The sequence below is a fragment of the Hemicordylus capensis genome, chromosome 1 (genome assembly GCF_027244095.1).
Source record: "Hemicordylus capensis ecotype Gifberg chromosome 1, rHemCap1.1.pri, whole genome shotgun sequence".
Taxonomy (NCBI): Eukaryota; Metazoa; Chordata; class Lepidosauria; order Squamata; family Cordylidae; genus Hemicordylus; species Hemicordylus capensis.
In genome coordinates this window covers 142,738,884-142,874,975 of record NC_069657.1, presented here as the reverse complement: position 1 = coordinate 142,874,975, position 136,092 = coordinate 142,738,884, and the positions used below count along the sequence as shown (strand labels likewise).

Sequence of the window (136,092 nt, the reverse complement as noted above, 5' to 3'; positions counted from 1 at the left end):
TTGGCTCTTCTCACTTGATCGTGAGAAGATCCTTATTGTGTGTAACCTGATAACATACATATAGGAAACAAAATCACCAGATAGCAGATTATGCATTTCCTTCCACATCACAAGACATAAGAAGGTTGTCACCTAATTAAAGAAAGCTGAAGTAACAAATGCATTTTAATTATCACTTGGGAATCTTCTCCCACTTCAGCTAATGCACATTTTCAGTTCTTTCTTCTCATTTCCCTAGGAAGCCAGAATTATTTATCAGCGACATCAGTGTGGTTGTCCACACTAACTAGGTCAGAAAAACAGATTCTACACAGAATTATTAATTATACTCATCTAATGGTCCAAGTTGCATGCAGCTCAGCTCCCATCACAAATACTTATCATTTGCCAGATTCAGGGGCGGATTAAGCCTTTTGCTGCCTGTAAGTGGTAAAGAATTTGCTGCCCCCACTGCTGCAGTGAGGGTAGGGGTGGTGAAATGTGATTTGTGTGTGTTTCTGTGAGTGTGTGAGAGAAAGAATTAATCAGACCACCCAGAAAAATCACTACATCTACCCCCACACACTGACACACATATGAACACTCCATGCTAGATTTACAAATCCCACACCTCCTTAAATGATCTAAGAAGGTGAGAGACCCTTCCTCATAATGCCATTGTCCTTCTGAAAACAGACCAGAACTTGCTTTATGTTTTTTGAATTTCTAGCCATTCTCTCTTTTATCACTATCCCCCTTAGCCTCATGACCATTAATACCTAACCTTTAAGTGGACCACAACCCAGAATTAAAGACACTAGATGGTTCCCTGTATCCTGTTTGAGTCCCCCGTAAAGCTCAACTTATTTGCTCAACACAAAAAATACATTTCAGTTTTCACATTTCACATTCAAAAGGAACATGGAATGTAGCATACACTAAGGTTGTCCACACGACCACAATCCATGGGGCTAGGGAGGGCTGGGTTGAAGGCAAGATTATACCTACCTTCCCCCACATGAGCAAGGGCTCACCTGTGCTCCATTGCACCACACGCCCACACAATCAGTGCAGCAGAGATGTCTTCAACAGGGATCTGGAGGAGGAAATCCTCCAGTATCCCACAACACATTGCACAGGCAGCAAAGAGGCTGCCCACATCAAAGCAGCAGCTCCCAGCTTCCTTTCCACTCAATGGTTGGAAGAGAACCAGGCTGCCAGGAGCTGCTCCTGCTAATAACCCTGATCATGCACATGATCGGGGCTGTGACATACTGTAAGATGGAGCTTCCCCCCTTACCTTGGTTAACACCTGGGTAAAAATATAAGGTAGTCCTGATCTGGAGCAGCAGGGTAGGAGCAGGTCCCATGGCTCCACATGATCCTCTCTACCCTGGTTTCTCCACTCCTACCCTGCTTTGGCTAATAGTGAGAATGTTTCTGTACTTCTTCAGCATATCTTGCAGTCCTAAATGTATCTCAGATAAGATTCCAAAGTCTGTTATCTCTTGCAGGTGGATGAATGCTCTGGGAGCAAGCATACACAGGGTCAGGCTGCATACAGTTCTCTGCTTTTCCTAAACAGTAAGCTTCTTGATTAGCTTCACTGTCTTGTCCAGATATTAAAACATATTAAACTCAATGGAAATAGAAGAGGCAGTACAGGACCACAAAACACCAAGTGTGAAGAAAGCATAATCCTTTATTGCTTGCACAAGGAGGTGGTTCCTCTTCACTCCACTATCCAGTCTTCTCCCCAACTGCTTTTAGTATAAGAGGGCCTTGAGAGATGGGTCGGCTTGTTTCATTCATGGTTGATGGGCATGATTCCTGGAGCATCTATAGTTTCCTTCTTTAGCAGCCCAGGTGAGATCTTGGGTCCTTGCAGGCATCGGTGAACTTCCCTTTGTAGCGCCAGACCAGATTCTTAGCCTTAGCTTCTCAGTTGTACCATTCCAGGGCCCGCTGTAACATCATAGGAGCATAGGAAGCTACCTTATACCAAGGTAGACCCTTGGTGCATCTAGCTGTGACTGGCAGTGGCTCTCCAAGGTTCCAAGCAGCAGCCCTGCCTAGAGATGCCAACCTGGGACCTTCTGCAAGCAAAGCAGATGTTCCGCCACTGAGCTATGGCCCCATCGCCCACTAGTCTGCCTTATCAGCTGTTACCAAGACTCTCTCTCCTGCTTTGATTTCCACCTCCAGACTGGCACTTTTTCCTAACCTGGTCTGTGCAGCACTCTTGGCAGTGAGATTCTGGTCATTTGGGGATTCTTCCTGGCTCCTGGACTTTTGCCTGGTCCCCAGGCTCCCGCTCCCACCTTTCTGCCTACCTCGGAGGAGAGAAGCCCCTCGATAACAACTGAGCTACAAGGGTTTTACCATACCTCATCAGAAGGACCGAGGTAGTAGCTAGCCCCTGCTCTCAAACTTCCCATTCCCTTTCCTCTTACTTCTTCTAAAATCCAAAGCCTGTTTCTCTCATCAGCCTTGAATGAACTTAATTTGGAAACTCAAGCCAAATTGCCTCCTTGTGAGCTGTAACATAGTCTTTTAATCTCTTAGTCTTGTTAGCCAACTGTTGTTGCTCATTAACCATTATTTTCTCTTCCTGTACCCCCCAAAGCCCACAAATAAACCTTACTTTAAAAACAAACAAACCCCTCTCTGTTATTTCTACAACCAACGCTTTGAACAAATCTATTCTGAAGGTGGGCTGCTCCATTCAAGCTCTCTAATCCGCCCCCCCAAGCCTAGAACATAGCACAAGGTATTTTGCCAATTCCTTGGGAGAAGTACCATTAACACAGCTGGAAAGCGAAGGGTGGGTCTGGTTGGTCCCCCACCCTCTGCTGCTGTGGCTACTTCATCAAGGCTTGCTCCTCCTCATAAAAGTATGCCTGTACTTCCCACTGGTCCAGCCAAGGCCTGCGGATGGCACATCAGTAGATCCCTGTAGGATTCTCCCCTTCCAGATGGGGTGACTGCAACCTGACCACACAGGGATTCCAGATCTGTTGCACACAGAAAGGGGGCAACAAGCAACTCACAGGATGTATACCTGATCTGAGCAAAAGCTGTATAGAAAAAGGAAGATCAGGAACACAATATGCAAACATATATTTTATTTATTAACTAGAAATTAATGTTCAAAGTATTGAAATATATATGCCTTATTAAATAAAAATTCACTAAATAGTCATCCAAAACAAACACGTTGAATACAGAGTTCAATAATCTCTAATTCACAAATACACAATGTATAATTTCTGGTTTAGATAAAGAGGTTGTTCACACAACCCAATCGGCTGGAGAGGGCTGTGGGGAAGGCCCCCACACAATCTGAGCCCCATACGATCCTCCCCCGCCCCCCGATGCAATCCAAATCTGCAGAGGGCTCCACTGCTTGCTTGTCCAGATAAATGAACGGTGGCAACCAGCCCAGTGAGCAGGAGGGATGGGAAAGGCAGCCGTACTGCCAGATATCCCACAATGCACTGTGCAAGCAGTAGGATAGCTTCCGGCTTCCAGGACACTCCTTTCCTTGGCCTCTATGGTAGGTATAGCTACCAGAAGCCTGAAAGGCACTGCTGGCAGCCTGCACATCCACATGACCGGGCAGTGAGGTAGGAGGTGCACTAACATCCTTCTACCTCACTTTTAGCCCCAGTTTCAAACAGGCTGCACAGGGGCAGAGTGCCGGGATCAGGAGCAATCCCGGCACTTCTCATGATGAGCCCTAACCGGGCTAGCACTGTCTTATCCAGGTAGGGCTGGTCATGAGAATGACCTCAAAGTCTTAGAAGTTCCAAAATGTAGCCACCCTCTCAGGTTATCCTGTTACTCTTGTAGACCCTTTGTTCTTTTAAAGTTTGCAGGATGATCCAAACATGTTTTGACCCATGGTCTTCATCAATCGCTTCCTTGTACTAGATAGTCATTGATACAAGGATTATGAAAAGGATCCATTCTTCCCTCTTCTAGAGAGAATGAAATTCTTTCTGTTTATTAACTGTGAGCTTCTTACTACCACCACCTCAAGTAGGAACTGCAGCTACTGATAGATGAATAGCCCATCAGTCTATGAGGGAAGAGAGGAAGGCAGGGAGCTGAAACCCACAGGTTTGAATATGAAAGCCTCCTGTGTGCATGGAACAGAGTGGTGGGGGCAGGGGGGAATGGGCGGGGGGGAGGCAGTCCTTGTGCAAGGCAAAGTGACTCTGATGATCATTTATCACACTTCCTCACGCAATAAACCTCTCTCTGTCTGGAAAGCTTCCATGTTTGCCCATGCAGAAAAACTGCTCTTTGCACGCAAGCTTTCTACAGTTCAGGGTGATCTACATTAAAAATTAATATTGGTTTTTATTCCAGTTTAACTGTCATGGCTTCCCCAAAAGGGACCCTAAAAACTGCCATCTGCTGAGGATCCTGAGAACTCTCTCAGATCCCTAGCCCCTCACGGAATTACTGCTCCTTGGGCAGAAAGAAGGACTGTTAAAATCTCTAGTGCAGCTATATCCTATGGCTCTGATAGCTACATGAAAATACACAGTTGCTTCCCATTCTAGAGCCAACACTACTTTACAGGCATAAATGCTTCATTCCTAAACTGAGAAATGCTGTGAGAAGAATGGACTATGAATATGACAAATATTTATATACCGCTTTCCAGCAAAAGTTCCCAAAGTGGTTTACGCAGATACAAATACATAAAGTGGCCTCCTGTCCCCAAAGGGCCCACAATCTAAAAATGAAACATAAGATAGACACCAGCAGCAACAGCCACTGGAGGAGGGATGCTGTGCTGGGGATGGAAAGGAATTGAATCCTAGGTGTGTGAGGACCAGTGCTGAATTCAGGCACGAGCTAAGTAAGCTACAGCTTAAAGTAAAGTTGTGCTGTTGAGTTGGTGTTGACTCCTGGCGACCACAGAGCCCTGTGGTTGTCTTTGGTAGAATACAGGAGGAGTTTACCACTGCCATCTCCCCCGCAGTATGAGATGATGCTTTTCAGCACCTTCCTATAGTGCTGCTGCCTGATATAGGAGTTTGGGAAACACACCAGCGGGGATTCAAACTAACGCTCTCTAGGTAGGTTTCTTCCCCACTGCACGATTAGGTGGCCTAAGCTACAGCTTAGGGCCTTACATTATGAGGGGCCTCTGAAAACAAAAAACAAAAACACCAAACCACATTTCAAGTTTTATATAATGTATTTTCATTTAAAGATATTTGTAAAAGTTAATATACAATAAGACTCCATAAAGATCACATTAAAATATTAAAATCAATTAAGAAGAATAAAAACATCAAAAAGCAACAGCCATTAAAAAAGACGAAGAGGCTATTCTCACGATTAGCCAAAAGCGGGCTAAGAGAGCTGCAATGGGAGCCGTGTGGCTCTCGGCAGCAAGCCTCCCAAAGTACCCCTCCCCTTAGATGAGGGTAACAGAGCGAGTGCTCCGTTAACCTCATCTTTTTGATCATGTGTCGCCACGGCACACAGCAACACACGAGTAGACCCCCAACCAGGAGGGGGGTCTCTCCAGGCTGCCCCGCACACTCACGCAGGGCATCCTGGAACTTCTAGGGGCCGCATAGGCCCCGATCCTGTGACAGAGCCGGCAGTTGTGTGGGTGGCCGATCCGGCTGCCCAGGGCTCGACATTTGATCATCTGTGGAGAGAGAGGGCTAAGCCTGCTCTCCCTGCAAACCCCCCTTACGGCTCTTCACACTGATCGTGTGAAGAGCCTCAAAGACAGAGCAGCAGGAGAGCAGAGAAACTGGCAAACCCTAAGGAGTAAAAAGCCTGAACACATTTTTAAAAAGATTTTAATTGCTTTTTAAAGGCAGCCATAGAGCCGACATCCACTGGGACAGCATTCTAGAACCTGAGGGCAACAACAGAACAGGCTCTGTGTCCAACCAGTATGACAACTGAGTCTCCCACAGTGTTGATATGTGGAGCAAAACCCGCTCTGACAACTTTGTTGGATGGGCAGAAATCCTTGGGAGCAGCAATCCTTCATATATCCAGGGCCCACACTGTTTAGGGCTTTAAAAGTCAAAACCAGCACCTTGAATTAGATCTGGAAACAAATTGGCAGCCATCTTTCAAAATAAGTGTAATATGCGCCAAGTGAGCAACTCCAGAAAGAATGCAGAAACAGTTTTGGCATCAACTGAAGTTTTTGAATACTCTTCAAGGGCAGCCTCACACAGAGCACATTGCAGTAATCTAACTATGACATGACTAAGACATGGATAACCATTAAATTGCTAGACTATTAGTTTTTCCTTGCATCTTTGCCACACAAAAATAAATCTTTTTTATTTCTGTTTTCATTGTCCTTTTTGTTAGAATACATATTTTTGTTTCAGTTTTGACATTTGTCACTCACTTGCCTGTGGCCACAGTTTCAAACTGCCTTCCTTCTTCTTCTCCTGTTCAAAGTCTATTGAAGTGTCCTCAGAAGTGCTGGGGAGACAGTTAATTGTCACTCTGTTCCTCTACCAGCCATCAGGGTCACACCACTCTTCAGAGGTCTCCAGGGGCCAAGACTCTCATCTCTCCTGACCTCCTCATCCCTGGCCATCCAAACCTTAAATAAAGCCCTGCAATCAGGGCAATCCCAATCACCTCTCCTGACCCCATCCTCTCCAGTTGCCTCCCTCCTCCAGCTGTTGCCCATCTCACCAGCTGTTGATGCCCTGCCTTCTCCTCTTCTCCTCTTCGCCACCAGGGGGCAACTTGCTGGGCCATGCTGGCTGGCCATTCACGGTCTGTTGGTCCCCAGGTCTCCTGACTCTCCCTGGCAACTGGAGAAGCTCCTGGCCAGCTTTGACTGTACCTGGGAGCGGTGCAGCCCCTTCCTTTTCAGACCCGTGACTGGGTGATTAACTGGCCAGCGGAAAGCCCCAACAGCAAAGCTTAGGGCCTCAGCGTGTCAGAATCTGTACCTGATGAGGACTGGCTGTGGCAACTTTGTGGAGGAGAGCAGAATTCCACACATGTTCAAAGGTGCTCCCTTTGGACTGTTTCCCTGTTGCTCCGCTGTGCAGCTTTTGCTCTGGGTTTCCTTTAGATACACCTGTCCTCGAATGGTTGCCGCTGTCTCTGAAGATACTCCCACTTAACAGGAAGTAGAGCACACACTTTGCTGTGCTGACTCCAGGTTTAAGGAGGCCCTCAACAAACTGCCGTCCAAGGGACTTCCTACCACTGGATAGGCCCCAGGAGACGAGTCACTCCACCACCATCACGCAAAGGCCTTGGACACAGAGGTGGCCCCAGGGGGATCAGCAGTGGCCCCTCAGTAGTTGCCCAATTATACCAAGCCCTGATGCTGCTGGCCCTGATGCTCTAGAAAGACACCTCTCTGAAACCCCAGAAAGTCACTGCCAGTCAAATGATACTGACCTAGATGGACCAAGGTTCTGACTCAGAAAAAGGCAGCTTCATACAGTCCCTTCAGCTTGGATGCATACGATGCCCATGTGTGGTTTGGCTTCCTGGTGTGTTTCCAGAGCAAATGCGTGATGTTGATGCCTGTAAATGCCCCTGATTCATTCCACATGGGTAGAAGCAAAGCCTTTACACATGTTCATAGCAGACTAGGGGCAACTGTGGAGGCTGCTGCAACCATGCTGGGAAAGGGAGAAAAGAATGGGGGTGGGGGTGGCTCTGCTTAGCCACATGATTACGCATACTAGAAAGAGATTCAAGTGTTTCTGTGGCCAGGCCAGGCCTCTGAACAAGATGAGCTGATTGGGGTTGGGGGTGGGGTGTAGCAATCACACGGCTGTAAAACATGAATGGGCCCTCTGTTACAGGTTCTTGGGTTCCAGGGCTGTTTGGAAACAATGTCTGGAGCTGTTGCATCCAATCTCACATCAAGCCTTCCTTGATGACCATGACTGGGTAAAACAAAAGCAAAACAGGGAGGGGGGGGACCGATGAGATCCACTGTGTGTCATGCTCCAAACAGGTGACATCCTTCCTCAGTGGGGCTGCTTTAGCATACCTCCCCCACCGACATTTGGACACAGCCTCAGCTGTGACATGACACATGTTATTTCCCTCCGCTACAGGAAACAGGTGTTCCCATTGCGAAGAGAAACAGTTAATGGCTTTAAATGCTGTTGAAAGAAGTGGGGGCTGGTGTGCCTGACCATAAAAGAGGAGTCCGAATGAGGATATGGCTAGGGATCGATTGTGCTGCCTTGCCATGGACTTCCAGGTATTGTGTATTGTCCCGGCATCATTCAGGTGGTTGTGCTCTCTGGACGGCTGCCCCATGCCTTTCTCCTCCACATGGTGACAAGCAGCCAGCCCCCGCTCCTCCACCCACACCTCTTGCTAGGCGGATGCTTGCCCAAAGTTGCTCTGTGCTTTTGTTAAAAATAGGCATTTCTGCGGTATAGATGAGGCTGTTGTGTGTGGTACGCTCCACAGTGCTGGTTTAGCTTCAGGGATGAGTGACTCTGGCTGAAATCCCTGTGCACCTGTGGAGCTTATTGGTGTGCAGGGCTGGCCTTAGGAGTCACCAAGGGCACCTAACTGAAGGGGTCACCAAGCGGAGCATAGTGGCTTGCTGCTTCTTGCGTGTACTGTCTGCCATGAGCTAGAGGTGGTGGTGGGGGACATGGATAAACCCACCGGGTGTGTGCGTTGAAGGAATTCCTTGCCCGGGGCACTGCTTATCCTAGGGTTGACTCTGCTAGGCTGGCTTTGGTCAGTTCAGGGTTCCTTAGCTGCAGCCTGCCTTTCACATTGTTTGGTTTCAGTTCAGTTGTGACCAGAGTTGTTCTGGTTTGACTGCAGTTCCAGCCAATAAAGTTCCACTAAACAGCTTGCCATGCTTGGTTCCATTGATTTAAAAATAATTTTAAAACATCCATATTTACATTACTGATTGGTAAAGTGGGGTGCAACAAAGCCAATTAAAGGCTTCTGCTCTTGGACTCCTTCCCGCAGGAGCCAAATCACAGACTCTGCCCTGCCTGCTCTTGAAGATGGCAGAGTACATAAGCTGGACAAACCCAAGATGCGTGCTGGTTGGTTGATGTCCTCCTGGATCATCATCCAGGTAGAATGATGAACAGTAAGTGAACATTTAATCACATTTTTATTCTGAACATATAACTCCACACACAGAGAACTTAAAACGTTCTGTTGGGTTTTTGGGTCTTGCTCCCATTTGACTGCACTTGACACTTTCAACCCTGAATAGCTCAGGGTTTGTTTTGTTTCAGGGAAATGAGTGCTTTGGCCTGGCTTTTGGTTCAGGTTCAAACCTGGGTTGACTCCTTCAGGGCTGTCTGAAGGGTGGCTGGGGGGAAGCAGTTGCCCAAGGGTCTGCCCGGCAGTGCAGCAAAGAGACCCTTTTAGTTCCAGCAGAGTCAAACAATATTGATTCATCATGGGAGCTCCCCGGTCACAAACGATCCCCCTCTCCCTGTACTGAGCCCTGCAGCACAAGCTAGAGACAGGCAGCCCCAGACTCCCTCACCAGAAAGCCCCCTGTGAGACTGGAAAGCACGTCCACACAAACACGAATTGGCCCATTCCTACACACACTGCGTATCTGTGTGCTGTATTGCAAACTGCTCTGTATGGTCCCCAGATGCTTTGGGATGACTTTTCATTGGTCCCAAAGGGCTGCAGTGGGCACAAAAGCCCCAACATACGTATGGAAGACCACCCATGGCCCTTTGCCAGGTGGTGGTGGTGGTGGGGTGGGGTTAAGCTAGGAAGGAGCACAACTCTATGCATAGGTACTCAGAAGTAGGGCCCACTGTGTTCAGTGGGCCTTATTCGCAGGTACGTATGTGAAAGATTGTAGCCTGGTGCTTTTTGTAAAGAACGTTTAAAAAGAAAAATGTAAAGAGAGAAGGGTTTTTGTGGCTGGAGAACGTAATATGGCAAGAAAGGTTCAAGCCAACCCTACCCGCCCAAGAAACACAGGAACTGCCAAACTGGGTTAATGTTGTCCATTCCTGTGGTTCATCCCCAGTCTTTGGTCACTAGAGGTACATTGCCTCTGAACATGCAGGTTCATTTACTTAACAGTAGCCAATAGTAATTGAGAATCTTTATGCATTTATCTATAAGAAATTTGACTCTTGCCTTATATTCAGGGAGGCATGGACAGTCAGTACTGAATTAACGGAGAGCCAGAGTGGGAGGGGCAGAAAATTTTGCCCCTCCTCAAATTCTGCCGCCGCTCTCTGTGGGCAGTGACAGCTGTAGCAAGGGTAGAGTGGGCGAGGAGAAAGTCCCCCCACACACACTTTTTACCTTTTTTGTTTAAGGTAAAAGGGCACCTATGGGTGGCAAAAAGCTTAATCCACCCCTGTGGACAGTTAGTGTCTTGATTGGGGATACAGGGGCGTAGCTAGGGGAGAGGGGGCCCATGTTCTCCCCTCTCCCCAGCGGCCCCTTGGAGTGAAGGAGATAATTACGAAAATAGGGAGGGGTGGAGCTGGGGGCCCCTCACGAGGTGGGCCCCCTGGGTTCTTTGTACCTATCTGCTGAATTATAGCAACACCTCTGTTGAGATGTAAACCTCAGCCTACCTACTCAACCTACCTACTTAACCTACTCATCCTCAACCTACCTATTCAACCTTTAGTAAACCTACTAAAACAAATATGAGAACACCACTAATCCAAATTGTTCTTTGTTACAGCAGCACTTCCAGAGACTGCAGGGCAGGCATGCAAGTATACTTTCAAAGAGCTTGCATGATGCTGCACAACAGCGCCATCTGGCATCACTTTTATGACAAGTTTCCGGTGCAGCCTGAAGGGAGGAGGCTGTAATTTAACAGCATGAACTGCAAACTATCCAGCTGTAGCTATTTAACAGATATGATATCTGCTTTTTTGGTCTGTGTGCAAGTTACTGCTATACCACATCCTGGAATTTATCAGTCTAACCAGTACTGGCCAGCACACAGACATTATGCTTGACCAAGACTACTGGATTTTGAAATTCTGGATATTTTCGTGATTGGGGGTAGTAAGTGATGTGTGTTGTGAACATAAAAATGTAAACATTTATAATATCTCTGCGTGAAATATGCATTCTAATGTGTGTGGAAATGGTGACCGACATACCACACAACAGTACATCAGCCCAGTAACATTACATGCATACCAGTTGCGCAACTGAGCAAACACAAAAATTGTGCAAATGATATTACACAAGAGTAAACCCACTGGAAATGGAAAGTGCTTGGTATACAAGGGGCCCACCCATTCAGATTACACATGTCTGTCTGCACTTATGACTTCTTGTGTTCCCACTTTGAATGATGTTGCTGAAATGGGAGGAAATCGTTCTTTTTGATACAGGAAAGAATGCATTGCTGGACAACTTTGCAGCATGGTTGCAGCTGTGATGGTGTACAGTTGACTTTGTTTGCCATCCTACTTCTGATTATGGCCTAGATCTTGCTGAGGTGATCATCCTATGTGTGGAATGCATCAATTCAGAATGCAGGCCGAGACCCACTTTGAATGGTTCTCTATTCATACAAGTTTCTTGTAATTAAGCAAACAGATATCACTCAGGGAGGAACATAGGAAGCTTCCATAAACTGAGTCAGACCATTGGTCTATCTCGCTCAGTATTGTCTGCACAGCCTGGCAGCAGCTTCTCCAAGATTGCAGACAGGAGTCTCTCTCAGCCCTCTCTTGGCAATGCCAGGGAGGGAACTTGGAACCTTCTGCATGCAAGCATGCGGCTGCTCTTCCCACAACGGCCCCAATCCCCTAGAGGGAATATCTTACAGTGTTCCCATTCATATACAACCAGGGAAGACCCTGCTTAGCAAAGAGGACAAGTCATGCTTGCTACCAGCAGACCAGCTCTCCTGGTCTAGAGTGCTAGCCCTTTCCATGTGGTGGGTTTTTTTGTATGGAGGATCATGAAGTCATGTGAGGTCTCACCTACAATCTGAGGTGATACAGCCCAGACACAGGTTTTGGGGCAGAGCTGTACTAGTGCACATGGGTTCAAAGAACCCGTGCTGAGCTGTCTCTGGGGCCACCTCTGACTCCTTCTGGGTCCGCCTTGCTCGCCCCTTCTCTCCCCGCTGAGTGGCCAGCATGGCACTTGGCTACTGTGCCAATCACTCAAGTGGCCATCATGCAGGCGTGGTAGCCAGCTGAGCAGCTGGGACAGGGGAAGCCTCCCTACAGCCTGCTGGGTCAGGGAGGAGGCCACCAGGCTGGGGGATTCTGGGTGCCTGCAGTGGCAAGCCACGGGGAGAAGGGGCAAGTGAGGTGGCCCCAGAGGGAGATGAGGTGAGGAGTGCGCCATCATCTCCAGCAGGTGGGCTGCTGTAACTTGAACACAGGCCGTCTATGCCCTCCCTAGGCCACTGACAGGTTTACCAGCTCAGTGAAACCAGGCCCATATCTGTGCAGATGGTAATTGACCCGATAGAAGTATAGTGCGGAATGGCAAGGTGGTTAAATATAGCACAGTCTGATGTGGATCAGACTATAGATCTGTGTCAGGGAAGATCTACCTATAATTCCATGGGGATCCCAATAAGCAATTATCATGATGGGGTTGAGGGGGACGAGGTTTTCTGAATCTAGCCTTGTGGTTTCATAAGCAAACACTGTGGCAGGCGTGTTCACTGGTAAAACTGCACGGTGATGGATTATGTTTTCCTAGAATGTTCTAAGATTAGTCAAGCGTCCAGACCACTTTTCATCTCTCTCTGTCTCTGAACTCATTTTGGAGTTCTGTTACACACTGTACCCCCATAACTCATCTTTATGAGTTTTAGGAGGATGGGAGCTGTGAAAGACCTTGATTCCTGCTCTACTCTGCACTTGTGAAACTGATTTGCTTTTGAAGACAAAGAGGGAAACTAAGGCTTGTCGACACTGCAGACATGAGCAATTAAGCTCAGCCAAGCTTGTGTCCTTCAAGGAAGCCTTTGAATTGCTTTGACTTTCATAAGAGGACTCTAGAATAAATAAAAATATGTGCTGTAGCTTTAAGGCATTGTTGCCTGTATGGGCATGATGATTTGTCCTTGATAACGTGGAACTGATATTATTTAGTTTGCACTCCCCTGTTCCAGCCTACACACAATTTCCTGAAGAGGTAGTTACTCACAAGGCAGCACTTAGGCAGCTCTAGCCAAATGCCAGTACTCTCCTGAAATCTGATGCATGTTTACTAGGGAGTAATTCCCATCCAACATCCAGGGGGCTTACTCCATGGACAGAGGTGCACCTAGGTAATTTTGGAGCCTGGATCTAAAGGCCTTTGGAGGGCCCCCCTCCCCTGCAAATTAAGCATCATCATACTCTGCTGGGTGACCACACCACCTGGGACAGACTAAAGAGGATTTGGGGGCCCCTGGGGGCTGTGGAGGTCCTGGACCTCAGCCCAGAAGTCCAGCAATAAGACTGCCTCTGTCCATGGAACATGTGTGCATAAAGATTAGGGCCTAAAACCAGAAGGGAACTGCTTTATCTGTCCATAATGAATTCAGCATCAGAGGCACTGCTCTGGATGCCTTAGTTTAAAAAAATGATGGCCATCCATTAAGAGCAGGGTCTTTTCAGTCATGGCATCAGTCTTGTGGAATGCTCCCCTACCCACCCCAGTAAGCCCACCAAACCCAGACTTTATATGTGTCTATAAAGTATAGAGGTGTAGCAAGACATTTTTTATTGCGGGAGCAGAGATAAGCACTGGAGGGGCAGGCGGTTTGGGTCACCATAAAAGGGGGTTTCTTGTAAAAAATGTTGACGGGAGGTGCTGACAAAAATGAGCCCCAATTCATATTATAATGCATTTTAAGTAGAAAGTATGATTTTGTGAAATGTAAAAGAAATCAAGTCAATTAAGAAGAATCAGAATTGTAACATACCTTGATTCCTGCTCTACTCTGCACTTGTGAAACTGATTTGCTTTTGAAGACGAAGATGAAAACTACTGCTACTACTACTACGAATATCTATATACCACTCTTCAACCAAAGTTCTCAAAGTTGTTTACAAAGAAAAATAAATAATACTGTACATAAATGAGATGGCTCCCTGTCCCCAAAGAGCTCACATTCTAGAAAGAAACACAAGGCAGATACCAGCAGCAATAGCCACAGGAGGCATGCTGTGCTGGGGCTGGATAGGGCCAGTTGCTCTCCACCTTTAAAAGGTGTCTCTTTGCTCAGTTACCAGAGGTAACTAAGGGGAAACGAAGGTTTGTCGATGCGGCAATATTTTCCATATATGGAACAGTTGAGCTGTGTACACTCAATAAGAGTGATCAGCAGTCTGCCTCTGCACTTGGAAAGACTGTAAGGCGGAACTTGTGAGCAGTGCAACATTCTGGTACTTTCCCTTCCGCTAGGCCCCAACCACTTCACAGCTGTGAACTCTCCTCAGCTTCTCAGAACTAAAGGACTGTCCTGGGGCCGCCCTTTGCTGTGCCAGGGAAGCTCATTTAAGAAGTTTCACTTTCAGATGAAATTAACAGCTATAAACAACACTTGCGCAAGTAAATGTTTGACAGCATGACACACAGGAACCATAAATCTCTCTGAGCTGCAAGTCCTAGAATTAACTGTATAAGCACATACTCTCCATTCTACCAAATGGCCCTGGGCCAGTCAGTTAACTCTGCTTCTGATTGACTCCAGCAAAAAATCTCACAAGCTTAGACACCCTGTTTTGGTAGAACATACGTATTGCAATAGGTGCAATAGGTGTTTTTCAAATGCTGACAGTGATACATATCCAAGGATGGAGAGCCGAATGGGAAGGCAAGGGTTAAATCTGTTAATACGCTGGAGTGTGTGTGTGTGAAGTTAAACAAGGAAGAGGTAAAAGAATAGCCAAAGGCTTAATTCCATGGATTTGAATGTGACAGCTGAAAAATCTATAAAGAAGTTCCCACACTCACTTCATCTCATTGTTAGTGTTCTTCTTCAGATATAGCTGAGCAGCCTAGAAAGAAGCTCCAATCTTCTCCTTGGTCCATAGCCTGACCCAGAAAGCAGGATCACTTGCAGTTGTTGCTTACAGACTTCTAGGAGAGATGGGTCCCTGGTCTTTTCTCTGTGCTTTGCCTTTGAGTTTCTTCATTCAAATTGATTCATGTGTGAATAGGAAAAGTATGAACTTGAGGACTTTGGGTGCTGAGTGTAGAAATGTGAGCAGGAAGGTTGTGGGGGGACAATTAAAAACATAGGGTACAGGGCAGTTTATTACTTGATCATATCTGCTGATTTGTGTGGGTAGCCAAAAGGGATGGCTTCCCACCAGAAGATTTGAGGTCCCCCGCAAAAGGTGTTGCCCAAGGGAAAGAGAGGCAGTGAGCTGCTGGCGTGGCACCGAGGTCTGTGGTGCTGCTGGGCCTTCACACTGATATCATAGGGAAAGCATGGGGTTCCCTGGCGGTCAAGTGCAGGGGCTGTCCCATGGGAAGCCCACATAGGGAATGGCCCAGCCTCAAGCTCTGTCTAGAATTCTGGTTGGGAGTCTAAGGGTTCTCAGGTAACCAGGCACAGGGATAATCCTGTGGCTGGCAAGTCCCTGCAAAGAGTGATCCACTGAATCTGGGTTCTAAGAGTGGCCAAGGCAGTCCAGGGCAGGGCAGGAGTGCTTAAGGCTCGTGATTTCAGCTCAGCTCTGTGATTCTGGAACCTGCATCCAGAGTTCCAACCTGGGGCTCAGCAGCCCAGCAATTCAGCTTAGAGGGGAAAGGTTTAGTGCACAGTGAGTACTCAGCCAGGTAGACTCTGGGGCAGTAGCAGCAGCCAGCTTGTACCACCAGATTCCTGCAGCAGCAGCAGCAGCAGCAGCAGCAAAGAAGCCTCCAAGGGACCTTCTATACACATGTCTGGGGACAGGAATTTTTATAAAGTTCTGAACTCTGCCAAACCCCAAGGATATAAAAAATCCTTAGGTTCCAGAGTAGTCAAAGGGACTAGACATTACAGCAAACTAAGGTTTGCCAGCCTCAAGAGAGAGAAGGAATGGAGTACATGAAGGTCTTGACAGGCAAACCCATAGTTCCCTTGGGAAGCTGCCTCCTACAAAGTACATCTACCTTGGTACATCTACCTCTGCATAATCTATTCTAACTGGCAGCAGCTCTCCAGGTTTTCATATCACGGCCTTTCCTAGCCCTACCTGAAGATGCCAGTGATTGAACCTGGGGCTTTCTGCATGCAAGGCATGTGTTTTACCCCTGCACCACACAACACCCTTCCTGCTTGTTATATGAACCAACTCACTGTAGTGTGAAGTGCACTGGACGTTCTAAATAAACGCTAAAGGTGATTCCAGAGGGAGAAATACTCCATTTTGAAACAGAAGTTCTTGCTACTTTTCTACTCAGCATTCAGATTATGTCCTTGGCCAAAATGTTCTCAAAAATGATGACAACTATGACAAATATTTATATACAGCTTTTTAACAAATGTTCTCAAAGTGCTTTTACAGAGGAAAATAAATAAAAAAGAAAGAAGTTGGTTCCCTGTCCCCAAAGGGCTCACAATCTAAAAGGAAACATAAGGTAAACATGAGCAACAAGCACTGAAGGGATGTTGTGTTTGGGCTGGATAGGGAAAGCTGCTCTTCCCCTGCTAAATAGGAGAGACCACTTTTAAAAGTGCCTCTTCATTCAATTCCCAACCTCAGTTCTCATCACACATTGGCAGCAAACAGCCAGCAGATGGAACTGCAAAATTGTTTGATGTCCAAGAATATCTGACGACCAAATAGAAAAGCAGTAAGAACTTACATTCTGAAATGGAGGGTAATTGTCACCCTGGAAGAACCTAAGTTTGATTGATTGATTGATTGATTGATTGATTGATTGACTGGGTTTCATTTCAGTTCTGTAGTTCCTAGAATTTGTTCGCATCCATGGCAAGCTTTGGATGACTTATCTAATTTACTGTTAGTACACTGCAATACTTGGGAGTAGCTTTATCAAAAGTAGTAAATAATGACTGAGGGCATAGTCCAGATCTACATGTTTGTCTGGACAAGCTTCACTAATGATAGTACACTGTGATCCTCATCTCACAATCTGGGATGCTGTCTCTAATGCTTTTCTTCATTTTTTTTCTTTTTCCAAAAGAAGCAAAAGAATTACAAACATTTCCATGATTAATCTAGACAAGTATCCTGCAGTGTCCCTCTCCGTGAACATTGTCCTTTTTTATGATATGATGTTACTCCTTTCCGTTTTATTCTCTTAAAAGAGGGTTTTCACAAAGAAGACCAATCACTGAATATACCCCACTATTTTCCACAGGAGAGAACGCCAACCGATGTTAAAACCCTTTTCATAAAATCCCCACCCCCTTCTTCTGGAGCATGCTGCATTAGAGTTGTGTGCAGTGGAGTTGTGTGCAGGATACATGGGTGCAGTGCACTTGCAAGTCACATTATTTTAAGATTTTAAAAAACAAAATCTCTAAGCATAATACTGATAAAGGAAATATGGCAACTTCAGAAATGCATGAGATTAGTAACAGGACGAGAGTTAAAATGGGTGAAGACAGTTATGACATTATTGGAGCAGTGGAGCCAGCTTTCAAAATGTTCTTATTACATTCAGTACAAGTCTTTTTTTCCCCCTTCCCCTGAGGAAAGTTTTGAAAAACCAGCTCTGCAGGTTTTCAGTGTGGTTTAGTTTTTAGAGCAGGGAAAAGCCAACCATAGAGGGCACCAATAGGCTAACACCCATCACATCACCAACATATCTCTGCCTCTAAACATCTTGAGAAGCTTTTAAAAAATGGTGAATATCTTTAGCTTAAATGTATATAGGCTACTTGAAAACATCATTTAGAAATGAGGAAGCTCACCTGGAGGGCACATGGAGGGAGAGACAAGATTAATGACTGATCAAGCATTTAACTTTCTTGGTAGGTATGTATGTGTGCACAATGGAAGAAAAGTTAGTACTGGAGCAACGAGAGACAAACTGGAAAGCAATGTTGTCCCTGCTTACTTCAGAACATTCATAACACAGGTTTAACTCTAGGTCTGTGCAAAGTGGGCCTGCTTAACTTCAGGAACCACTATGGAGCTTCTGAAGGGTACCCAATCTGCCTCAGCCCTCTTTGGCCCTACTACAAGGGGAAGAAAGCTTCAGTCCCCTTGCCCCCTGCCTTTCAAGCTATTTATCAGGACTGGCAAGGAGACAATACCGTAGTATTTCTCTTTGTTCCCCACTGCAAGGGAGCAAGCAGCCATGTTCCACTGCCTGACTTTAAAAGGGACACTTTTTTTACCTTGTCCCATGGAGTCCTGGGAAATGGCACAGGTTCTCCTGGGATTGGTAGTCTTTTCTGAGGCTGCAGCAATGGCTTGCCAATCAAAAAGTTCATTTTCATACTCTTTCTGTTGCTAATTCAGTAATACGTTCCTGGAAAGCAGATAGCATGGACTGATGTGACGAGCAGAGTAATGATTGCAGACAGTTCTGAGGTGCCTGTGCTTCTGCAACATCCAAAGCAACAACCACAGTGTTTCACAAAAGTGCTCTTGAGAGCTAATACTTAAAATTGCATAATTGGACTTGAGTTATGATCCTTGAGTGATGAAACCATGGAAGTGTCATCGCACGAGTGTTGGACTAGGATCGTGAAGACCTGAGTTCGAATCCCCATTCAACCATGAAACTCACTGGGTGACTCTGGGCCAGTCATGTATCTCTCAGCCTAACCTACCTCACAGGGTTGTTGTGAGGGTAAAAATAAGCATGTACACCACTCTGAGCTCCTCAGAGGAAGAGCGGGATAGAAATGTAAAATAAATAAATAAATATTAGTACAAGAGTGTCTTGCACAACACTATGGGTGTTGCTTTAGATGCCTGCAACAGTATGGATGATTCAGAACTGTCTGAGCTCATCATGTCAGTCAGCCTGGTGTCTTGTTCAATAGAGAGGACAGCCAGCACCTTAAATCTCTCTTGTGTCACAGCAGAATGTAGGTATGTCTTCACTAGTTTCTATCAGGAAAAGCAACATTCTGCGGCTGCAACAGTTACTGGTATGCTTACATGCTGCTTTGGGGCATGTCAGCAGCTTCTGGTTGACCACTGTGGGAAGAGGTTACTGGACTAGATGGACCTCTGGTCTGATCCAGCTGGGCTTTCCCCACATTTTATGATGGTTCTGCAGTTTATCACAATACTAATTGCCACTGCCACATGCCACAAAAGTTACAAATTCCTTAATAATGTGTGCTGGTTTTTTTGCTCTGAAATGCATATCCCAATGATAGTTTATATTAATTCAGCGTAAGTCCAGGTTAAAGCAGCTGAAAAATAATCATGACTAGAATTAACAAAGCTAAGGGACTCTTTTCTGTCTCTGCAGGACACCAGTCCAAATAAAAACCTTTCTGAACAGTTATTTTATTTGTTTTGTATCACCTCTTCCACTTCTCCCACTTACAAAAGTATTCTGAAAGAATGTAAGTGATCAGCCTATTTTTTAAAAAATTCTCCTCTAAGTCTGAAGGCTGCAGTTGAGATATGGCTGACTTTTATTACTTTTCAAATATTAGCCTGTGTGCATTACATTAAAAACACTGTTAAAATAAAAGCCTTCGTGAGATTTATCCCAATTACAGAGAAAGGGCAATGCTTATTAAAGAACAGAATATATAGAAACTCTTTCCTGTTTGTGTGAGTGTGTGTGTTTGTTTCTATACTGCTTTTCATTAAAATAATCTCAAAGCGGTTTACAGTATAATTAAAACAATGCACAATTAAAATACAAAAGTACAGATATTAAATAGAAATATAAAAATATCATCTCTATTTACAAATCTAGATAAAACAGTAATACACAAAATACGAAGCAGAGCCACATCTTTACTTGTTTCCTAAAAACCTTTGTGGAAGCTAAGGAGCAGGACTAGGAGAGCCTTCCCCAGAGCCTGGGGGCAATGACTGAGAAGGCCGTGTCCTGTGTGCTAGACAACTGTTGACTCTCTGTGTGTGGTGTGTGGGTGTCAATGGGAAATCAGATAAGGAAAAAAGAACTTGAGCCAAAGTAAAGAATGCCATGGAGTAGCATGAGCCAGAAGCAAATTCCTGCATCTGGTTCACTGCAGTGTTATTGCTCAATCTTCAGCTAAAGCTGGGCACCTATAAAGAAGCTCAGTTTCTCTCTCCATAGTCAGCTGCAGCAGCAACGTCAGCTAGCAAGCAAGGTCATTGTGCAACTGCTTCCTGACTTCCAATCCCGCTTGCATTTGCTAGCAAATATGAATCCCTGGTCCTCTCTTTGCTTCTTGCTTCTGATTTTCTTCATCAATGGTGAGTTCAGGCTGATTTAACTGTGAAAGGGTAAAATGAGAATTAGGGGACTTCTCTGTTGTAAATCACCCAGAGATGAAAGTTTGGGGTGGTATGAAAATTTGATAAATAAATATGCACTATCACTGATGAGAGTACAAAGAGCAAGTATAATAATAATATCCTGGCAAACATCTTGCATTGCCCTTCTCCCTGAATATTGTCCTCTCCTCCTCCTTTTAAAAATAAACAACCTGCCTAGAGAGCAGGAGGCTGTTGGTTCGAATCCCCACTGATGTGTTTCCCAGAATATGGGAAATTCCTATATCGGGCAGCAGAGATATATAGGAAGATGCTCATCTCATACTGCATGGGAGAAGGCAATGGTAAACCACTCCTGTATTCTACCAAGAAAACCACATGGCTCTGGGGTCACCAGGAGTCAACACTAACTCGACAGCACAACCTTTCCTTTCCTTTCCTATGCAGATAAAAAACTTTATATACATAATGGATTAAAAAGGCACCCATAACCAGGGAGGGGAGGGGATGTTTAAGTAATTCTAAAGTGTGTTTTAGATTGTTCCTTATGCATAGCGCAAATGGACTTTACAAAGTTTCCAACTTGGTTTCCTTTCCATAGCTGTTATTTCAACAGACAATAACCTCCAATAATTCACAAATTTCTGGATTGCTTTAAAATGTTTTTCTCGCCTATTGTGAGTAATTCATGTTATTTTATTTAACACAATATCCCAGACCTTTGAACCCAGTTGTTAAGTTAGGGTCTCTTTCTATATATATATATATATAATATACAAAACCAGAAATATTACAAATGTCCAATACCAATGCCTAATAACAATCTTTACAATTCTATACATTTTAAGCAAAACATAATTAAAAACCTAATCAAGCAGAGAAAGAGAGAAAACAAAACAAAGAAAATATAAAACAGAAAAAAATCAATTTTAATTACTTCTTTAGCTTTATCTTAAATAGAGAAGCAGGGGGAAATCCCATAACATATATGAATATTTTAAATTGAGGGAGGTAGTACTTTCACATTGAAATTAACCTTGTCTTTTTAAAAATAATATTTTTATTATTTTATCCATAATATAAGCAGAAAAGAAAAATAGAAATGACAAAAGGGGAAAAAAAAGAAGTGATCAAATGATACAATTACAATGCTTCTCATTATAGTCTGTATACTTCCACCTGAGTTCTTTACACCATCATCTCCCTCTCCCCTTCTCCAATCTGAAAGATAAATGGCTGCAAAATTAAAAACATTAACAGTGAGGTCAATAATTAGTTTACCTGCTATCTACACAGAGCATTCAGCATTAAATTTCTCTATAAAAAGAAACCAAATCTCGGGTGAGGAACCAAACCCTGTGATATATTATATTGAATAAATGGTTCCCATGTCTGAGAAAAAGAATCTTCAGATTTGTTCTTAATATATGCAGTAATTTTGGCCATTGATCTATAATCCCAAAGTTTAAGATACCGATCGTCTAGAGACTGAATCAGATTTGTTTTCCAGCAAGAAGCATAGAGTATTCTTGCCACCGTTATGAAATTAACCCTGTCTTAATTACCTCCAATAACATGAATGGCTGTGCATTATTCTGAGTTTTATCTCTGCAATAATGAATAAATGGACCGTTTTTAAAAAACAAATCTGTCTTCTCACTTTATTTCCTCCCTCTCTCATCCTAATAAAACTAGTTAGTTTAACCAAGCTGGCGGAGCCCCATGCTTTTAAAATAATATCCAGCATATTCTAGGAACATTCTAAAACCAGAGCCACGTATCATCGGGAACAACCACCCCTAAATCAGTTTCCCATTTTGTGAGGTTCTGATTCTGGATCTTGTATAGGTCTACTTCTGAATTCCTCCCCCACCATCCACTTTGCTGTAAAGCACTTTTGGAGAGGGATGTGTATATTACATCAGAAGCTCAGAAAGATTAGCACTGGGGCAATGAGATAAAGGTAAAGTTGTGCCATCGAGTTGGTGTCAACTCCTGGTGACCACAGAGCCCCATGGTTGTCTTTGGTAGAATACAGGAGGGGTTTACCATTGCCTCCTCCCGTGCAGTATGAGATGATGTCTTTCAGCATCTTCCTATATCGCTGCTGCCCAGTATAGGTGTTTCCCATAGTCTGGGAAACATACCAGCGGGGATTCGAACCAGCAACCTCTTGCTCCCTAGGAGAGTTACTTCCCCTTTCTGGAGCAATGAGAAGCAACCTTAAAATGAAATGAAGGGAAAAACAACCAGGGAGCCACAAGCAGCTACTCTGAGGCTGGAGGCGATGTGAGGCACCACACACCACCTTCCTCTCCCTGGAAACTGAATAGGATATGGATGATGGTGGTGAGTAGGAAATACATGGAAGTACATGGTGACTAACACACTCTGTTTAATCTCTTAACTGCATTTTGGTCCCTTCTCTTTGCAACAGCTGCCTGTTCCCAAAATTGCCTCTGTGCCCAAGGTGCTTGCCAGTCGGGCTGGGTGCAATATCAGAGTGCCTGCTATAAAGCTGTGAGTGAACCAAATAACTGGACTGATGCGGAGGTAAGTGACTGATGTGATTGATGTGGCAATGGCATCCAAATGGCCATCTGGGCACTTTCCAGATTGCACGCTACCACAGTGTCACGATGTGTATCCCTTAAGTGTCCTTCCATACTGCCTGTGTCTTGAAATCGCAGTCCCTGTGCTGTAAGCAAGGTGCCATTCACATTTCCGATGCCTTCTTTTGAATTTTATTGCTGCATTACAGCCCTATAACGTCACATCTGTGTTGCAAAAAAGTAGCTGAATTTGCCCATTGTAGGAGGCAACGGATTTCAACTGCGGTTTCAAATCAGCACTACAAAACATAGCCATTTAAAACACTTTTTGCAGTGTAAAGCTTGCTATCTGGAAACCACCCAGGGGCAGAAAGAGAACAGTCATGTGTGTCCTTTGCTAGTTTTGATTTCTAAGAGCAAAAGTCTGCTATGTGACAATATGTTGAGCAGATCCTTGGTGTTCTTTTGGTGGGGCATTTCTTGTTAGAAAATGTAGGTATCATTTCCCTTGGATTCCTTTCCTCCCAAGCTGTTTTACAGAGAGCAGGTGACATTAAGATCAAACCTAAATGGGACATGAAGCAGACATGCACCACCGAAAACTAGCAGGCTCCTGTCTAGCTCCATCTCCATGACATACAATGGTTCTTTCTTGAGTCATGATAACACAATACTCTATGAGGTCATTCATTCACACTATGAAAAACTGTGTTCTAACTGGGATTGGGAGCTGTGTGTGCTGAGTGCTCCCAATTTTTGGTTTGGTGGAAGCAACAGAGGAAGAAAAGCTACCCAAGTTTTTCTCTTACCTTGCTTCTACACAACCAAAAATTGTGTAGACACATAGCTCTACCCAGGTAGAACAAGTGTCAGAGAGGGCCACTCACTGAGACATGCGTTTACCACCTTCAGCAGTGGATGCACCTTTAGTGACACATTTAGTTTGGGCCTTAGGGCCTAGAAGTGACCATCATGGCTAATCTTGAAACATGATGCTGACCAAATGTCATCTTTGTCAAGTACAGATTGATACAGCTGCTCCATTGTCCTGCCTAAAAACAAAAGTGGTAGGACTGTCACCCAGTTAAAGACACTTTAGTTGATGAATGATATGGGGTTTTCATCTAAGGAATGCTTAATGTTTTATTTATTTATTTATTTATTTGATTTGATTTGATTTATATACCGCCCTTCCGAAATGGCTCAGGGCGGTTTACAATTAAAACAGAAAACATTAAAAACAATTAAAACAGAGATACAAATATAAATACCAATTTAAAACAACTTAAAAAGAATTAAACTATCAAAACAATTAAAACCCTGAAAACCAGGTATTCAAACAATTAAAACTGATTAAAAACCCTGAAAGGCCAGGCCAAACAGATAGGTTTTAAGGGCTCTCTTGAAGGACAGCAAAGAATCAAGATTACGAATTTCCACTGGGAGTGCATTCCACAGTCCAGGAGCAGCTACAGAGAAGGCCCGCCTCTGAGTCGTCACCAAACGAACCGGTGACAACTGGAGACGGACCTCCCCAGATGACCTTAACGTGCGGTGGGGATCATGTAAAAGAAGGCGCTCTCTAAGATATCTTGGACCCAAGCCATTCAGGGCTTTAAAGGTAATAACCAGCACTTTGTATTTTGCCCGGAAACATATTGGCACCCAGTGTAACTGTTTTAAAACAGGCATCATATGGTCTCTCCGGGTTGTCCCAGAGACCAATCTGGCTGCCGCATTCTGAACTAACTGAAGTTTCCGGACTACATACAAAGGCAGCCCCACGTAGAGCGCATTGCAATAGTCAAGCCGAGAGGTTACCAACTGATGCACCACTGTTTTGAGGTCATCCTCTTCGAGGAATGGGCACAGCTGTCGAATCAGCCGGAGCTGATAGAAAGCACTCCTGGCCATGGCCTCCACCTGAGATACCAGGGTGAGGCCTGGGTCCAGGAGTACTCCCAAGCTACGCACCTGCTCCTTCTGGGGGAGTGTAACCCCATCCAGCACAGAAAGATCTAACTCACCCCTCAGATTCTGAACCCCCACAATGAGCACCTCCGTCTTGCTTGGATTCAGCTTCAATTTGTTCTCCCTCATCCAGCCCATTACTGCCTGTAGGCAGGCATTTAGAGAATGAGTGCCATTTCCTGGAGATGAAAAGGAGAAGTAGATTTGGGTGTCATCAGCATACTGATAACACCCAGCACCAAACCTCCTGATGACCTCACCCAGCGGTTTCATGTAGATGTTAAAAAGCATTGGTGACAGAATGGAGCCCTGAGGGACTCCATATAACAGCTCCCATTTTGAGGAGCAACTGTTACCAAGCTCCACCATCTGGAATCTGCCCAAGAGATAGGAACGGAACCACTGCAAAGCAGTGCCCCCTATCCCCAACTCCCCCAGGCGATCCAGAAGGATACCATGGTCGATGGTATCGAACACCGCCGAGAGATCCAGAAGAACCAGCAGAGTCACACTCCCTCTGTCGATTCCCCGGTAAAGGTCATCCATCAGGCCGACCAAGGCTGTCTCAACTCCATAGCCCGTTCTAAAGCCAGTTTGAAATGGGTCTAGATAATCAGTTTCCTCCAAGACTGCCTGGAGCTGGTCAGCCACCATCCTCTCAATCACCTTGCCCAACCAAGGGAGATTGGCCTGTAGCTGTCCATCGCTAAGGGGTCCAGGGAAGGCTTCTTTAAGAGTGGTCTAATCATTGCCTCCTTCAGGCAGGGGGGCACCCTACCCTCCCTCAGTGATGCATTTATGATATTAATTAGGCCACCTCCAACAATCTCTCTGCTAGATAGAAGCAGCCAAGTCGGGCAAGGATCCAGAGAACAGGTGGTAGGCCACACCGCCCCAAGCAGCTTGTCCACATCCTCAGGAGTCACATTTGATTTGCATATAACTTCAACAGTAGTTCTGAAGGAAAACACACATTTTTTTTTTAAAGCATGTGTTTATTAATTATTTATTTATACTTACATCCCTCTCTTACAGTACATGAGGCTCTGAGGAGTCTCCTGTCTTGGTCCACACTCACTCAGCTTCAGCAATGTCAGAGCATCAGACCCACTTACCACGCCCGACATGTTTTGCTTTCAGGTCATGCCTCCATGTCTCGCAGTGGGCAACGGCTTATTAGAGGTGACCCTCCTCCTCTCTCTCACACTGGACAGAATGCCTAGTCTGAGGAGACACCTTCCCTCCACAGTCCTTTGCAAATACTCTTTTCAAAAATATTGAGCAGAATCCAGACTAATGCTGCCCTCATGTTAGAATGTGATGCATGTGCAACAGGGCTTGCCAACCCCAATGCTAATCTTAATGCTCTCCCTGCCCCCATACGTCCCTGAAGGCTGGACGACTCTGATGGACATATGTCAGGAGCACCAGAGGGCGAGCAGGACTGGTAAAAATCACTGTGCGTGCAAAACATTCTCACACAGGGGAAGCATTAATCCAGATACTGCCTGATAGGTATTTTTATTTTAATCTGCTGCCTAATTAATTGGGGTCACCTTTTTGGTCCATTGCGTTTTAATTGATCAGTCAAGTAACTGACTAAATATTGCAGCCTTGCTTATTTGTGTGGGCCACTCGTATGCACATGGCACATCAGCGCATCAGCACCACATTTGCTGTGGTTATTGATCACTGGTGTGCTACATGTATATGAACCAATATGTGATGTAAGATGCTTTTTAACTATGTCAATTGTGTAGGAGCATATACTCAAGGAAGTGCTTTTTGATGGCCTCCACAACACTGCTTACATCTGCTCTTAGTCTGTATTTACAGGAGACCTAAGAGCTTGTTAGATATCTTCTTATGGGAGGGGAAGCCAGACGCCAGGCATAACTTCCCAAGACAGTCTTCTTCAGTAAAGTACTCTTTGACTCATTTAACCAGCCACAGAATCCATGCTTGACTTATCTACCCAGAATCCCTGATGGCTCCAGTCTGTCATTTTTGACAAGTGAGGATTAGCACAGCACCGGCTTCAGCAGCTGTTTGCAGGAATCTGAGGCACTGAATCCAAGCCCTGCCAAAAGCCCTGTGTAGATGCTGCCATCAAAATCAAACAAAACTCACCCAGGGATTGCACCATCGATAGTTAGCTACTCTGCAACATATTTTGGGTCTTTATGCTAACTGTCGGATATAATCTGGCAGTATAAAATAATATAATCCATCCATCAGGATGTATGTCAGCATCCATTAGGATGTATGCTGCCTAATCAAGGTTGTATCTGCTTCCACTCCAGGCAGACTTTGCTATCTTGTGCAGATAGGAATTCTCAGTGTTGTTTTGAAAAATGCACACTTCTGATTCTCATGATGGTGGAGAAATGCTGAAATTACGTTAAGGGTTTAAACAAGCTTTGGTTTACTGTGGCCAGAGAGTATGAGAGTTGTAGTTCAACAACGGCTAGAGTGCCAAAGGTTGTCTGTCCCTGATGCTGGCTGTTGCTGTACTGGTTTGCTGAACCTCAGTGAAGCATTTGAGTGGCAGGTGTTGCACTGTATTGGCTTTTCATAATACAGGCCGCTTTGGGATAGTGAATTTCACTGTGACTTTCCCTCAGATATCTTGCAGTAGTCTTGGCAAGAATGCCCACTTAGCCTCCATTCACAGCGCAGAAGAAAATGACTTTATTTTTCACCTGATGGGCAAGCCATTGGAGTATACCAAGGGACAGGCTTACTGGATCGGTGCTCATGACTCTTTCAAGGTAAGTGCTACTTTAGTCATTCAGGACAACCAAAAGCAGAACTTGAAATCTGAATTACTGGGCTAGAAATATCCCAAGAGATATTTAAGGCTCACAACTTCCACCTCAGCCACTCATTCTCATGCTTTGTGCCTCAGAAGACTAACAAGGTCTTCTGAGGCACACAGGGTTTTATGCCCCTGCTCAGTCTCAATCAAACCATCTACATGCTACATCTACATTCAAACCAGTGGCAGCCGATAGGGGTGGAGTGGTGTGTAGCAGGGAAAGAGCCTTAGGTGGGGCTCACTCACACTCTTCTCACCTTCTTCTCTCCCCACTCACTATCTTTTTTGCCATCCTCTGAACCCATCCCAGTTTATCAATGTCCTTCTTACAATGCAGTGCCCAGAACTGGAACAGTGAGGCTGACCACTGCAGAATAGGTTGTACAGCACCTTCCTCCCACTCATGATCCCCCCCCCCCAAATGATTGCCCTTGCATTGATATTTTTCAGCAACCATTAATGCAGTAGTTAATAGTCAGGAAATTCATGTTTCCTGATCTAGTTCCACCTAAGAGGAAAGAAGTGATCTTGGAGAAACTTGAAGTCCTATGAGTATCAGCTGTGTAGTTCCTATATCAATTAAAAACCCCAAAGAGTAAAGAATCCATGTCCATGTTTATAGCTTTTATTGTTGTGAGCCACCCTGAGCAGTAGTGCACAGCAGGAGCGGGATATAAATATTTTAAATAAATAAATAATAAATTAATTTTCAATTTTTTTAGTATTCTATTTTTATTTTCTGTGTTCAGCTTTTGCAAGTTTTTAAACATTATCATATTGATTTCATTTCTATTCATTTCTAAAATAGCCTAATCTAATGTGTGATCCCTGCTGGATGCCCAGAGGAAGGCGAAAAACCTCCAGGATCTTGGCCAATCTACCCTGGAGGAAAATTCCTTCCTGACCCCAAAAGTGGCAGTCAGTGCTACCCTGGGCATGTGAGCAAGGACCCAAAAAAAAAAAAAAAAAAAAAAGCCATTTGCTTAGGCTAGACTGATCATTTCCCATGTCCGCCAGAAAATCCCATCATTCCCAGATATCAGTCAAGCCCCATCTCCTGTTTTGATGGAGGCAGCTGATGTTTCCATCAGCCAGTTGCTTCTTGTGCATCAGGCAGGTTTATAACAGTTCCGCAGCAGCCATGCCCCATCTCCACCCACCATAAGACCCCGAAGAGCTACTTCTGGTTGCTTGTGATTTTGCCTGGGAGTTCCATCGCTCCAAGACACTGGTCTCTCTACCTCTTCAGTTTTCACTCCTCCACCCCTGAAAGTGACAACCTGTTGAAAGAATAATCACAACAGAAAAATATGTTTTGCAGCCCAAAGACTTTTTCATGTTTTTCAAATCCTTTTAAACCCATGAAGAGAAGGGGGCAACCACTGTTTCTCTCTCCTTCACAAAAGCTAACCCTAAAGTGATATCACTCTCACCTGGCAAGAAGATTGGAGGCCTTACCTCCTGGTCCAGAAGCATTATCGATCTTGACAGGAACTGAGGAACCATTCCTTTCCGTTCACATTTAATCACCACTGAAGGCGACAATCTGTTCAAAGAGTCTTCAAACCAGAGAAATATGTTTTGCAATCCAAAGAGAACAATACAGAAGCCAAAAGTCTCACCTGAATATTATTGAATTTGGAAGTGTCCATTGTGTGATGGGATCAACTCATTCCAGTTTGAGATTGTGATTACAGCTGCATTCTCAATCTCCTCCTGTCTCTTCACTACTTGCCTGGCATGTTCCAGCTGCATAGCTGCATCCTGGTTTCCCTTCTACACTGAAACAGAACAGCCAGTGTTTGTCAAGCAAATGATCACTGATCAAATTAATGTCAATCAGTACATGATAATTGATGGTCAAAAGTGATCACCTTTACAAATCTTTGCTGTAGGGATATGCAAACAGGTTCAAATTTGAACTGGTTTGGTTCGAAGGTTTGAACTTGAACCAAACAGGGCACTGAATTGGCAATACCGGTCTGAGTTCAAACTAAACAGGGCCTGTTTCTATTTGAACTAGTTCGAACTGGTTCAAGCCTCCAAAACTGGTTTGGGTGGTAGGCACCCATGGGTGCCAATTACCACCTACGCCCCAAAGCAATCAGACACTCCTATGATTTTTAATGATTTTTTTGAAAAAAAAATCTGCATTTCCCCCATAGGGTATAATGGGACCTCAAACTGGCCCATTATTCCCTATGCAAAGCAAAGAACCTAGGGGCACAAAACTGGGGTGTGTGATAGGCACCCAGGGGTGCCTACCACCCACTGAACCCAAAGCAATCAGACAATCCTGCAATTTTTAATGATGTTTTGAAGATTTTTAAAATTTTTGCATTTCTCCCATAGGAAATAATGGGCATTTGAGGCAGCCCAAAGTGGGTCTGGGGGCAGGGCACAGCAGGTTGTGCCACAACTCTCCCCAGGCTAGTAGGGTTTATGGTTTTTTAAAAATAATTTTTAAAAATATTGTAGCCTGTTTCAATGCAATGAATACTGTGTGACCTTAATTGCTGTGAACTTTTGAGTTCACAGCAATTAAGGTCAGTAGGCCACACACTGTTCTACTTATATGAATGGGGGAGGGACTCCTATTCATTGTATTGAAACATGCTAAAATCTTTTTAAAAATTATTTTAAAACCCTGTAAACCCTACCAACTTGGGGCTGCCAGCGGGGAGTTGTGGCCATACCTGCTGTGCCCTCAAACCCACTTTTGAGTGCCCAGGCACCCCCCCCCGGGGGGCAACTGGGGCATTCTCAAATCCCCATTATTCTCTATGGGAGAAATGCAAAAATTGGAAAAATCTTCAAAAACTAATCTAAAATCGCAGGAGTGTCTGGTTGCTTTGGGGTTTAGTGGATGGTAGGCAGGCACCCCTGGGTGCCTACCACCCACTCTGATTTTGTGCCTCTAGCTGCTCTGTATAGGGAATAATGGGCCAGTTTAAGTCCCCATTATACCCTATGCAGAACCTTTTAGAACTGGTTCAAATTCAAACTGAACCGGGCGGGTGGGGGGGGGGGAGCGTTGAGCAAAATCAAAACCGAGCCTACTACCCACCCTGGTTCAAAGCTGGTTAGAATTCGAATCAAGCAGGCCAATCCAGTTATGTGCACATCCCTACAATTCTGCGCAAGCATTATCTCTTCTCTCCTTCCTCTTCACCCCATAGTAAACTAATGAAACAAAGCACGTGTTTAATCTGTCCTACAACCCACAGCCAAAGAGGTGTGTCAAATGTTCCTTCCTCATGTACTGTATGGAAAACAGAATCTACCTTTTTGGCTTTACCATCACAATTTTGTAGATCTTACACCAGAAGTAATACGTCCTTCCTTCTTTCTTAACTGCTTTGGTTGCATTAGGAGTCAGAGGAGTAGTGATAGGATCTCCCTCAATCTAGGACTCTGCAATGCTTTTTTCTGAAAAACAAAACCAAAGCAAAACTTTTTAAAACTGTGAAGAGAAGTCAACCACTGTTTCTCTGCCTTTCACAAGCCCTGTAATATGACATCTCTCTTACATGAGAAGAAGACACCTGAAGGCCTTGCCTCTTGGTCCAGAAGCATTGTCTTGATCTTGACAGGAGCTGGGAACCTTTCCCTTCTTCCTTCATTGCCAAAATATTGGACCCTAGTGTGATCCCTGTGCTTGTTAGGGACTTTGGGTTCAAATTCTTTCTCTCCTAGGCATGCACTGGATGATTTTCTTGAACTAGCTGTTTCTCTGAGCCTTTTTTATTATTCACATAGAGAATTAGACACTGCAAATAAAATGGTTAAAAGGCAGAGAACTGCCCTCAGGCTTAACCTAGATACATAGGAAGAAAAAATAAATGGCTCCAATACATGTCTTACTTTCTTTTGAAATGCAAAAACAAATATTCAAAATCTTCCTTCATCCATTCCCTTCAACTTACCTGTTTTGCTTGGGACTTAACCAAACACTTGTCTCTGTTAACCATGGAGTTTCCAAGAGCGTGAGTGTTCATCCTAAGCACTCCAAAGTAGAAATATATTGGGGGTGGTGGTGTTTGTTTTTTAGCCAAATAAACTCCATGAGAGTGCAGAATTCCTTGCCATACAATAAGTATCCCCCATTTCCCTCTCTATATTTGACTCATTGCCAGTGTGCTAGAACCTTGTCTTAACTACACAGCCTCATTTCTCCATCCTCCTCTTCTTTCTCAAATACGTCTGTTATGATTTTCGTTTCATTTCTTATATTTCTGCATTTGCTTTTTTATTCTTCTTTCACACACTTAATGTTTGGGTTTTCTTCTCTGTCCCTTCCTTCCGCCTTTATTTTCCATTTCCTCATAAGTTTTCTGCATTTTTCTTGTCCCTTCACTACTTCCTTTCCTCCTTCATCATCTTTACTCCTGTTCTCTCCTTTGCCAGGTGCAAAGGGGCCCTTCATAATTTGTGCAACATTTTTAGGCAGAAATAAATATGAACTCAACTCAGTGAGTGCTGAAAAGATGCAGGGAGCCATTACAAAGAGCACATTGCAACCAACTAACATCACCTTCCCACTCCAAAATAGTGGGGGCAACAAATATGAAAGTGTGAATGAGAATTTCTGAAAAATCCAAATGTTGATGTCCATCCTCATATTTGAGGGAGATACTTCAATTTCACCGGGCTGCTTCCAGTCTTGGGGGTAGAATCTAGCTGTCAGAAACTTAAATTTCAGTGAAGGGAATCAGAATTCCAGCAGCAGAAGTTGAGTTCATCAGCACAGTGAAATTCAAAAGTTGGATTCAAATGTCAATCTTTGAAAGTTTAGATATGAATAGGACAGGGCTTTAAAAAAATGTGCCACCAGACACAAAACATACAGTTCCAAAAACAAAAGAAATTGTGCACTTCACAAATGCAAGTCATACTTAAGTTGTATTATGTAAAAAGTGGATGCAAAGAATGAGAAAAGTGAAGGAAGTTCACTTCTAGAACCCAGCCCTTGATCAAGCATCTCCATTTCTCCTCCTCCTGCCAAAGATGCTTCCAGCAGTCTCCACTGCTACTCGCTACAGAGTCTTCACCAGTGATATAATAACACTCTTCTGCCACAATGCTGTCAGATTCCCAGTTCTGAGGATTTTCTCCCACACTATGGAGACTTCTCAATGACATGGAATGTGAATCTAGGCAACAAGGTATGTGTGTGCAGACAAAGAAAAGGCACAAGTGTGTGTTGTAGTGGTGCACACTACATGCACAAATGACACCCTCATACATTGTGCAATTCTGAATGTTCCTTCTAAAAGGCCCTAGAATGGGACAGCTTCAGTTTGGGAATGTGAGAGCTATAAATGACCCATGCCTCTCTCCAGCTGCATTGCCTCTTCTGGAGACATCTTGCCTTTGGAATCCAGTTAGGAGCCCACCCAGTGCTGAATTTCATGTTCTCCTCCTATGATCTGAAACAAGGGAAATCCAGGATGGTGGGCATGGGGGACTCCTCCTTCTTCCTCCAGTAAGCAGCTGTTAGTTTTTGCTTCTCCATTATACAATCTTCCTCTTTTTCAGACTTCTTATGTCTGTTTTTTGTGGCTCAACAACTCTTTACCCCAAAGTGGGACTGACCTTGTATTCAGTTTTCAGCAGAGACTGGGGATGAGCAGGAATGACAATGTTTCTGAGTTAGTGCAGTTGAGCTCTTGAACTTTAAGGCTGCTGGTCCTGCTTCTGTCTGAGATGCACATATCCTGATTCTGCCAGTTGACCAGCAACAGCAGCAACATTTTCAGAAGGCCAGGGCACAAGATACTCCCTGGAAGTTTTTCACACAGGGCTTTTAGTTTTCATCTCCTTTGGAATGGAGCTGTGCATTCACATATCGGCCAGATTTACCCCAAACTCTCAGTGAGCTATCTGGGATCACTTAAAACCCAATTCGGGTTTTTCATTGCACGTTAAGAATGCAGCCCAATTTATATCCAGGGTAAAAAAAAATATCCACTTTTTGCATTGGATTTTTAGGGGAAATTCGAACTTGCAGTAAAGCTTCGCAGTAAACCCATGGTAAAGCCTGCTGTCTGGGAAAGCTCGTGGTACTTTGCTTCCCTTCCCTTGGGCTTCCTGGTCAAACCTTTGCCCACTTTTCTTCTGGCCTTTAAAAAAAAACAACAGATCTGTCCCTGACACATGTCACACAGCCTCTTTGCCTTATGCCACCCCTTCCCGGGCTTCTTACCTCCTCACCACATTTATTAAACCATGCCCAACAGCTCAGTGACACAAGGAGTTGTTTGGAGCAGCAACCTTCCTATGAGCATCCATCAGGTCCTTCTACCACCAATTCCAAGGTTTAGGGGCCCCTGGGCAAACCGCCCTCCATGGCCCCCCTCGTACCCAGGTGTAGGGTTGCCAGCCTTCCAGGATTGGCACAGAGCCTCTAGGAACTGGCACCAATCTCCAGGAGACTACTGAAAGCAATCCTGGAGTTTTCAGTGGTTTGGTATTGTGAAAAATGTTGCGGGCGGGTGGGAGAGGAAAGAGTAAGTCCAGGAATAACTTTAGACAGAGCAAGCAATCTGTCATGATTCTAGACCTCCGAACACCCCAGGTGGGGGATGGGGTGGGGTGGTTTAAAGGAGGAAAATGCCCGGGAGACATCTGTGACCCAGTCACAGGGTGGCCCTGAACCACTAGGAGCCCCACACCAGGTGAACCAGGAACAGCAACCCTGCCAAAACCTGATGACACTGCCTTGCCCACATCCTCCAAGTCAGAAGAGTCCTCTGAGGACCTCCTGGACATGTCAGAGGCCCCTAGCATCATCAGAACAAATGCCTGCAAAATCAGGCAAGGCCCCTTTGATTGCCAGGGCTTGCCTATTGTCACCCTGCCTCAGCAGCTGGTGAAAGCACCCAGCATTCTGCTGAGACTGAGAGACACTGCTGGAGCAACATCCTCCTGTTACAGTGCTTAGCTCCTGCTGTTCCTGGTGAGCTCTGGCCATGGTTCTGACAGGTTGCTGCCCCGGGTCTGAGGCATCCCTGTATGCTGTCGATATCCTGGTGCAGCCCAGAGCAGAGCTTTGGGCCTACCCATTCCTGCTTGGACTGGACCCAAGAGAGTTGTTCCTCCGCTACCACTCGGAGGTTGTGGGCACAGAGGTGGTCTCTGTGACCTGCCGCGGGTCCTCAGCAACTGCTTAACCACTGGCCCTGCCGCCATCAATGTCACTTCCTCTGCAACATTCTGGGGCAAACCTGTCAGACAGCTTGGAAGCCGCAAACGTCTTCAGCCAATCCTGACCCAAGCAACACCTCTTGGGTTGCTCCCTTTTGCCTTCCTGCCATCCAGAGGGACTCAAACTTCTCCAACAAGACTTGTTTTCCCTTCCTCATCCTGGTCCTGCAGCTGTGTGTGTGTGTGTGTGTGTGTGTGTGTGTGTGTGTGTGTGTGAAAGAGAGATGCTGCAGAGCCATAGGTGCATCACAAGGGGAGATCCCCCATCACCTTGAGGTCAGAGTGAGGTAGACAATGTGTCACTTTCAAGTGCTGCTGGTGGTAGGATAACACCTCTGCTTTTCACCTGCAGCTGAGTTGCCTCTCCAGCTACTTTCCCCATAGCAGAGGTCCCAGCTCTATTTCCATTAGTAAGACAGACACTGCTGTACACCCTAACAGAGACAGCAGCAGGTCATCTCCAATACAGAGTTGATGCACAACACCAGCCTCTGGCATGCAAAGTGAGAAAGGAACAGGTGTGCCTACTTTTCTGAGCCACCCTGAGTAGTATATGGCACTGGAGGGGCAGGACATAAATGTTTTAAATTAATAAATAAATGGCAACATTAGAGGGTCTTGTAGAAGCATTGTGACCATGCATCAGACCCTCTTCAGACATTATGTTCTCTGTATACAACCAATGAGTGGGCAGGGGTGGGGGGGGGGAGAGAAGGGAATGGATCAGCTAGCTATGCCTCTGTGTTGGTGGCATAGCTAGCTGTGTCCGGGTGGCCACATCCTCAAGCATCTGCACATTCAATGCTTTTCAACAATGTGGAGCACTGACTGAACATGGCTGGTGGGAACAATCTCCCACCTCATTTGGAAAACACAACATGCACCCACCACTTGAGAGGGTCCAATCTAAATGTCTTAGGGCTATTTTCTCAACCCCTTGTTGTGTGTCTAATGCAAAGTTGCGTCTGGAAGCAGGCCTGCTAAGTTTGGAGACCTGTGCCTGGACCTATACTTTCAACTTTCGGTTGAAGCTAGCTGATCTATTTTCCTTCTGGCCTAGCTCCTTTAACTTTTAAGGATGAATATCCCTCTGATTGGATGCATCTGATCACTGAAAAGTTAAAATCATTTGGGTTATCAATGGAATATCTGCTCCCTCTGGGTTATGATTACGCCAAGGTATCATAAGCAGCACACCAGCTTGATCTAAGCCAAGCATCAAGCTATGCAAGGTTTGGAGATGTTAAACCTTTACAAAAACTGGTCAAATATCTGTACAACTTGACATACCCAATACACAGGAGAGCCCTGAATTGGCTAGGCTGGATGTGCTGCCCTCTGCAGTAATGGATGGTGGGTTTAGGAGAGCCCCCTACCTGGAGAGATTGTGCCCCTGTGGGAATGGGGATGTTGAGACTGTTGGCCATGTACTCCTCTACTGGTTTTTGTTGGGGTTTTTGTGTGATCTACGTTTTAGATATTTAACCCTTTTGTTTTAAGATATCCAAATAACTCCGACGAGTTTTACATACACTTATACTTCTTTCTGATAGTCACACCAATGTTTCGCAGCAGGTAGCCAGGTTTTGCAATTAAGATCCCCACATGATGTATTAGAAATGGTTAATTTAGGTTTTTAGGCTTTTAGGTTGCTTCATCTTATCTTATTTTACTCTCATGTGTTATCTATCTATCTATCTATCTATCTATCTATCTATCTATCTATCTATCTATCTATCTATAAATTAGTGTGTGTGTTCTTATATATCTGCACTAATATTTACTCTTAAGGTTCTTTTAATTTGGATCTGAGCTGTAATTTGTTTATCTGATCAAAGATAATAATAAACTAAACTGAAACTGCATGCACCCGGGTGCCCCCTCACGCAGAGGAGTTAACATCTGAAGAGGGCTTCAGTACATCTGAAGCTGTCTTATCCTGAGGTAACCCATTGGTCCATCTAGTCCAGTCTGTACTCTGGCAGGGGCTTCCCAGGGTCTCAGGCAGAAGTGTTTTCCCTTAGGGAATCAGGGATTGGCTTAGCTGGGTGGTTCGGCAGCATGCCTTGCCTGAGCCTCCTGGCCTCCCCTCCCTTTTTCTGGCTTTCCCATACTGTCAGTGGGGCAGCTTGAAGAGCTAGGCAGTAGAACACAGGCACAACAAAGACCTGTGGTGGTGTGGGGCAGGGAGAAGAGAGGCTGATGCGCCCCAGTGAGGGAAGATGGTGGGCAAGTGAGGTCGATGATGCCTCATTAGAGGAGGAGGTGGGGACCCAAAATGGATATGTGGCCTCAGGGCATGTGCCATGTGCAGAGGAGAGCTGGTCTTGTGGTAGCAAGCATGACTTGTTCCCTTAGCTAAGCGGGATCTGCCCTGGTTGCATATGAATGCGAGACTAGAAGTGTGAGCACTGTGAGATATTCCCCTCAGGGGATGGAGCCGCTCTGGGAAGAGCAGAAGGTTCCAAGTTCCCTCCCTGGCTTCTCCAAGATCGGACTGAGAGAGATTCCTGCCTGCAACCTTGGGGAAGCTGCTGCCAGTCTGTGAAGACAATACTGAGCTAGATAGACCAATGGTCTGACTCAGTATATGGCAGCTTCCTATGTTCCTATGTTCACTTAATCCAGCCATGCCCATTAATCATTTTGCATCTGGATTGGTAGCTAACTGTGATTGGTAGCTAACTGTGTACCTCTTTTCTCAGGAGGGAGTCTTTGTGTGGACAGATGGTTCTGAATTCAGTTACCAGACATTTGGTAATGGACAGCCTGATAATCTGAATGGGGAGCATTATCTGGGGTCCTGGTTTCTTCAAGATGGTGAGAAATTATCCAATATCTATTAACAAACGCCTTTCCCCCACTGTGTGAGGAGAGCCCTCTATGGCTTTGAGGGTGGGGGTTGTTCACTTGAGTGGGAATGAGGCTGTGTGCAGAACAATGTAAAAACGATGTGCAGGTGTGTACACAGACACTCTGAGAATGTAGTGATAGGAAGCAGAAGAGAAAAAGCGTGGAAATCAGTATAGAGGAGGTGAAATTCTCTTTAATTCTTGTTTCATCCAAATTCCATTCCTTCACATTGGGTGTTGGTAACAAAGTAAGATCCAAGCATCCAATTGTTTTTCAGTACTTTGGTGTATGGAAATGGTGCTTATTCTGTGAACTTGCACTGCAATCTAGAAATGGGTGGGATAGGTAAAAATGGACCACAGACAAAGTCCATGCACAGTTGGCCTGCACCCCTAAGGAGACAGCCAAGCGCTTGCTAGGAAATACTTCATTGGTATTGCACTATAACTCTGGAAGAGCATAATCTGTAGAAGAATCCAGAAAGGTCATTCACACAACCATTTCTGGCAGGTCTGGGAAGGGTTGGGAAGGGCTGGAGAAAAGGCAGGACACAACCTACCTCTCCCCACATGATCCTCTCTGCTCCGGGATCGCTCACACTGTGCACCCACATGACTGGCATACGAGTGATCCCAGAGCAGCATGGGGGCCATGGAAAAGCAGGCTGCGGCCTCCCTCATCCCACAGAAAACCATTGTGTGGTGCACTGGGGAATTTCCTCGCTGCCGGGTACACCTTTTGTCTGGCTCTATGCTGGCAGCCTGAGCTTTTGTACCCTCACTTTTAGCCTGGGTACAAAACCCGGGCTACCTGGTGAAGGAGCTGGGATCGGAACTGATCCCTCCAGTTCTTATGTTCATCCCTACCCGGACTAGCGCTGCCAGACCCAAGTAGGGCTGGTTGTGAGAACAACCTCATATTCTGCCTGCATAAGCTGTGCCCAGTGATCTCAATGAGTCTAGAGAACACCCAGACGCAGCTGACACAAATCTCCCTTCCCTTCTCACAATCTCTCAACGCTATTCTATGGGTCATGTGCTAGCAAACATGCCATCGTTACGTAGCACCTTGAGCTTGCAGTGGAGGGGTTATTTTAGCTTTGCTTACATTATTGCAATATGTTGCATGCCAGATTAGCAGGGTGCTCTGGTGCTGGGTAAACAGACAGAGAAGATTTTGTGCTATTCATCATGTGCCCCAAGCGAAGCTTCAAGGTTTTTGTTCGTAGCAGAGCTGTCCATCTTTGCGGCTTGACTGTTCCTCCTGAGTTGATGCCTTCACTCTCATTTTCAGGATTTATCACATGGAATGACTATAAACCCTCATGGCAATTCCCGTCTGTTTGCAAATATGCTCTGGGAAGCAGGTGAGAACTGGATTCATCCTCCTCAGAACTGGAGCAAATATTTCTGCTATTCCAGTGACCTCCTTGTGCTCTGTAGGTTCCATAATTGCACTAGATACTATATAAACATATAGGATACTCTATAAACATATAGGAGCACTAGGTACTATATAAACATATAGGAGCAAGCATTCTTCTGTTCAAACCTTTCCAGCCATGGCTGCCATTGGACGGTCTTTCCAATCAGGATAACGTGCACCCTCTGATAAAAGCCCTCCAATTCCTGGAGATTTTTTCCAACTAAGTGCCCATGCTTAGTTGCCATGCTCACAGATCTTCTCCATTCCCTCATCCCCACCATGTCAAACTTGACGGCAGACACAACCAGTCCATCCCCTCCCAATAGTTCTCCTATGGCTAGTTGTCTCGCAGTTTGACTACCACTTGTTTTTCTTTCTTGTTTTCCTAAGCAGTATGTGCTGCTCTTCACAATGAACCATCTAGGACTGGGGTCAAATCACTGACATGAAGCAACAACAACAGCAACAGCCTGAAACCTTCTCTCTGGCCTTAGAGGTACCTTGTCATGCTGCTGCTTGTTCCTCTCTCAGCCCCCTTCCTTTGATTTTCTGTAGAGAATTTCTAGACTAGAGCCTTATGCAGGATCCTTTGAGACACTGACGTTCCACAAAAAGCGAAACATGCTGAATCTGTTTCTGACTGACTCCCATATGACAAAGACGAATGAAACCGGACACCTGAAAAACTTCTGTGACAACAATAAAATGGATGAAAATATCACCTGCTCCCTTAATGCAGCTTTGTGTCATGAATATAACTTGCCCCCCTTTTGTGCTTGACCTCACAACATATTGAAGCACCAAGGGGTGGGGCTGAGAAAAGCATATGGGCCTTTGAGTAATGATTGACAATCATCTATGGTAACAGGGGTTCTCAACCTTGAGTCCCCAAATTTTGTTGGACTACAACTTCCACGTCCCATCGTCCCAACCTACAATAGCTGACCATTGTGTCCAGAGATGATAGTAGTTGTAGTCTAACAACATCTGGGGACCCAAAGTTGGGAAACTCTGTATAATAAGAGAGTGCTTGCTTTATTTCACATTTCCTGGAAACAACACAATGACCATGTTTATAGTGAGCTATTTTTCAGATACATGCAGCTTTTCTCAGTAATTTACGAAGTGTGTATGCTGGAGAGAGAAATACACAAAAAGCCTCCTGGGGATTTTCCTTGATCTAATACATTCTCTAAGCGCAGCCTTGCACTGAGTGATTTAAACCACTTGACCTGCCGGAAGGGCCATTTGCAAGCTTTTTAAGTGGAATAGCTCAGACTTGCAATTTAATGTTGAAAAGTTTGCTGGAGCGATGATTCAATATATGGAGGCTCCAGTATCGGTCTCTTGTGGTATGAGTCCAATATCTTCACAGAGCCAGGCCACCTAAAGTTGTCTTTGTTTTATTTTAAAAAATTCAGATATCTGTCACTTTAGCAGTAGCATCTCATAAGATTTTTTTAAAAAATCCTTCCGAAAATATTAGCTAGGGGCTTAGTTTAAAATGGTAGCTAGCATTTGGGATGCAGTAAAGGGGATATGTAAGGAGACTTGATAAATGGTTAGCAGCCATCATCTTGGCCTTGGAGAAGAGGAAGCTTGGTCTGGGTGAATATGATGGCTGTATGATGTAGGGTCTTCTCCTCCGTTTGGGGTTATTTTCTGGGGGGTCTGGCATTTTGCGCAGCCACCTAATAGAGCACTGGGGAAGTAACTTGCTTAGGGAGCAAGAAGTTGCTAGTTTGAATCCCCTCTGGTATGTTTCCCAGACTATGGGAAACACCTATATCTGGCAGCAGCAATATAGGAAGTTACTGAAAAGCATAATCATACTGTGCGGGAGGAGGTAATGGTAAACCCCTGCTGTATACTACCAAAGAAAACCACAGGGCTCTGTGGTCGCCTGGAGTCGACACCGACTCGGCACAACTTTACTTACTCTACATTAAAGGAGATTGGCTCTGAGAAAAATCACTTGAGCAGCCTTTTATCCAGAACAGCACAACATTGCTATAAAGTTCCGTCTTGCTGAATGATATAGATCCGTCTACTAGGATGGCTTACAAATATGAAGATTTTAATATTAATGTTTGTGCCCGTCTCCACAAGTGGCAGAGGCACAGAGTTACTGGTCCAGGTAGGGAATAGCTTTGCAAGTTTGAGCATAACTCCCTGTTAACTGAACAAGGACACATATTTAGGCAGAAAAGCACTGGACAGAAGAGGAAGTACACACAGTTGCATTTGAAGCAAGCAATTGCACCTCAGGGATGGGGATGTGCAAGCAATGACACCTCAGGGATTCAAACCCCATCCTGGAAACCAGAGTGCCAGCAGTCACTAGGGTCTTTTGCTTTCTCCGTGTGTAGTCTAATAAGGCAAAAGGCAAAACCGGAGAGAACAAGAGATTGTTCTCTCCGCAAAAGGAAAACCTTAAAGTAAAGGTTAAGAAGATATGTGCTTCATAAGCATCCACTTCTGACTGCTCACTTCATGCCACCAGCTGGTTCCTAGAATTTTGTGCCCACCTTCCAAGATGGCCCTGGGGCTCAGGGTGGCTCTTTTTTCTTAAGTTTTAAGGGAGCCCCACCAGTGCTGATTGCCTCCCTGCAGTGCCAGGAAGGCAACACAGTATTCCGCTTAAACAGAAGCTTTGCACAGGCCTAATAAGCAATTAGTCAGGGAGTCACATTTAGGTTGGTGGGAGTCGCCTCTGGCTTCCAGGCCTTGTGATGAAAAATGACCTGTTTTATGATCTCCCATAGAAGCCAAGCAGAGACATTCACCCCCATGCAGGAAAGCTCAACGCTGCATTTGGGGACTCTATTATAGTATATTATTTGCACTTGCCCAACAGTGCTGTGCGCAGCTGCGCAGACGTGACATTCCACTGTGTGTGCATAACAGTGCACAGTATGTCAGCCACTGCATCCTGTCTCAATGTAAAAAACCCCAAATACTGAAATAATTCTTGATTCCGGGGTTATATTTTAACTGATTTGTTTTACTGCCTTGAATGAAAAGGATTGACCTGGTCATTTCAATGACTGAGCCATACTTTGGATGGTCCCCCCTCCATATTTGGGGCCTGGGGGAATTGACACAGTCATGCATGAGATGGTCCTCTTGCCCCAGAGACTCTGAACAGAGCTCCAGCTCCCTTGAACTGGTACTATTTTTCTATTGGCCAGGATGTCAGGGGGGAAAGTCTCTGAGATGCTTTCATACAGGCACATAAAAAGTAGCAGCCAGGATCATTTTGTCCTTTGGGTGTCAGAGGGAGCTTTTGCTGTCTCCCAAGTTCTGATGCAGTTTCACATCAATTGCATTGCTAACCTGAACATCAAGTGCTGCTATTCCCAAATGTATCCACAAGATGGCAGCACAACCAGCTGTAACTGGAGTGGAGCTGTAACTGTGAGGCAAACCTTGAGCAAAGAGCAGCTGCCTATAGTCTAGGCAAACCAGCATGTGTTTAATAAACACTGGCCGCATTCAGATGTAATGGCAAGCTGAAGTTAAACTTGGCCATGGTTGTAACTCCATTATGCTCGAATGCGTGAGACCATGGTTACGACCCGAAAGCTAGCTCTGGTTTGTCTCACCAAACTCCAGCTTGAGTTATTTCTAAGGTTCACCACCGACAACTGAGGTTTTGCCGCCGAGGTGTAACGTCCAACCACTGATGCAGCTATAACAGTGGTTCCGTGCCAATTTTCAAACACCAATCGAGGGGCGGCAGCTCACACACACCCAGGGACTTGGGTGCTCCATGCTTTCAGCACTTCTCATGGGAAGCCTTTCAGAAAATCAGCCACGCCCCTCCTGTCAGCGATGTGGCTATGGAGTTGCCAGGCTCCAGGAATAGCACCACACCCCATCCTTGACTGGCCAGCCTGTCAAGCTGCACAGTCACTCAAGGGCAGCCCTGATCCCCACTCTGCCCCTTGCTCCCCCCACCTTGCAAGCGGGCACAGGATGACAGGATGGGGACTCGGTGCTTTTCTCCCCAAGAAGGGAGCAACAGTCATGTATGCTCACAAGCACAAACACTCCAAGTGGCAACCTGAGCAAGGCACCCCGTCACAGCCCTGGGAGGGGAGAAAATGCCTGGAGGGAGGAGGGATCCCTGGGGCCAGGTATGAAGGGCAGAGCAGCAAAGTCCTACTTTTTTCACATATAGGTTGGGGAAAGGATGGCCAGCCCCTTCCCCAGGTGGGGATATTTGCTCCTAAGTCTTGCTCATGAGAAGGGCCACCTGTGATGTCCCATCTCAGACATCATCACACTGGAGACCTAGCCCATCACCCCAAGGAATGCTCTCTCGTGAGAATGGCAGACTAAGGGGAGCGAGGGAGGCTGCTCTGTGCAGGGACAGGCACTTGGGCAAGTGGTGTCCTGGTCCGGCAACTGCCCCCAAGCCGCTGTCCTACCCTGCACCTTGCCAGTCTGCACGCCCATGTGAGGATGTGCGTCACTGCCCATGGTCCTAAAGGGCAAGCCCACTGTCCTTGGCCAGCAGAAAACTGGGGCTCTTTGCTTCCAGGAATCCACGCACTGGGAGATCTGCATAGAATGCTACATCAGACATAGTGTGCAGGAGCCTATCTAGGGAAAATAGATAGCACGGAAATTGTGCCCCTGTCCAAACAAGGATGATGAGCCTTGTAGTCAACAATATCTGGAAATCCCTGTTAAAAGGAACACTGTACCATCTAGACATGGTTGTTGATCCACACCTGAAAACATGAGCCATCTCTGTTAAACACTTAGAACAACAGTCAGGAGTTATGTGAGGATTCCAAGTGTCATTTTCTGTCTCATCTCATGCTTTTTAAAAAACATGATTTTGTCCTAGAGGATCACCTGCTCAAATAGCCACTAGCAAAATAGGGGAAGAAGAAGGTGGCAGCAGGGAGGGGGGGAGCCTATAAACCAGTGAATGTTTCCTGCCAGCCTTTGTCTTATGATGACTGTTGGCTCATGATGGGGTATATGTGCATTCACCACACTAATGCTTACTTTGGTACCAGGAGGGAGGAGGATACATTAGTTTGCCACACCAGACAGAGGAATTTGCAACAGGAGCAGATAGCCATGTTCTGCCAGGGCCAAAACCAGCCCCTGCCAGACTAAGAAATCATTGTAATTTGCCCCTTCCTGTCACAAGCAGGGTGCTGTGCTTTTATTATTGACTCTAACTCTCAGATATCCCAATCATGGATGGAAAATTCAGGGTCAATTTAAAGAGACACATTTTCTACATGGAAGTTTCTTCTGTGCAGGTGTTGTGCAGAAACCCATGTGTAATGATCAATACATATGTATCTATTCTGCCAGCAGCATAGCAAGGTTGGAATGGGCCCAGAGATGAGATTTTAAAATGGGCCCCCAGCCCCTCAAAGTCCAGGGCCTCCACACACCCCAGGCCCCCAAGGATTTAAGTCTGATATTTCAAAATAAGTATGCTGCCTGAAAATACATTTCACTGAATACACACACGCACACTTCACAATATATAGTGATATACATTGAATACTATATATTTGTGCTACCTTTAATGCCTAGAACACACTAGAAACACTAATTATTAAAATGGCCCCTTCGCTTCAGATTAGCAAAGGAGACTTTCAACCATGCAATGTGAGCCTATGTATGTTTTCTCAGAATTCTGAAAAATTCAGTAAAGTTTGATTCCGGGAGGTTTTTCACACGAGGCTTTTAAAGCCCTTTAACACACATCTCCTCTGGAATGGAGGTTCTGCATTCACATGTTGGCCAGATTTACCCTGAAGTCCCTGCGAGTTATTGTGGAGCAGTTCACACACAAGAAAAATAGAATAAAATAAAATAAAAGCACAACACATGCTTCATAGTTCTCATTCAGACCTGGGTTGCAAAACAACTTGAACATAAGTGTATTTAAATGGATGGATGGATGGATGGATGGATGGATGGATGAATAAATTAATGTAATATTGTTTGTTCCAGAAGTTTTTGTAATTTTTTGCCATGAAACAAGCCACTTATAGGCCTTTTTAGATAGTTTTTGTTTTTAAAGCTAGCAAATTTTCCAATCTGTTTTAAATTAAATATTCAGAGACTTCTCAGTCTCTCCCCCACCACCCATATCAAAGCCCTGTGGCAAGCAGATCCCTATATATGCGCGGGGGGTAACCACAAAAAGGAATTCACATTCTACCTGGCAAAGGCTGGGCTGGCTGGCCTGGACAGAGGGTCTACAGAGAACTCTGCCTGCCTCCTTGCTTGCTTGCTTGCTTGCTTGCTTGGGGCCTGCCGGCATACTCGAGTTCAGGCTTCAGGGAGGCATGCACGAAGCCCCACCCACTGCCGATCAGCTGAGAGGCGGGAAGAGAAGGAGCTGCTGTGTCCCAGTTTGCAGGCAGCTCCGATCCTAGGCCGGAGGGCAAGGCAAGCGGCTGAGGGGCCTTGGGACTGGGCAGGTGGGCAATGGGGTGGGGGTGGCAGGCACTGGCGTGGTGCCCTCCCCTCAGTGGCACCTAGGGCATGTGCCCTGGCTGCCTCCCCCAGTTACGCCCATGCTAGCGGACCACACCCGAGCCCTGTGCCTACACCATCTACGCAGGCAGGTATGTGCTGGCAAATGGCCCCCTCATGGGGGGACGGCGCTTGTGTCTGCTTTTAAGGGCCTGCCACAAGCAGGGATTCAGGAGTAATAAAGTTGGAGATGTCTCAAAGTTGGAACAGCCCCTGTGAGGATCTGTACCACTCCTTGCGCCTCCCCCAACCATGGGTGACACAGCCATCCTGAGGATGCTGGAAATTGGGGATCTCTACTCCCAGGAATCCCCATGCCTGGTGATCTGTATACAGCACCACGCCGGGCCAGATCCTGGAATTCTGAATGGGTTTAAGTGTCTGTGCCACAGCCCCTTATCTGCACTGTCCATGCAAATGTTTTAGGTGGGGGTGCTATAGGCAGGCTTTGAAAGGAAGGGGCAGGAATTCCCTAGCAGGCAAGTTCTATCTTTTCCTCAGAGAGGTTGGGGAAGGGGCAGCCCCTTCCCCCTTTGAGGGGTTCATGCCCACCAGACCTACTCATGATCAAAGCCAGTCACCAGGGTCAGTTTTAGGACAAGTGAGATCCTTCTTCAAGGATTGAGCCACCTGACCCGGGGCTCAGTGGCATGAGAGGGAAAGGCCATGGAGACCCCCACCACCACCAAGAAAAGGACTATTGTGGTGGGGGGGATGCTCGGACAAAGCACAACTGATTCAAGAGGGCAATACATCCCCTTTCCCCAACAACATCTATTGTCCCTATTATCCCTTTGGCCATTGTGACTGGGGATGGTGTGAGTTGTAGTCCAACATCTGGAACTCAAGGTTCAGAACTTCTGGTTTAAGCGATAGCAACATAAAAGTCCTCCCTCTATTGCCCCAGGCAAATTCCAGCTGAGGTGGTGAAGCTCTTCCAAACTGAAGCCAAAAGGCAGGTGCACAGATACTGCTTGTTATTGAGTCAGACCATTGGTCCCTCTAGTGCAGTAGCATCTGCTCTGACTGGCAGCAGCCTACCAAGATCTCAGGCAGAGTTTTCTTCCCCATCCCTTGTTACCCGAGATATTTTAAACTGGAAATGCCAGCACTTCCATCTCAAAAGTATGTGCTTGGCCAGAATTGCGACCCCCTTCCTAAACAGTGGAAATGACTCTAGCCTCTCCAGGAGCTGGCTTAGGAGGGGATGGCACCCAGCCAAAGAATAAGAAGAGGAAAAATGGTCAAGAAGCCAGTCTAGGGGTCTGGTGCCCCCCCCGCCCCCGCTAAGCCTGGTGTGGTCCCGGGCAGATTAAGCTGTTTGCCGCCTATAGACAACCAAAGATTTGCTGCCCTGGATCGAGGGGCAAGGATTCTCCTTTATAAGGAAAGGGCTTGGGGAGCGGGAGTTAAATCTTTTCCCCATGCACAGGCAGCCCTGAAATGGGCTGGAAATGGCCCGACCTGTTGTTTGGCAGGCAGGCAGACCAGTGGGAAGAGCCCTTGCCACTGTCCCTGCCACACCATCACCATCCTGCCGCCATCCCGATGTGCAGTGGCGGTTTTTAAAAGGTAGAGAAGGAAGATTTAACTTTCCCCTGACCCAAGCCCTTTACTTGCACACTACTCTCAAAATTTGCCGCCCTTCAAAAGTTGTCGCCATAGGCAAGTGCCTATATTGCCTATGCATTAATCTGCTCCTGGGTGTGGTCAAAGCACCACCAGCCAAGCCATCGACCTCAAACACTCCTCAAACTGGAAATGCCAGCACTTCCACCCCAAAAGTATGTGCTTGACCAGAATTGCAGCCCCTTCCTAAAACCAGAACAGTGGAAACGACTCTTGCCTCCCCAGGAGCTGCCTTAGGAGGGGACGGCACCCAGCCAAAGAATAAGAAGAGAGAGAAAGGCCAAGAAGGCAGTCCAGGGGGCTAGCACCCCCACCACTAACCCTGGTGGGGTCAAAGCACGGCCAGCAAAGCCATCAACCTCAAACATGCAGAAATCTGTCACTGGTCACCAACTCGCACCCAGTGCAGGCGGGTCAGCTGTGCTTTGCGGGGAGGTGGAAGCAGAAGCCAGAACAGTGTTTCCGGTGGCAAGAAGGAGGAACCCACTTCTCTTTATGCTATGAATTTCTTGTGCCAGAAGCTGCGCGAGAAGATGCAAAATGTCTCTGTTTGGCTAAGAGCAGCACACTCATAAAAGGAGCAGTTCCCGGGGTATGATGAAAGGCCTGAAGGTTAAACTCGTTTTATTTGCACAGAGGGAATATGCTCTACTGGTGCCTTCTGCTATCTGGAGCCAATCTAAACCGTTCCAAACCTTGCAAAAGGCTTGGTTTCGCAAATGGGTTAGACTGAATCTGCATTCAGTTCACCAATTCTAAGAACAGAATGTGACTGGGGCGGGGTGGGAGGGGGACGTGTTAGCTCAGAATATAACCAATTCTACATTCAGGACTGTGTGTATTGTGTAAGTAAGTAAGTTTATTGTTGTAACCACAGGTCATAAAATACATATTAAAGCATTATAAAACTTCTTCTTCTTCTTCTTCTTCTTCTTCTTCTTCTTCTTCTTCTTCTTCTTATTATTATTATTATTTGTAAACAAGCAAATAATAACAACATTATTTTATTTATTAGCTATTAATAGTAGAAACATCACTCTTAAAGAAAAACAGATAAGATATTAGACAGTAAAAAAATTAACAACTAACTTAACAAAATGCACAAAATTAAAAGATATTTAATCCTAAATTCTTAACTATAGTTATAGCTCTGATGGGTACAACACGAGTAAGAGTGCTAGTCCTGGAACTACACCTCAGCCAGATGTGTGGCAGGGCTAGCAGATACACTTCTCTTCCTAATTTTTTTTTTTAAAGCAAAAATAGCTGCATGATAACTAACATAAGGGAACATGTCCGCTAGCAAGTAATTAACACAATCTGTTTTAGAACCTGTGATCTGACCCAGTGTGTTTTCTCTTACTGCTCCATAAAAGGAGCAGTGTAGGACATCATGTTTAAGGTCCTCCACTTGCCCCTGGCCATGGGGCAGAGGCCCTGTTCCACAGATATGTCAAGGGCATGGCTTGAAAATGAGAACCTGTAAATGCCTTCCTTAGTGGAGAGGATGAGTAGGTACTGCAAAGTGTATCTGTTTTTCTTGAAGGGAGGACACCATAAGGAGAACTTTGAATGCTGGACCCAACCAGCAAATCAGCTGGCATCCCACTCAAGGAGCCCATATTGGGTTTCCCCCTGACCACAGGAGAGCTGGTCTTGTGGTAGCTAAGCAGGGTCTGCCCTGGTTTACATTTGAATGAGGGAGTACATGTGTGAGCACTGTAATATATTCTGCTCAGGGGATGAGTCCACTCTGGGAAGAGAAGGTTCCAAGTTCCCTCCCATCTCCGAGATATGGCTGAGAGAGACTCTACCCTGGGAAAGCCACTGCCAGTCTGTGTAGACAATACTGAGCTAGGAGGGAGGCAGCAAGGTATGCAGGTGGGACCCTCAGAGACATGATAAAGGAATCCCACTCCCAGGCTGACAGCTCCTTTGCTGTCATGGAGAATGAGGGTTTCAGGGAAGGAGAACATCAGTCTGAAGTAGAGGGGAATGCTCCCTTGGAGGGGACCTCTTCTTTGTGTGCTGTGCCCATATGCTCTAGCACAGAGGATACTCCTCTGGGGGTTAGGGGGTCTCCTAGTAGTGTCTCCTAGTTAGGGGTCTCCTAGTAGTGGGTGATTCAATTGCTAGGGGAATAGAGAGATGGGTTTGTGATGTCAGGGAGAATGAGAGTTTCAGGGAAGGAGGACAGTCTGAGGAAGAGGGGAATGCTTCCTTAGAAGGGACCCCTTCCTTGGGTGAAGCACCCATGTCCTCTCACACAGAGGATACTCCTCTGAGGGTTAGAGAGTCTCTTAGTAGTGTCTCCTAGTTAGGGGTCTCCTTGTAGTGGGTGATTAGATCATTAGGGGTATAAAGAGATGGGCTTGTGATGTGCGTGTAGCCCGCATGATGACTTGTCTGCCTTGTGCGAAGGTTGCAGACATCGCACAGCATCTAAATAGGCTGTTAGGCAGTGCTGGGGAGGAGTCAGCTGTCACGTTGCACGGCAGCACCAACCCTGTTGGGAAGTGCACTCAGTCTGGAGGTCCTAGTATTGGACTAAGGGGCCTATTTGAAGCCCACCCTGGGGGTTGTTAGTGTTGGAAATTCTCTGTGCTGAGAGAATCCCTTTCTCATTATAGCAGAGTGCACAGAGGCACAACACAGCAGATTTAGTTAGGCATGCGTGTATGCTGAGAGTAAAGTAACTTGGAGCCAATTCATAGTTTCAAATCAATATAAAAGGCATTTATTAAGGAACTCCATTCTAGATAGGAAAGTGAGGAGTTAGGATCTCTATCTATCTAGCTGGATGCAGATGGATTCTGCATCTTCTCTGCACATATGGTGCAGGGAGAGAGGCTTGCCATGTTGCAAGGTAGAAGGACAGGTAGGGAAGAGAGAGAGGAAGGAAGTTAGTCCCTGAGATTAGCAATCTACATATCAAAGGGATAGTATCAGAGCAGTGGAGAAGGGATGACCAATGTCTTGACCCTGTAGCCCTCTGACTCACTAGTCTGTCCTCCACTGTCTGAGACGAGACAGCGCAAAGTCCTTTACTTCCAACACCCCCTCTCGATGTCTCATGACTCAGTTCACAAGATTCATTTTCTCTCTCAGCTTTTCAAAGCAGGGTCTTGGTAGTGGCTTAGTGAGTATGTCTGCAAGCATTTCATTTGTCGGGCAGTAGATCAGCTTGATTAGTCCATCTTTCTGCAGACTTCTCGCTACATGGTACTTTACATCAATATGTTTGGTACGCCCCTTTACATCTTCTTGTTTGGAGAGTTGAATGCAGCTTTGATTGTCTTCATACACTGGTATGGGCTGTGGTACATCTGTACCTAGGCCCTTCAGTAGTTGACACAGCCATTGTATCTCGTGACAGCCCTGTGCAGCCGATACATATTCCGCTTCAGTGGTTGATGATGCTACTATGTCTTGTTTTGTGCTTGACCAGCTTATGGCTCCATCTCCATAGAAAATTATGTGACCGCTGGTGGATTTCCTTTCTGTTAGATCTCCACCCCAGTCTGCATCTACGCATACTTCTAGTTTTGGTTGACTGTTAGCTGGTAGCTTGAGCTTAAAGTGTGCAGTACCCTTTAGGTACCTAACAAGTCTCTTAATTGCATTCCAGTCCTTGACTGTTGGTGATGCAGTCTTTCTGCAAAGTAAGCCAACTGCTGTGCTAATATCTGGCCTAGTGAGTGTACTAATGTATAAAAGCTTACCCAATGCTTCACGATATCTATGGTTGTCAGATAGTGGCTCAGTTTGATCTTCTTGCTTTGTGTAGTTCTCTTCCATTGGAGTTGGTGTAGGATTTGCATTTTCCAGTCTGAGCAGGTTTATCAAGTCTTTAATTTTCTGTTCTTGGTTGATGAGGAAACTTCCATCTTTCTCTCTTTGTACTTGAATGCCCAAGTAGTGTGCAATGTTGCCAAGTCGCTTGACTTCCACATCTCTGTTCAGATGATGCATTATTTCCTTGCTGTCATCTGGATTTTCATAGGCAATAATCAAATCATCAACATATGCCAAAATGTAAGTCCACTTGCCATTGATGCACCTTGTGTACAGGCAGGGATCCGCGTTGCTTCTTTTGAAGTTTGCTTGAAGCAGCATATCATTTAGTTTTATGTTCCATGCTCTGGCAGCCTGTTTTAAACCATAAATGCTCTTTTGCAGTTTGCATACATAGTCCTCTTTGCCTTTCTCTAAGAAACCTGGTGGTTGTTGCATGTAAATGTCCTCTTCTAGTTCGTCATGCAAGAATGCAGTTTTCACGTCTAGGTGTTCAACATGCATTCCTTTGCTAGCAGCAATACTTAACAGAGTCCTTACTGTGGTATGTTTAACCACTGGTGCAAAGGTTTCATCATAATCTTCTCCATATTTCTGCGAATATCCTTTTGCTACTAATCTGGCTTTGTAGCGCTGAATCTCACCATCAGCATCATGTTTGGGTTTGAAAACCCATTTGCAGCCTATAACTTTCATCAGGGTGCTTGGTTTGGTTGCTTGCTTCGGTGTAGGCCTCCACTGAAGGTGTAGCTCTTTCATTCTCATCAAAGTACACCGCTCTGCTTATGGTTATCTTGTTGGTGTCATGATCCAGAATCCTGTAGCCTTTGGATTCTGCTGAGTAGCCTACAAAAATCCCTTTTGTGGCCCTAGCCCCTAACTTAGTCCTTTTTTCCTTTGGGATATATGAGTAAGCCGTGCTTCCAAAAACACGCAGATGGACAGCTTATGACCATGCCAAAGTTCATATGGTGTTGTTCCTATAGGCTTTGTGTGCATTCTGTTTTGTATGTACTGTATGCAGCAGTCATGATACCTTCTCCCCAGAATTTCTGTGAGAGGTGTGCATCAGCAAGCATGCATCTTACCATATCCAGTAGACTTCTATTTTCTGACACTTCATTCTGTGATGCGTTGGAAGCTACCGTGGTTTGATGCACGATTCCATGTTCTCTCAGGAAATGCTGTGTGGCGTTGGACATATATTCTCCTCCACTGTCTGTGCGTAGGATCTTTGGCTTCCAGCCAAATTTGTTGTTTGCCATGGCCACATATTCTTGTAATTTCTCCAGCGTCTGCGATTTCTCCTTTAGTAGAAATACACACGTGTATCATGAGAAATCATCTATTATTGTTAGAAAATATTTTTGATTACCTATGGTTGCTGGTAGTGGTCCAGATATATTGCTGTGGATCAGCTCTAGGGGTCTTCTGATCTTCCTTTCACTCTGTTTAGGAAATGGCTTGTTAACTGCTTTGGACTCAAGACAACAAACACAGTTAGTTACAATGTCACATGGTACAAAATCAATGCCATTAACTAATCCCTTTTCCTTCATGTTCTGGATTGACTCATAGCTCCTGTGTCCTAGGCATCTATGCCACAGTTGCAAGCAGTTTTCATGCAGGCATAACTTAGAGAAAGATCAGCCCAGTCTAAACCTAAGGCATACCAGCCTAATGAAGTGAACCTTGCTGTCTGTAGATTGCTCCTCCACACTGTAAAGACCTTTGGATTTAGAGCCTACAAGGCAAACTTCTCCATTCTGGGTAACAACACATTGTCCATTTTTAATATACAGTTCACAGCCTTGTTTCTCTAGCTTGGATATTGAAATCAAGGAGCTTGAGAAGTCAGGGATATAAAAAACATCTTTAAGAAAAAATGGTTTAACAGATCCATCCAGCAATTTGCAATACAAAATTCCTCCACCCAAAACACAAGTCTCTGGACTCCCCACCACAGCCCATTATCTCTTTATTGGTTAGGCTTAAGCTGAGATCTGAAACCCACTTGAGAGCCAAATCTTGGATTCAGATCTGAATTTATTGTAGGGATTCTTAACCTTTTGGCACCTATGGACCCTCCAGATCAGCAAGTATTACCTATGGACTCCCATTAAAATTATATAATTAAAATTCAAGAAAAATAAGGGATGTATTTATTTATTTGTTTGTTTGTTTGTTAGAAACATTTGATATACCACCCACTCCAAAGACTCTGGGTGGTGTACAAAAACATGCAAAACAAGACAGCATTAAAATTACATTCTAAATAAAACTAAAGTAACTAACAAACAAGAAAAAAGGGGGGAAAGCAAATAGGTAAACTACAGGGTAAAAGCCTGGTGAAAAAGCAAAGTCTTCAATAACTATTTAAAAATCAGCAAGGAAGGAGCTAAATGAATCTGCAGGGAAAGGGAATTCCAGAGAAGTGGGGCAGCACTTGGGGCAGGGATGTACCATATTTGTTTCGAAATAATGTTTATGTGGAGGCATCTTTAAATCTATGTATATAATTCTCTAAGACGTACCTGTTGCTAGTCCTATGTATGGCAGCTCTCGTGAGAGTTTGCAAGCGAGCTGTTGGGAGGGGGAAAGGAAAGTGGCGGTGGACGGGTGTGTTGGCCTCTGCTGGCCAACGGCCATAATAAAATTGATGATGGGTGTGCTGGCGGAGGGGGGAGAGAAAGCAGGGGGGGACGGCAGGGGGGGCGAAAACAGCGGCGGGGGGAGAAAATGGGGGAGAATGGGGGAGAGCCAAGAGGGAGCGGGAAGGAGGGGGAGAACTAGAGATGCTCTGTGCCTGGGCAAGTAAATATTTAAGTATATAGTAAATATTTAATTTCCCCTGGATCACCTGGATCAACCCCATGTTCCACAGGAGGTCCATGGACCCTAGGTTAAGAACCCCTGGTTTATTGCAAGGAGGTTAATTATAAAAGTTCAGATGTCAGGAGAGAACTTATTCTTCTTTCCAACTAAACTGGAAGTGGAATTCTTTTGACTGAGCAGGGACTTTTACACACAGCAGGCTTTACCATGAGTTTACCTGGAGGCTTTACGGCGAACTTGAAGTTGTCCAAAAAACCCGACACAAATACTGGATTTTTTTTTTTTTTACCCGGGATATAAATCAGGCTACACTCTACTGTGCTGTGAAAAATCTGAACTGTGTGTGAACTGCTCCCTGATAGCTCACTGGGACTTTGGGGTAAATCTGGCCGATATGTGAATGCACCCCCTCCAGTCTGGAGGAGATGCAAGTTAAAAGGCTTTAAAAGCCCCATGTGAAGAACTTCCAGGGGAGTGGGGAGTACTGTAGTTCATGGGAAGCCTGAATTGTCCTTTTGCCACTGGCAAATTTCATTCTAGTCCAATTATGATTTTTTGCTTTCTCTCTCTCTCTCTCTCTCTCTCTCTCTCTCTCTCTCTCTCTCTCTCTCTCTCTCTCTCTCTCTCTCCCCAACCTTATAATCATTTTTAATATGTTCAACAGGTGTTATATAGCGAAGGGAGCAAACCACTTTATTAAACAAACTCAAAAAATAAAGAAGCCAGCACAAGTATTAGCAAAGTAATAAGGAACTAAGCAGCTGTTTAGTTTTGTTAGAATATTGATATCCCTCATAAACAGAGTGAGAGATCAATAGAATGAGGATGTGTTTGCTTTCCCCCAAGCCAGATGTCCATTGAGCAAGGGAGCCCCAGGTTTTTGCACACATTGTAGATGGCTTTCTTTCTTTCTGTAGGGAAAGAATGGCAGTGCAGGCCCCAAATAGCAGAGCAAAACCAGTTTGGTGAGAAAGCAGCAAAGCAAGAGGTCTTGAGGCAGTTCTTTAGTATTGAAGAACTACAAGGATTTATTTAAAGAAAAGGTTACAATCAGGTGATAAAGAGCCTGAAGCTTAATTTCAGTTGTAACTCATGGCTGAAGAGAGAGGCCAAAACAAACAGCTATCTCTGGAGATACAAAATGGAGACTAACACTGGAATAACAAAGAGGAGAGGAGTCCAACACTTTTATCCATAACCCTACCCCCCGCCCCGCCCGTGGTCACTATGAGACATTGCAGCTGAGAGCTGATGCTGCCAGGGTCCTAGCTCTAACACTCCTCCTCATTGGCTCATGCTGCTGTCTATAATTCCCAACTTCTCTTTCAAGGGTTTGAAACGATCCCTGGGCAACGGCTTAGTTAGCACATTGGATACCATTTGTTCACTTGGACAATACATCAATTTTACAAGTCCTTTCCATTTTACAAGTCCATCAATTTTACAAGTCCGTGCTTGCAGCTACATCAACTGACTCCTCCACTACCATAAAAGAATACATAACCACTGGTTGACTTCTGGTCTGTTTGATTCTCAGCCCAGTCTGCATCCATTTAACCTACTAACTTGGGTCCACTACTAGCAAGCGACTTTAATTTTAGATGGATTGCCACTTTTAGGTACCTGCTCAGTCTCTTTATTACAGACCAGCCATCTTTGCTGGGTGTGCTTACTTTCCTACTCAAGATTCCCACAGATGCAACATATACAAGTTTTCCAGTCGCTGTTCTGTACTCACTGTTGTCTGGCAGAAGTTCACTCTCCTCCTCCTGCTTTAGGTAGCCTGTTTCCATAGGTGTACTCATTTCTTTGGCCTCTGTAAGCCCCAAATACTCTAGCAAATCATTTATTTTCTGTTTTTGGTTAAGCAATTAGCTTCCATCCTCTTCTCTCTCTACGTGTATCCCAAGATAGTGTGAAACAGGCCCAAGCTCTTTTATCTCACTATTCAGATGCTTTATTATTTCAAGGCTGTCCTCTCTATTTTCATAATAAATTATCAGATCATCAACGAAAGTACGTTTATAGGTCCATCTGTTGTCTTTGAACCTTGAGTACAGACAAGGGCCAGCCTTTCCTTGGGTAAATCTCTCATTGATTATCAATTGGTTTTATTTTACATTCCAGGCTCTTGCAGCCTGCTTTAGTCCATAAATACTTTTCTGCAGCTTACATACAAGTTTTTCTTTACCAAGTTCTACAAATCCTGGAGGCTGCTCCATATAAATATCTTCTTTGACGTCTTCAGAAAGAAATGCAGTTTTCATGTCTATGTGAGCCACTTGCATTTTCTTTGCTGCTGCAATGTTTAGGAGTATCCTTACTGAGGTGTATTTTACAACAGGAGCAAATGTCTCATCATAATCTTCCCCATATATTTGCATGAATCCCTTTGCCACCAGTCTAGTTTTGTAACACTGGACATCACCTTCTGCATTTTGCTCAGTTTTTAAAATCCACTTGCACCCCACAATCTTTCTTCCCTCAGGTAGTTCTGTGAGTGTCCATGTGTTATTTTTGTCCAATGATTCCATTTCTTCTTTCACAGCTTCCTTCCAGTTTTGTGCATCAGTTGCAGGTAAGTTATCAATTTCTTTCCATGTGCTTGGTTCTTGAAACCTTTCTTCCTTTGCAATGTAGGAAAGTTTCTTAGATGGAACTCCTTTATTTTGATGTGTTGAACTCCACATCCTTTGTTCATCATCAGCATCCTTTTCTGCTGAATTGCTGCCAGGTGTAAAACTTATAGTGGATCCTTCCTTTTGGTCAGATTGCCTTGATTCTTTCTCCAACTGAAAATTGGTGTCTAGGTTTGGCAGTTCACTTCATTTTCACTGAGTATGCTACATTGCATATTTTAATTGTTTCTGGGGCAAGATCTAAAATCCGACATCCTTTACATCCTATGGAATAGCCAACAAGTATTCCTTCCTCAGATCTACAGTTGCGTTTGGTTCTTTTGGTTTTTGGTATATAGGTGCAGCAGGGAAATGCTTGACTAACAAGCAGAAGGTTGCCTGTTCGAATCCCCACTGCTACTATATTGGGCAGCAGCAATATAGGAAGATGCTGAAAGGCATCATCTCATACTGTGTGGGAGGAGGCAATGGTAAACTCCTCTTGTATTCTACCAAAGTAAACCACAGTGCTCTGTGGGCACCAGGAGTCGAAATTGACTTGATGACACTCTTTATATAGGTGTATGCTTTAGATCCAAACTCTGTTCTATGACTCAAAGTGGGCTTGTTGCCATGCCATAGTTCACGTGGTGTTCTTGTGGCTTTTGTTGGCAATCTGTTTTGCAGGCAAGTAGCAGTCATCACTGCATCTCCCCACAATTTAGTAGCCAAACCAGCATCTACAAGCATGCATCTCATCATTTCCATAAGAGAACAGTTCTTTCCTTCTGCCACACCATTTTCGCTCCAGAGTATAAGGATCCGTCTTTTGGTGATCAATGCGCTCCTCCTTTAGGAATCTTATGATATCATTCCCAGTGTATTTGCCACTATTGTCAGTACAGAGGATCTGTGGCTTTCTCCCAAACTTATTGCTCACTCTTGCAACATATTCTTTTAGTCTTTCTAGTACTTGTCCCCATCACTGTATATGTGTATCTAGAATAGTCATCAATGAAAGTAAGAACATATATTCCCCCCTGATGTATTTACTTGCATAGGTCCACAAACATCACTATGAATCAAATCCAAAGGATGCTGTGTTTCTCTTTCTTTGCGTGGAAGAAAAGCAGGCCATGTTGCCTTTGCTTTTATACAGTATGCAGTCTTTGATTCAGTGCTGCAGCGGGCTATTTTTAGATCCTTTCCCAAATCGAACTTTTCAGCCTGACATATCGTTTTGGCATCTCTATGGCCTAGCCTTCTGAGCCACAAATTCAGACATCCTTTGTGTGTGCATTCCTTCACATTTTGGCCTTTTCAGTCACACATTCTACTTCAGACAATCTATTCTCTTGTAAACCTGCTTTCATAAGCAATTCCTGTTTATGAGTAATGGAACAGTGCCTTGCTTTAAATTTTACTTTGTAGCCCCTTTCTGTAGCATATTTTACAGACATCAGACTTGTTTCTAAAGTAGGCACATACAGAGCTTCTTCAATTGCTAATCCAATGGCTTCTCCTTTCTCCAGTTTGCAGAGCAACTGTGCAGATCCTTTCCCTTCTGTATACATCAGTTTTCCATCTGCCAAGTATATAGAGATTTTACAATTTGTATCTAAGTTTATAAATCTCTCCTTTTCTCTAATCAGGCTGCTTTTATCACCTGAGTCAATTCAGATGCCACTGCTGCATTTCTCAGGCTTAGTTTCCACAAATTTATCTATTCTTGCAAGGTATGTCCTTTGCTTATTAGCTTTAGTCCCTGATTGCTTGTAAATTCTGTAGTCTGTGTTCCCAGATGACTCACTCTCTTTGCAACTTTGTTTTGCTTGCCTTTTGTCTGCAAACTTTATTCTTGGGACACTTATTCTGCAAATGTTTGGGGCTTCCAGCAATAAAGCATTTCTTATTTCTTTGCAAGGTTCTAAAAGAGGGATGTGCATGGAACTGGTTCAAAGGCCCTTTATGGGCCTCCAAACCGGTTCAAACGATTGCCAGTTCCACTGGTTCGAAGGCGGGGGGGTTGACTTTAAGGGCAGGGGAGGGTGCACTTGCCCCTCCCTACATTTCCCCCCCACTGGCGCTCCATTAGCAAAAGGTCTGTCGGGGTGGCAGCGTACCTCCCTGCTGCCCAGTTGCCTCGTTGAACCCTACATAAGCAGAAGTACCTGATGTGCCTGTGTGCGTCAACACATGTGTGTGCTCACAAGCGTGGCGTGTGTGCGCACATGCAGGCACATTGTGTACTTCCGCTGACGTAGGGTCCGATGAGGCAATGGGGTGGCAGGGAGGTACGCTGCCACCCCAACGGACCCTTTGCTAATGGAGCGCCGGTGTGGGAAATGTTGAAGGAGGGGTAAGTGCACCCTCCCCAACCCTTAAAGTCAACCCCTCCACCTTTGAATTTCCCCCACCCAGTTCTGTCCACATCCCTAGTTCTAAATGCATTTTCTTCACTTTCCTTTGGTTGCCTATCATCCCTTCTGCACAAATAAAAGTCCTCTAGACGGTTAATCACAAATTGTAAGTCTGCATCCTCCTTGACTTCCAAGGCACTAGCCACACTATCAGAGTAATGTGGCAAACTATTCAACAGCAATCCTATCAAAACTGCATCTGGCATTTTTAGTTCTTGAGATTGCAGCTTCCTAGATATTTTTAAAATTTCATTTATGTGTTTGGCCAGACTTTCTCCTTCCCTTATTGCTCAGTTTTCTTACTAGACGCACTTTGGAAACTACAGACCTCTTTTTATATAATCCCTTCAGAATTTCCCACATATTATTTGCATTTTCTTTCTCTCTTAGATGCACTAAGATTGGATCACTCACCACCAAGCAAATCATTCCTGATGCCTTTTCATCTGCTCTGTCCCATTCTTTCTGCTCCTTTTCTGCATCTGCAAGATGCTGCACGTGCAGAACACTGCCAAGTCCATGACTCTTGAGGAGCATCTCCATCTTGAAAGACCAGAGCTCGTACTCAGAACCTTGAAACTTTTCAATCATCTGCAATCCTTGTGCTGTCTCCATTTTCAAAGCTTTTCTCTTCGCTTTGCTTTCTATTTAACTCTCTAGGCTTTTCTCTTTTACTTACTGGCTTCTGAGCCTCATAACGCTTTGTAGGGGAAGAATGGCAGTTCAGTCCCCAAATAGCAGAGCAAAACCAGTTTGGTGAGAAAGCAGCAAAGCAAGAGGTCTTGAGGCAGTTCCTTATTATTGAAGTACTACAAGTTTCTGAGGTTTGCAAGTTTGGATCTAGAACTCCCTTTCTGGCCCCTGCAAGGCTCTGGAAGGGCATTGCACAAGGAAGGAACCTTCCTGCCCTGCATAGTGTCTTTCCAAAGGCTTATACAGGCCAGATTGGGAGCTCCCAAATCTAACCCTTGCTCTACATGCCCTACCCACTGCCTGGTGGCTGCAGAAGCAAACCCACACCAGGGTCTTCTTCCTTGCTGCACCCGCCCACCCAAAGCAGATCATCTGATGGAGCTTGGGGTTGAAGTAGGCAATAACATGCCTTTGAGGCCTACATGGGCCATATCTTCTTGCTCCAAAGGCTGACATCCGTAGTTAACCCAAGAAGAAGAACATAAGAACAGCCCTGCTGCATCAGGCACAAGGCCTATCTAGTCCAGCATCCTGTTTCACACAGTGGCCCACCAGATGCCTCTGGGAAGCCCACGGGCAAGAGCTGAGGGCATGCCTTCTCTCCTACTGCCCTGCAACTGGTATTTTGAGGCATCTTGCCTCTGATGCTGGAGGTGGCCTGCAGCCCTCAGACTAATAGCCATTGATGGACCTGTCCTCCATGAATTTATCTAAACTCCTCTTAAAGCCGTCCAGGTTGTTGGCTATCACCACATCTTATGACAGAGAATTCCATACGTTGCCTATGCATTGTTGACCCCTGATAACTGGGCAAAGAGGCACCTTTTAAATGTGATGATTCTCTTTATTAATCCACCCCTAGCACAGTACCTCCAAGTACTGTTGCTGGTGTCTATCTTATGTTTTTCTTTAGACTGTGAGCCCTTTGGGGACAGGGATCCATTTTATTAATTATTTAATCAATTCTCTATGTAAACCTCTTTCGAAATGTTTGTTGAGAAGTGGTATATCAATATTTGTTGTGGTTGTGGTTGTGTGAAAAAGTATTTCCTTTTGTTGGCCCTAAATGTATTGGCAATCAGTTTCATGGGATGACCCCTGGTTTTAGTGTCATGCGGGAGAGAGAGAAAGATTTCTCTCTATCCACAGAGTTTGCCCCCCTCCCCTGATTTTGGTGAATGTCCAGGGAACTCTCCTCCTCATTTACCCAAATGGAAAAATACAGAAACCTCCCACATGCAGCCTACACGTGGTGAGAAAACTTGGTAGATTGCTGAACAATTAACCTTGAAGTATGTCTGCACCAGAGTAAAAACCCCTTTTCCTGAATTAAAAATCTGCTCAGAGGCAGGTGAACTTACACAACATAAAATGAGAAAACTTTATTCAAAAGACTACAGACTGCTTTGGCTCAAGCATTATCAGTTACAGATTAAAAAAAAAGAAACACTCAGTACTTTCAGAAGGAATAATTCAAAAAGAGCACTCCAGTTTATAGTTGGAGTGGTACACTTTAAAATCTTGGTTACCCACTTGCAAAGATAATTGAAAAATCACCCCCAGTTGTAAGGATCTGCAAAGCACGAAAATAAAGAAATCTGATGCCAGCTACCTAACACACGGTTCCCTGGCTAAACCCTTCTCCAAAGCCAAGCCCTGGCTTCTTCCCTGAACTCACCAAAACCATGGTAGAGACGTCAGGCCCTTGCAGAGTTCCTGGTTGCTGCCATGGCTTGGCCAGCCAACCTGTTGCTTCCCCTGCCAGCCTGGCTACCAATTGAATTAGAAAAAAGGACCCCTTCACTTTCTGCTGCCAGGCCCTCTGGTCACAGTGTGCTGAGTGACTGAGTGACCTAGAGATCACTCACAGACAGATAGGTCAGGGTTCCCTTCCGGTTCACTCTTTAGGGGGAAAGGAAAAGCTGTTCCTGACTAATCATAACAACCTTCCTAATGATCCCTAGCATAGAATTGGCCTTTTTCACAGCTGCTGCACACACACGTTCAACAAGCTGACCACCATGACCCCAAGATCCCTCTCCTGGTCAGTTACTGACAGCTCAAACCGCATATGTGAACTTGGTCCCTTCGCCGCAAATATTGGCCACTTTACACTTGTTAAAATTGAACCCCATTTGCCATCTTGTCACCCACTCCCCCAGTTTGAAGAGATCTTTTTGGAGCTCTTTGCAATCTCTTTTGGATTGCACTACCCTAAAGAGTTTGGTGTCATCTGCAAATTTGGTCACCTTGCGGCTTACCCCAACTTCTAGATCAGTTAAAAAGCACCATCCCAAAACTGATCCCTGGGGAACCAAACTTCTTACTTCCCTTCATTTAGAGAACTGTCCATTTATTCCTACTGTCTGTTTCCTCTCCTTCAACCAGTTACCAATTCATACACGAACCTGTCCCCTGTCTTGAAAAGTTTTCTCAAGAGAATTTGATGAGGAACTTTCACATCTGAGAACTTTAAGGACTCGGGTGGCTATTTGTTAATTTTTAATTTCCCCAGACAGTTTAGAACATCTTGTCACCTCAGTCTGACTCAGTTCTTTAGCCTCTGTCCTTGAGAAGTTCAGTTTAGGCACAAGTATATGCTCAGTATGCTCTGCCATGAAGAACGATACAAAGAACATGTTTAGCTTCTCTGCAATCTCCATATTCTCCTTAATAATTCCTTTCACTCCCTCATCATCTAATGATCCAACTGCCTCCCTGGCATGTTTCCTGCTTTTTATATAATTAAAGTTTTTGTTATTCTCCTTGATGCTTTTAGCTAAATGTTCCTCAAACTCTCTTTTCACCTCCCTTATTGTCTATTTGTCTCCTGAAGTGGCACAGTGGGGAAATGCTTGACTAACAAGCAGAAGGTTGCTGGTTCAAATCTCCACTGGTACGGTAATGGGCAGCAGCAATATAGGAAGATGCTGCAAGGCATCATCTCACACTGCACAGGAAGAGGCAATGGTAAACCCCGCCTGTATTTTACCAAAGAAAACCACAGGGCTCTGTGGGTTCCAGGAGTCGAAATCCATTGGACTGCACACTTTACCTTTATTGTCTCCTTGCATTTCTTTTTCCAGAGTTTGTGTTCCTTTCTTTTTTCTTCATTTGGGCAGCCCTTCCATTTTCTGAAGGAAGTCTTCCTTCCCTTTATAACTTCCTTGACTTTACTTGTTAGCCATGCTTGTTAGCCATCCTCCTGGACTTGGTGGTCCCTTTCCTCCTTTTTGATATTCATTTTAACTGGGCATCTTCTATGGTTGTGGTTTTTAAAAAAACTCCATGCATTCTGGAGTGAAGTGTCTCTCCTGATTTTTCCTTTCAGTTTTCTTTTCACCAACTCCCCATTTTAGAGAAGTTTCCACTTCTGAAATTCAAAGTTTCTATGTTAGATACTGTGTTAGCATACATGTTGCTTGATTCGATTCACAGTGGGTGTGATCTTGATGAATGATAAAGTGAAGTGGTTTGAACAACTTGTATGGACTAGGGTGAATGGGCCTGGGGTGAATAGGCCCATTCACTGTAGTCCATACAAGTTGTTCAATCCACTTCACTTTATTGCTGAAAACGTATCTTGTGTGTCAGGAAGACCTTCTAGGCGTGGAAGAAGGAATTCTTTTAAGACTAAGGACCCTTTCCTTGGGTCCCTGCCAACCATTAGCATTGCAATAGTGGGATGGGAGTGTTTTTTCAGCCTTATCTACAGTAAGGTCCTGTGGAGATGATTATTGAAACTAATCCTTTGTGCCATCAAAGGGAGTTTTTCACAATTCCTTTGAGAAATAGTTAACTCTCATCTGCTCAGCCAGCTTCCCTTTCTGTACTGGGCATAGAGAGGAACCATGGGGAGTTACCTTGCAGTTGCCTGTCATACTTGACCTGGGGTAGCTGTTGCCCCATGTTGCTTGTACTAAGCAGCCAACTTGAAAGTTTGCCAAAATATGAGCATATGCAGAGTTCACGGTCCCGTGAGCTCATAGCCAAGATGGAGACTACAAGACTGCAGTTCTAAATCACACCGAGGAGTGCTGTCTGCAGCCCCTGAACAGGCTGTCTCATAACAGTATACACCAGCAACAGCCACTGGAGAGGTGCTGTGATGATGCTGGGATTGGATAGGGCCAGTTGCTCTCCCCTGCGACATATAAGAGCATTTTAAAAGGCATTCCTTTGCTCTGTAAACAGGAATTTGCAAAACTTGTTAACCAAGTTTTCAATGAAATGATTTATAGACCATGAAAGCTTAAATGTATTTGTTTTTAAGACTGTATACATACTCAAAATTGTTGACTCTGTTGGGAAGGGTGTCTCTATGTAAATTTGTATAAGGAATAATAAAATGAGTCAAAGTTAAGAATTCCATTGCTTAACGTAACTGCTTTGCATAACTGCTTCTTCCTTGTTAATTTTAGTGTTATTATTCTGCTTCAAAGGCAGCTGGTTAGCCTATAAAAACACTAATTTTTCTCTCAATAGTCAGCACAGCAGCAATCCCAGCTAGCAAGAACAGTATCTTGACATTGCTTCCTGACTTCCAAGCCACTGCTGCTTCTAGCAGAGATGGATTCTGGATCATCTTTCTGTACCTTCCTTCTGATTTTTTTCATCTTAGGTGAGTTCAGACTGATTCAATCATGTCTAGGGAAAATAAGAACTGAAGCATTTATCAGTAAATTGACTGGTTGAGTATATACCCCTGCTAACTTGGCAAAGAGGCACTTTTTAATGTGGTGATTCTCTTTATTTAGCAGGGGGAGAGTAACTGGCCCTATCCACCCCCAGCACAGTACCTCCAGTGACTGTTGCTGGTGTCTATCTTATATTTCTTTTTAGAATGTGAGCCCTTTGGGGACAAGGAGCCATCTTATTTGTTTATTATTTCTCTGTGTAAACCACCCTGAGCCATTTTTGGAAGGGCGGTATAGAAATCAAATAAATAAATAAATAAATATAGTGGGTACTTGGCTGGGTAGGTTCTGGGGCAGTAGTAGGCAGTTTGCGCCACCAGACTTCCATAGTAGTAGCAGCAGCAGAAGGGATATTCTCCGGAACCTGCTATATACTTTTAATAAGGTTTTGTCCTCTGCAAAATCCCAAAGGTGGAGAGACTTTACAAGAAACAAAAGGATCAGGCTTGAGGAGGGTGTGGGTGTGGCACTGGCTATTCAGAGGAAGTGCAGCAGAATGAAAGGGCTGTATTATGCCAAAACCTATATAATTGACCTGGGACCTGATTTTGATTGCGTTCTGTGGGTTCTGACCATTTAAAAGCACTCCAGCCTCAATCCTTTTACTATGCCAGGAACTGGCTCAATTCACTGAACTCAGTAGGGGACTCCCCTTCTGCAAAGCAGCTTTTGCATCATTTCCGTCTTTGCCCGACACTGCTGCTTGAACCAGTCAGAGGCCAATTTCCTGTTGAAACCAAGTGCCAGTCTTTCCTCTGTTTCCATCACTCTTCTGCAGGTGGTGGTTGAGGGAAAGAGGTGGTGGTGGGTGGGGGAAGAGGCTGTCTGCTAACAGCAATGAGAGACAAACTTGAAATGAGATGTCAGTCAGTATTTCATTTATTGCAATATAGAACTTGCCATTACACAATATCCATCACATAACAAGCAGCAATATTTTGATCATACTGGTCCACAGCACTTCCTTTAGCCTTTGCATGCACCATTCGTGTTTGAAAGCAAAATGTTTTGCTTTTCTAAATGTGGCATACTTCGCAGTATCCAGGAACAGGAACAGCAGCTTATCTTGCGGAGAGTGTCATATTTTGGTGTTATTAGCCTGAGCGGCGCTCATGTTTACAATGAAAAAAGAGAGTGAGAAGTCCCGCCCCACCGGGGAGGCACTGTAAACATATTAATCAGTGATTCCATGAATTTTTTCTAGTCAGTATGTGTCTCCTTAGATTCATTGCCACCACAATAATACTTGTACCTCCCTGGAAACTGAGGAAAGAGGGTGATGTGGATGTCAATGATGAACTGGCTTTAAATGGTGCATGGTGACTAAAGCACTCTATCTAACCTTTTGACTGCATTTTGCTCCCTTCTCTTTGTAACAGATACCAGTCACACTTCCCCTTGGCCCACTGGCTCTTGTGCAGTGGGCTGGATCCAGTTTCAGAATGCCTGCTATAAAATCGAGGTGGATCGAAGGAACTGGAACGATGCTGAGGTAAGTGACTCAAGTGATATCAAAATGGTTTCCAGGAACAGGAAAAGAGTGCGGGAATGTCTTCTGGTAGCACAGACAGCAGTGTGGCAATAAATATTCCTTAAGAGTCTTGCCCAGTTCAAGAAATCCTAGTCAATTCACCATGTGAGGTTTATTTGATTAATCAAGTGATTGTTTAGATTGACATATGAGTAAAAGCAATAGTTGTGAAGCATACTTCCTTGGGTTTTTTATACGTTGTACTCATAAACTGGACTCGCGTGGTTTGCCTCCTGTACCACAAAAGAACCATGCACTCTTCCTTCACTCATTGCTAGTTGCTGACCAGAAGAACTACTTTGTTTTGAGCATGGGGAAATCCCCAAACTGGTGTGTTTCTTTTAAATTTTTCTGGGAGAGATCTGGAATCTACCTGTGAAAATAGGCATTCTATCTTTCATGGTTTGGTCTGGGAGTTGCATATCAGCCAGTCAAGCGGTGAGGCCAAAGTCAATCAGTGAGTGAAGCCCATGGAACACTTAATTTCTTGATAGGCAGTTCTGCAAACTTTTTTCTTTCTTTCAAAATATCATGGACTTGGTGTTCAAAAGCTATTAAGCAATGAGGATAATGAGGGGGAAAATCCCCCCTCTTCTATGGAGTAGTGATGCCATTATGTCATAAAGTTTTACAGAGCTCTTCCTCAGACAGCACATTAAAAAGAGAGATGGGGGAGGATAACAGAATTTAGGTTCAATGCAAATTAATTTCTGTCCGCATCTGGCATGATGGTAAACAAGTAAAGAATGCATTGCTGTTATGTCTAAACTTTGTATTTGTTTAGATTAGTTTATGAAACATACAAGAGAGAACCCCATTCGCAGGATCCTTAAACTTTGCAAGTAAAATAGCACATGTTTGCATTTCAATAATAAAACCTTAACATACTATTGTATTGATTTTGATATCAATATAGATGGTTTTTGAAAAGATTGTCTCCATATCTAGACAGAGGTGCAGCTAAGTAATACTGGACCCTGGTCCTAATGAGCTTACAGGCTTCCACACCTGCAATATAAGCATCCTCTCCATACATACTGTAAACCCTCAGGACTGGGTAAGAGTGCATTGGTTGGGGGACTACACAAGCCCCAGTGGATTCACACAGCTCCTTGCCCATTCAGAAACTAACTGGGATATAACACATGTCCTTTGTTCCATAGTTCAAGCAAAAAACCAACGTAGTTGGGTTTTGGTCCAATATAGTGCATTTGTAAGGGAAATAATTTAAAACCACAATACATGCCCCTTGCTTCACAGTTCTCATGCTGACCTTTGGGATCACAAACCAAATTGAGCAGAGGGCATTTGTAAAAAATAATAATGTTTGTTTATTCAGATTAGTTAGTTCCACTTACACTAGGTGTGAAGTACTCTTACTGGCAGTTTTACTGCAGTGGGGGAAAATTCATTAAAAATCACAGGATTGACCAATTTCCTGGAAATAAAAATTCATACAAGCCTGCCATCTTGGGCTACATGTGTGCCCAATTTCACAACTCAAAGCTCAGCCATTCTGGAAATGTAAAGGCTTGGGCAAAAAGGGAGGGCATGTTGCACTTTTTTTATGAAAGCAAAGGGCAGAATAGGGACATAGGAACATAGGAAGCTGCCATAAACTGAGTGAGACCATTGGTCCATCTAGCTCAGTATTGTCTACACAGACTGACAGCAGCTTCTCCAAGGCTGCAGGCAGGAATCTCTCTCAGTCCTGTCTTGGAGGTGCCAGGAAGGGAACTTGGAACCTACAGTAGATGCTCTTCCCAGAGCAACTCCATCCCCTAAGGGGACTATCTTACAGTGCTCATACAGTCTCCCATTCATATGCTAACCCTAACCCTGCTTAGCTAAGGGGACAAGTCATGCTTGCTACCACAAGACCAGCTCTCCTCCTTCACATGGGGGTGAAATGATGGTCCAGTGATGGGGGGGGCTACCTCGGTGCCAAATTTCAGACCACTAGGAAAAGCCATTCTGGAAATATAAAAAGGGCCCCTTTTCCCCTTGTGAAACACCATGGGGCCCTCTAGGAGAGTAGGCACATGGAACTGCTCTCCCAGGTCTGTTCCCAATGGTGCCCCTGTTTCTAGCTCCCCCCACCCCAAACTGAGAAAAAAAATGCATTGACATAGGATGTAGTAAGAAGAAGGTACGGGTGGTGGGCTCAGTTGAACATTCTGCCCCGGGCCTTTCTGAGTCTTAGACAGGCCCCATCTACTATGAATATTTATATACTGCTTTCCAACTTTTAAGATGGGTCCCACCATCTCCCCACCCCAAGCATTTGTATTTAAAATAATACATGTTCTGAAAAAAGCTACTGCCGAATAAATTGGAGCAGCATCTTGGTAACCAGTCACATCTTTTTAATGCATGAATCCAGTCAATGAAACATTCTAGCTTTAATTAATCTTTTTTTAACCTACTTGCCATCTTGAATTTCCATTAAAGAATGTAAGCTTATGAGATGACCCAGGTGTGTGTGTGTGTGTGTGTGTGTGTGTGTGTGTGTGTGTGTGAACTTTGCAAAGCCTGGACCGATTTGAACCACATTTGTTACCATTGTATCGAAACATTGGGACACTTCAATGGTGTAGTTTGTGATTATGTCATCCACCCCAGTTCAAGATGGAGGATGCATGACTGTCTGAGGTGCAAGTGGACTAACTTGTGAACAGTCTCCCCGATTTGAATCAAATTTGGTACTGTTGTAGGGACACATAATGGCATAGTTTGTGATGACATAATCAACCCCAATTCAAGGTGGCAGACGTGTGAACATTTGAGGCAGCAGTGGGAACCAATTTGGACCAAATTTAGTACAGTTGTAGTGACACATAGGGACACCTCAATGGTGTAGTTTATGAGTATGCCATCCACCCCAGCTCAAGATGGAGGATGCATGGCCATTTGAGGTGCGAGTAGACTAACTTGTGAACCTCTCCCAGATTTGAACCAAATTTGGTACCATTGTAGTTACACATAGGGACATCTCCACGGCATAGTTTGTGATGATGTCATCCACCCCAATTAAATATGGCGGATGCATGAACATTTGAGGCAGAAGTGGGCTAATTTGTATCTATGGTACTTACCAATTAAAATTATAGTGAAAGGAAATTAGGCAGATTAGTTCTTAGCAGAACTTCTTGGCTTTTTGGCAAACAGCAGAACATCTATCTATCTATCTGTCTGTCTATCTATCTACACATTTACTGGTTTTTCTTGATGGAGGGATAAATAGGTAGTGAATTTCTCTGTGACTTCTCCTCAGATTGCTTGCCAGAGTCATGGCAGGAATGCCCACCTAGCCTCCATTCACAGTGCAGAGGAAAATGACTTTGTATTTAACCTGATGGGCAAGCCATTGGATTACACCAAGGGACAGGCTTACTGGATCGGTGCTCATGACACTTTCAAGGTACTGTATGTACTTTCACCATTCAGAACTACCACCATAGAGCTTAATGTTAATAAGGAGTCTGGTAAGGACCCATAGCGCAATGGGGAAATGCTAGACTAACAAGCAGAAGGTTGCCAGTTCGAATCCCCGCTGGTACTATATCAGGTAGCAGCAATATAGGAAGATGCTCATCTTCTCATCATGACACACTATGCGGGAGGAGGCAATGGTAAACCCTTCCTGTATTTTACCAAAGAAAACCATAGGGCTCTGTGGCCGCCAGTAGTCGAAATAGACTCAAGGGAACCCTTTACCTTTTACCTTAAGGACCCACAAGGGATCTAATGCACACAACTGGCAACTTGTCCTTTCTTTCACTTGCCCTGCACCTCAGGAATCGTACAAGACAGGAACACAAAGCTTGACCCTTCTGTTCAGTCTTAATTTAAGATAAATTCTAAAATGTATATGTAACAGTAAATGTGACCCGTACGTTTTAACCAAGACAGCCTGATTGCCTTCAAGGGTACTGACAAATAAATCTCACTGGCCCACATTTCCCCCAGTGTTAGGAGAGAAGAGCAAGAGTAGTGTCCTCACAGAGAGTCGGGTGCAGAGCTTGGCCAAAGGCTTGTCCTACAGCTGAGGATGCGCTGCGCACGAGGATGGGGGGAGCTGCCTTTGGTGCCTTGCCTCCAGTGCACAGAGATCTTGAGCTGCCACTCAATCCTAAATTGCATGGTATGTTTGAATGAAATATCAGGAAAGCTTAGGGACATAGGAAGCTGCCTTATACCAAGTCAGACCATTGGTCCATCATCTAGCTCAGTACTGTCTTTACAGACTGGCAGCGGCTTCTCCAAGGCTGCAGGCAGAAGTCTCTCTCAGCCCTATCTTGGAGTTGCCAGGGAGGGCACTTGAAACCTAGATACTCTTCCCACAGCGGCTCCATCCCCTGAGGGGGTATCTTACAGTGCTCATGTTTGTAGTCTCCCATTCATATGCAACCAGGGTGGACCCTGATTGGCAAATGGGATGAGACATGCTTGCTACCACAAGACCAGCTCTCCTCCCATAAGTATAAGATACTTCTGTAGATTTATTCATAGACATAACTATGATTACTGTAACTTACAGTAATCATAGTTATGTCTAAGAATAAATAGTAACAAACAATTTAGATGGAAAGACAGTTTGAATGTGTCATAATGCTGACATGTTGAAAAAAAGTCCGTGTGGTGCACTGGTTAGAGTGTTGGACTAGGTCTGGGGAATCTTGAGTACAAATCCTCATTCAGCCATGAAACTCACTGGGTGACTCTGGGTCAGTCACATAACTCTCAGCCTAACCTACTTTACAGGGTTGCTGTGAGGATAAACATAACCATGTACAGCACTCTGGGCTCCTTGGAGGAAGAGCGGGATAGAAATGTCAAATAAATTTTAAAAATGTAGCTATGAAAAATGTTTTAATGAGACAGCATTGCAAGTTCATGTAGCCCTTAAATCTTTTTACGAACTTTACTGCTAACACCTCGTCATGTTAGCATGGGCTTTTTAGCAAGCCTTTTTCAAGGGAGAGGGGAAATGTATACACACACAAAGTATGCAAATAGAAATCAAAACACAACAGGTTAAATTCAATGTTAATAGTGGCTCAATCCAGGGAGAGAGGGGGCAACTGCCCCCCACCCCTGCTCCTCCTCTGGACACCCGTGTATGTTAGTCATTTGTAAAGCTTCCCTGCCTGGATTCATGGAGGCTTTTTCAAACCAGGTTTGGTAACTAACTTTTTGACTCTTTTCTTAGGAGGGAAGATTTGTGTGGACAGATGGTTCTGAATTCAATTATCGGACATTTCCTCCTGGGCAACCGGATGGGTTGCCGGGAGAAAACTACCTAGGATCCTGGATTTTGCAATATGGTGAGGAACTACCATATATCTATTTACAATTTCTTTCCTCCAGAGTATTAGAATAGACCTGCATGGCTTTTCAGGATGGAGTATGTTCACTTAAGTGAGAATGAAACTGTGTATATGATAGAACCAGCAACTGGTCTTCATGCTGAGTGCAAGTAATTTGGCAATGCAACTACAGGAAGAAGATGAGAGAGTGGGAAGAGATCTGGGTCCTCAGTTGACCCAGATGATTTAAATAACCCCCAACCAGTGTCTAACTTCCCCTTCTTGGGCAAGGTGTTGGAGAGCGTGGTGCCGTCTCTGCTCCAAGCAGTCCTGGATGAATCTGATCACTTAGATCCTTTCCAGTCTGACTTCCAGCCTGGATACGGGACAGGAACTGCCTTGGTCAACCTGCTGAATGACCTACGCCTGTAGATAACAGAGGGAGTGTGACTCTATTGATGCTCCTGGACCTCTCAGTGGCTTTTGATACCCTTGACCATCTATCTGGTTCGTTTCTCTGGGTTGGGACTTGGAGCCACGGTTATATGGTGGCTCCTCTCCTGCCTAGAGGGTCATACTCAGAAGGTGGTGCTGGGGGATGCCTGCTCTGTCCTTTGGGGTGGCACAGGGATCTATTCTTTCCCATATGCTCTTTAACATCTATATGAAACCTCTGAGAGAGGTCATCCATGGACGTGGGCTGTGATGCCACCTTTTTGATTGTGGCCTCTTGGCTTTGGAATGCCCTCCCCGAAGAGCTTCACCATGCTCCCTCCCTCAGTATTTTTTTTTAATTAAACACACTTCTTTTTAAAGGGGCTTGTTAATGTTTTGTCTGCTGCTTATATCTGCTAGATTTGTTTTAGTTTTTAGTTTTCCATTTTTATCTTTCTATTAATAACTTTTAATTCAAAACTTTTGAAATTTGTAATTTTAAATGTGGGTTTAGCCTGTCCTTTTAACTTAACTTTATAAATCTTTTTATTAATGTTGTGAGCTGCCCTGAGCAGTAGCGTGCTGGATGGGTGGGGTATAAATATTTTAAATAAATAATTATCTGATTCCTCTCTTATACTTTCCTAACAAAATTTCCCTATGGAAGTCCTATGGAACTTTCCTATGTCAAAGTCCCATTCCTCCACGTGGAGTGCTTGGAACCTTGGAAGAACCTGGCATTGAATCTTCTCTCAGTACATTGGTTGATGGAATTGTTGCACTGGCTGCAAGGGTAGGGCAGAGCTACTGCGTTATAGCTAAAGGCAGAGATTATGTTTTCCAGCAAGAGTTCTCTCAGTTGCTCCAAGTGGCTTGGAGTACTCTTGGGCAGCTGCACTAGAGGTAAGCCGCCATAAGGGTTATCAGTTGGCCAACTTTACCTTTCTCCAGTGAAGATCAATCCCAAATAAGTTTTTGGCAGAAATTGGGCAGTAAAGTCAGCAGTTTAGATCGTGTTTTGGTGGCTGCAGTAGTGACCACCATCTTTTCCACCAGCGCCTCGGGGACTGGCTATGGGCCTTTAGTTCTTTTGTGCCCTCAGCCAGTACTCAGGTTGTCCAAACACCCGGGCTTCTCTGACATCAGCTCTGAGTACTCTGATACTTGAGTTGCTAGACCTGGGACAGGTTAAAAAAAAAGGTTGTGCTACTGGCTTGTGCCTCCAACCATGTTTCCGTTTCTCTCTTTCTGATTGCTCCTCTTGGACTTATGGTTTCACTCTACCTGTTTCAGGACATGTCACCTGGAATGACTATGGCATTGGATGGAGCTTCCCATCTGTTTGCAAATATCCTCTGCAAAGCAGGTGAGAACTGGATCCGCACCCTTTGAGCTGGGGCTACTATCTCCTTTTGGTTTAGCAGCACAAGAGAAAATTTCTTTTTTAGAATTTAGGGGTGTGCAGAACTGGTTGTGCAGTACTGGTAGAGGTGTGCAGAACTGGTTCAAATCCAACCCGGTTTGAACATGGCCCAGTTTGGATCAAAACACTTTGGCCCAGTTCGACCCAGTTTGCAATGCTTGTAAGGGGGAATCCGGTGAGGGTTCCCCTTTACAAGCATCCTGAACCAGGCCAAACCAGTTTGAGTGTAATCACCAAACCGCCAGTCGGTTCTAATGTACCCATTCGTGGACTAGCAGTTTAGTTCTAATTCAGGTCAAATTCTAACCGAACTGCCCAGAACAGTTCCGTGTACGCCCCTACAATGAGTTCCCTGAATACATATGAGCTGAAGACTCATGGACCATCCCAAATATTGTATGAACCAATGAGATCCTAGTTTTCAGGAATCATTCATTTAGAACTTCCTTCCTGCCAGGTTAATTTGCACTCTGAGAAAAGAACTCCAAGTTTCTGGAAGATTTTTCAGAATTGCAGAATTCTTCTGGATCTTCCCAACATCCCCATCATGTCCACCCTGTGATTTTTTTTAAAAAAAATGTTTCTGTGGTGATTGTAAGGGAAGCTGAATGCGCCAGCTGGTGAAAGGTTCTGCATAAAAGCACTAATTTGAGTTGCGCTGCTGCTGCAGAGCACTGGGGTCTCTCTCAATCTGCCTCCACTAGCCTGACTTTTAACCCCGGCCCTTAACTGGGGTTAGAGGATGGGATTGTGTATGCACTTGGGCTGCAAGCAGGGAGGAATCTCCCAATGCACCATGCTGCTCACATGGTGCATTTTGGGATTACTGAAGGTAGAGTCTTGTTCTCCTGGCCTCCAGTGATCAGTCCTGCTCAGTGTGGCGTGGATTGTGTAGGCGTGCACCGGAGCACCGAAGAGATCATGGATGGTCTGGGGAGAAGGTAGATTCATCCCTGCCTTCCCCACTGCCTGCCCTTCTCATGAGCATGTGTACGGCCTTATATGGTGCTTGCAAATTCTCCTTTTTCCTTTTCTAAAAACAATTACTTTATGCTGCACCACTCTGTGGCAGCATCAGTGCTGGAAATGCTGTAAGCCTGTAACTCTTTCCGGCTGCCAGTTCGGTCCAGCCAGCATTCTCCCCTAGAAAGCCCAGGAACCACAGAAGGTCATGATGGCACATCATGGCCTTGGCAATGTACCCACACCCAACTTCCGAGGGAGATCTGGAGTCTTTGGGGCCGAGTCCTGCATAAGAGGGCACTGAAAGGCTGACCATTGGAGCACTGTTCACAAACTAGCCAGCCAGTCCTCCTGATCTTGGGCTGGGTTACAGTCATTGAGTCTCAGGACAGCCACTTTCAATGCCCAGAATACATTGCAGCAAAAGGCTCTCTTCTCCGATCTGCACCAGCTCCTGGGTAACTGTGGGCCAGTCATGTATCTCTCAGCCTAACCTACCTCACAGGGTTGTTGTGAGGATAAAAATAACCATGTACACCACTGTGAGCTCTTTGGAGGAAGAACAGGATTTAAATGTAACAAACAAACAAACATTCCCATTGTAAGCATCAGTATGCGCCTACCCTTTCTAAGTCTGCAACCCTCTGCACACGTACCTGGGAGTAAGACCCATCGAGCACTGTGGGTCTTCCGCAGGAGCAGCCCAACACATTTGGGCACCAGAGAGGATCTTCAAATTGCTGCCTTGCCTAGAACTGCGCCCCTTCCTTTGCCCCCTGAAACACATAAACAGGGTGCAGGTTGAGGGGAGGAGGCTGCTTGCTGGCAGCCTCTTCTGGTCACTCTGGTCACTTTGCAAGGCTTGCTGGGGGATGTGGCAACGAGAAGAAGCTGCTGGCAAGCAGCCTCTCCTCCCCCTCCCCCTCCTCCCATGTTCTAGAACCTCCTTCCCATCCCTCCCTTCCTCTTTCCTCCTCCCTTAAATGTTGCCGAGTGGGACTCCCTGCCAGAGCCAGAGCTGGGAGCAGGGCTGGGATTGACCATTTGCAGCATGCCAGAAGAGAAGGGAGGGAGAAGGAAGAATGGACAGATGGACAGTGCGAAGGAGGGAAGCAGCAGAGCACCAGGGGCCAGCTGGGGTGCCATGCAAGGTAGGAGCAGTTGGTCCCTAAACGGCCTTGCAGATGCTGGAAGGGAACCTCCTGAACCAAGCCCTGGAAGGCTCTCCAAGGGCACCTTGAGAGGAAGGAGAATTGCTCTCTCTCACACACACACACCCCATGTCACTTTTTTTAGATGGCTTTGCAAGGAGGGAGGGTTGCCAGCAACCCCACCACACTTCTGCCAGAGGCTTTGCAAGAGTTGGATGGAAAACTCCTGATCTGACCAGTTTCTGAAAGGGCAGAGGAGGGAGGAGGATGCCAGCAGCAGCACCTCTTCCATGATGCCCTTGCAAAGACTTGCAATGGCCAGACCAGACGCTTCTGTTCCGTCCCTTGCAGCTCAAGTGAACCACTTCTTCCCCAACCTGAGCCTGCTATCTGGAGCACAGCAAGAAAAAATGCTTTGGGGGAAGATGACAGGTCCACTTGTGGGGAGGCGGCTGGAGGTGGAGGCGGGCCCATGGAAGCAGCCAATCCACCACCTCTGCCACTTGGGGCAACTGGCTCACCTAGCCTCATTATCACGGCACCCCAGTCCTCCTCCCTGGCAACTATGCGTAGAATCAGGCTACACAAAGTTCCAGTGGCTAGGAGCCTTGCTCAAATGTTTCCCATGTTCATTGGTTTTTCTTCCTCGTTTCTTTCTTCCCTAAAAACACAGGTGCTGCACATGTTGCAAGGACTGCTGATACAAAAGAGAAAAGTATGCAGAAGTTTTATTTTTGCCTTCGAAACTATGCTGTAATGTTGTTTCTTCCTCCTGAAGCCACCTTGCCTTGCTTCTTTGCTTCTCTGTGGAGCATTTCTGGAGGGATTATTTAGTGGGGTCCTTTCAGACATACCCTTTCAGTGCAGAGCAAAACCTGCTGCATCTGTTTCTGGATTCCATATCACAAGAACAAATGAAAGGCAGTCACTATGGATACCTGAAAATGACAGTACTATGATGAGTGACAATGAAACCTCCCACCTCAAAATGTATCTAGTACTGATCACTAATAGGGCATTTACCCTCTTCTGCTTAGCCTCCCAACGGCTTTATAAGGTTAGCTCCTGCTGCTACCATTTTGCAGAGAGGGTTTTTGGATGAAAGAAGGTACCTTGCCTAAAGTTATACAGGAAATAGCTAGGAAAGGCAAAACTTGAACCCAACTCCTTAAAACCATACAAAGTGCACTCCTCTAACCAGTAAGGCAAATTGTTTTCTTAGCATCTTGATTTTCTGCAAACATTCTGTATCACAGGAGTCAACAACCTTTCAAAAGTGGTGTACCGAGTCTTCATTTAGTCACTCTCTAGTACATAATGTTTTGATTCCGACCCTGCCCCAGTGAGGGGTTGCCCTTCTCCCCCACCCCCAATTTCCAGCATGCAGCCCCTGAGTGTCATTAATGGGATTAGCAGTGAGAGTACCACTCAAAATCATTTTGCATGCCAGAAGTTGCTGACCCCGGCTGTATCAAGACCCAAAGGTCTTGAGGAAAGTGCTATTGCAATGAATTCTATTTATCTCCCCCTCCTCAAAAAAGTTTTCCTTTCTCTCTCTCTCTCCCTCTCTGCCTCTCTTTTTAAAAAACATAACTTAAAATGGCTGCAAACCTGTGTACACTTGTGTAGAAGTAGATCCCTTTGTATTCATTAGAACTTACTTTTGATCAAACATGCAGAAAATCATTCTAACTATACTAAAATGAAAGGGTGATCACAGTTCCCAAAGTCTGTGACTCTCTCAGAAAAGGACCAGATTTACAACGATTCTCCTTCTGATGCCCTTTCTAAGTAAATACCTTTCACTGAAGACCTTCCTGGAGACAGCCATTTTGTTCCCTTTCCCTTCTGCTTTCCATTTTTTTCTCCTTTCTTCTCAAGAACTCCATAATTTGTTATTGAACATATCCAATGATAAAAATAAGAGAAGCAATTAAAAACTCTGCTCCTATCAAAGCAACCTTGTAATGCAAAATTAATAAAGAATGGCTTTTAGCATGGCTTTCTCTGCGTACCAGTTTTCTATAACAATGAAAAAAGGTAAGACGCCAAAAACTGGAACCAGACTACGTCAGAGCTATTCAATTACCAAGTTTCAAACAGTGGATTGAACGCAATTGCAGTCACACACAACACAATATAGAACACTCAGGATTATCTCCAGAGAAAATTTGCTAAGGAAGTTTATTTATTTATTTATGGTTAAATTTATACCCCGCCTTTCATGAAGAAAATCCCAAGGTGGCTCACAATAAAAATGAAAAACAAGATTATAAAAAAGACACTTTAAAATATTGAGCTAAAAAAAATATATAAAAGCAAAATCTGATTAAAAAGTTGCAACTCCTCACTTAATTTGGGATGGAGGAGAATGCCTGGGAGGAGGGAGGGTAGGCCTCTGTCACCCTGGCTGGCTCTCTGTGTTCTTCCAACTCCACCTGCAGCAGTCTTGTGACCCCAGAGAATATCTCGCCAACACGACGGTCAGCTCCTCCTCCACTCTGCCCAAGGACTTTGCCTCCATCTGTCCAGAAGAGCTATCCCAACTCTCCAGCTTTGTACGAAGAATCTCAAATGATGATTGGTGGGAGGAGCCAAGTATGTCTGGCAAGCCCCCGCCCACCAGTGGGGAAATCCTCATAGTGCACGTTCCAAGCCCTTCTCTTTGTAAACCTCTTTCTTTGCCACACCTCGTCTCAGCCATCATCCTGCCTCGCATTTGCTCCTACAAAGGCATTTGCGTGCAGATCGCCTTGATTCGGCATGTCTCTGGTCTCATGCTTTTGCACCACAGGGGCCAGGTGCAAACCTGACTCGAAGCAGTCTTCCAAAGTGAGCTTCTGCATGGTGGCCAGCTTGGTGACCGATCTTCTAAACAGAAAAGAGACATCTTCTCACCTGCTGTCCCTGACTGGGAATGCAAAACAATTGGGTTTTACTCAAGCAACACCAGTATGTAGCTTTGTAGTGTAAACCAAAGTGTGCATAAAGCTTGGCATCGTTAGAACACAATGTTTGTTTATCTAAAGATTCAAAATTTCAGGATTCAAAAATCTTTTAAAGATCACAAGATACACAGCTTTGTTGATATATTTATTTTTTCTATGTTAATCCTTTTGAGGACTTTTGTTGAGAAGTGGTATATCAATATTCGTAGTAGTAGTATGAATCTCAGTAAAAGTGTTCCCCCACTGTTCCCCATCAGGTCTCAAAAGAGATTTGTTCACAATCTGGTATCAGGGGTGCAGCTAGAATTGTGTGGATGGGTTCAAAGAATCCGGGGCCCCCAGCTCCTCAGGGCCCCCCAGCTCCACCCTCCCAATTTTCTTCATTATATCCCTCTCTCCAAGGGGCTGCCAGGGAAAGGGGAGAACACAGGCCCCCTCTCCCCTACCCCCTCTTCCCTGTCTGGTATATGTCACACCATTCTGTCCATCCAAGTAAGTAACTCCCTTCAGGGAGCTAAAGGAGCAGTTGTCATGGAGAGTGCCTTGGCTTGTTACCAAGAGAAAAAGGAACAGGGAATGGGTTCGAGTTCTGCTGCTTTTTTGGTGCATTTTAGGACAGTGGATACTTCAAATATGCCTCATTTCACCCCGACAATGACACATGCTTGGCCTCCCCGGCCCCACCCTGTGTGTCTGACATCGGATGCAGGGAGTGTTCATCCACACACCCTGCATCTGACATCAGACGCAGGGGGCATGTCTAGGGTGCGAGGTGCAGCCCCTGATTGGCAGCAGCCAGAGTTCTTTGAAACCATTTACCCAGTGGTGGTTCTACTCCTTCCTTGGAGGAAGAGCAGGATTTGCCAGCTTGCTCCAATAACTAACATTCCGCAGTGCCAACGCTTGGAGAAGTCATGTGAACATTGCAAAAGCTTTTCCTCTGGGTGAGTTCTGGCTTAAAGGTACTTGCCTTAAGAGAGGGCTGACTTCATGCGTTTGTGTGGTCTACTTTATTTTATTTTATTTTATTTTTGTAGTGGTCCACCAATGCTAGGGCCTTTTTAAGACTCTGAGGAGCCACGGGTTAGAATGTTCATTTGAGCCCCCTCCCCCACTTTCTTCTCTCTGGCCAACCTACTGCACAACCACAATGTTACACATGTGGTGGAAAGTGATGTTTCCGTAGTTGTGCAAGTGCAAAAATTGCACAAATGGAGCTGCATGACAGTGTGACTGTTCTATGTAATGGCTGCAGTGTGCCCAGCTCCATTGGTGCCATTTTTGCACTTGCCCAACAGCACTGTGTGCAGCTGTGCAGACATGACGTTCCACTGTGTGTGCATAACACTGTGCAGCATGTCAGCCACTGCTTCTTGTGTCAATGTGAAAACCCCAAGTACAGAAATCATTCTTGATTCCAGGGTTATGTTTTAACTGATTTGTTTTACTGCCTTGAATGAAAAGGGTCGATCTGGTCATTTCAAGTACTCAGCCATACTTTTGATGCCCCCCCACCCTCCATATGTGGGGCCTGGAGGAATTGACACAGTCATGCATGAGATGGTCCTCCTGCCCCAGAGCCTCTGAGAAGATCCCTAACTCCCTTGAACTGGTATTATTTTTCCAATGTCCAGGATGTTAGTGGGGGAAGTCTCTGAGAAGCTTTCACATGGGCACATAAAAAGCAGCCGCCAGGATCATTTTGTCCATTGGGTGTCAGAGGGAGCTTTTGCTGCTTCCCGAGTTCTGATGCAGCTTGACATCAATTGCCTTGCTAACCCAAATATCAAGTGCTGCAGTTCCCAAATGTACCCGCAAGATGGCAGCACAACCAGCTGTTAGTTGAATGGAGTGATTCAGATCCTGTGAGAAAAACCTTGGGTGGAGAGTAGCTACCTATAGTCAAGGCAAACCAGCATGTGTTTAATGAACACTGGCTGCATTCAGATGTAACGGCAAGCTGCAGTTAAACCCAGCTGAGGTTAGAACATAAGAACAGCCCTGCTGGATCAGGCCCAAGGCCCCATCTAGTCCAGCATCCTGTTTCGCACAGAGGCCCACCAGATGCCGCTGGAAGCCACAGGCAGGAGTTGAGGGCATGTAACTCCATTACACATGAACACACAAAACCACTGTTATGGCCCAAAAGCTACCTCTGGTTTGTCTTGCCAAACTCCAGTTTGAACCTTCAGTTATTTCTAAGGTTTGCCACCAACAACTGAGGTTTTGCCGCCGAGGCGTAACGTCCAACCACTGATGCAACTATAACAGTGGTTCCGTGCCAATTTTCAAACCCCAATCAAGAGACAGCAGCTCAGACCCACCCAGGGACTCGGCTGCTCCATACTTTCAGCACCTCTCACTGGAAGCCTCTCAGAAAATCAGCCACGCCCCTCCTGTCAGCGATGTGGCTATGGAGTTGCCAGGCTCCAGGGACAGAACCATGCCCCATCCTTGACTGGCCAGCCTGTCAAGCTGCACAGTCACTCAAGGGCAGCTCTGATCCCCACTCTGCCCCTTGCTCACCCCCCCCCCACCTTGCAAGGGGGCACAGAATGACAGGACAGGGACTCAGTGCTTTTCTCCCCAAGAAGGGAGCACCAGTCATGTATGCTCACAAGCACAAACACTCCAAGTGACAACATGAGCAGGACACCCCATCACAGCACTGGGAGGGGAGAAAATGCCTGGGGTGGGGGAGGAAACCCCCAGGGCCCCGTAGTTTTTCCTTGCAGGGGACACACCCAACCTTCTGATCATTTTGTTCACCACTTTCTGAACTGCTTACAACTCTTGGTAGCATTTTTTTTAAAGTTCTTTTCTCAAAAACAGATGCAGAACTATAATTAAAATAACATACAAAGATTCCTTTAAAATAAATCCACAAACCACCCAAATAGCACATGCTACAAAAACAATGCAATGATTTTAGGGCTTTTCCAGACTGCATTATACTGCATGCGTTTTATAGCTTCTGTAGTATTTTCTTACCCATTCTGACAGAAAGGTCCATATGCTTCCTGGAATCCCAGAATCTTCCATGGTTTCCCGTAGCTTTTGGTCATCCTTCCTAGCACCTGAGGCCCAGTGGTGCTCTTACCCCTGGACTTTGGGGCCGAGGTCCAGGGCCTCCACACCCCCTGGGGGCCTCCAAATCCTCCTTAGTCTGTCCTAGGTGGTGTGGTTGCTGCTGGCCCACACTGTGCTGGGTGGCCGAGTGACCTGTGCTGGGTGCTTAAGAGACAGAGGGTGGAGGGGGGAAAGACAAATTTTGGGATGGGAATATGTTATGTATTGAAAGGTTTCTGCTAATGCATATATGCATAATTATAACTGTTTTATATTCTTACATTCTTGTGAATTCAGTTGCTGTTTGTGGCCTCAAGAACCCACGTGTTTAAAATATTGTTTGCCATGGTGTGTGTGTGTGTGTGTGTGTGTGTGTGTGTGTGTGTGTGTGTGTGTGTGTTGCAGAGGTGCTCTCAACCCTGAACTTGAGGGCTGAAGTCCAGGGCCTCCACAGCCCCTGGGCCTCCCACAGTCCTCTTTAGTCTGTCCCAGGTAGCGTGGTCACCCAGCAGAGCATGATGCTGCTTAATTTTCAGGGGAGCAGGAGGGGGCTCCAAATGCCTTTAGGTCCAGACTCCAGAATTACCTATTACTAGGGGTGTGTGTTTCATTTCAGAAACAGGCCATTTTGGCTGTTTTGTAGCTGAAACAAAACACACAATGCTCAAAACAGAAAATTTTGTAGCCGAAACAAAACGTCCCTGTTTCGGATACAAAACGTTTTGTTGTTTCGGCTGTTTTGGAACTCCATTTTGCAATCGCAAAAAGGTCTTTCTCCTTCAATCTCCATTTTGAGTTTTGACATTTGTTTGAATTCAAGCTTGTAGATTGGCCAGCGAAAGCATGGGCTGATCTGCTGGCAATTGCCTCATTCTTTTTAAGGAAATTTAAGGGTAAAATTTACCCTCATTGGCCAGTGGAGCAGTGTGCACACTGCGTGAAGCAGTCTGCATTTCATTGTTATTGTTTCACACTGTTTTGTGTAGATCAATTGCATTTCTGGGGAGGGGGGGATGTGAATGTGCATGACCTTTGGAAATCTGCCTGGTTCTTTGCAAAGCTCTGCTGTTGTTGATGATGTGTGATGTTGATGTTATTTGGGGTGGATTTGGGACAGAAAGGAGGCTTGGGGGACAGAAGAGTGGGTCAGGTGGTAGTGCCCCAATGGGTGCCTGCTGCCACCCAGATTCCAAAGGAAAGGGGAAAGGTCTGATTTTTAAAGAATTTCTGAAGTTTACATGTCTTTAGGGCAGAAAGGGGCAGAAAGGGGGCCTGAGGGGCAATACAGTGGGTTGGGTGGCAGTGCCCCAAGGGGTGCCTGCCACAACATACATTCCAAAGGAATAGGGCTGATTTCTTAGGAATTGTTGAAGTTTACACGTCTTCAAGGTTTTCCACCATAGGGAATAATGGAGGTTTCAGCAGACCCATAACTTCACCTGGGTGGCACTGGAGTGGCCGGGAGTATGTGGTGGTGTAGAGCACATAGGGTGCCAACCAGCCCCATGGGTTGCTAACCCATGGGGTGCTGGGTTCTGTTGTTTCTGAGGTGTTCTGAGTGTAGATTCTCAGGTAGCATATGAGATTTTCAATGACGAACAATGAATCCACTCACATATGCTGCCAGAGAATCTATACACAAAACATCTCAGAAACAACAGAACCCAGTACCCCATGGGTTAGCAACCCATGGGGCTGGTTGGCACCCTATGTGCTCTACACCACCACTCGCTCTGGGCCACCCCGGTGCCCCCAAGTGCAGGACACCTCCATCATTCCCTATGGGGAAGAACTTCAAAGACACGTAAACTCCATTAAATCTTTAAAAAATCAGCCCTCTGCCCAATTCCTTTGAAATAATTCTGGAAGCTTCCTTGCCCCCCACTGGACACTACCACCCACCCTACTCTGCTCTGGGCCACCCCTCACCCACCCCTCACCCAAACGTGAAGCTATACTTTTGCTGAAACCTCCATTATTCCGTATGGGAAAAACTAAAACTTCAAAAATTCACCAAAGATCAGCCCTTTGTCCAATTCCTCTGAAATTTGGGTGGTAGTTTCCACCCATTGGGAACTACCATCCCCACCCACTAGTTTTGCCCTGGGGCTATTTTTTTTAATCCAAAACATTTCGGATTTGGATTTTGAAATTTCGAACAAAGAACAAAATTGGGGTGTTTTGGACTGGCTGATTTCGAACAAAGAACAAAATGGGGGTGTTTCGTATTTGGGCCAAAAACAAAACAGAAAACAAAACAAAATGCACAACCCTACCTATTACCTAAGTGCACCTCTGCTGAGGACCTTCCTTTCGCTGTATTCGCTATGCCACCTGCTGGCCAGTGCTTGTGTTAATCCAGATCACGGCAGTACCAGTGGAACACTAGCACTTTGCTGGAAGTCCTGGTGCTTTCTTAGTCTGGATATCAGCCACTGATGTTGTGTTTTCCTGGGACTCTCAACCACAGCCCATTCTCTCTTCATTGATTAGGCACCGCTAGTTCAGACCTCACCAGTAGTTTTTATTTCATTTCATTTTAAATATTTTTATACCACTCTCCAGTAGTGACCCATATGGGTGGAATGGGGGTGGTGATGAAGAAGCCACAGGTGCGACTCATTTCCTCTCCCCTCAGTCTGCCTCCCCTCCCCTGCTGCTGGGTTAACTCCAGGCACACGGGCTACTCATGCTCCCAGGCTTGGGACTGATCTATTTATTCTAACCAGATCCTTTGAAATAAACTGAGATCTGAAACCCACTTGCGACCCAAACCCTGGATTTTTCCCTGCTAACTTGGCAAAGAGGCACCTTTTAATGTGGTGATTCTCTTTATTTAGCAGGGGGAGAGTAAATGGCCCTATCCTCCTCCAGCACAGCAACCCTCCAGTGACTGTTGCTGGTGTCTCTCTGATGTTTCTTTTTAGATTGTGAGCCCTTTGGGGACAGGGATCCATCTTATTTGTTTATTATTTCTCTGTGTAAACTTCCCTGAGCCATTTTTGGAAGGGTGGTATAGAAATCAAATAAATAATAATAATAATAAATAATAATAATAAATAATATTTATTTATTTATTTCTGTCATAGACCAGTACAATAAAATAAAAACAAATGAAAAACAGCAATAAAAATTCATTACACCATATGAGTCCGCATTTGACATATTATATAGCAAAATTTAGCCACCGTATATACAACATCAAAGTTTGGATTGGTAAGCAAATAAATTAAGTAAAATTCATCTTGATGACCAGGGAAATTATTCAAAAGTGGGGCTATTAATTTACATCTTACTTCTTTATAATAATCGCAATACAACAGGACATGAGCGGTTGTTTCAATATGGCCAGATCCACATGGACACACTCTAGATACACTTGGTGTGCCTGCGAATCTTCCAAATAGGACTGCTGTAGGTAGAGCATTTAGCCGGGCGAGGGTAAGAGCTTGCCTGGACTTTGGTATCAAGTCACTACTCAAATATGGAGCTGGCTTTAGCTCAATATTCTGACTTCCAAGATATATACCGCTCGTTAAGTTTGCCTGTCCCATTTGCAACTCTATATCCTGTATACGCTGTATAATCAAGCGCTTAGCTCTATCAAATCATAACCTGGTTACCTCCATTAGGGAGAGTCCATATGCTGATAATTTTTCCATGATTCCTAATTCCCAATTAGATTTAAAAGAATCCTCCAGGATAAGGTATACCAATCCAACCTTTGTAAATACAAGCTTTAGCCAGAAAAGTATAATAGCTTTCCAATAACATGATTTGATTGTGGTCAGTCCCACCTCTCTTCTAATGACAGAATTTGAGACACACCTTGGAAGTTGCAGTATACTTCTTATAAATTTAGTTTGCAAAGATTCAATCAGGGCAAAATTAGTAAATGTACCTAACTGTGAACCATACATTATTTGCGGAAGTACTTTGGCAGCAAATAGTTCTAATGCAACAGGTATATACCTAGCTCCACGTGAGAAGTGAAACGACTTGATTAAGTTAATTGAGGTTTGAGCACTCTGGATAATATGTTTTTGGTGTGCATTCCGAGAGCCAGATGCATGGAAAACCACTCCCAGGTATTTATAAGGTTTTACTTGTTCGATTTTGTTTCCATTCATATACCAAGTGTAAATCTTAGGCCTCTTGGCAAAGACTAATACCTTAGTCTTCTGGCAATTTACCTCAATTAGCTCTCTGTTGCAGTATAAACTTAATTGCACCAATGCTCTGCGTAATCCAATGGGGGACTGGGAGAGAAGAATCATGTCATCAGCATATAGCAAAATTGCTATATGCTTCTGTGCCAGTCGAGGTGGATGCAGAGATGAATCAGCAAGGCAACTCACTACCGAATTAATATAGATATTAAATAAAGTAGGTGCCAGTATACATCCCTGCCTTACCCCTCTATTTACTGATACCTCTGCTGATAATTGATCATCCTGGGTGCAAAGCACCCGCAACCGAGTCTTCTCATATAACTTATATATCGGTAATAGTAAACGTTTGTCAATAGCCAATTCTATTAGTTTCTGCCAAAGCCTATCTCTCGATATGGAGTCAAATGCCGATTTCAGATCTATAAATGCAGTGTAAAGGGCTGCTCCCGGCCTAGCGGTGTATTTTTCGACTAGATAATGAAGAGTCAAAGCATGTTCCATCGTAGAGCGGCCAGCTTGGAAACCGGCCTGTTCAACAGCAAGAATGTTGTTGTCTTTAATCCAGTCTTCCAATTTAGTTGCTAAGTGCTTAGCATATATTTTGCTAATCACGCTCAATAGACTTATTGGTCGATAATTGGCAGGATCACTTCAACTGCCTTTTTAATAAATTGGTACTATTATTGCAACCCCCCAGTAAGATGAGATGATTGCAGTACTATCAATATAAGTGAATAAGGAGGCTAATACTGGTATCCACCAGTCCATGTTAGATAAAATATTTTCGATAGTAATTTTATCAGTTCCAGGAGCTTTTTCCTTTTTAAATTGTCTCACTAGATCAACCACTTCCGAACAAGAGACCGGGTTCCATCCTGGTGAGTCAGCTGTATAGTCCTCTATCGACCTCATAGGGACTTTGTTTTGCCTATTTAGTGTATTAAAATGGCTCGCCCAGATTTCTGCAGATATTATATTATCAGATACGGATGGAGCCCTTTCCAATGGTAAAGCTATCAATCGCCAAAAAGGTGCCTGATTTTTCATTTTAGCTGCTTCAATAATCTCCTTCCCTTTCTGTTTCTCCCAAAGTATTTTCTTTTGTTTTAATAGGCTCTTATATTGCCTTCTCATAGATAATAATTCCTGGACATTAACCTTAATTGCATCATCATTATTATACCTAGCAAATGTCTTCATTAGCATACATTTTGCTTCCTTATAGGCTCTATCAAACCAAGGGCGTGAAGGTGCTTTTCGCTCCATGTTTGTAGTTATACTAGTAAGCGTTTAGCAATAGCACTTACATTAGCACTTACATTTATATACCGCTTTATAGCCGGAGCTCTCTAAGCGGTTTACAATGATTTAGCATATTGCCCCCAACATTCTGGGTACTCATTTTACCGACCTCGGAAGGATGGAAGGCTGAGTCAACCTTGAGCCCCTGGTCAGGATCGAACTTGTAACCTTCTGGTTACAGGGCGGCAGTTTTACCACTGCGCCACCAGGGGCTCTTTATTATTGCTGTATTAATGCTAAAAGTCTATCATAGTATTCTATTAAGCAATTCTTGTCAGGTAGTATTGGCCCAGAGATGATAATTTCATGTAAGTATTGGGCTTTTGGAGAGTTGAGTAAATCAGTAAGACGGGCAGATTGCTGTGCCATTCTTTTCACTCTGTGCATAGCATTTCCTTTAGCCATATCCAATTTCTGGCACCTCCTAGTTGGAGTATTCACTCTTATCATTAAATTCATGACTAAAGGAAAATGATCACTTTCCGGACAAGGGATCACTTGAAAACCCCACACACGCGGAACTAGATTTCTTGTAACCGCGACATAGTCAATCAATGAAGGATTTAATCCTGCCCAATGGGAATACTCTGCCGGGTAATCCGGTAACATCACACCATTTAATAAATGAAGGTCCAGTTTACGGAGTGTTAAAAGCAAATTTAGGCCCAAAAAATTAGCGATTACATCTTTTGAATGTCTTATTAATAGTGGAAAAGGAATAGGCACGGACGCAGGAAACATATGATATTTTGCAAAGGCTAACTCATCCGACTCTCCCACCTGTCCGTTGAAATCGCCAGCAATAATTAGTAGGAATCATAATATGTCATTTTGATATCAGCAATAAATGTTTCTACTTTAGCCCACACTTCAGATATCAAAACATTTGTAGTTATTGGTGCTAAATAGATATTAATCACAATCAGATTAAAATATCCAATATTAAATTGAGTAGCAAGTGCATATGGATCCAGCTTTCTGAGAGGAAACAGTTGAGAAGTCAGAGCAGTAGAGACAAGAGTTATTAAACCCCCACTAGGCCTGCCTCTGCTCGCAGTTTTAACAGCTTTAAGTGAAATCGATGTGAAACCAGGGAGAAAAAAATCATCAGTCAACCAAGTTTCTTGAAATATTAAGATCCCATACTTCAAAAGAAAGGACTTAAAATCAGGGACATTAGATTTTACTCTCAAGCCAGCCACATTCCACACTAAGACTGCAACCTGGTTAGGAGACTTGAACTGTCAATCAGCTACAGATTTCTTTTCTGCCTCCAATGATAACAGTGAATCCTGGGTGCCAGGTGCCGTCTGTATTTGATGCACATCCTCGTCATTCACCGGTGTGGGAATCCTCAGTAGTATGGTATTTGAGTCAGTGGATTGCTTACATTCTCTGCCAGGTACATTGCTCATAGTAGAATTGATAACAGCCATAACACAATTATCTCCCATAATAATAATAATTCAGAACTGAGTTTATTGTAAGGATTCTTAACCTTTTCGCACCCATGGAATCCCAGATCTGCAAGTATTACCTATGGACTCCCACCCGCTTCATAATTTTATAAATTATAATTCTATAATTAATATTCAAGAAAAATAAGGGATGTACCATATTTGTTTAGAAATAAAGTTTCTGGGAACCATCTTTAAATCTCTCTCTATAATTCTCTAAGATGTACCCGTTGCTATTCATATGCACGGCAGCTCTCGCGAGAGTTTACGAGCGAGCTGCTGGAAGGAGGAGAAGAAAGCAGCGGCGGACGGGTGTGCGGGCGGAGGGGGGAGAGAAAGCAGTGGGGGAAATGGCAGTGGGGGAGAAAATGGTGGCAGGTGGGAGAAAATGGGGGGCTAGAACGGGGGGAGTGCTGAGAGCTGAGAGGGAGGGGGAAGGAGGGGGAGAACTAGAGGTGCAGATGCTGTGTGCCCGGGCAAGCTAGTATATATTTAATTTTCCCTGGATCACCTGGATCAACCCCATGTTCCCCAGGAGGTCCATGGACCCTAGGTTAAGAACCCCTGGTTTATTGCAAGGAGGTTAATTATAAAAGTTCAGATGTCAGGAGTGAACTGATTCTTCTTTCCAACTAAACTGGAAGTAAAATTCTTCTGACTGAGCAGGGACTTTTACATACAGCAGGCTTTATCATGAGTTTACCTGGAGGCTTTACAGCGAGCTTGAAGTTGTCCCAAAAAACCGACACAAATACTGGATTTTTTTTTTTTTTACCCTGGATATAAATCAGGCTACACTCTACTGTGCTGTGAAAAATCTGAACTGTGTGTGAACTGCTCCCCAATAACTCACAGGCAGGGGCGTAACAATAGGGGGGCAGGCAGGGCATGTGCCCTGGGTGCCACTCTGGTGGGTCACGTGGGGGGGCGCCCAAAAGTGGCATGCCCCCCGACTCCCCCTGGATTGCATGTTGGTGGCAGGCAGCGGCGGGCGGCGGATCGCCAAGTGCGGCGGCGGTGGGCGGCGGTGGATCACCGAGTGCAGCGGCGGCAGGCAGCGGCGGATCGCTGAGTGCAGCAGAGTGACGCCGAGGCCTGCCGTCTGGCCCGGCGTCGCTTCCCAACTGCACAGGCGCGCCTGTGAATGAATTAACTGCGCAGGCGGGCCAGACGGCAGGCCTCAGCGTCGCTCCTCTGCACTCGGTGATCCACCGCCGTCCGCCACCGCCACGCTCACTCCTGCCGCCACCCGCCACTGCCGCACAATCTGCCGCCACCCGCCACCGCCACGCTCACTCCGGCCAGGGGGGCGCAGGTATGGGGGGGCGGGGGAGGGCGCAATTTCAGGGGCAGAGCTTGCCCTGGGCGCCGTTTCTCCCCGTTACGCCTCTGCTCACAGGGACTTCAGGGTAAATCTGGCCGATATGTGAATGCACCCCCTCCAGTCTGGAGGAGATGCAAGTTAAAAGGCTTTAAAAGCCCCATGTGAAGAACTTCCAGGGGAGTGGGGAGTACTGTAGTTCATGGGAAGCCTGAATTGTCCTTTTGCCATTGGCAAATTTCATTCTAGTCCAATTATGATTTTTTGCTCGCTCTCTCCAACCATACCATCATTTTTAAAAATATGTTCAGCAGGTGTTATATAGCGAAGGGAGCATACCAACCTTTATTAAACAAACTCAGAAAATAAAGAAGCCAACACAAATATTAGAAAAGTAATAAGGAACTAAGCAGCTGTTTAGTTTTGTTAGAATATTGATATCCCTCATAAACAGAGTGAGAGATCAATAGAATGAGGATGTGTTTGCTTTCCCCCAAGCCAGATGTCCATTGAGCAAGAGAGCCCCAGGTTTTTGCACACCCGAGGCAAATTGTAGATGGCTTTCTTTCTGTAGGGAAAGAATGGCAGTTCAGGCCCCAAATAGCAAAGCAAAACCAGTTTGGGGGGAAAACAGCAAAGCACGAGGTCTTGGGGCAGTTCTTTAGTATTGAAGAACTACAAGGATTTATTTAATGAAAAGGTTACAATCAGGTGATAAAGAGCCTGCAGCTTAATTTCAGTTGTAGCTCATGGCTGAAGAGAGAGGCCAAAACAAACAGCCATCTCTGGAGAGACAAAATGGAGACTAATACTGGAAAAACAAAGAGGAGAAAAGTCCAACACTTTTATCCATGACCCTAACTCCCCACCCCACCTTTGTGGACACTATGAGACATTGCAGCTGAGAGCTGATGCTGCCAGGGCCCTAGCCCCAACCCGTTCCTCACCCCCACTTTTCCTCTCCTCATTGCCTTGGTCACCTTTTAAGGTCTGTAAGGGAGCCAGAGCAATAGGAAGAGCCTGCCAGCGCAGCAAGCAGCCTCAGCCCCTTGTCCCGAAGCCTTGCAAAGGTCAGATTGTACCCAAATCAGAATGACTAATTACCTTCTCATTGACCAGAGAGACATGCCTGTGATGGTGTCATAGCTAGAAGCAGACACAAAGGTATAGCTACTGTGCAAAAGCCAAAGATCAGGTCATGGAGGTGCAAGAGCGCAACCAGTCCAGGCAGACATGGCAGCAATGCAACCTGACATCCATCCGTGGACTGCGCTCATGGTGGCTTGGGTCAGCGACTTCCTGGTGTTTGGCTTTATCTTCGGAGTTTCAGGGCTTTGCAAGTTTGGATCTAGAACTCCCTTTCTGGCCCTTGCAAGGCTCTGGAAGGGCATTGCACACGGAAGGAACCTTCCTGCCCTGCATAGTGTCTTTCCAAAGGCTTATACAGGCCAGATTGGGAGCTCCCAAATCTAACCCTTGCTCTACATGCCCTACCCACTGCCTGGTGGCTGCAGAAGCAAACCAACACCAGGGTCTTCTTCCTTGCTGCACCCGCCCACCCAAAGCAGACCATCTGATGGAGCTTGGGGTTGAAGTAGGCAATAACATGCCTTTGAGGCCTACACGGGCCATACCTTCTTGCTCCAAAGGCTGACATCCGTAGTTAACCCAAGAAGAAGAACATAAGAACAGCCCTGCTGCATCAGGCACAAGGCCTCTCTAGTCCAGCATCCTGTTTCACACAGTGGCCCACCAGATGCCTCTGGGAAGCCCACGGGCAAGAGCTGAGGGCATGCCTTCTCTCCCACTGCCCTGCAATTGGCATTTTGAGGCATCTTGCCTCTGATGCTGGAGGTGGCCTGCAGCCCTCAGACTAAAAGCCACTGATGGACCTGTCCTCCATGAATTTATCTAAACTCCTCTTAAAGCCATCCAGGTTGTTGGCTATCACCACATCTTATGACAGAGAATTCCATACGTTGCCTATGCATTGTTGACCCCTGCTAACTGGGCAAAGAGGCACTTTTTTAATGTGATGATTCTCTTTATTAATCCACCCCTAGCACAGTACCTCCAAGTACTGTTGCTGGTGTCTATCTTATGCTTTTCTTTAGACTGTGAGCCCTTTGGGGACAGGGAGCCATTTTATTAATTATTTAATCAATTCTCTATGTAAACCTCTTTGGAAATGTTTGTTGAAAAGCGGTATATAAATATTTGTTGTGGTTGTGGTTGTGGTTGTGGTTGTGTGAAAAAGTATTTCCTTTTGTTGGCCCTAAATTTATTGGCAATCAATTTCATGGGATGACCCCTGGTATTAGTGTTATGCGAGAGAGAAAGAGAGAGAGAGAGAGAGAGAGAGAGAGAGATTTCTCTCTATCCACTTTTTCCACACCAAGCATTATTTTATACACCTCTATTATGTCTCCTGTCAGTCGTCTTTTTTTCTAAAGGAAAAAGTCCCTGGTGTTGAAGTCTTGCCTCGTAATAGATGTGCTCTAGACCCCTGATCTTTTTGGTTGCTCTATTCTGCACCTTTTCCAGTTCTACAATGTCCTTTTGAAGTTATGGTGACCAGAACTGCATGCAGTACTTCAAATGTGGCCACACCATAGTTTTGTATAAGGCCATTAAAATATTAGCAGTTTTATTTTCAATCCCCTTCCTAATGATCCCTAGCATGGAATTGGCCTTTTTCACAGCTGCTGCACATTGAGTTAATACGTTCAACAAGTTGTCCAAGATGACCCCAAGATCCCTCTCCAGGTCAGTCACTGACAGCTCTAACCCCATCAGTGTATATGTGAAGTTGGTCCCCCCTCCCCATATTGGCCACTTTACACTTGTTAACATTGAACCCCATTTGCCATCTTGTTGCCCACTCCCCCAGTATGAAGAGATCTTAGGAACATAGGAACATAGGAAGTTGCCATATACTGAGTCAAACCATTGGTCTATCTAGCTCAGTATTGTCTTCACAGACTGGCAGCGGCTTCTCCAAGGTTGCAGGCAGGAATCTTTCTTAGACCTATCTTAGAGAAGCCATGGAGGGAACTTGAGAATGGCTCCATCCCCTGAGGGGAATATCTTGCAGTGTTCACACTTCTAGTCTCCCATTCATATGCAACCAGGGCTGACCCTGCTTAGCTAAGGGGACAAGTCATGCTTGCTACCACAAGACCAGCTCTCCTCGCCATCTTTTTGGAGCTTTTTGCAATCTTTTTTGGATTTCACTATCCTAAAGAGCTTGGTGTCATCTACAAATTTGGCCAGCTTGCAGCTTAACCCAACTTCTAGATCAGTTATGAACAAGTTAAAAAGCACCAGTCCCAAAACCGATCCCTGGGGAATCAAACTTCTTACTTCCCTCCATTTAGAGAACTATCCATTTATTCCTCTCCTTCAACCAGTTACCAATTCATACATGAACCTGTCCCCTATCTTGAAAAGTTTTCTAAAGAGCATTTGATGAAGAACTTTCACAAATGAGAACTTTAAGGACTCGGGTGGCGATTTGTTAATTTTTCATTTTTCCAGACAGTTTAGAACAACATATCCTGTCACCTCTGAATGATTCAGTTCTTTAGCCTCTGTCCTTGAGAAGCTCAGTTCAGGCACAGGTACAGTATATGCTCAGCATGCTCTGCCATGAAGACAGATGCAAAGAACACGTTTAGCTTCTCTGCAATCCCGTTTAGCTTCTCTGCAATGATGAGGGATGCACTCCCTCATCATCTAATGGTCCAACTGCCTCCCTGGCAGGTTTCCTGCTTTTTATGTATTTAAAGTTTTTGTTATTCCCCTTGATGCTTTTAGCTAAATGTTCCTTAGACTCTCTTTTCGCCTCCCTTATTGTCTCTTTGTCATCTTAAGTGTCGCAGCAGGGACATGCTTGACTAACAAGCAGAAGGTTGCCAGTTCAAATCCCTGCTGGTACTATATCAAGCGATATAGGAAGATGATGAAAGGCATCATCTCAAGCTGTGCGGGAGGAGGCAATGGTAAACCCCACCTGTATTCAACCAAAGAAAATCACAGGGCTCTGTGGGCACTAGGAGTCGAAATCAACCTGACGGCACACTTTATTTTATTTATTTATTTTTTATTTATCAAATTTGTACACTGCCCCAAACAGTTTATGTTCCTTTCTTTTTTCTTCATTTGGGCAGCCCTTCCATTTTCTGAAGGAAGTCTTCCTTCCCTTTATAACTTCCTTGACTTTACTTGTTAGCCATGCTTGTTAGCCATCCTCCTGGACTTGGTGGTGCCTTTCCTTCTTTTTGATATTCATTTTAACTGGGTGTCTTCTATTATTGTGGTTTTTAAGAAACTCCATGCATTCTGGAGTGAAGTGAATCTCCTGATTTTCCCTTTCAGTTTTTTCCCCCACCAGCTCTCCATTTTAGAGAAGTTAACTCTTCTTAAATTCAAGTTTCTATGTTAGACACTGTGTTAGCATACATGTTGCTTGATTTGATCCACAGTGGGTGTGATTGTGATGAACGATAAAGTGAAGTGGCTTGAACAACTTGTATGGACTAGGGTGAATGGGCCTGGGGTGAATAGGCCCATTCACTGTAGTCCATACAAGTTGTTCAGACCACTTCACTTTATTGCTGAAAACGTATCTTGTGTGTCAGGAAGACCTTCTAGGCGTGGAAGGAGGAATTCTTTTAAGACTAAGGACCCTTTCCTTGGGTCCATGCCAGACCATTGGTGTTACAATAGTGGGGTGGAAGTGTTCTTCAATTTTATCTAAGGTCCTGTGGAGATGATTAGTAAAACTAATCCTTTGTGCCAACAAAGGGAGTTTTTCACAATTCCCTTGAGTCTGCTCACAATGGAATGCTTAGCCAGCTTCCCTCTCTGTACATGCGAATAGAGAGGAGCCATGGGGAGTTACCTTACAGTTGCCGGTCATACTTGACCTGGGATAGCTGTTGCCCCATGTTGCTTGTGCTAAGCAACCAACTTGAGAGTTTGCCAAAATATGAGCATGTGCAGAGTTCACGGTCTTGTGAGCTCATAGCCAAGATGGAGACTGCAAAACTGCTGTTCCAAATCACATAGTGGCGTGCTGTTTGTAGCCCCTGAACAGGCTGTTCTCATAACAGCAGACACCAGCAACCGCCACTGGAGAGGTGCTGTGATGATGCTGGGATTGGATAGGGCCAGTTGCTCTCCCCTGCGACATATAAGAGCATTTTAAAAGGTACCTCTTTGCTCTGTAAGCAGGAATTTGCAAAACTTGTTAACCATATGTTTGATGAAATGGATTATAGACCATGAAAGCTTAAATGTATTTGTTTTTAAGACTGTTTTTGCTAGTCTATATACATACTCAGAATTGTTGATTCTGTTGGGAAGGGTGTCTCTATGTAAATTTAGATAAGGAAGAATAATATGTGTCAAAAATTGCTTTGCTTAATTGCTTTGCATAATTGCTTTTTCCTTGTTAATTTTAGTGTTATTTTTCTGCTTCAAATGCAACTGGACAGCCTATAAAAACACTAATTTCTCTCTCAATAGTCAGCACAGCAGCAATCTCATCTAGCAAGAACAGTATCTTGACATTGCTTCTTGACTTCAAAGCCATTGATTTTTCTAGCAGAGATGGATTCCAGCTCATCTTTCTGCACCTTGCTTCTGATTTTTTTCATCTGTGGTGAGTTCAGACTGATTCAGCTATGACTAGAGAAAATAAGAACAGAAACATTTATCAGTAAATTGACCAGTTGAGTATGTAGTGGGTACTCTGCCAGGTAGTTTCTGGGGCAGTAGTAGGCAGTTTGTGCCACCAGACTGCAGCAGCAGCAGCAGCAGCAGCAGGGATGATTCCCCAGAACCTTCTATATACAAAACTTTTTATAAGGTTTTGTCCTCTGCAAAATCCCAAAGGTGGGAAAACTTTACAAAGAAGCAAAAGGATCAGGCTTGAGAAGTGTGTGGGTATGGCATTGGCTATTCAGAGGAAGTACAGAATGAAAGGGATGTTTTAGCGGATTTAACCCAGTCTTTGTCTTAGAGCAGAGTTTCTCAACCACCGGTCCGGGGACCGCTGCCGGTCCCCGAAGGGTTGAGCGCCGGTCCCTGACTGGGAGTCAAACCCCCCCCCCCCAACAACTGCAATCAAGGCACTCACTTCCTCAATTTTGCACATGTTACGGAAGAGGAAGAGTATCACCTTCTTGTCCCTTGCCTCCACGTGCTGCTGTGATCTTCCTACAGCTATTTTATTCCCTATCTTTACAGCTTCAAACTGTATGCGGTGTGGAAGGTATGCCACCTGAAGGGCTGCCACTTGAAGGGCTGCTGGTTCTTGCATGCTCATTGTTTGCAGCCAAAGGTTGATTGATTGAAACCCAGCTGCCTATTGTGGTCGAGGCGCCTTGAGAGGGAACGCTGTTTCCCTCTTGCATCGGTGGGGTGTTGTGGTCCCTCTGCCCCCTGTAACCCCCTGGTCTGCACCGCCGGTGGAGGACGGCGGTCCCCTTTATGACCTCGCCGGGTGCGGGGGACAATCTCTGGCTGGGATCATGCCGCGGTGAGGGCTAAGCAGAGGAGGGAGGGAGGAGGGCCGCCTTGGCTCACCTCGCAGGTATGCGCGGGCAGCATGTGGGACCACGTGAGCTGCGTGGCCCCAAAGGCAGGCTGGTGTGATTGGCTCCCGCAGGGGAGTTGGGAGGGGGGCACAGAAGTGCACATTGTGAGAGAGGATGGGGAACACTTGCTACACTCTGGTGCGCAAGCACAGTGGCGGCAGCTCTTGGACCCAGGCGACCTTCCGAGTGCAGTCCGGTGCACCATTGCCTCACCCACCCTGAACAGTGCCTCGTCTCCCCAGCGAGGAAAATGAGGCATCTACCACTACAACGCCCCACACCCTCCGCCATCTCAGAATCACCCCCTTTCTTTTAATGCCAGGTCTCCACCGCTCTTCTTCACATTTTCTTTCACCATTAAAAAAACCCCATTCCCAGCACCTGCCATGTAACGAATTTAACGAGTTTTGGAGGAGCTGCACGGGTTTCATTAGGTCCACCTCACAAAGTGCACATCTAAGAGCAGGATCCAGATCAAGTCAGGTGATCATGACCAAGCAGCATTGACACAAATGAGAGATGACTAAATTAATTTCAGTGGGTGGTCGTGACTAACGTTGTCTGGATCCTGCCCTGCGACTACACAACTCCTGCTAAAACTCCACCTCCATCATGAGAGGGTTAAACTGTAGATTTCCGGCTCTACTGAGCTTGCCCTGCTCTCCTCTCCTCACCTCCTTTTTGCTTTGCTTGACATCCAGCCTGATGAAGCATTTTGGGGGATTCAAAAGCTTGCTTGTGCGTTGTTTTCATTGCCCCCATGTAGCTTTTGAATTTTTCTAATGGCCCAACATCCCCTCTCCATTGAGTAATCACAAGCACCTCCACCCCCACCCCACACATACTGAAGACATACTGGAGACAAATTTGTTCACCCAGGCTTTTAGATTCAGGGGTTCTCAACCTTGGGTATCCAGACGTTGGTGGACTTCTACTCCCATAATCCCCAGCCATAATGGCCAAATGCCATTGTGGTTGGGGGTTATGGGAGTTTAACTGAGGGACCCAAGGTTGAGAACCCCTAATATTCCATGTTTGCAAAAGATTCCAAATTTAATTATTTTAATGCTTATATTATTTTAATTGTAAACTGCCCAGAGATGCAAGTTTTGGGCAGTATAGAAGTCTGATAGATAGATAGATAGATAGATAGATTTGAAACCCCTTTACTAACTGCCGGTCCGGGAAACTGCGCATGAAGAATGTAGCGGTCCTTGAAACTCTGCACGAAGAATTTAGCGGTCCTTGACTCCAAAAAGGTTGAGAAACACTGTCTTAGAGGAAGCCCACATGAGGGGAAGAAAAATCCTGAATCAGCCCTTCTGTATGCTTTCACCCACAAAGGCTGTTCCTTTAATCTTTCCTGTATCTCCAGTAGCTTATTCGCTGCCACCACACCCTATTTTTAACACAGCTTATCCCCACCAACCCACTCCAGCTTGGGTGAATGCCAGGGAGACTCTGCTTCTCTTTACTATTGGAAAAGTACAAAACCCCTCCATGTGCAGCATATACATGGTAAGAAACCTGGTAGAGTTGCTGAACTATCAAACTGAGGCATGTTTTTCACCAGAGCAAGCCCTTTCCCAGCCCCTCCCTTTCCTGAGTTAAAAATCCACTCAAGAGGCTTATCAAAATTGCAAAGAACGAGAGAGAGAGAGAGAACGAGAACTTGATTCAAAAAGACTACCAAGAGTTTCCACCTAAGGCTCTCTCAGCTTCTAGTTACAGGTAAAAGAAACACTCAGCAGTTGCAAGAATATAGATGTAAGAGAGATACAAAAGTACCTTTAAAAGCTTATAGAGTCCTTTACAATGCCCTGAATGGATGAATGGGTGCAGGCTATTGCTTTCTTAGCTTAGTGTTTCTAGGTAAAACAGCAATAGACCAGTTGCAGGGATAGACAAGGCACACAAAAGGAATATAAAAGTCTAACACAAACTGACTAACAAACTGTTCCCTAGGCTAAATTTTCCAGAAGTCAAAAAGCCATGGCTTCCTTCTCCACTGAACTCACCCAAACTTTAGGATTGAAAATTCAATCCCCTGCAGTCCTATCTTCCAAGGACTACAGTCTTCCCTTTTGCAGCCATTTCCCCTGGCCACATATCCTGCTGCTCCTCCAACCTAGCTTCTTCTGAACAAAGAAAGCCTTCTCTTCCTCCCTCATGGCCCTCTAAGTCCCACCCACTGTGTGCTCAGTGGCTGATCCCTAGAAGTCACTGCCTGTCAGTCAAGACAGGGTTCACTTCCGGTCAACTCTCTAGGGAAAAGGAGAGGCTATTCACTACAGCTGTATTATGCTAAAACCTACATAATTGACATGCAACTTGATTTTGATTGTATTCTGGGGGATCTGACCATCTAAAGGCTCTCCAGCCTCAATCCTTTTTCTATGCCAGGAAGTCTGGCTTCATTCACTGAACTCAGTAGGGGACTCTACCCTTCTGCAAAGCAGCTTTTGCATTATTTCCGTCTTTGCCCGACACTATTGCTTGAACCAGCCAGAGTCCAATTTCCTGTTGAAACCAAGTGCCAGTCTTTCCTCTGTTTCCATCACTTTCTGCAGGAAGTCAGAGGTGGTGGTGGATGGGGGTAAGAGGTGGTGGGTGTGGGAAGAGGTTGCCTGCTCTTCCAATGAGAAGCAATGAGAGGCAAACTTGAAATGAAACGTCAGTCAGAAAGTTCAATATTGCAATATAGGAACTTGCCATTACACAAAATCCATCACATAACAAGCAGCAATATTTTGATCATAATGGTCCACAGCACTTCCTTTAGCCTTTGCATGCACCATTCGTGTTTGAAAAGCAAAACATTTTGCTTTTCTAAATGTGGCATACTTCGCAGTATGCAGGAACAGGAACAGCAGCTTATCTTGCGGAGAGTGTCATATTTTGGTGTTATTAGCCTGAGCGGTGCTCATGTTTACAATGGAAAAAGAGGGAAGTCCTGCCCCACCAGGGAGGCACTGTAAGCATATTCACCAGTGACTCCTTGGATTGTTGCTAGTCAGTATGTGTCTCCTTAGCTTCATTGCCACCACAATAGTACTTGTACCTCCCTGGAAACTGAGGAAAGAGGGTGATGTGGATGTCAATGATGAACTGGCTTTAAATGGTGCATGGTGACTAAAGCACTCTATCTAACCTCTTGACTGCATTTTGCTCCCTTCTCTTTGTAACAGATACCAGTCACACTTCCCCTTGGCCCACTGGCTCTTGTGCAGTGGGCTGGATCCAGTTTCAGAATGCCTGCTATAAAACCGTGATGGAACGAAAGAACTGGACTGATGCGGAGGCAAGTGACTCAAGTGATATCAAAATGCTTTCCAGGAACAGGAAAAGAGTGTGGGACTGGGAATGTCCTCTGGTAGCTCAGATAGGAGTGTGACAATAAATATTCCTTAAGAGTCTTGCCCATCAAGATTGATTGACTGTTTGTTTTATTGATTGATTGATTGATTGAATGCCGTCAAGTCGGTGTCAACTCTTAGCAACCACATAGATAGATTTTCTCCAGGATGAGCTGTCCAACTTGGCCTTTAAGGTCTCTCAGTGGTGCAAACAGCTCAGTTCAAGAAATCCTAGTCAATTAACCATATGAGGTTTATTTGATTAATCAAGTGGAACATAGGAACATGGGACCCTGCTATACAGTATATTCTGAGTCAGACCATAGGTCCATCTATCAGACACAAAACAAATCAGGGGTGATTCAATTTGGGCACAAATAAAATTGAAAAAACCCAATTCCAGCACATCCCTACCCTAGTAACTATGAATATTTATATACTGCTTTCCAACTTTTAAGATGGGACCCACCATTTTTAGTATTTCTAAGCATTTGTATTTAAAATAATACATGTTCTGAAAAAAATCTGCTGCTAAATAAATTGGAGATGCACCTTGGTAGCCAATCATATATTTTTAATGCATGAATCAAGTCAATTAAACATTCAAGCTTAGTTAACCATTTGTTAGCCTACTTGCCATCTTGATTTCCCATTAAGGAAAGTAAGCTTATGAGATAACCCAGGGGTGTGTGTGTGTGTGTGTGTGTACTTTGCAATGCCTAGACCAATTTGAACCAAATTTGGTACTGTTGAAGTGACACCTAGGAAAACTTCAACAGCATGGTTTGTGATGATGTCATCCACCCCACTTCAAGATGGCAGATGCACGAACATTTAAGGCACAACTCAGCTAACATGTGAATTGTGATTAGAACCAAATTTGATACCACTGTAGGGACACATAACAACAAAACATTGTGCAGATGTGGGAACCAATTTGGACCAAATTTAGTACAGTTGTTGTGACACATAGGGACACCTCAATGGTGTAGTTTGTGATTATGTCACCCACCCGTTAAAGATAAAGGACGCATGACCGTTTGAGGTGCGAGTGGACTATCTTGTGAACCATCTCCTAGATTTGTACCAAATTTTGTACCTTTGTAGTGACACTTAGGGACATCTTCATGGTGTAGTTTGTGATGATGTCATCCACCCCAATTCAAGATGGTGGATGCATGAACATTTGAGGTGGAGGTAGGTTAATTTGTAACTATGGTACTTATCAATTAAAATTACAGTGATTGGAAAGTAGGCTGATTAGTTATGATCAGAACTTCTTGGGGTTTTTGCTTTTTGGCAAACAGCAGAACTCTATCTATCTATCTATCTGCACATGTACTGGGTTTTCTTGATGCAGGCAGCTTTGGGATTAATAGGTAGTGAATTTCTCTGTGACTTCTCCTCAGATTGCTTGCCAGAGTCATGGCAGGAATGCCCACCTAGCCTCCATTCACAGCGCAGAGGAAAATGACTTTGTATTTAACCTGATGGGCAAGCCAATGGATCACAAAAAGAATGAGGCTTACTGGATCGGTGGTCATGACCTTTTCAAGGTATGTGCTTTCACCATTCAGAACCACCAGCATTGAGCTTAGTGTTAATAAGAAGTCAGGTAAGGATCCATGAGGGATCTAATGCACACAACTGGCAACTTGTCCTTTCTTTCTCTTGGCCTGCCTCTCAGGAATCGAACAAAACCTCATCAGGAACCCAAAGCTTGATCCTTCTGTTCAATCTTAATTTAAGATGAATTCTAAAATGTTGATGTGCGATTAAATGTGACTTGTGATTTTAACCAAGACAGTCTGATGATTGCCTTCAAGCTACTGACAAATAAATCTCACTAGCCCACATTTCCCCCAGTGTTAGGAGAGAAGAGTAAGAGTAGTGCCCTCACAGAGTGCAAAGCTTTGCCAAAGGCTTGTCCTACAGCTGAGCATGCACAGAGCAGAGAGGAAATGATTTTCACTGCCCTCCCCTCCCTCCAAAAGTGCTATTTTACTTTGGAGCCTTTCCCATATGAGGAAAGGCTACAACAGTTGGGCCCTTTTAGTTTATAAAGAAAGTGGGTAAGGAGGAACAAGCTAGACGTGCATAAAAGTATGCACTGTGTGTATCAGGTGAGCAAAGAGAAGTTTATTTCCCTCTTGCATAATATTAGAACTCAAGGTGATCAATTGAAGCTCGATGCTGGAAGAATCAAGACAGACAAAAGGAAGTACTCTTTTACACAACATGTAGTCAAATTACAGAATTTCTTGCTCCCAGATGTGGTGATGGCCACCAATCTAGACTGTTTCAAAAGGGAACTGGAGAAATTCGTGGAGGATAGGGTTATCAGTGACTACTAACAATTTTATCACAGTGGGGGCTGGGGGCGACATGTCCCTGAACATCAGGTGCTAGGGAACAGCAAAGGGAGGATGTGGTTGTCCTCTTTTCTCTTCTTGCAGGTTTCCCAAATATACCTGGTTAGCCACTGCAAGTGTGGCAGCAGGGGTGGAGCCACCATTGAGCGGTAGGGTTCAAAGAACCCAGGCTGCCAATGAAAGGGGCCGCTGGTGCCCTCCGATGGCACTCATAAAGGGGATGTAGCCCAGTTGCCGGAGGGCGCACCCCAGCCCTCCTGGTTGCATTTCCCTCGCTGAAGGGAGAGGAAGGGAAATAAACACAGCCAGCCTGCAAACGGTAGTTGGAAATGAGCTGGGGAGAGCTCTCATGGCTCTCCAGGCCCAAGGCCATGTCCCCTTTGTGCGTGGTCATGCCCCCTTTGCAGGTGACATCAATCACACCAACATCATGCGTGGGGGGCAGGAGGGACACAGCCCACCCTTTCATTGGATACACCACAATGTGGCAGGTTGCTGGACAGGATGGGCCATTGGTTGGACCCAACAGGGCTTTCTTATGTTCAAACAATCTGTCCCCGAGGGTCACACACAACACTTGGGGGGGGGGGTGTTTTACCAAAAATAACTCCCCCTCTGGCAGAGCTCTGAATCAGTGTCTGTGTGAAGTGCAGCTCCTACTCTGCCTTTTTAACACTGCAGAATATGTGGGTCTTATTTCAATGGATGTGTGCAAGTGAGTACTACAGTGTAAGATCCTGACCAAAATCCCATGGAGGAGGCTCCAAAATGAGCTCCCTCTGTTATTGATTCTGCTCTGCAGTACTGGCAGACCATCCCTGACTGACTTTTGTGGCTTGTGTGGAATACCAGAGAATCTTAAAGTGAGTAGCTCATTTCAGAATAAATTTCTGCAAAGCTTCATTCTTGGAAATGACTGACAGAGAGGTGAAGAGTTGAAGTTCAAAACAGAATCAGGTTTATCATAGGGTTTAGGGGTACAGAAGAGAGATTCTGATTAATAAGCAACACAATATTATCTAGTAAAACTAAGAAGACTAATAAATCAATAGGACAAAATAAAAACTCTCGAAGAGGCATTTTGGCTTGAGATCCGAATTAAATCCACTCAAGGCTGACCAGAGAAACAGTCTGATTGGGAGGAAAGGTCTGACTGAGAGGCAAAAGGGGGGATGGACACGAGAGTCCAGGCACAGCAAGGTGGTATAGCTAATGCCCAAACACACAAACACACAACATGTGAATCCAGAGAAGAGACACATTGCTTGGTAGTCTCAAGGACAGAAATAGGCCACATCTTGCCTGGGGGGCCAAATGCTGACCACACCTCTCTGCTGAAAAGGGCGATATCCATGATAGACAAGAGAATACATAGTGTCCAGACATTGCTGGGTGTGCCACTGTGCTCTCGAAACACAATGAGGTGGATAGGCTTGAGGAGAACTGGTCAGAATGGAGGGAATGGGTGCGCCTGAGCTTATCTTATGCAGCCAAGGGGACGTTGATAGGTGCTGGAATGTTTTAACAAGTGTACCTCCAGAGCCTCAGGTCACCGTTAACACTCTTGTTAGGGATTGATCAGCCTGTTACCTCTTATCTATTGCTTCGAAGGCAATAAGCACAAAGATAAACCGATGTGCCAAAACAGAGGGGAGTTTTTGGCCATTCTTGATAGAAGAATAATGCTTAATTAACTGGCTTCCTCACCTGTGCTTCAATCAGGGAAGCAAGCAGAGGAATAGTCCTCCTGCAGTCCTGAGTAATACTTGACAGAGAGTTACCTTCCCCATGGTATTGGCCAAGTGACATTCCCTCGTGAATTGGCTCATGGTGAGCCCATGATCCCAAGAGTCCAGAGCAGGCCTGCTCAACTGTGGCCCTCCAGCTGTTTTTGGACTACAACTCCCATAATCCCCAGCCACAGTGGCCAATAGCCAGGGATTATGGGAGTTGTAGGCCAACATCTGCAGGAGGGCCGAAGTTGAGCAGGCCTGGTCCAGAGAGTCCAAAATGGAACCTACAAGCCAGTAGTTCCAACCCAGATGTAGGGGTGCTCCTGGAAGCCCCCAAAGAGGCTATCTTGGGAAGAGGCCCAAGATGGTCCAGAATAGGCCTAGCAGGGGTGGCCCTTCCATGAGGCAGAGGTCCTAAGGCTGCAGATTATTGGCGTGCCAGCGAGATGACAGGATGCTCTCCCACCCCCTGCTTTTAAAAAGGAGAAAGTAGCAGGAGGGTATGCACAAGGATGGGGTGGGGGGAGCAGCATTTGGCATCTTGCCTCCAGCGCACAGAGATCTTGAGCTGCCACTGAGTCCTAAATTGTATCTCTCAGTGAAATACCAGGAAACCTTCAGTGTAAGATACTTCTATAGATTTATTCTTAGACATAACTACGATTACTGTAACCAACTATTCAGATGGAATGAATTCAGATTGAATGTATCATAATGGTGACATGTAAAGCTATGGAAAACATTGTAATGAAACAGCATTGCAAGTTTATTGATAGCCTTTATTTTTATACTGCCTACACCTCGTCATGTTATCTGCAAGCCTTTTTCAAGGGCTGGAGGAATATATATATACACACAGTATGCAAACAGAAATCAAAACACAACAGGTTGTATCCAATATTAATAGTGGCTCAATCCAGGAGGAGGGGGTAACTGCTCCCACCTTGTGCCTCCTCCGGAGGCATGAATGACTATCTATCTATATAATTCTCTAAGGCATACCCATGGCTAATCCTGTGTGTGGCAGCTCTCATGAGAGTTCGTGAGCAGAAGCACCATGGTTATTGGGCAGTGGGGATTCCATATGCAGATAGGGAGGAGGAGCCTGTGGTAACTGGGCAGTGGGGATTCCATATACAGATAGGGAGGAGGAGCCTGTGATGGTTAAGGTCAGTTGGAATGCAACTGTTACTGGTCGGAAGATGTTCTTGATTGTAGAGGAGAGGAATCTATCTAAAGGATAGTGGGCAGGGGTCTGCAAAGAGAGGGGTCATGAGGGAGGAAAGAGACCCTTCAGGAGAAAGAGGCTTCTGTTGTGTGAATTAGAAGAGGAAACTCGGGGCAGGGGGGGAGAGAAGAAGAAGAAGGAGGAGGGAAGGGAAGAAAGAAGGGAGAAGAAAGAAGAGAGAGAGAGAAAAAGAAGGGAGAGGAAGAAAGAAAGAAGGAAGGGCAAGGGGAACGAGCAGCCATGGTGGCACCTATTGGCAGCAAGGAAAGGCTCAATCAACCACTGCTCCTGTTTGCGAAGGCCATTGGCAGAGGGAGGCAGGCAGGCAAGGGAGGGGTCTGGGCCTGTCAGCAGCCTGAGGAGAACAAGCAGCCATGGCAGTGGTGGCAGTGAGAAAGCTGCTGTTGCTGCTCCTGTGGGGAGGAGCAGGAGTGGAGCTTGGGTGAGGGTGGGGAGGTCGCTGGGGATAGAGGGCTGCAGCTTGGCCAATAGGCACCAGAAATGCTGCAGCTGCGACCAAGAGGGGTGAAGGAGATGGAGTAAAGAGATGGAAGAATGACCAAGAGGGGTAAGTGGGATGGAAGCAACCAGATGGAGGAGGAGGAGGAGCAGGGAGTACAGCTCAGGTGAGGGTGGAGAGATCTCTGAGGTGAGGGGGGTTGTAGCAGGGGATGAGGGGAGCAATCAAGTACTAGCACACAGATGCTCTGTGTGGGTCAAGCTAGTATACAGTATAAGCAGAAGATTCTGTTCCCACTATCTGGAATATCTAGAATGTTTTTCTTCCTGTGAACCTTTTTGAACCAGGTTTGGTAATGAACTTTGTGACTCTTTTCTTAGGAGGGAAGATTTATGTGGACAGATGGTTCTGAATTTAATTATCAGTCATTTATCCCTAAACAACCTGATGGGCAGCCAGGAGAAAACTACCTGGGAACATGGTATTTGCAATACGGTGAGGAACTATCATATCTATTTACTATTCATTTCTTCCAGAGTATGAAGACAGGCTTCCATGGCTTTTCAGGGTGAATTATATTCACTTAAGTGAGAATGAAACTGTGTATATGATCAAATGTAACTGGTGTGCATGTTAAGCACAAATATTTGGCAACATAACAAATATAGGGAGAAGAAGAGAAAGAGAGTGAAAGAGATCTGGGTCCTCATTGGACCCAGATAATTTAAATAACTTCCAACCAGTTTCTAACCTCCACTTCTTGGGCAGGTTGTTGCAGAGCGTGGTGCTGTCTCAGCTGCAGGAACTCCTGGATGAATCTCATTACTTAGATCCTTTCCAATCTGGCTTCCAGCCTGGATATGGGACAGAAACTGCCTTGGTCACCCTGGTGGATGACCTATGCCGGGAGATAGACAGAGGAAGTGTGACTCTGTTGATTCTCCTGGACCTCTTATTGGCTTTCGTTACCATCGACCATGGTATTCTTCTGGGACGTCTCTCTGGGTTGGTACATGGGGGCACAGTTATACAGTAGCTCCTCTCCTACCTTGAGGGTCGAAGGTGGGGGGGTGGGGTGTGCTTGAAGGTGGTGAGGTGGGGGGTGCTTGCTCCATCCCTTGGTCTTTGGCTTATGGGGTGCCACGGGGATCTATTCTGTCCCCCATGCTGTTTAACATCATCTACATGAAACCTCTGGGAGAGTTCATCTGTGGGTGTCAACTGCAATGCCATCAATGTGCTGATGACACTCAGTTCAACCTATCTTTTAAACCAGCAGAATTTAAAATTCTCAGTTTTTAGTTTTCTATTAATAACTTTTAATTCAAAACTTTAAAAATTTGTAATTTTAAATGTGGTTTTAGCTTGGCCTAACTTGTTTAACTTTATTTTTATTTTACGTTGTATCTGTTTTATCGATGTTGTGAGCCACCCTGAGCAGTAATGTACTGGAAGGGTGGGATATCAATATTTTAAATAAATAAATCCACCATTGGATTCCTCTCTTACACTTCCCTCACAAAATTTCCCTATGGAACTTCCTCTTCTTCCCATGTGAAAGTTCCATTCCTCCACACAGAGTGCTTGGAACCTTAGAAGAACCTGGCATTGAATCCTTTCTCAGTATTTTTGCAAATGGAATTGTTGCCCTAGAGGGGCATGCCCCAACAATGGGGCAGAGCTATTGCGTTATAGCTAAAGGCAGAGATGCTGTTTCCCAGCATCTAAGAATGCTCTAAGTAGCTCCAAGTGGCTTGGAGTGCTCTTGGGCAGCTGCACTGGAGGTAAGCCCTGTAGGGAAGCAATAAGGGAAAATCCCCTTGCACAAGCATACCGTATTGTATCTCGAGGAGGGAAAATGTAGTGTCTGTGTCAGGATCTCAGCTATGAAATGTAGTGTAATGCATGTGCCAGTCCCTGTGCAGAAGGCAAAGGATAGCCATCTTGCTTGAGAGTTAGTAGGGTGTATAAAGCATTCTCGCTCCCTGCTGCAGATGGAGGGGCGGGGGACTGTTCAGAGAAAGGCCAAAAATGGGCTGCAGATGGGCAGACATGCAGTCATTCAGGAGCGGGGAGGGGAGGGGAGGTGGAAGGAGCTCTTGCCGCCCCCATCCCTCCAGGCAACGGCCTTGCTTTAGAAGGTAAAAGGTGGGACTTTCCCCTTTGCCCCCCACCCCATCCTTGCTGCAAAGAGAGGAGACAAAATTTGAGGATTGGCAAAATCTGCCGCTCCTCAGATTTTGCTGCTGTAGGCAAGTGCCAGCTTTGCCTCTCTGTTAATCAGCCACTGGCAGTAGTGACAACCATCTTTTTCACCAGGTACTGGCTATGGGCCTTTAATTCCTTTGTACCCTCAGCCAGCACTCAGGTTGTCCAAACACCTGGGCTGCTCTGACATCAGCCACGAGTACTCCGATACTTGAGTTGCTAGAACTGAGACAGGTTTAAAAACGGCTCTGCTAGAGGCTTGTGCCTCCAACCATGTTTCCGTTTCGCTCTTTCTGACTGCTCCTCTTGGACTGATGGTTTCACTCTGCCTGTTTCAGGACATGTCACCTGGAATGACTATGGCATTCAAAAGAAGATCTCATCAGTTTGCAAATATCCTCTGCGAAGCAGGTGAGAACTGGATTCACACCCTTTGAGCTGGGGCTACTATCTCTCTTTGGTTTAGCAGCACAAAAGAAACATTCTAATGAGTTTGCTGAATACATATGAGCTCCAGGTTCAATGACCACCCCAAATGTTGCATGAACACATAAGATCCCCATATCCTTTGTGCCAGGGTAATAATTTGCACTCTGAGAAAAGGCCTCCGACTTGCCATGCCTCCGAGGTGCCATGCAAGGTAGGAGCGGTTGGCCACTTCCCTTCCCTAAGGGCCTTGCAAATGTTAGATGGGAACCTCTTTACCCAAGCCCTGCAAGGCTCTCCAAGGACACCTTGGGAGGAAGGAGGATTGCTTGCACCAGCCACCTCCTCATGGCACTTTTTGAGATGGCTTTGCAAGGATCAGAGAGAGCTTTGCAAGAGTTGGATGGAAAATTCCTGATCTGACCAGTCACTGCAAGGGCACAGCACAAAGGAGGAAGGAAGATGCCAGCAGCAGCACCTCTACCATAATGCCCTTGCAAAGACTCACAATGGCCAGATCAGAAGTGTCTGTTCCATCCTTTGCAAGCCCTTGCAGGTCAAGTGAACCATTTCCACAGCCTGGGGGTGATAGCTGCAGCACAGCAAGAAAAAGTGCTTTGGAGGAAGATGACAGGTCCACTTGTGGGGAGGTGGCTGGAGGTGGAGGCACGTCCATGGAAGCAGCCAATACACTGCCTCTGCCACTTGGAGCAACTGGCTCACCTAGCCTCATTATGAGGGCACCCCAGTCCTCCTCCCTGGCAACTATGCATAGAATCAGGCCACACAAAACTGCAGTTAGGTTCGAGCATGATTTGAGAGCAGGGAACAAGAGCTTTAAGAAAGCTCAGGTCCTTACCTGCTCTCCGCTGTCCCATGTGGCTTCCTGCTGGGGTGGCACACATCTCATACCCCCACATGGTGCCAACACGCAAATGGCATCCACACATGCATAGGCACCATTTGTGTGGTCAGCATCATGCTGACCATTCAGTGGTGCCCATATATGCGCCAATGTCATGTGTGTGCTGGGGCCACGTGGGGGTACTTAGGCTGCGCACCACTCCAGCAGAAAGCTGCATAGGCCGGCTGAGAGTAATTAAGGACCTGCCCTCCTCTTTCTTAAAGCTCTCAGTGCCCGCTCCCAAATGGTGCTCGAACCGCGGTTCGTGCACACCCCGAGTTGCAGTGGTTAGGAGCCTTGCTCAAATGTTTTCCGTGTTCATTGTGTTTTCTTCCTCCTTTCTTCTCTAAAAAAAACAGGTGCTGACCACGATCCAGGGATTGCTGATGCGAAAGAGAAAACTAACTATGCAGAAGTCTTGTTTTTGCCGTGGATAGAAGCTTCACTGCAATGTTGTTTCTTCTTTTTCAAGCCACCTTGCCTTGCTTCTTTGCTTCTCTGCGGAGACTCCTCGAGGGCTGGACTCCATATCACAAGGACAAATGAAAGGCAGCCACTATGGATACCTCAAAAAGGCAGTACTGTGATGAGTGACAATTTAACCTCCCCCATCTCAAAATGTAACTAGTACTGAAAGTTAGTACAGCATTTACCCTCTTCTGCTTGGCCTCACAACAACTTTATATGGTTAGCTTCTGCTGCTACCATTTTGCAGAGAGGGTTTGAGGATGAAACAGGGTACTTTGCCTAAAGTAATACAAGGAATAGCTAGGAAAGGCAAAACTTGAACCCAAACCCTTAGAGACATTTCATCAAGTGCCCTTTTCTAACCAGTAAGGCAAATTGTTTTCTTAGCATCTTGATTTTCAGCAAACATTCTGTATCACAGGAGTTGACAACCTTTCAAAAGTGGTATATACCAAGTCTTCATTTAGTCACTCTAGTACATAATGTTTTGATTCTGACCCTGCCCCAGTGAGGGGTTCTCTCTCTCTCTCTCTCTCTCTCTCTCTCTCCAATTTCCAGCATGCAACCTGTGAAAACCACCCTTGGAGCTGAATGCCATTAATGGGACTAGCAGTGAAAGTGCCACTCAGAATCATTTTGTGTGCCATAAGTTGCTGACTCTGCTGTATCAAGACCCAAAGTTCCCTTTGTACTCATTCAAACTTACTTTTGATCAAACATGCAGAAATCTTAACTATACTAAAATGAAAGGGTAATGACAGTTCCCAATATCTGACTCTCTTATAAAAGGACCAGATTTACAATGCTTCTCCTTCTGATGCCCTTCATAAGTAAATATCTTTCATTGGAGACCTTCCTGAGAGACAGCCATTTTGTTCCCTTCGCCTTCTGCCTTCCATGTTTTTCTCCTTTCTTCGCAAGAACTCCATAATTTGTTAGTGAAAATATCCAATGATAAAAATCAAAGCAGCAATTAAAAACTCTGTTCCTATCAAAGCAACTTTGTAATGCAAAATTAATAAAGATTGGCTTTTGGCATGGCTTTCTCTGAATATTAGTTTTATATAACAATGAAAAAAGGTAGGATGACAAAAAATGGAATCGGATTAGATCAGAGCTATTCAATTGCCAAGCTTTAAACAGTGGATTGAATGCAATTGAAGTTACACACTACACACAATGTAACACTTAGGATTATCTCCTGAGAAACTCTGCAGAGTTGCCATCACATAACACTTAGCATCAAAGTTTTTCAAATGGTGATTTATAGCTTCTTCATTATGGTTACAGTCGTGGGGGGAGGGGCGGATTCAGATGGAGAATGGCCCTTCCTAGTTTCCTCCCCTGATGATTGGCCCTTCAATGCGTGAAATAGCAGTCTTTAAAAAGCTGTACTTTTACACAATCCTGAAAACAGCAGTGCAGAATATTGCGGAGGTTCGGAGCAGTCATGTGGAAGACTAAGCGTGAGTTGGAGGTGTGGCTCCCAGTCCATACCTGGGGGGTAGGATGCCTTTGAGAGTGTTGGCTCTGCCCAGAATGCTCCCTCCATTCCACACCTTGTTAGAGATTGTCGATTTTTACCCTCAATAGGTAAAACAGCAGAGCATTAAGGAATGAGCACAAACGCGCTAGTTACAGAGTGTGTCGCAGAGGATGGTTTAGTTATTGCAGCTATTTAGAGAAAACACATGGAGATCCTTGTATTGCTAAACACTAAATATTTATTGGTTAAATACACTTAGATAGGAAAGACCTATATCTAATCTAAAGGACTACATAACGGATAGGTAAGGAGAGAGAGAGATGTTTCCATCTCCTCTCAGAAAGGAAAGATTGTGACTCAGTCTCAGTACAGGAGGTGCTGCAGAGTCAGTTCAGGGGTCATAGAGTAGGGACAGATAGGGAGACCCTTACTCACTGTCTCTACTCCCAATGCCCCTAGTGGTCATTAAGACAGTTCGTGCAAAAGGTCGATGCACTGGAAGTCCATCTCCAACACACCTGGGATCACCTCTGCAGTCCTTTTTTCTGAGGCACACACACAGCCCATTTCTTGTCACTAGCTAGCTTGTTAGCTAGCTAGAGCTTTCTCCTTTCCCCCCACTTTTTTGTTTTTAATTATACTGCATATGTATACTTATTTGCATTTGCATGAATCTCCAGACCCACCAGCCACAACATCAGTGCTGTGATGTTTTCAGGGGTAGATTGGGGGCTGCTTTAACTCTGGATTCTTCTCTGAGCATGTGTGCCTTGTATTCATGTGAAAGGAAAGTAGGTAGATTAGTTCTTACCAGAACTTCTTGTTTATCCATATGTTTGAAAGCAATAAATTTTGGTAAGAACAAATCTGCCTACTTTCCTTTCACTACAGTCTTACTTGATCATTAACATCTTCACAAGTTAGGCCACTTCCACTTCAAATGTTCATACATCCGCCATCATGAATTGGAGTGGATGACTTCATCACAAACTCTGTCATTAAGGTGTCCCTACAACTGTACTACATTTGGTCCAAATTGATTAGGAGATTCACAAGTGAGCCCACTTCTATCTCAAATGTTCACACAGCCACCAGCTTGAACTGGGGTAGATGACATAATCACAAATTATGCTGTTGAGGTATCCCTGTGTGTCACTACAACTGTACCAAATTTGATCCAAATCAGTCCAGGCATTGCAAAGTTGATAGGGGGACCCAGTTACAGACAGCTGGGTGATCTCATAAGCTTAGTTTCCTTGGGTAAATCCAAAGCTGTGTTTATGAGTCCCAGTCAAGGTCTTTATTTCAACTAAAGGAATTTCTCAAAATAAATGTTATATCATCTGCAGATAACTCCTCTCGGGGGCTAATCTGAAAGAGCTGTTACTTTTTGTAACTATGGAAAGTGTGTTGGCTTCTTACTGAGAGGAAAAGAGCATAGAAAAAACCCTGCTGGACCAGGCCAAAGGCCCTTCCAGTCCAACATCTTGCTGCTTCATGCAGTGGTCCACCAGGTGCATCTGAGAAACGTGCAAGCAGGGAAAAGAGGGCAACTTCTGTTGGAAGTGAAGGACTCTGCGCTGTCTCTTGTCTCAGTGACAGTGGAGGACAGACTAGTGAGTCAGAGGGCTAGAGGGTCAAGACACTGGTCATCCCTTCTCTACTTCTCTGACACTATCCCTTTGATATGTAGATTGCTAATCTTAGGGACTTCCTTCCAGCAGCTTCCTTCCTCTCTTCTCCCTTCTCTTCCTGTTCCTTCTACCTTGCAACATGCAAGCTCCTCTCCCTGCATAATGTGTGCAGAGATGCAGAATCCATCTGCATCCAGCTAGATAGATAGACTGGAAATCCCAACTCCTCACTTTCCTATCTAGAATGGAGTTCTCTAATAAATATCATATATATTGATTTGAAACTATAAATGGCTCCAAGTTACTTTACTCTCAGCATACACGCATGCCTAACTAAATTTCGCTGTGTTGTGCCTCTGTGCACTCTGCTATAATGAAAAAGGGTTTCTCCTACCAGAGAAAATCCCCAACAACTGCCCTCTCCCGCTTGGTGGTGTTTAGAAGTATCTCCCTCCCCCATTTAATGGCTAGCAGCCATTGATTGCCCCATCCTCCATGGTAGGGAATAGGTTCAAGTCTTGCCACAGTTTGTCAGTGCATTTTAGAAAGACAAATACTTTGGAATGTCTCACTTAGCCCTGACAATGACATTTTGGTCTTATAGGTCCATCAGGAAAGATGATCTTAAGCCTGCTTAAGATGATCTTAAGCCTTTAAAATCCTTGTCTTAATAGAACAAGGATTTTAAAATTTATTTAATTCATATTTGTTTTTTTCCTAGATTCATGGATGCTTTTTGATAATTTTAGATTCTATCTGTCCATCAGCTTAATATATAATATTATATATTATATAATATATAAAAATATGATTATTAAATGACTACATATACCATTTATTATTTTGTATGGAACATTTTTATTTATTATTTAGTGAAGCTGGGACAGAAAAGATTAGAAGATCTATGACTTTTTAGAAATCTCCTTTTTATTTAGTATTGGAAAACAATACATAATAAAATATATTTTATTAAATATATACATTATAAGATTCATTAAATTCATTAAATGAAAGCTTTTGAATAAATTTTAGGTTTTCTCATCTTTATTTATATAGGTTTTAAAACAGATGAAGGATGAAATTGGAGTGAGGAAACTCATATTCTCTCCTATAGAATACAGAAACTAATCATTAATATTTAATAATATTTTTGAGCTTGTGGGTTTGGGCTGGGAGCCCATACTGCAGAACACTGAGGATGTTTGGTTCTGTGCTTGAATTATTTATATTACTTATATTTTGTATGTTATGGCTGGGTTGGTTCTCTTCTCTTTAGACTGCTTGATTGTATGATGATTGTATGATGACTGCTTGATTGTATGAGGTGGGGGGGGATTTTTCCTTGAGGGATTCAAAATTCTTTATTGATGGCTATTGCCTAGTCTTAGATCTTTTAGATACAATTAATATTATTGTATTCTTCTTATGTTTTTTTGATGGACAAGATCTTGTATGTAAACATGTATGGTTTTGTTGGACTCTCAGAGATGTAACCTTTCTGTTTTTATTTATAATACTAATAAAAGCATTTAAAAAAAATTTTTTTAAAAAGGAAAGATGATCAGCAGGGGCATAGACTTCTCAATTTCCAGGGGGTTGGGGTGGGCATGGGGCATGTGGGAGAGGTCTTGTGGTTGCAAGCATGAATTCTCCCTTTTGCTAAGCAGGGTCTACCCTGGTTTGCATTTGAATGGGTGACTATGGGGCTCTTCACACGAACGTGCAAAACCGGAGCCTAGCCTGGTTTTGCACGTTTGTGTCAACTGCCAGAATGGGGTCAATCCTGGTGGCATCACGGTGGCAAACCCGCCTAACTAGTCACCCTAGAAAACGAGGTTAAGGGAGCGAGTGCTCCCTTAACCCCATTTTTCTGATCAGAATCCTAGAAAAAAAAAATTATATATATATATATATATATATATATATATATATATATATATATATATATAATATTTATATTTATATTTATTTAAAGGGCAAATGCCTGCCAGAAAAGAAATGTCTTCAATCAGGTCTTAATAGCTGAAAGAGAGGAGGCAGACCAAATCTGATGGGGGAAGAGAATTTCAAAGTGAAGGGGGTGGGCAGCAGCAGAGAAAGCCCTTCCACGGGCCCAAATACGATGGACATCTCTGAGACTAGGGACTGAAAGGAGGGCAACCTGAGAAGATCTCACAGGATGGGACAGGACTGGCTGGGAGAGGCGGTCCTGAAGGTAAACAGGCACTAAGCCCTGAAGAGTTTGGTAATCAGTGCAGCGACTGCAAGAGAGGTCTTACACGATCCTATCTCCTAGCACCCATAAGCAGGCGGGCTGCCGCATTCTGGACCAACGGAAGCTTCCGGGTCATCTTCAAAGGCAACCCCAGGTAGAGCACATTACAGTAATCCAGAAGAGAGATGACAAAGGCATGTGTTACCATTGCCAGGGTCTGCCGGTCGAGATAGGACCAGCCGAAGCTGAGCAAAGGCACCTCTGGCCATGGCCTCCATCTGCTGCTTAAGCAGGAGCCGTGAGTCCAAGAGGACCCCCAAGTCACGGACCACCTCCTTCAGGGGCAGCGCAACCCCGTCCAGGAAGAGACTCAGACTTGGCAACTGGCCAGATCGAGGAGTGAGCAAAAGCAACTCGGTCTTGGAGGGATTAAGTCTGAGCTTGTTTTGGCCCACCCAGCCCCTGACAGCCTTCAGACACTCGGCATCTCCAGAGTGGCCTGGGGTGACAATAGACAGCTGAGTATCATCGGCATATTGATGGAATCTCACCCCAAACTGACGGATGACCTGCCCTGGTGGTTTCGTGCAGATGTTTAAAAGAATGGGTGTGAGAACTGAGCCCTGAGTCACCCCACAAAGGAGTGGCCACAGGGCAGAGCACTCATCACTAAGACACACCAACTGAAAGTGCCCACTAAGGAAGAAACGGAACCACTGCAGAACAGTGCCCCCAACATCCAACCTGCACAGGCGCTCCAGAAGGATACTGTGGTCGATGGTATCGAAAGCCACTGAGAGATCTAAAAGGACCAAGAAAGGGGCGCTACCCTCATCGAGGTCATGATACAAGTCATCAACCAGAACGAGCAATGCTGTTTCTGTGCTATGCCATGGCCTGAAACCCGACTGACAAGAATCTAGAAAGAGCGTGTAGCCAGAGCAGGCACATAGGGAGACAGAACAGAACACATTTCCAGCCAGATCAAGTTTAATACAGACAAAAGCTAGTTTATCTAAGTAGATATAAAAAGTAGGACAGTTCACAGGCAAACAAAGCAAAATGGTAAAAATGCACAAGCGAAATACCTTTCTGCCTGTCTGGTGTTAGACAGGAGGCTCGGTAGCATTAATAGCTCTCTCTCCATTAATTTTTCTAATTCCCTTTCAAAGCCATCCAAGCTAGTGACAATCACTGCATATTGGGGTAGTAAGCTGCATAAATGAATTATCCTTTAAGTGAAGAAGCACTTTCAACTATCTGTCCTGAATTCCCTGCAAATCACTTTTATTTGGTACCCCTGAATTCTAGGGAGAAGGAGAAAATGTTCTGTCTGTCTATACTTTCTCCACACTGTACAATATTATATAAACATCTACCAAGTTTCCCCCTTACATTCCTTTCCTAAATTAAAAACACTCACGTGTCTTAGAAGATTGAAATCCTCTCCCACTTGTTTCTGAATGTTGCTATTTTTTATGTCAGATGAGTGTCCATTTAATTTTTTTGCATTGAGACCTTTTTGCATTTGGCCTCCTGCTGTCTACATAGGACATCACTGGCAGGTGATAGCATATATCACATTGGAGGCTGCGGAGGTCCATGAGCCCCTAATAATGTGGCTGGTTTTACTAAGCTATATAATAGTATGTGTGCGTGGATACAGGGATAGTATTGGCATCTGAAATTGTTACTGAGTCTGGTCTCTGAGTTCAGGTCCTGTAAGGTTGTGACCCTGCTGCTGTTTGAAGTTGGGAGACTGTCTGTGAATGACAAGAGGCCTACCACTCTACCTTAAATGCAACTAATACCAGTATATACTTGTTTAATTTATTTATTTGATTTGTATACCGCCCTTCCAAAATGGCTCAGGGTGGTTTACAATTAAAACACACCACTAAAACAGTAAAGAGCTAAAACAAATTAAAAAACAATATAACAATTAACAATTTAAAAACAATTTATTTGACATATTTGTATACCGCATAAAACTTAAGTCCCTGGGCAGTTTACAATAAAACAATACAACAATAACAACAACAAATATTTATATAGTGCTTCTCAACAAGTTTTTAAAGTGGTTTACACAGAGAAATAATAAATAAATAAGATGGATCCCTGTCCCCAAAAGGCTCACAATCTAAAAAGAAACACAAGATAGACACCAGCAACAGTCACTGGAGAGACTGTGCTGGGGGTGGATAGGGCCAGTTACTCTCCCCCTGCTCAATAAAAAGAATCAGCACATTTAAAAGGTGCCTCATTGCCCAATTAGCAGGGGAACAAAATACAAACAAAATAAATATGAACAAAATAAAAATGTTTAAAAAACTTTACAAATAATTTAAAATTTAAAACAATGTTTTAAAACAGTGAGGCGCTTCACACGATTGGTGTGAGGCGCCAGACGGTGTTTGTGCAGGGAGAGCAGGCTTAGCCCACTCTCCCTGTACACGAGCAGTCGCTGGTTGCTGGGCGGCCAAATCGGCCACCCAGATGAGCGGCTGCTCCAGTTGGGCGCACCCATGCCTGGCTGCAACTCCGTCGGGAGCTCCGGGGGGGGGCTGGGGTGCCTGTGCGGGCCCCAGCCCCCCAAACCCCAGGAAAGCACCGCACAAGTGCGTGGTGCATTCTTGGGGTTACCCCTCCTCTCTCCCCCCCACCCCAGTGTGTCAGCTGTGGCTGACACACGATCAAACAAACAAGATTAATGGAGCACTCACTCCATTAACCTTGAGGCTTTTCTCATGATCAGTGAGAAGATCCGCTCTCCCCATACACAAGCAGGGTGGCAGCCCTGGGCAGCCGGATCGACCGCCCACATGACTGCTGGCTCCATTATGGAGGTGGGGGGGCGGGAGGATCGGGGGCCTGGGAGGATCGGGTGGCCCCTGGTAGCTCCAGCATGTCCTGTGTGAGCGCACAGAGCATGTTGGAGAGACCCCCGAGCCAGGAGGCTACTTTTCAGTCTCCCGGTCAGGGGTATACTCATGAGTTGCCACAGCATGGAGCCGAGCCGTGGCAACTCACAATTTTGCTCTGCAAACCTGGTTTAAGGGGAGGGGTACTTTAGCGGGTGACCCGCTTACGAACCACTGGGCTCGCAGCAGAGCCCGGTGGTTCACACGATGGGAGAAAATCGGGCTAGCGGAGGCTAGTCCAATGTTCTCCCATCTAGTAGTGTGCATGGTTCGGTTCGGGCACACTGTTAAAGCCCTCCGGACCGGTTCGGAAGTCCGGCGGTCCGGAGGTTCGGATGGGCGTGGGACTGTTACTTTAAGCGGGGTGGGTGGGTGGTAGTATTTACCCCTGCCCCGCCGCTCTTCCCCCTCCGGTGCTGGTCCTTTTAAAAATCTTCTTGGGGCGGCAGAGTTCCTCCCTGCCGCCCCTGCCCCCATCGTTGTTCCTTAAGGCTAAAAAAGACTAGAGCTAGCGGCGTGCATGCGCCCTGCGTGGTGTGCACGCTCGTCTCTGACGCTGCCGCACGCGCGCCGCATACATGCAGCAGCGTCAGAGACGAGCGCGCACGCCGCGCAGGGCGCATGCATGCCGCTAGCTCTAGTCTCTTTTAGCCTTAAGGAACAACGATGGGGGCAGGGGCGGCAGGGAGGAACTCTGCCGCCCCAAGAAGATTTTTTAAAGGACCAGCACCGGAGGGGGAAGACCGGGGGGGGGGGGAGTACTACCACCACCACCCCGCTTAAGGTAACAGTCCCCCGTGCCGGACCGGGGGGACTCTGGACCGTGCACACCCCTACTCCCATCATATGAACAGCCTCCTTGTTTAGGGTGAGGGGTGGTTATGTATTCTACACAAAATCACTTTGCTGGGTGGATGACAGGTGGGCCTCACCTACTAGTGTGTGTGTGTGCATGTGATTTCAGGAGAGAGAGAGAGAGGGAGAGAGAGAGAGAGGGAGAGGGATGACGATAGAGAGAAACATTCTGGAGTATGTTGTGAAAAACCACCTTTCTTTCAAGTTATTACAGGGCAGGGGTCCATCTAAGCGGGGAGTGGGGGGTGCACTACTTGCCTTGGAAGCACTCACTTCTGGTACTGCTTATGATGACTGCAGTCTGTGCACACACACCAGTGAGCGGGAGGAGGGAGGGAGATTCTGCCCTGCTTGGGATAAATTGACTCGAGCCTCTCCCAGGTGTCCGCCTGCGCTCCTTCCACGTGAGGCAGCACCAATTTGCAAGACCCCAGCAGAGAGAAACAGAAAATGTATCTTTCTACTGTTATACCACCCAAGAAGAGCGCTGTTTTCCTGAACGGCGAATTGAGTAACTTTGAATAGCGAAAGGGCTAAAGTGTTGGTCTGCTATTTCAAATAGGCATCCGCCCGACCGAGTTCGAATCCCACTCTTCGGCCTTTCCTCGTAGGAGCAGAAACAATAAGCACTGGAGAAGTCTTTGATAGAATCTAACGCTCTAGCAGAGCCTATAGAAACATCAAGCGAACAGCTCAGGTCCTCTTCCCACGAAGGGAAGATCAGACGACTAGTTTTCCGTGCACTGGTGGTGGGCACGCAGGAGGAGACTAGACAGTCCCCATGCGGCTCTTTCACCGCCACAGACCCGCCATTCATGTTTACTCCTTCAAAAGAGCAAAACTTCCGGAGGTCGCTCCTTCCTGTGCAGCTGCAAAACGTTGATTTGGGCTAATTTAGCATCACAGAGATAAGAACTTGCTGCCTCTCTTCAAGTTGCATGAAAGTAGAACACGAGTTGTAATGGACTGAATTTTCTCAAAATATACGACTCTGGTGGGATTCGAACCCACAACCTTTGAATCTCTTGATCCTACTACTAGAAGTCCAATGCGCTATCCGTTGCGCCACAGAGCCTTCGCTTACCCGCCCTCTTCTGCCACAGAATGGCAGTTCCTGTAACCTCACCGATAGCACAAGAGAGCGTTTCAAACGTTTGCTGGAAGAACTTTTGGCAAACGTCATATTTCCTGGAGCTGCAGCTGGAAGGAGTAGACGCAGAAAAGGGGTTAAAATTAGTGGTGTGCTGTGTTGAAAGTCGTAAAAAGCTTGCTTACCAGAAGTGGGGTTCGAACCCACGCAGACATACGTCTATTGGATCTTAAGTCCAACGCCTTAACCACTCGGCCATTCTGGTGCGCACTGAAGCCTTTTTTTAACTCTTTCAAATGAGGTTAATCTCAAGTCTTATGCTATGCGCCCACTACACAGGAGTCTAATTATGAGCTCGATCCGTTTAGTGCAAGTCGAAACCCCCGCGTAGAGAGATCTGTCCTAGCGACTTCTGCCTGCCCGCTTCACTTTGTCCAGCCAGGGGAAACTTTACCTTCATTATTCTGGTGGTGATTAAGAGGGTACGGCCTGAGGAGGACCCTTTCCCTCTTTTCCTTCCCCCAAAAGCCTCGCGGAGAACAAGAGAGAAAGGAGCAAAGCAAACGAAGGAAAAGACTTTCTTCCTAGCAGTTCTGTATTTCCAGCGACCTCCCTACGTGAACGAAGATTCTTCCGTTCCATCTAATCGTTCCTGCGGCTGCCTCTACAAAGGCGTGTGCTTGCCTTGACTTGGTTCCTACTCTCTCTCAAACCAGGTGCCGGTATTTGTTGGCATTAAAGGACAAGCACTTCGCGTATGCTCAGAGGAAGGGACACATGCCGAGACGCAACTATGGCACTAAAACAGTCAGAAGTGACTCACTGAAGCCCACCTCAACGGCGTCTAAAGCATTTCTCATCATCGTTACGATTTCGCCGTCTGGCTGGAAGTCCTGTCTTTGTCACCAGAGAGAGCTCTGCGTCGCGATCAGCTTGGAGACAGACAGATCTATTACGCGGAAAGGTGACATCTTCACTCTGGGAATGCAGATTGACCGAGGACGCTGGTTTTCACCTGAGCAACACCGAGGCGTAGAGATCCGCAGCGCAAACCCAGCCGACATGCCTGCTTGCTTTGCTTTTGGATCCGCAACACGGGAGGTAAAAGGGAATTGTGCCGTGATGTGTGACAGTCAGCAGGCGGCTTGCTTGCTGCTGCTTCTGCACTCTTCCTACTGGTTCAAGACAAAGACAAATTAGCAATGCTTTCCTGGGGACCGGTTTTGTCATGTTTTCCACCCCGGGCACATTTTGCAAAAATATAAGGAGAGGACTCAGTTGATGAGTCTGGATGAAAGACTCATGCATTTTCTGAGGGCTAAGTATAATCCAGTATACTTTACAGCAGCAAATCCACCTGAATCCTGCCAGGGAGTAAATCCAACGCCACGCTCACAGAGAAGTATGGGTCAGTGGAGCACGTACTGGGACACTGAACGGGACGGAGAAAGGGATGCGCTGGTGGCAGGTTGTTCGAGTCTCGCCAGAGGCGGAGTATTTAAATGTAGCAATACCTGGGAATCCTTCATTTAGAGGATAGCTTGAAGAGGATAGCTTCCTTCACTGATAACAAATGGAACTGCTAACATCTCCACAACAGCAATGGGAAGGCTCGCGTGAAGGAAAAGCTAGGAGTGTCTGCGGAGAAAGCCTGTGCGCTCAGTTATGCTTGTGTTGTGGAGTTTCTCCTACTGCCACCCTGCAGGGCAGTCAGATTTAGTTGTTTGGTCTGGAAATGCGTAGAACGTGCTCCCTGCTGACAGGGCAGTTTACTGGCTAGCTCAATTTCTTTCTCCCTGCTCCTGTAGTTTATTCTGTCTTGCAGTCACAGGACAGTATAATATTTGTGTCTAAACTCTAAACCCTAACTAATGCATGTAGAAGCACTGATGATTACGAACTATCACGCTCAGAGGGCGTGCTTTTTACTTACGAAGTGAAGAATTGACCAGTTTGCTCTCAGGACTCACATTGTTTATTGTTTACAGTCTGGGGGCAGCCAGGCAGACTTCTCAAAGGTGCTGCTTCTGGCTTCAGGGCCCAGAAGTCTTCTTCTTGTCCATTAGGTATGGGTGCGTGTGTTTTCTGTGTGTCCCCATAACAGAGGTACTGGTTGGCATCAATTACATTGCTAACCTGAACGTCATGTGCCGCTCCAAACGTGCCCACAAGAGGGCAGCAGAGCCAGCTAGAGCAAACTGTCGACTGAGCTGAGCTCTTCCTTCAGTCTACTAGATTCAGAGAAGCTGTAAGGAACGCGTTGTGGGGCGGGGAGCAACACGTGTTTGTGTTTCCTTTCCAATACGTGTAATTGAAGAGCTCAGGTCTTTGGTATATGAATGTGTAGCAGACTGTCATAGCAGTAAGTACAAGAATTAACACTACCCCTTCTCCTGCAAGACTCTTTTAAGACTTTTGCAGTTGTGCTTTTTCTACTATCTATATAATTATCAGGCATAACTGTGGCTACTCCCTTGCGTGGCAGATCTCTTGAAAGTTCAGGAGAAGAAGCACCCTGGGGATTGGACAGTGGGGATTCCATTTGCAGACAGGGAGGAGGAGCCTGTGATGGTTAAGATCAGTTGGAATGCAACTGTTACTGGCTTGTTCTTGACTGTAGAGGAGAGGAATCTAAAAGGATAGTGGGCAGGGGTCTGGGAAGAGAGGGGCCATGAGAGAGGAAAGAGCCACTCAGGAGAAGGAAGCTGCCATTGTGTGAATTAGATGAGGAAACAAGATGAACAAGGTCTGTTAATCAAGGGAGAGAGGGAGGCAGGGGAAGAAAGACAGACAGGAAGAGCGGGTGGAGGAAAGAGAAAGAGAGAAAAAGAAGGGAGGGGAAGAGAGAAAGAAGGAAGGAAGGGTGAGGGATGGGTCCAAGCTAGGCTTGTGCATTTTGATTTGGGTACAAAACTTTTTGTACCCCAAAATGGCAATTTTGGAGTTAAAAAACAGAATTAAAATTTTGAATTAAAAAACAGATTTTTGTTTCCAAATCGAAATGACTGTGTTTCAGGCAGAATGCTTTGTTCTTTGGGAAAGTATTGCAATTGAAATTGACTTCTCTGACTCTCTCCACTCCAGCTGAGGCACTGAGTGATTAGCAAAATATAAGATATGCAAAAAGCTGTTGAGCTAGTTAAGTATGTGTTGTATTCAGCGTGATTGAAATGCAAACTGACCTTGCAAAGGGATTTGGAAGACAGCATTTTGAGACAGAAATACCCAAATATCTTTGGGAGCTCAATGCAATTCCAAAGCTCTTGCTAAAAGCCATGGTATAAATTGTGTGGAGAAGCTGTTCTGAAATTACACAGGTTTTTCTTTCCAAAGGTTTAGAAAGAATCTAAGAAGAATCTAAGAATCCATGGAGACTTGTTCAGGGGTCTTTTGAAGAGCTATTTTGTTTTTCTTCTGATTTTTATGTGTTATAGTGTTGTCTAAGTTTTGTTGCCCATGTTGAGCAGTCTAATGTAATTTAGGCCACAATGTAATTTGGTGGGAGATGATGTCTAAGCCAGTGGTTCACAACTTTTGCCATTGCAGGGACAAGTCATCCACATGGGACTACAGGAGACAAAAGGAGGGCGGGTGGGGAATATCCCTGTTTGACATCCCCAGGAATCTTAGTTGCTTCTCTCTTTCTTGTAACCATGATCCATGGTTTTGCACTTTCTTAAATGCAGTGATGATAAATCTCAACAATTCTGAACAGTAGGCTGATTTGTTTGGGCTACAGCTCACTCCACTTCAGTTAAATGAACATTTGAAGTTGTTCCATAGTACCAAGGCAGTTTAATTTTTATTTTTATTTCTTTATTTACATTTTATATCCCACTCTTCCTCCAAGGAGCCCAGAGCGGTGTTAGGTTTCTCCTCACAACAACCCTGTGAAGTAGGTTAGGCTGAGAGAAGTGACTGGCCCAGAGTCACCCAGCTAGTATCATGGCTGATTGGGGATTTGAACTCGGGTCTCTCTGGTCCTAGTCCAGCACTCTAACCACTACACCATGCTGGCTCATTGGTCTATCTTGCTATTTCAAATGACCTGTGGTCACTGTTCCATGGGAAGGAAGTGTTTTTATTGAAAGATTGCTTGAATCCATAAATGGGTTGTGCTGCTGTGCTAGTGCCACAGGGACAGGCTCCCACCTGCTGCAAAATTCTCAAATACCGTATTTTATGGACTATAAGATGCTACGGACTATAAGACGCACCTTAATTTTAATCCAGTTTTTCAGAGTTTTAACATATTAAACTGTTATCAAAACTGTACCGAAAAGTCCTGCTAGCTCCAGGAAAGGACTCTCAGCCTTGCTTCAGTTTGTTCTCCTTTCTTCTTGCCTCAGATAAGTCCTCTTTCAATTGCTCCTACTCCACTCCTTGTTTTCTCTTCAACCTCGCTTCTGACCCTATTAAAAAAAAACAACCCTCTTTCATTTTCGAGCTTTCCTTCTCCTCACCAGAATGCACATACCAGAGGAGGGAGCGGCCACCACTTCAGCTCTCCTACTTCTTTGAACTTTCTTCAGCTGAACATGTTTGCAGAAATTAAAATGGGAGGGAGAGCTGATAACGATGGTGGTGTTGTTGGTGATGTTAAACTTGCACGATCGGGGAGGAGGAGGAGTCCACGGCCCAAGCGGCGGAGGGTGAGCTGGAATGGCAGTCCCCAGGCGGCACGGGGTTAATAGAGGGTCGCCCCCAAGCCCCTCCTTTAGCATCGGTACAGGCTTTGCCGGGGGATAGCCCCCGCCCTCGAACCTGTTGGGCAGGCTTACAAGTATAAGACGCAGTTACGAGTATAAGACGCACCTGAATTTTGGTGGATATTTTTCGAGGGGAAAAGTGCGTCTTATAGTCCATAAAATATGGTAATGCGTATTTGCATAAATATACCTATTTTTTATTCTTACATTCTTGTGGGTTCACTTATTTATTATTTATTTATTTTACATATTTTTATACCGCCCAAAACTTGAGTCTCTGGGCGGCTTACAACAAGATAAAAACATTAGTTAAAAACAAAAACAAGAAATTTAAAACACAATTTAAAATTTTTAAAACAATTTTCTAAAACAACATTAAAAACAATCAAAACAGTATCAGTTAAAAGCCTGGGCGAACAGATGCATCTTTAAAGACTTTTTAAAAATTGTCAGATGGGGAGGCTCTTATTTCACTAGGGAGCGCATTCCAAAGCCTTGGGGCAGCAACGGAGAAGGCCCATCCCTGAGTAGCCACCAGACGACCTGGTGGCAAATGCAGACGGATCTCTCCTGATGATCTGAATGGGCGGTGGGGTTCATAACGAAGAAGACATTCTCTTAAATACCCAGGGCCCAAGCTGTTTAGGGTTTTATAGGTTATAACTAACACCTTGTATTTTGCCCAGAAACATATCTGTAGCCAGTGTAACTCCTTCAATACAGGAGTAATATGGTCTTTCCTAGATGACCCAGATACCAGCCTGGCTGCCGCATTCTGGACCAACTGCAGTTTCCAGACTACGTACAAGGTCAGCCCCACATAGAGCGCATTACAGTAATCCAGTCTGGAGGTTACCAGCAGATGTACCACTGTTTTGAGGTCATCTATCTCAAGAAACGGACACAGCTGGCGTATCAGACAAAGCTGATAAAAGGCACCTCTGGCCACTGCCTCAACCTAGGATACCAGGGAATGCACCCCCAGACTTGATTACCTGCTCCTTCTGGGGAAGTGTGACCCCATCAAGAACAGGCAGATAAAAACCGTCTCCTGAGTTTTGACCCCATACAATGAGTACCTCAGTCTTATCTGGATTCAGCCTCAGTTTGTTATTCCTCATCCAGCTCATTACCGACTCCACAGGCATTTAGGGAGGTTATACCCTCTCCCGATGATGCTGACATGGAGAAATAGATTTGGGTGTCATCAGCATACTGATAACACCCTGCACCAAATCTCCTGATGATCTCTCCTAGCGGTTTCATGTAGATGTTAAACAACATCGGAGACAATACGGAGCCCTGAGAGACACCATACAAAAGTTCAGATTTTGAAGAGCAACAGTCTCCAAGGGACACCATCTGGAACCTGCCCGAGAGGTAGGAGCGGAAGCACTGCAGAACAGTGCCTCTCACTCCCAACCCCCTCAGACACTCCAGAAGGATACTATGGTTGATAGTATTGAAAGCCACCGAGAGGTCCAAAAGGACCAACAGAGTCACACTTCCTCTGTCAATTCCCAGTTGGAGATCACCCATCAGGCCGACCAAGGCAGTCTCCACCCCATAGCCAGCCCGGAAGCCAGTCTGAAATGGGTCTAGATAATCAGTTTCCTCCAAGACTGTCTGGAGCTGGGAGGCCACCACTCTCTCAATTACCTTGCCCAGCCACGGAAGTTTGGAGACAGGCACAAACTTGCTGTTTGTGCCCTCAAAAACCCGAGAGAGAGTAGGGGATGATGCTTAACTTGCAGGGAGCAGGGCTCGAAAGGCCTTTAGGTCCAGGCTCCAAAATTACCTCAGTGCACCTCTGTGTGTGGTGGTGGTGGGCCCTCACATAACTGAAGGTTCATACAAAAGACGCCCCCACCCCAAATTTCTGGTCATTAAAACCTCATGTCAGAAAGGTGGCTTGTCTACACCTTTCCTTTCCAGCAACTAGTTTTCTGTATTCAAAGACTATTAAAAAGTCTGTTTCTTTTTAGATTGTGAGTCCTTTGGGGACAGGGGACTATCTTATTTATGTATTTTTCCGTGTAAACTGCTTTAAGAACTTTAGTTGAAGAGCAGTATATAAATATTCACCATAGCAGTAAAAATGTGGCACTACCATTGCCCAGGTCTTGACAACTAGGCCTCTGCCAGTGATGTTTAGGTTCCTCCCTCCCTCCCATATCTTCAGCTGGCCATCCTCTGTTGCTGTTGGGCTTCATTCTTTAGTTGCAAACATAATATTGTCATACCAGCCTTGCCCACACTCTGCCTACTTCCTCACTTGGAAAGTATTGCCCTCATGGTAGGGTTATCTTTCACTGGGATGCTACATGTGTAGGGTTTATGGTTCTGGAGCCATTAAAAGCTCTAGATATAATGTTGTGATGGATTTTGAGGGGCACATTCTACCCTGTGATGTTAGAAAGCTGGATGAGAAAACATTTTTGAAAAGTGGTCATGAAAGTCCACTGTGGTAGCACCACTCGCCAGGGGGCTACTGTGGTATACATTACTTTGTTGCTGTCTCAAGAGCAATATCATTTGTTTTAGCCAGAAGATTCCCAAAGAGTTTTGCTTTATTATGGTTTTCAGCAAAAGTTGAGAATCTACTGCAAGTAAAGACTAAGCTGCATTAGGGAAGCAGAAGGAGCTTTGCCAGATTTTACAGTGGGCAGCAACCTTTGTGGCTATTGTACATAATAAAATGATGACGACGATAATAATAATAATAAAGTCCATCTTAAACCTGCTTCCTAATCAGTACAACTTACTTTGTCTGCTTGTTGTGTGACACCCTTTTTTATGGCATATCAGCTAATAGTTATATATCGCGTTGGCTGCTGCCCTATTCTTTTCCCTTGCCCGAATTACCAGTGACATCAGTAGACAGGCTTTTACTGCCAAACAAAACCATTTCATGAGTAGCAGTTAAGCAGGCACAGCTAATCATTTGAACATACAAATTAAATGTAGATGATCATTTTACTTTCACCAGCTTTGATAAGTAGAACCAGCATTATAGTTATCACTAAAATATGCATCAGTTTTGAGTTAGACTGAGCTCTGCAGCATGCAGTTTCATAAGCAGATGTAAAGGAAGATTGTGGTTCAGAGGAGATGTTAAGTGTTGCTTTTCTCATCCTCCAGCACAGTGACTTAACTTGCATTTGCCAAAATTAGTGATATGGGCGAACTGCCCCTGGCTCAATCTGAGCCAATTACAAGCTGCTTTTTGGGGGGTAAGCATGCAGGAAAAAAGTATGTCCCAGGAACTTTTATGACTGAAGTTGATGCATGTAAGCTGACGCTGCTGCACATATATTACACAGGCATTTCATTTCCCAGGATCAGTCATAGTAGAAAGCTGCTTGGAAATCCAGTTGCTCTCTTCTTCCAACAACATAACTGGGAAAGAAGAGAGCATTGGTCACTTACCGTGAAGGCTTCTACTGGTTGCTGCAGTCAAGGCATCTCGATGGGTTATCCCCGTCACATGCTCCTGGTCAGGACTATTCTAATTCGCTAGATAGAAGCCTTTAGAGCCCAACGGGGATGACCCCGCCCAATTCTTACAGGCCGAGTTAGCCTTAGAAAAGTACCTCAGAGTGAAAACGTAATAAAAACATATAGAATATAAAGTAGAATAACAGATAGCCAACACGAAAGAACGGCATATAACACATATATTGAAGAAAACAGGCAGACAGTCATACAAGGATGCCTCACATACCTAGCACAAAATTCAGCATGTAAGAGATTCCTGTCCAAATATAGAAATTCCCCTGGAGTAGACCAAACATATAATATACCGGGAGGGCCAAGATGCCTTGACTGCAGCAACTAGAAGAAGCCTTCACGGTAAGTGACCAGTGCTCCATTCTCGGTTGCTGCAATCAAGGCATCTCAATGGGACATACCAAAGCAGTACGTCTCTGGGAGGGAAAAAACAGTTTGCTCTACTCCTGGGGAAGTACCCCCTGAAGAACCCGCCTCCCAAAGTCTGCCTGACCAGATGCATATAGGTCCAAATTATAATGTTTAATGAAAGTGGACAGGTTCTTCCAAACCGCCGCCTTACAGATTTCCTGGACAGGGGCATTGGTTGCAAATGCCCCTGAAGTTGCAGTAGCCCAATGAGCTAGTATGTACTGAGGCGGACGGACGTGCTGCACCTCATATGCGAGAGAAATGCAGGCTCGGTAAGCGTGTGCATGGTCCGGACTGTTCCGGACCGGCACCGAGGGGGTGTGTCCCTTTAATGGCGGGGGGTAGAACTTCCCCCTCCCGCCGCTCTTCCCCCTCCCGCCGCTCTTCCCCCTCCGGCGCTGTCGTATTTAGTGCAGATTTTGGGGCGGCAGCGTTCTTCTCTGCCGCCCTTGCCCCCGTCGTCGCCAGCAAGTCCTTCTAAGTGCTGCACGCATGTATGCCCTTAAAGGGACACCCCCCCTCGGTGCTGGACTGCCGGACCGGTCCGGCTTGGAACCAGTCCGGAGGCCTCCAACATGGCCTCCGGACTGGTTCGGGACCCATAGGGTCCAAAAAAAATATCCAGAGCTGGAGGAGGAAAAGCGGTGGGAGGGGTAAGTTCTTACCCCCCCCCCCCGCCCCTGAAGGGAGACCCCCCCCTCGGTGCCGGTCCGGACCGTGCACATCCCTAAGGCTCGGATCCATCTCGCAATTGTCCTTGAAGACACTGCCTCCCGCATAGATGCAGGTAGATAGGACACAAACAAGGCGTCTGACTTGCGAAAACTGGTGGATTGTAAGATATACTTTTTAAAACAATATCTGACATCCAACTTGTGCCACAACTTTTCCTGAGGGTGTGTTGGCCATGGGCAAAACGATGGGAGAAATGCATCTTGAGAAAGATGGAAGTCAGATAGCACCTTTGGGTGGGTGAACGGGTCTGGTATCAGGTACATGGAGCTCTGAAATTATGCAGTAGGATTTATGAACAGAGAGCACCCTCAACTCCGTTATACCCGCCTTGCTGAAGTCATGGCCACTAGAAAGGCTAGCTTAAAGGACAAAATCCTCAACGGTATAAACCTAATGGGCTCAAATGGAGGATGTTTCAATGCTTTCAGAATCGTGTTCAGATTCCAGGTAGGGAAACGGTGTGCTACTGGTGGAGAGATAAGAGTAGCCCCTCTTAGAAACCACCTAATTAATAGATGCCCTGTAGAAACTTTTGATGAGCCCCCTGAGATAAGTGACATCAGAGATGCCGCCTGTCTCTTCAGAGTGTTTGGCCTTAACCCTTTGTCCAGACCTTATTGTAGAAATTGTAAGAGGTGGTTCACATTGGCCTGACCCTTGGCAATAGAATGATGACAAGACCAACGAAGGAACGCCCTCCAGGTACATCGGTATACCCGATTAGTCGAAGGTTGATGTGCAGTGAGGATGGTGGAAGCAACCTTGTCCGGTACACATTGACTGTTTAGCCGCCGCCACTCAGTCTCCATGCGGCTAGCTGAAACCAGGCTGGATTCGGGTGCTGGACTGGTCCTTGCAGTAATAGATCTGGCGCAACAGGGAGGGGGCATGGTTTGTCTACGCATAGGTGAACCAGCTCGGCGAACCACGGTTGCCTTGGCCAATAAGGCGCCACTAGAATGACTTCTGTTTCTTGCTCCTTTATGCCCCTCAGTATGCGAGTCAATAGCGGAATCGGTGGAAACGCATACAGACGCCCTTCGGCCACTGGATTGACAGTACATCCATGTCCTCTGCTGCCCGACATGGGAACCTAGTTACGAAGCGCGGAAGTTTCGCATTGAGACATATCACAAATAAGTCCAGAACAGGCCGTTCCCACCTGTGTGCTATTTGTTGGAAGACCTGGGGGTTCAATGCCCATTCCCCTGGTAGCAGATCTTCTCTGCTGAGCCAATCGGCTAGTGAGTTCAGGTCTCCATGTACGTGGTGGGCTGTTAGTGATCCCAGGTGATGTTCTACCCAAGACATCAGAAGCACTGATTCTTTGAATAGGGATCTGGATCTCGTGCCCCCCTGCCTATTTACATGTGCCTTGGCCGTAGTATTGTCTGTTTTTACTAAGACATCCCGGCCCATCACATATTGGGGATTGAGCAAAGTCAACCTGATGGCCCTCAACTCCAGCCAGTTTATTGAGTGTGTTTGTTGCTCCCGTGTCCTCCTTCCTTGCACTGAGAACTGATGACAGTGGGCACCCCAACCTCTGGTGCTGGTGTCTATAGTAGCTATAGTTCTTGGAAATTCTAGAAATCTCTTTCCCAGAGTCAGGTTTTTTGGTGAGGTCCACCACTGAAGAGACAACCGTACAGTGGGGGGTAGTGGGACCATGTGGTTCCGCTTCCTTGTGATGGCTGACTGAAACGGCAAGAGAAACCACTGTAGGTCACTGAGGTGGAACCTCGCCCAAGGTACTACATCCAAGGTGGAGACCATTAGACCCAGAAGCCTCGCTAATGATAGTAGTGGTGTCCTCTGTGCACAGAATGCGAGTTCGGTTTCTGAGACCAAGGTCTGTATTCTTTCCTTCAGAAGGAAGAGCTGATCTTGTATGGTATCTATTATGACCCCCCCCCCCCAAATGTAGCAGCTGGCTTTTCTTTCCGTTTATTAGAAAACCGTGCTGTTTTAGAGTAGACAGTGTCACCGCCAGGTTGGATAGCGCTGTCTCTGGGGACCTTGATTGCATGAGCAGGTCGTCCAAGTAAGCAAAGATGTGGATGCCCTGGAGACGAAGCTGCACCATCACAGGAGCCAGAACCTTTGTAAAGACCCTGGGGGCTGAGCACAGGCCGAATGAAAGGGCCTTGTATTGATAGTCAACCCCCATGTACTTGAAGCGTAAAAAGGTCTGCTTTTTGAATGAATCAGAATATGGAGGTAAGCTTCTTTTAAGTTGATAGAAGAGAGCAGGTCTCTGTGGTGAAGGGCCTCTGTAATGGAACACAGAGATTCCATGCGGAATTTTTGCTGCTGTATGCTCTTATTCAGATGTTTTAAGTCTAGTACAGCTCTTTTGGACACGTCCCTTTTGGGGACAGTGAACAGAATAGAATAAACGCCCCACCCCGCCTGAGATGTGGGAACCTTTTCTACCACCCCTATGGCCAGAAGGTGTTGAATTGCTGCGTTTAACTCTGCATGTTTGGAAAAACAATGAGAGCGGGGAGTAGGACGGAACCTTGGATGAGGAATGCCATTCATTTCTATTCTGTAACCTGCTTTGATCAATTCCAGGACCCACTTGTCTCCAATAGTCTGTTCCCAACTGTGGAAAAACTTGGTCATGAGAGGGTTAAAGTCTTCCGGGGCGAAAAGGCACTGCGATACCTGTGTAGATTCTAAGTCCTCCACCCCTGACCATTCCCCTTCCTCTTTATCATGGGCAAGGTCCTGATCTGGATCCTGGCCACCTCCTCCCAGTCCCCCTAGGCCACCGGTGGCATCATCATCCAGCAGGGGTACTAGAGTTTTTTTTGTACCTGTTGCCTTGGGCCTAATCTCTTTAGAGGTAGGGTCCCCAGAATCTTCCTCCGATAATTCTGAGGAATGCACCTCTTTTTTTGTGCCTGATATTGATTTTTTAGAAACTTTCTTCACTGGTTTCAAGTGTTTTTTTCTTGCACTTAGCCTTTTTAGGCAAAGGCACTGAGGAACTGGCGTCAGAAGAACTCTCGGAGGAAGAGGAGGGGTGCCTATGGTGCTTTGATTTTTTAGCCCTTTTAACGGACTTTAACAGAAAAACCGTGTCCACAATAGTATTTTTTAGTCAAGCTTGCCGCTCTGGGGGCACGGATCTAGGAACGGAGTGGGGAATAGAATGAGAAACTAGTTCAGACCCACCCGGTCTAGAGCCCCCTTCCCCATGGTCAGAGCTCACCACAGTTTCCTCAAGGTGTCCTTTGTCACCCTGCACACTGGATTCCTGAGTTTTGGCAGGCTTCTCAGCAAGCTTTTCTTTGCAGGCGCCATCTTGTCTCCCTTCCGATCTGCCCGCTTGTGCTGCCATTGTTGCCCCTCCGACCATAGCCCTGGTTTTGGCTTGCGTGGAAGGGGTTTTTGCTAGGGGCTTGACCACCCCTGCCTTGTCTGGCTGCCAACAAATCAAAAGCGGCTTGTTCTGCCTGCCGCTGCATTGCTGCCGAGCTTTGTGCAGCCGCTGCACTGCGTCTCTGCGGCGAGCCTGCTCCTTGCCTCCCTTCCGTTGTCGCCTCCTGGTCTTCATCACCCGAGGGCGGGAATGCAGTGGGGGCTTTGCTCTCCACCCACTCGGACAGCCACTGAGAAAGGAACAGAGGGTGGAGGAGTACTGCCCAGCGAAGGGAAGGTGGTGAGCAGAGGAGGAGAACCGGGTGCCCTTGTGCCCCTTGGGAACTACGGTTTAGCTGGCCCAGCAGGGACAAAAACATGTCTCATCCTCCCTGCGTGCTCCATAAAACCGTGAAGGAGAGAGGGAAAGGTGAAGGGTGGGGGGAGAAATACAGAGAATAAAGGTCCCCTCCCCCTGGTAAAAGACAGAATGAAGAAAGCGAAGAAAATGGATGGAACTGGAAGAATTCAGAAGGAAAGGAGTTAAATAAGGTTCAGAAGAGATAAATGAAGAGAGAGAACACCTGCCAGGAGCAACGCAGGACTGTAAGAACTGGGTGGGGTCATCACCGTAGGGCTCTAAAGGCTTCTATCTAGCTAATTAGAATAGTCCTGACCAGGAGCACGTGAAGGGGATAACCCATCGAGATGCCTTGATTGCAGCAACCGAGAACAAGGGGTTTTTTTTAGATCAGAGTGGGGGATAATCACTACATAAAATGGTTGTAACCACCAAAATAACTAACCTTAATAAGTTTAAGTAAACAGTTTACCAAATGAAAGGCTTGTTAGGCAGGTGGCCTGGAAATAGTTCAGAACAATTAATGAAGTTTGCGTTTGTGTTAGAGTTTAGTACTATAGGACACTTGTGCATGTACCTTTCTATGTTTGAGTATCTGGACTGGAGTGATTGCTAACTACAGAGGTTCAAAATTCCATGTTACCTTCCCTGAACCAAAGAAACATTTAAGCAAAATGCTGCTCAAGTTATAATGCAGATAAGTATTGTAACCTGGATAGGTTTGTATTCTTGACCAGCTAATTACAAACTTTGACAACATCCATACAGAAAACCCTTCATCTATACAACTATTATCAATGGCTTTACTTTCTATTATAACTGAGCCGAGTAGATTTCAATATAAGGAACCATTTTGGTGTGATTAAGAGCTGCATAGTTTTGCCACAGAGCTTCTCCTGTCTTTATTTCTATTCTACCTGTCTCTGCATCAAGGCAGAGTTCTTTAGTAATGTCTTTGCAGCCCCAGAGGAAATATATTTAAGTTGCATATTAAGCACAATTCATAAACATATACTAATCTGAGTTTGTGCACATATTGCTGTAACACTATTGGTGCTACAGGATTTCAAAATGCTTTGTTTTCCAAAGAGAAGCCCATGAATCTGTTTTGTAGACCCCGTACTACTTGCATGGCCAAGTGTGCTGTAAAATCAAGCTCAGTACATGAACTAGCATACATACATAGTTCTCCCTGCCCTGAGGTGGTTGTACTTCTTGCCTGCTAAACTGAGCCAGCAAGCAACGCTGGGGACACAAGCAGGAGATTAAGCCACAGTCCGACACTCCTGCTCCTGTCCAGAAATGCCGCCACCACCAGCTGTCTGTGCCACTTATTAGTCACCAATGCCCTACAACTCCTCCCATTTGGGGGTAGATTAAGTGCTGGCAGGTGACACCATGGATGGAGTGAGATGAAGGAACAGTTGCAGCACAAGATTCTGTACTCTGGTTGTGGGTTGTTGGCAAATACAGTCAGATGAGAACTTGTGAAGCCCAGGAAATGTTGCAATCAAGCAGTGCTTCAGACACATCCGTGTAAGCAAGTGGAGGCATCCCTCTCTCACTGCACCAAGGAAGGGAAGAGACAGCCAGTTCTTCTTGAAAGATGAATATGATCCTTTACACGTCACTGCTCAGAACTGGAGAGCTCCAAAAGGGCAACTTCCTTCTCAGTTTCGGATCACTCGTGGGTCCTTGTTAGTGACAAAACAAGTCATAAGGGTATTTTTAGGCAGAGGAGGCAACAGAGAAATAATTCCTATGTATTAGTTAAGCTAGACAATACCAGTTGCCATTGAAAAGTAGACCTGTTAAACTCCTGTCCGTGGAACACATGAGTTTTAGGCAGATCTTATCAATATCTGTGCTCATTGTAAAAGCAGTTATGGCTTTCCTCTGATGTGCTTGTGTCTCTTGCAACACTGAAGATAGCGAGCTTGCCACAATTGGATGTCTGAAGAGTAAGAGGTAGCACAGATTCAACTTACAGTGAGTTGGTAAGAGTGTGCATGGTGGTTCTCAAGTAATAGCTAACAGCCATTTTACCTTGAAATAATTATAGCAAACACAAGTCTGAAAACTTGAGAGCTACATAGGCAATATTGGCCACACACACAAAAAACACCAACTCACCTGCCCCAACAGCTAATGAAAATAATAGAGATCTTCAGGTAACACCAGCAGGGTTAAGCAAGTCTGCAATCCAGAGAAATCCTCCTGTCATTTAACAGCTAAGCCCCTTTGCACTTGTGGCTTGAGCACACAGGACTCATTTTGCACAATGGGAAGGGAAAGAATGGGGAGGGAGAAGCTACACCTTGAAAGGAACAGGAGGATTCTCCAAGACGGGCCCCAGCTATCTGAAACATGAGGAAGACTGCTTTGTTTACCTGGCAAGAAATCAGGCACTGAAGGTTCTAGCTAGAGGATATTATCCTGCCACTCCTTTATTATATTACGTAACCAGTCTCTGCTACAAATAAATACTCTGCTTGCTTTAAAAGGTGTGCTCAGTTATCCTTATGAACAGTTCTCCAATCTAACAGCTGGGTACCAGTATCTTCGACAGAGAATGAAATATATTGAAGGCATACCTGTGGCTAATCTCGTGTGTGGCAGCTCTCGCGAGTTTGTGAATAGAAACACCTGATTGAGCAGTGGAGATTCCACATGCAGATAGAGAGGAGGAGCCTGTGATGGTTAAGGTCAGTTGGAATGCAACTGTTACTGGTCGGAAGATGTTCTTGATTGTAGAAGAGAGGAATCTAAAAGGATAGCAGCAGGAGTCTGTGAAGAGAGGCCCCTTCAGGAGAAGGCTTCTGTTGTGTGAATTAGATGCAGAAACAAGATAAACAAGATCTGTTAACCCGGAAGTGGGGAGGGAGAGGGGCAAGAAAGACAGAGGAGAAGAGCGAATTGAGGAGAGATAGAGAGAGAAAAAGAAGGGAGGGGAAGAAAGAAAGAAGGGCGAGGGATGGGCCCGAGCCCGTCAGCAGCCTGAGGGGAACAAGCGGCTATGGCGGCGACAGCAAGGAAGGGCCCAGTCAACCACTGCTGCTGTCTGGGGCTACTGAGGCCACTGGTGGAGGCAGGCAGGCAGGCAGGCAAGGGACGGGCACAGGCCTGTCAGTGGCCTGAGAGGAATGAGCAGCCATGGCATTGGTGGCAGCGAGGAAGGGCCCCACCAACCACTGCTGCTGCTTCTGTGGGGAGGAGCAGGAACAGGGCTCGAGTGGGGAGGTCTCTGGGGATAGGGGGCTGCAGCCTGGCCAATTGGTGCCAGCAACACTACAACCGCAACCAAGAGGGGTGAGGGGGGTGGAGTAAAGAGATGGAGGAGTAACCAAGAGGGGTGAGGGGGATGGAAGCAACCGGATGGAGGAGGAGCAGGGAGTGTGGCTCAGGTGAGGGTGGAGAGATCTCCGAGGTGAGGGGAGCAATTAATTACTAGTGCGCGGATGCTCTGCGCAGGTGAAGCTAGTAGAAGAATAAATGGTGTATTTGAATATAAATTCTCTCAACAGTAGTTGATACTGATATAGGCCACTGTGACTGAAGGAATCTTAGATCAGATTGTTGGCTCAATCCAGCATTTAGCAG

General features: G+C 45.3%; 3 protein-coding genes, 2 long non-coding RNA genes and 2 other non-coding genes across 8 annotated transcripts; 4 read left to right on the top strand and 3 right to left on the bottom strand.

Annotated features, from left to right (window-relative positions):
• Nucleotides 1-8,140: 8,140 nt before the first annotated feature.
• Nucleotides 8,141-11,345, top strand: LOC128341473 (uncharacterized). Its single transcript, XR_008314422.1, has 3 exons — nt 8,141-8,221; nt 8,959-9,085; nt 10,673-11,345. It is a non-coding gene; the product is annotated as an uncharacterized LOC128341473 (long non-coding RNA).
• Nucleotides 11,346-20,149: 8,804 nt separating this feature from the next.
• On the top strand, nt 20,150-39,977 carry LOC128340470 (snaclec coagulation factor X-activating enzyme light chain 1-like). 2 transcript variants are annotated; one of them, XM_053285590.1, is made up of 6 exons: nt 20,150-20,306; nt 22,765-22,880; nt 27,475-27,621; nt 37,580-37,694; nt 39,021-39,093; nt 39,546-39,977. In XM_053285590.1, the coding sequence occupies exons 1-6, from the start codon at nt 20,255-20,257 to the stop codon at nt 39,565-39,567; spliced, it is 525 nt and encodes a 174-aa protein (XP_053141565.1). In that variant the 5' UTR covers nt 20,150-20,254; the 3' UTR covers nt 39,568-39,977. The 2 variants fall into 2 exon arrangements, with proteins under 2 accessions (XP_053141565.1, XP_053141564.1); XM_053285589.1 differs by having other exon boundaries at nt 39,543-39,977.
• LOC128340471 (uncharacterized) lies at nt 28,084-34,020 on the bottom strand. Its single transcript, XR_008313735.1, has 3 exons — nt 31,199-34,020; nt 30,736-31,097; nt 28,084-29,444 (listed from the first exon to the last, which is right to left on the bottom strand). It is a non-coding gene; the product is annotated as an uncharacterized LOC128340471 (long non-coding RNA).
• Nucleotides 39,978-45,923: 5,946 nt separating the features above from the next.
• LOC128325663 (C-type lectin LmsL-like) lies at nt 45,924-77,551 on the top strand. Its single transcript, XM_053251337.1, has 6 exons — nt 45,924-46,050; nt 65,738-65,850; nt 69,164-69,310; nt 71,102-71,216; nt 72,927-72,999; nt 75,844-77,551. The coding sequence occupies exons 1-6, from the start codon at nt 45,924-45,926 to the stop codon at nt 75,869-75,871; spliced, it is 603 nt and encodes a 200-aa protein (XP_053107312.1). The 3' UTR covers nt 75,872-77,551.
• On the top strand, nt 76,129-110,227 carry LOC128325597 (lectin-like). Its single transcript, XM_053251220.1, has 7 exons — nt 76,129-76,167; nt 77,615-77,768; nt 99,230-99,342; nt 100,807-100,953; nt 105,571-105,685; nt 107,737-107,809; nt 109,088-110,227. Exons 1-7 carry the CDS (start codon nt 76,129-76,131, stop codon nt 109,092-109,094), a joined length of 648 nt encoding a protein of 215 aa, XP_053107195.1. The 3' UTR covers nt 109,095-110,227.
• A 9,066-nt stretch (nt 110,228-119,293) lies between these two features.
• TRNAR-UCU (transfer RNA arginine (anticodon UCU)) lies at nt 119,294-119,382 on the bottom strand. Its single transcript is given in 2 exon segments — nt 119,294-119,329; nt 119,346-119,382. It is a non-coding gene; the product is annotated as a tRNA-Arg (tRNA).
• A 197-nt stretch (nt 119,383-119,579) lies between these two features.
• TRNAL-UAA (transfer RNA leucine (anticodon UAA)) lies at nt 119,580-119,662 on the bottom strand. Its single transcript has one exon. It is a non-coding gene; the product is annotated as a tRNA-Leu (tRNA).
• Nucleotides 119,663-136,092: the final 16,430 nt, after the last annotated feature.

Excerpts from the sequence above, each read along its gene's own strand:
- LOC128340470 (XM_053285589.1), top strand. The coding sequence starts at position 20,255 with ATGAATCCCTGGTCCTCTCTTTGCTTCTTGCTTCTGATTTTCTTCATC. Across the intron at positions 20,307-22,764 it reads TCTGATTTTCTTCATCAATG|CTGCCTGTTCCCAAAATTGC; the intron begins GTGAGTTCAGGC and ends TCTTTGCAACAG. Across the intron at positions 39,094-39,542 it reads AAATATGCTCTGGGAAGCAG|CAGTATGTGCTGCTCTTCAC; the intron begins GTGAGAACTGGA and ends TGTTTTCCTAAG.
- LOC128325663 (XM_053251337.1), top strand. The coding sequence starts at position 45,924 with ATGGGTGACACAGCCATCCTGAGGATGCTGGAAATTGGGGATCTCTAC. Across the intron at positions 46,051-65,737 it reads AATTCTGAATGGGTTTAAGT|ATACCAGTCACACTTCCCCT; the intron begins GTCTGTGCCACA and ends TCTTTGTAACAG. Across the intron at positions 69,311-71,101 it reads GTGCTCATGACACTTTCAAG|GAGGGAAGATTTGTGTGGAC; the intron begins GTACTGTATGTA and ends CTCTTTTCTTAG.
- LOC128325597 (XM_053251220.1), top strand. The coding sequence starts at position 76,129 with ATGAGTGACAATGAAACCTCCCACCTCAAAATGTATCTA. Across the intron at positions 76,168-77,614 it reads CCCACCTCAAAATGTATCTA|CAGTCTTGTGACCCCAGAGA; the intron begins GTACTGATCACT and ends CTCCACCTGCAG. Across the intron at positions 100,954-105,570 it reads GTGGTCATGACCTTTTCAAG|GAGGGAAGATTTATGTGGAC; the intron begins GTATGTGCTTTC and ends CTCTTTTCTTAG.